General features: G+C 30.9%; 5 protein-coding genes and 1 long non-coding RNA gene across 11 annotated transcripts; 3 read left to right on the top strand and 3 right to left on the bottom strand.

Annotated features, from left to right (window-relative positions):
* The first annotated feature begins 27,041 nt into the window (after positions 1-27,041).
* On the top strand, positions 27,042-36,698 carry LOC104648095 (uncharacterized). Its single transcript, XR_742122.3, has 2 exons — positions 27,042-27,294; positions 36,418-36,698. It is a non-coding gene; the product is annotated as an uncharacterized lncRNA (long non-coding RNA).
* A 2,377-nt stretch (positions 36,699-39,075) lies between these two features.
* Positions 39,076-58,204, bottom strand: SEU1 (transcriptional corepressor SEU1). 4 transcript variants are annotated; one of them, XM_069298665.1, is made up of 12 exons: positions 58,076-58,204; positions 57,768-57,929; positions 57,302-57,685; positions 51,974-53,428; positions 51,719-51,838; positions 51,445-51,493; positions 51,052-51,269; positions 50,860-50,928; positions 46,668-46,765; positions 45,442-45,535; positions 42,284-42,353; positions 39,076-40,983 (listed from the first exon to the last, which is right to left on the bottom strand). In XM_069298665.1, the coding sequence occupies exons 4-12, from the start codon at positions 52,967-52,969 to the stop codon at positions 40,001-40,003; spliced, it is 2,697 nt and encodes an 898-aa protein (XP_069154766.1). In that variant the 5' UTR covers positions 52,970-53,428; positions 57,302-57,685; positions 57,768-57,929; positions 58,076-58,204; the 3' UTR covers positions 39,076-40,000. The 4 variants fall into 4 exon arrangements, with proteins under 4 accessions (XP_069154766.1, XP_069154768.1, XP_010322948.1 ...); XM_069298667.1 differs by lacking the exons at positions 57,302-57,685; positions 57,768-57,929; positions 58,076-58,204 and adding exons at positions 53,592-53,662; positions 53,767-53,896; XM_010324646.4 differs by lacking the exons at positions 57,302-57,685; positions 57,768-57,929; positions 58,076-58,204 and adding an exon at positions 53,701-53,830.
* Positions 58,205-58,785: 581 nt separating this feature from the next.
* Positions 58,786-71,403, bottom strand: SEU3 (transcriptional corepressor SEU3). Of its 3 annotated transcripts, none has more exons than XM_004242010.5 (10): positions 71,035-71,403; positions 69,402-70,651; positions 69,147-69,266; positions 68,853-68,901; positions 68,459-68,676; positions 68,265-68,333; positions 64,257-64,354; positions 63,040-63,133; positions 62,294-62,363; positions 58,786-60,552 (listed from the first exon to the last, which is right to left on the bottom strand). In XM_004242010.5, the coding sequence occupies exons 2-10, from the start codon at positions 70,404-70,406 to the stop codon at positions 59,555-59,557; spliced, it is 2,721 nt and encodes a 906-aa protein (XP_004242058.1). In that variant the 5' UTR covers positions 70,407-70,651; positions 71,035-71,403; the 3' UTR covers positions 58,786-59,554. The 3 variants fall into 3 exon arrangements, with proteins under 3 accessions (XP_004242058.1, XP_010322951.1, XP_019069932.1); XM_010324649.4 differs by having other exon boundaries at positions 71,134-71,403; XM_019214387.3 differs by having other exon boundaries at positions 69,402-70,726; positions 71,035-71,357.
* Positions 71,404-86,303: 14,900 nt separating this feature from the next.
* On the bottom strand, positions 86,304-88,688 carry ADH2 (alcohol dehydrogenase). Its single transcript, NM_001247170.2, has 9 exons — positions 88,365-88,688; positions 88,144-88,280; positions 88,006-88,052; positions 87,582-87,907; positions 87,413-87,495; positions 87,257-87,332; positions 87,113-87,174; positions 86,919-87,014; positions 86,304-86,836 (listed from the first exon to the last, which is right to left on the bottom strand). The coding sequence occupies exons 1-9, from the start codon at positions 88,399-88,401 to the stop codon at positions 86,558-86,560; spliced, it is 1,143 nt and encodes a 380-aa protein (NP_001234099.1). The 5' UTR covers positions 88,402-88,688; the 3' UTR covers positions 86,304-86,557.
* A 14,071-nt stretch (positions 88,689-102,759) lies between these two features.
* On the top strand, positions 102,760-108,458 carry PIN6 (auxin efflux carrier component 6). Its single transcript, NM_001247270.2, has 7 exons — positions 102,760-103,217; positions 103,309-103,898; positions 106,136-106,349; positions 106,777-106,862; positions 106,978-107,135; positions 107,574-107,650; positions 108,069-108,458. Exons 1-7 carry the CDS (start codon positions 102,793-102,795, stop codon positions 108,133-108,135), a joined length of 1,617 nt encoding a protein of 538 aa, NP_001234199.1. The 5' UTR covers positions 102,760-102,792; the 3' UTR covers positions 108,136-108,458.
* Positions 108,459-110,829: 2,371 nt separating this feature from the next.
* Positions 110,830-112,232, top strand: LOC101245370 (stearoyl-[acyl-carrier-protein] 9-desaturase 6, chloroplastic). The gene is made up of 2 exons (XM_004242012.5): positions 110,830-111,479; positions 111,593-112,232. The coding sequence occupies exons 1-2, from the start codon at positions 110,871-110,873 to the stop codon at positions 112,145-112,147; spliced, it is 1,164 nt and encodes a 387-aa protein (XP_004242060.1). The 5' UTR covers positions 110,830-110,870; the 3' UTR covers positions 112,148-112,232.
* The last annotated feature ends 7,290 nt before the right edge of the window (positions 112,233-119,522 follow it).

Here is a 119,522-nt window from a genome sequence, read left to right as displayed (position 1 = left end):
TGTTATACACTCGCTAGTGACGCGTGAGGGACTTATTTATTCTATTTTTTTTTCTTTTCTTCTTTCTCATTTTATACCCACCGTCTCTTTCATTATTTTTCAAAGCTTAAAGTACTTCAATGGAGTGTAAATCTTAAATCTTTTATTATAATAGTTTCAATTTCAATTTTAATTTCGCACTACAAACACATATAGACCCAAAAAGAAACAATAAATTGAACTCATATCAACAACACCCCAAATGAAGCAAAAATAATTTAATTTTTACTATGTAAATGTTAATCTCACTAATCTTGAGCCTAATTAAACTACAAATATCACAAAATTTTTTTTTAAAAAAAAAGACTGCAATCTTAAAAATATGAACCATTATTGTTATAGATTTGCACTTTATAACCCTAAATCAAATGAAGAAATGGAAGGGAGGGTGCAATGTATGGGGATTATGACAAAAAAAATCATGAAAAAGAGGAATAAAATGGTGAAGATGGTTATGTGGTTGTGGGTGTGATAGAAAAGATAATGAAAATGAAGGAATATGATAGAGTAGATTGTGTGGATGTGAATTTATAAAAAAAAATAAAAAAATAAAGCAAAAAAATAATAAAAATGGAGTAATACATACAATGGAGAAGATGAACGGGGAAGAAAACTAGGAAAGTTGTGGGGATTTACATTTTTCTTTAAATTTAACAAATATTTTATTTAATTTTTAGGGATAAAAAGACCACATGTCATTTATTCATTGGTTATTTTGTCATGTATTTTAATTCTTATTTTTCTCTTTAATATAATAAACTTTTAATGAGTTGCCATGATATAATTGGACATCTAATCCACGTGGACGCGCGTGGTTATCACGCACTCGAAGTCAACATGTGCTATTGAAATAAGTGTCAAAACGACACAATGTAATCAGACATGAGGTGTTTAAAATGAACAAAGTCTAGTTGAAGTGTCTAAGTGAAAATTTCTGTCAAGTTTAGGGGGCCACCGATGGATTAGACCTATTATTAATATAAAATATTATAATCCGACTAATATGGTAATGTTGATGTATGGATTTAAGAACAATTCATAAGTTAAATATTGCCTCTTAAGAGAAGTCCATTAAACATTACACAAGTAGTCTATATATATATATATACACACACACACACACATCTCGAGTATAAAAATAGTTTAATTTATTTTGTTATATTTGTGTTTTTTTTTAATTTTATGATAAACAGTTTATTTTTAAAATTTTAATACAAAACAAAGTTCAATATTTTTTCTCTATAAATTATTATAGTTGTGTGATCTTTTGAGATATTAACTCCAATTTATCAAGATGACAATTATTTACTCTTAAATAATTTAAGTGAGAAAATAATGAACATGACAATAAAAATTTTATTCTCCTAGTTAGTTAAAAATGCTATAAAAAATAATATTGTCCATCAATTTTCTACCTTGATTCAATTACATGAAATATAAAATCTCATAATAACTCAAGAGTATAATTGGAAAGAATTATTTTTGGTAGAATTTTAAAGCACACAAAACTAGGTAAGAAACAATGAGCCACACACTTGATAAAAATAATTCATGCATTACCAATTCATGCATTATTGATCTTTATACCAAACGACATCTAAGTGTTTGTGAGTTCAAATCTCGCTAGCAGCAGCTTTAAGCCTCTTTCTTTTTCTTTTTTTAAAAAAAGTGTATATTATGTAGTTTAATTTTTAAAATTTCTAGTGCACTCATTTATCCAAAAGAAAAAAATATACTCGTGACACCCGTTGTGTAATTGCCTCTTTTTTTTTAAAAAAAAATCATGTATATTACGTAGTTTCATTTTTTTTTAAAAAAAATTTTGGTGCACTCATTAATCCAAAAGAAAAAATGTACTCGTGTACAAATCCTGGACACCTTTCGTGTAATTTTTGGCTACGCCACTGCTTCTAGGGGCAGGTTGGGTTGAGCATTTTCAGGTCCTTCCAAATGAAGGACTGACTGACCCTATTCGTTCGAATTTCTTGGTCTGCGAGCCTTGGGCCCGCCTTTTTTGACGCCTCTAGTAGTATTTCTATTTTGCTTTTTAGTTATTTTGTAATTAATTAATATCGCAGGAAAAATCTATAAAGATTTTCGCATCCCCAATACAAATTAGTAGGAGTGCGCACTATTCGGATTAAAATGAATAATCAAATCAAATTTTACTTGGATTTGTTTTTTATTTTTTTCGAATTGATTTTGGATTAATAAATTACTTTATTTTTTTATTTGGTTTTAAAATTTAAAAACGGAAAAAAACAAATTACTTTTGTTCTGTTTTGGTAATTGTCTTTCATCATTGATACATGAATTTGATGTGTATCATATGATTTTCTATGTATTACGAGTTTTTGAAAATTGTTATCATGTATCGGTCAATAAGTTTAATAACTGGATGTTCATAAAAATGTCTTCAAACTAGATGATATAATCTTGAATTTTCAAAATTTGAAATTATTATCAAATTACGTGCTGAATTAATGCTTATTAATGAACTGTTACCGTAATTTAAGCTAATTTAGATAACAAATTTAAATGTTAAGTTTTTTCCCCCTTTTAATCTTAACAGTTTTAAGTTACTGTGTATCATTTACCATGTATCACAACATACTAATGTATCATGTCACAACAATTTTAAGGGATTATTAGTAAATACTAAATTTGTCGGGACAGAATGTAATTATTTTATTACCCTATGGGATTTCTTAAATTTATACTTCTTTTAACCTGGCCCAATATCCTTGCCTTCTTTTTTAACTTATCATCATAAGAGAAAATTAAAGAGAATAGAAAATAAATTATACGCAAAATTGTTCATCTTTCATAGTGGGGTGGGGGTGGGGGTGGGGGTGGGGAGATTTTAAAATAATTGGATTAGCTATGCTAGCAAGTTTCTTATAGAACTTTATGGAGAAGGAGGTAATTAAGCAACACTTTAAAATAGGAAATAGTTTAGTAGGGTAAACAATTTGTTGATAATTAGTATTAGATGCGTATTCAAGATTTTAAGAGGATGAGTACATATAAGGTTGTTAAAAATGAGCGCAACTATAGATAACTCGATTAATTTGATCAGAATTATAAGGGCTGGACGCAAAATAATTTAAATTGGGTTTAATCCTATCTCATTCAAGTATTAACCCTTTTTAAATTGATTCTTGATTGAGCTCAATTTAATCTTCATTTTCAACCCGTTTTAAGATTCTTTATTTGCACTAATGTAATGTATATTCCTATGTTGAGGTATGCATTACTATCTATTTTGTATCTTTTAGTATTATTTATCTATCCATTTGTAACTTTTTCTTTTTTCAAATTTCTTGAGAAGAAATTCAAATTATGGTTATAAAATTTAGGTAACAATATATTAATATTATTGAGATAAAGCGGATCAAATTGGATGGGATCCAAACCGTCTTACAACCTATTTGAGCCCCAAAGTAAATTTGAATAGGTCAAGATCAAACCTAATTTTTTAACTCATTTTAATATATCCATTTTTAACTCGACTCGCCCATTTGGCATCTCAAAGATATTATTATGAAAAAATAAGTTTATGATTGATTGATTTTACCTTTTAAGTTCTTAATACTGAACCTCTCTATGTATATATTAGTTATAATTATAGTTAGATGTGCCAAATGTGTTGAAATGGATTATACCCATTGAATGGAGAATATTTTGCAGATATCAAATAATGTTAAAGAGTTAATTACATTATATTCTTACACTTTTTCAAATTACAAAATTCATTAAATTAGGTGTAATTCGAAAACATCTCAAAACATCCTAAATTTGTGTATTCAAGATTTTGAGAGGATGGTATATTATTACGAACTAGCCAAATTTTTTAATTTATAAATTCAAAAAAAAATATCAATCCAAATAAATAAATATATACGACCCCGATTATTATTATCATAATTAAACAGCTCTAGGGGGGAAAAAATAATGAAAAGAAAAGGTTGATGTTGAACGCAAGTATGATAGAAATCCGGAGAAGCTTTGGCATTAAGTTGATAACAATCAAAATCATCTAACAAATTCAGTTTACATCATTTTTAGGAAATTTCAATTACTTAAGTAACTTGACATACATTTGATGATCAATTATTTCCTATTAATGTGATTCTTACGTAGATGTCCGTTGAGGCAAATAGTTTACAGCTAATTTAATTTATTTTTTCCCACATAACAATGGCATAAAACATCCAGTACAATCACTTTATATATATATATATATATATATATATATACACACACACATATATATATATATATGTATACATATATATTGTATAAATGGTGTATAATATAAATATATAATGTATAATTATGTATAAAAGATGTATATATATATCCATGCACATTGTTATACACATTTATAGATTGTTATACTAAATATATGTAATGTATCTATATTGTGTAAATAGTGTATAATTGTATCTATATAATGTAATGTATCTATATTGTAAGATGTCATGTTTGACGATTGCGTGTATTTGTTCAATTTTATATGCACATCCAAAGTTAAAGGGTATACATGTCAGTTGAGGTCAAGTTAAAGTCACATTTACATATTATACCTTAAAAGTTCATTGAAATGTAGCCACTTTCATGGGAATAAAAAAACTTTTTATCCGATTTCCTGATATGATGATTAATTTTGGATTTTGGTTTTGTCTTCAACTTTTATTTTTCAATAATAAGAAACCATATTATACAAATTTTCAATTTGTCCCAAAGTACGAGGGAAATGAAGAGAAATAATTAATGCGTCAAAAATAATGACTATACACTAAGCTTCAACAACAATATTTTCTTATTTTCTTATTAATATGCGTATAATGCAGGGCTTTCCCCCACTTAACACAAAATATATCGATGTTACATAATTTTAAATAGAACATAATATAATTGGGATAGAGTCCATTTATTAAAAATACATTACATCAACATAAAATTGAAACTTGTATATCACTTCTTTTAATATATATGATCGATTCCAATACTAGCTTGTCCTTCAAACCCTACAAGGAAATATATAAAAACACCTATATATTACAATGAAAAACGTGTCACATAAAACAAAACATAACGGTATTAAATATATAAATAGAAGAAGAAGTTACGTGGTGCAATCAACGTTAGGGTCGATAGGTATTTTGGTATCAAGGTTGCATAAGGAAGGGAGCATTGCTGCTTTCTCAAGATTTATGGGCATTTGCGCAGCAGCCTTGAGGCATGAGCAGATACCTTCACGGTCCGGCTTATCAGACGCTGCGAATTGTTTGTCAAGAGCTTGTGCTTGACTACAACAATCAACACTAGGAGAATCATCTCCACTCATTAAGAACCCTTGACACGGCATCAAATTTTTCATCATATCTGAGCATTCAACTTCTGCATTTGCTAAAACCAAACAAAGACACATCAAAAAGAGTGATAGTAAACAGTAAATGGGAATTATGTCTCTTGACATGTTTTTTTGGAATATAAAGAGTTTTATTTCTTTTTTGTGAATTAGTAGAAATGGTATGGGAATAAGTTGTCAAAGTTATATGTTAATTTATAGTGTTATAAAGGCATGGTCAATTTTGTCATTTTCCTCTTTTCTATATAACGAACTCTAGGATAGTATGTTTTTTCAGGAAAAGACTCAAACATGCCATTAAACTTTGTGAAAAGACTCATTTATGTCAGCGGTATAAAGTTTAGCTCATCTATATTTTTATTTGAAAAAAACTTCATTCTTTTCATTATTTGTTAACTGAAATTGGTATGGATGAGTCAAAATTTAAACAAATGACATAGATTTTTTTATAAAAGCTCATAAATAAGCTTTTTTTTCAAAATTTAATGACATATTTAAGTCTGCCTTTTTAAAAAAATCATTTTCCTCATGAAATGATTTTTCCTTTTTTTGTAAGAAATTTAAAATTATTGAGATTTTTTGATTTTTGGTTTATTACTTTTATTTTCTTTTTGATTTTCCACTTGATATTCAATACCCCGTTTGGGATCCGTTTATAAATTCAGGTAATTTATTGTTAAGGCTTAAACTAGACTTATCAAATTAAGAATGAAGAAATTATGCTCATTCGATAATAGAGAATATTTAAAAAGAGAAAATACATAAAAAAAAAAATTTAAAGTTATCCATAAAACTCACTTTACGAAAATTTAAATTCTCCCTTAAAAAACTTTTCAGTGAATTAAATATAACTTTAATGACCGACGAGACAAATAAAATTTAAAAGACTTGAATGTTGTATGACCATTAGATCTTGCCAAAAAATTTCACCACGTTGGTGAATTGGACAAAAAGTTGGGCATACCTTTTTTCTTGGATCTCTTTCATTCTTCCTATTTTCTTTTTTTGTTTGTTTTCGTTTTTTCCTCAACCAAGGTAAAATATTTGAATAACTTCAAATCTATTAATTTTGAGTCTAATAGAACAACAACGGCTCCTATAATTGTTGTTGAAGCAGTCGCCATAGTTGTCATTGAAGCACTAGCAACTCTTGTTCAATAATATTATATGTATAGCTCTTTTTCTCTGTTTTACATAATATTTGTTAAATTATTAGAAATTATGTTGTGTTTTAGTTTTCTACCGTATGGGGCTTTAATTTTGGTATTACAATGGAGAAGATAGAACAACAAAGAAAATGATTGAACATGGAAAATGAAAAGCAAAAAGTAATATAGAAGAAATGAAAATTAAATATAAAAAATGACATGGAAAAAAATTAAAATTAAATAATTTCACCATATGACGTGTTATCAACGTGTCACTGAGTGAAATTGATATAATATATATAAGGTGATATTTAATTCACTTGAAAGCTTTTTGAGAAAGTATTTAAACGTTAATAAAGTTATACTGCTAAAGTGAGTTTCGCGAACAAATTTGAAAGGAGTTTTATGTATTTTCTCTATTTAAAATGGAGTCACTCTAATTTATTTAGCGGTCGAAGTTATCTATTTTCTATGTTTTCTTCAATGATAATCTTATCTAGATTTTATATTTTTAGGAGAGAAATGACATGCAATTTTTTTTTATAACCGTTCAAACACTAATTTAGAACGTGGATCGAACTTATACTCAATACACATATAAAAACCCATTCCTTGACCCAATTCATCCTTTTCTTTTTTAATTCCTAAAGAAAAAAAACAAGTGCTCATATTTCTTTGGAACACAATAAAAATAGATAAGTTTGATGGATAATAGTTAAAAATTATGTGAGACAATCAACTCTCCCACCACAATACTTTATGATAAATATTTTTTATTATTTTGGAATATATATTTGGTTACTTTTCATAGTATCATGCATATATATTCTCTTCAAAGAAATCAGTTAAAAGTCAAAATCATCAAATAATGAGAGTTATAATTATATATAGAATATCTTAACTAAAGATCTCAGATTTTGAATTTTTGAATCCTCGATATGAAGAAAATCGTGTTGGAACCTATTATTATGAAATATTGACAAGGTATGTTAAACTTTTAAAATTATAAGTTAGAAATTTAATTGTTATCAATTCTGAAGGAATATTGATTATATTGAAGTGTTAACCTAATAAGGGAATACATGGGAGATATATATAGGAGATATAGGAAGGAGTACTAATCCTAATAGGACTAGGATTAAGAAGTACTAATCCTAATAGGACTAGGATTAGTACACAGTAAATACTAATATTATTTAATACTATTTATTTAATACTATCTGTTATTATCCCCCTCAAGCTGAGCTGAGTGGAAGCGAACGGAAGCTTGGAACTGAGGTAATCGTGCTGTCGGCTCGGGAGAGGCTTGGTGAGAATATCAGCCGGTTGTTCTTCAGTGGGTACATACTGCACAGTCATGGCGCCGACCTAAACTTCATCGCGAACAAAGAGACAATCAGTATCAACATGCTTCATTCTGGTGTGTAGGATGGAATTCTTGGCCAGACAGATGGTTGATTTGTTGTCACAATAGAGAGCAGGAATAGTGTGAATGGCGCGGAGTTCGAGAAGAATATATGTGACCCACATGGTCTCAGCAGCAAGAAGAGCAAGGGCGCGGTATTCAGCTTCAGTCGAGGACCGAGAGACCTTGGATTTTTTTTTGTACACCAGGAGATCAGGTTCGGCCCCAAAAAAATGAGAAACCCCGATGTAGATTTTCTGTCATTTTTATTATTCGCCCAATCTGAATCTGAGAAATCCCGAAGCTCCAAGTCCCCGGGTCGAATGAGTAAACCACGACCAAGAATGCCAAAAATGTACCTGAGAATGCGTTTTAGACAATGGTAATCATGTTCACTTGGTTGATGCATGCGCTGAGCAACTCGGTTGACAACAAACTGGATGTCAAGACGGGTAATGGCCAGATACTATAGAGCCCCAATGAGGCTGTGGAAGTGGGTGATATCGGCAAAGGGGGTGTCGGCTCCATTCGTAGACGAAGAGACTGCCATCGGTGTTGGTTGACTGATGCATTTTTCCAGTCCAGCTTTCTGCAACAGATCTCGAGCATATTTTGACTGATGAAGAAACAAGCCGCTGCCTGTCCGAGAAACCTCCATTCCTAGAAAATACGGGCCAAGGTCCTTCATTTTGAAGGTAGTATGCATAGCTCGAGTGACATCCTGAATGAGAGCTGCAGTAGAGCCTGTAATAATGATATCATCTACATAGACAAGAAAAATGACTGTACCGTGTGCTGAATGTCGAGTAAACAGACTTGTGTCGTGTACGCAACACATGAAGCCGAGTTCCTGGAGGAACGTTTTCAGACGTATGTACCAAGCACTGGGGGCTTGCTTGAGCCCATACAGAGACTTCTGGAGTTTGCAAACATGTTGAGGGAAGCGGGGATCAACATAGCCCGGTGGTTGCGTCATGTAGATAGTTTCATCAATCATGCCATGAAGAAAAGCAATGGAAACATCCAACTGATTGATGAGCCAATTGTTGCGCACGGCGAGTGACAGTACCAAGCGAATGGTTTCCTGCCGAATAACAGGACTGAATGTCTCGGAGTAATCAAGCTCATACTCCTGATTGTATCCTTTAGCAACCAAACGAGTCTTGTACCTGGAAATACTGCCATCTGCATTGTGTTTAATTTTGTACACCCATTTACAGTCCACTGGGTGCCGCCCATGGGGCTTAGGTACAAGAACCCAAGTTTTCTGATCAGTTAAAGCCTTAAACTCGTCATCCATAGCATGACGCCAATAAGCATTTTTTGAGGCAACAGAGTAGGTTGTTGGTTCACTATCGGGAAGGGGTGTATTTGGTAGTATGGTAGCCTGAAAGGTTTTAGGTTTAAAGATACTGGCTTTGCCACGGGTTAACATGGGATGAGTATTGGGGGGTGGCACGGGCGGTGGTGATTCGGGGGTGGTCGGGAAGGACCCAAAATGGATCGGGCTGGAGATGTTGTGGGTATGGGGTGGTTCGGGTTGGTTGTGAGTGTGGGTGGTGGTTGCGGGTGTATTGTGGGTGACGGTCGAAGGGGTGATGAGGGGTGGTTGGGTAGTGGGTGGAGGTGTGGGGGAAGATGGTGAGGGACCCTGTGAGTATGTTGAAAAAAGGGGAAGGACGTCAACGAATGATGTATTTATGGAGGAGGAAATAGACTCGTAGGGAAACTCATTTTCGATAAATTTGACATGACGAGATATGTAGACTTTATGAGTTTGTGGGTCAAGACAGCGGTAACCCTTGGAGGTAGGATGATAGCCCAAAAAAATACAAGGACGGGATCGGAGTTGTAATTTGTGAGTAATATGAGGGTGTAGCCAAGGGTAGGCAAGACACCCAAAGATGCGGAGGTTGGTATAATTGGGAAGTTCTTGGTAAAGGAGTTGATAGGGTGATTTGTTAGAGAGGGTGTGACTGGGCATTCTGTTAATGAGGTAATTTGCGGTGGCTAGAGCTTCTACCCAAAAGGAGACAGGGAGATAAGATTGATGTAGAAGAGTAACCACCGTTTCAATGAGATGGCGATGCTTACGCTCAGCCACCCCATTCTGTTCGGGAGTGTATGGACAGGAGGCTTGATGTATAATTCCCAGGGATTGCAGAAACTGGCCAAAGATGTTATTTACATATTCCTTTCCATTGTCACTTCGAAAAAGTTTAACATGAGAATTGAATTGTGTTTTGACCATTTTTTCAAAAGTGACAAAGGTGGTGTATGCCTGTGATTTGTGTTTTAGTGGGTACAACCAAGTGTATTTTGTAAAATCATCCACAAAACAAATATAATAGCGAAAACCAGTAAATGATGGAACAACAGTAGGACCCCATAGGTCAGAATGAATAAGTTGAAAAGGTGCAGTTGTACGCTTCTCAGATAAAGTAAAAGGTAATTTATGAGATTTAACAATTGAACAGGAGTCACAATTGTTTACATGAATGGAAGAAAAACCTAATTGAGACATTAAAGAATTTATTATTTGAGTAGACGGGTGACCCAGACGACTGTGCCACAACAGACTGTGACCATCAGCCGAAAGAGCCACCATAGCCACAGGAATGCTTTCTGAAACTGGGTAGGCAGACGATCTTATGCCAGGAAGAACGTACAGACCATGCTCACAGGGGCCTTGAAAAATCACCCTCTTGGTAGTATTGTCTAGGATCTGAAAATCATTAGAGGTGAACAAGAGTGAGCAATTATTGTCTTTTGTGAATTGGTGAACTGAAAGGAGATTGGTTTTAATAGAAGGGACGTGGGTAAGGTTACCTAGGTGAAAGATAGCGGTGGGGTTTTTAATGGTACCTGTGCCAGTGTGAGAAATATTAAGGGACTCACCGTTGCCAACAGTAATACCGTTGGAGCCATGATATGGATTTGGAGCGTTAAGCTTGGAGAGATCAGAAGTAACGTGCATGTTGGCCACAGTATCCAACAGCCATTCAGAGGAAGGGCCAGCTTGAGATGCATAGTTGGCACGGTTATCACTATTTCGGCTCTCCTCATACCGAAACCAGCAACGAACAGCGGTGTGTCCTGTTTTCTGACAGATTTGACAAGTTGGACGATCCCGCTCGTAAGTGCCCTGCCCGCCGCTGCCGAAGGAGTGCAGACTGTTGTTGCTGCCGTGCTGCTGACCGTCATACGGCGGACGACTGCCCTGCCGACCGCCGCGCCCGCGGCCCCTGCTGTTTCTGCCGTAGCCGCCGCGGCTCCCCTGCCGATTGCCACCACGCCCCCCGCGATAGTTCTGGCTTGCGGTGAGGGCGGTGGCCGGCTCCATAACAGCGGCTTCTCGGAGAAGAAGTTTGATCTCCAGATCCACGTTGATTTCTTCACTTTTTAGCCACGAGGAGAGTAGCCAGGTCAACGGGCGTTGGACGATGCGAATCGCCTATTTAATGGAGGAGTAAGCTGATGGGAGCCCCCGAATGACGCACATGACGAGATCTTTTTTCGGGAATGATTTCGTTCACGGTGTCGAGGGCTGTGATGATGGTGGAGACCTCGTCTAAATACTGCGTCATAGTTTTCGTGCCTTTGGTAATTGTGTGGAGACGATCACGCAATTGAAAAATACGAGAGTGGGAAATTGATGCATAGCGTGTTGCGAGGGCCGTCCACAGGGCTGAAGCAATTGTGTAGGATCGGACGTGTTTCTGAACCGTGGGAGAGATGACCGCAATCAAACATGATCGGATCTGGCCATCCACGGCTTTCCAGGTGGCATGTGCCAGATTTATTTTTTCTGATTTGTCCGTGGCGTTGATGACTGTCGGCGGCGGTTCTGTGCTTCCATCGATGTATTTGAGAAGGTAATTGGCTTCAAGGGCTCTAAGAACGATGATTTTCCATGTAGGGTAATTTATGTCTGATAATTTTTCGGGAATCAGGGCATGAAGATGCCTGAGAAGGAGTTTAACGCCAGAAGGAAGTGAATCGAGAGGATCCACCTCGGTTGTCATGGCTGTCGTCGCCCAAGAGAAGAGAGGGAACGATCGGTGACCTAAAGAGAGAAAAAAAAACCTAGAGAAAAGAAGATCTAGGTTTTCTGGCTCCTGATACCATGAAGGAATATTGATTGTATTGAAGTGTTAACCTAATAAGGGAATACATGGGAGATATATATAGGAGATATAGAAAGGAGTACTAATCCTAATAGGACTAGGATTAGTACACAGTAAATACTAATATTATTTAATACTATTTATTTAATACTATCTGTTATTAAATTCAAATAGTAAATTTTATATATATGTAGCTATATTTCATGTTGAAGGTATTGAGATCATTAAATCAATTAATAGTATGATATATATCATCCGGTACTACTAGTTCTGACGTATACATTTGATTTAATTACATAAAAAAAGTTGCAGCCCTAAAAATATAGAAATTTTCTATGTGATAAGTTCAAAAATTTGAAAAATCAAACTAAACAAGTAAAAATAAAATGTAAAAATGTTACTAATAACCATTTAGAGAGGTAATATTCAATTTTATTTTATTTTTAAAAAAAGAATATGGATATTAGATTTAAATTTTAAATCACATTTGGAGAGTTCCACCCACTCATCACCACATTATATAATATTTCGGAAGTGAATTCACACATTAATATTTAATTGCGGAGCGAAAAGGGTTTTCCATGCCCTATACGAAGTTTGTAAATATTTTTTTTTTTTAAAAAAATAAAATAATATAAATAAATATATATATATATATATATATATATATATATATATATATATATATATATATTACTAGTATATTGATTTCGGGAGAGAAGGAGAGAAGTATGAGTAGAAATTTCGTTAAGGGTGTTTAAGATTTATTATTAGAGGAACTTTCACAAATAGTGACTATAATAAATTTAATTATGCTTCATAACTATAGTTTACATGTTTAAAGGTTGTAGCTACAGTTTAAGCTGTCTCGTTTGTATTATTCGTGGATCTGTATAATTCGCAGGTTTGTATAATTTGCGGGTATATTTGTATAATTCAATTATTTTAGTATAAATTTGAAATAATAAATTTATAAAATTACAAATATCATAAGTGTAAGCAGTTATATAAATTATATTATACAAATTTCGAATTATACAAATTATATTATACAAACGTGTGAATTATACAAAACTAGTGAGCTGAGCCGCGTAATTTAAACTAAAGTAGGTCGTGAATTGTAACTAAGGCAAATCATATCTATATTAAGTAATTAACTAGTATCTGTTTTCTTCTACGCATAATTTTTCCTTTATATATATATATGAAAAGTATGTTTTGACCTATATACTTTGTATAATTTTCTATATATATTATAAACTTTTAACGAAGGGTATCAGATTGAACAGCCCGCAAGATACACCTATGATTGTTATTGTAAAGATAATACTTAATGGAAAGAAAAGGTTGGTCTTGAACGCAAGTAGGTTAGAAATTCGGAGAAGCTTTGTCATTTAATTAAGAGATAAGTTTCAAAAATACACCTACACTATACCCTTTGTTTGAGTTTCATATCTAAACTATTCAGAGTGTGTGATTCATATTTAAACTATCACGTTTTAGTTTGAGAAACACATTTCTCTCTCTCTTTTATATCACTCTTATCATAATGTGTAATACACACTATCTTTTTAAAAATTATCACATCACAACCATGGAAAGAATATTCAACCTTGACAAAATTAAATAAATTATTAATATTAGTTAAAATTAAAAATTTAAAAATTATTATCCAAAAAAATATTATTTCTTTTATTTTAAAAAATATAAAATATTTTTCTTACCCTACTTCATCACTTCCTCCCCGGCCATTCTTTTAAGTTCTTTTTGTTTAAATTTGTTTTATAAAAGAATTCAATTTTTTTACCCCCCCCCCCACCCCCCACCAACTCAAATATTAATTTAGATATTATTTTATTTTTTAAAAAAAATTCTACCCGTCCCATCTAATCCTCCGCTTCCAATTTTTTTTCTCATTTTATGTTAGATATATACATATCAAAAATATTTTTTACTTGTAACTGCAAGACAATTTTTTATTTTTTACTTATTTATGTTAATTTGTTACACTACTAAAAATTTGTTTTCTAAAAATATATGTTCATACAAATCTAACACAAAATGAGAAAAATGTTTAAAATAAATTAAAATTAGGAGTAGAGGGTTACAAGGGATGGGGTAAAACTTTTATTTTTTAGAAAATATCAAACTTTTTTTTGGGGGGGGGGGGGGGGGAGTGGGGGGGGGGGAGAGGGGATGAGTGGGTGGTTATATTTTTGGAGGGAGAGGGTACGTGGAGGAGGTGGTGGAGTAGGGTAAGAAAAATAATTTAATTTTTTAATTTTTTTAGATAGTAATACTTTAATATTTCATTTTTAATTAATATTAATAGGTTATTACTTTAATTTTTGTAAATGTTAAATATTTTATTCATATGAAATGTCATGTGTCAGTTTTTTCAAATAAAAAAGAAAGTGAATTACACATAACAGTGAGGTGTTTCTCAAACTAAATGATGATAGTTTTGGTATGAAACTCACACTCTTAATAGTTCAGATATAAAACTAAAAAAAATGAATTAGTTTGAATGTGTTTTTGACATTTTTCTTTTTAATTAATTAAAATCCTCTAATAGATTCGGTTTACATCATTTTAGTAAATTTTAATTAGTTAAATAACTTGTAATACATTTGATGATCAATTATTTTCCCATTTATGGGATTCTTACATATGTATATCATTGAGGCAAATAGTTTGTAGCTAATGTAATATATATTCATATACAGTGTTATACAATATTTATATAATTACACATAATGTAATATATATTCATATACAGTGTTATACAATATTTATATAATTACACATAACATGGAGTTCGACAGATATTTGTTATTTATACTTATATTATTATTATTATTATTATTATTATTATTATTATTATTATTATTATTATTATTTAAATGAAGAATCCTTGTAGAATTGTTGTGAAATTAGTTTTTGTTGTAAAATTTGTTGAGAGTTGATGTCCTATTGCACTTTGGGATAGAAATCATATTAGGCATAGAAGTTCAATTTGAAAGCCATGTATTAAATATTTCTTTATATAAGACTTTTGTCTAATATTTTAAAGGAAACAATCGCAAATCACGTTTTTTTATAATTACAATGTCATTGAAATCTTTTAATTCATGTCACATTAATGATGTTTAAAAGGAATAAATTATGGATAGTTCAATATTTCAATAGGAAAATGATATAGTTAAGGTACCTGAAGAGAAAAAACTAACAAATTTAAAAATCTGTTTATATATTTAGCCATTAACTTATAATCTTGAATATCATGATGTCCTCAAAGGTGTAAATTTTTGCAATCGTACAGTATATCACTCAAAGGACAAGAGCATTTTATTGAAGGAATATTATGAAATTATCACTATAGAGTATATAGTTGTCAGCAAAAGAAATTGTACTAGTGACCAAAAACTTACCATCCTTTTACACATATCAGTATCAGTTACTAAAATGTTCATAAGTTTTTGCTCAAAATTATGTTGATGCAAAATTAGTGACGTCGAAAGTAAATTTAAATACATTTAATTTGATAGGTTATAGGTCACATAACTCTTATATTCTAAGAGATGGTCGTGTGAAGTCAGTACAATCTTACATCAAAACTTAATCGGTAAGGAAACTTTTAACTCAATTTTATGTTAGGAGATTCTAGTTACCTTAATTAATACAAAAAATTATTCCACACTAAAAAATTTACCTTTACATATATAAGTAATTTAAGAATCACCTGATATAACCCTTCAAGTGAATGAAGAATGATTCGAGTCTTAATTAACTTAGATAATTTCGGAGTGTTACATTATCTTAGAGGGAGATTATTAATTTATCGAGTATTTCATAGTTGCTCCTTTTCGCCCCCTTGTGTTAGAAAAATCTAACATATATTTACTACTCTGAAGAATTCATTCTTTTGTGTCATGGTATATATTATCAGAAAAAATATATGAACTATATGTTGGTGTATATGCATTTTAATATTAAAATATTAAGTGCATAAGTCCTATAAGTTGATGAGAATGTGATCATTATTTGGTGTAACTCTTATAACCATTATTAACATGTTATACCATTAATTTCACTCATTATTCTACCTCATTATATATATATATATATATTATTCTATTAAATACAAAAAAGAATTTCTCCCTTATAAATAACGATATTTATGAAGGGGATATCAAAACTATATGAGATGTGTAAAATATATTGTAGTGTATAGTAAGATAAGTGTAGTGAAAGAGAGAATTAAGACAAAGAAAATACTCTAAGTCTTCAACTATATTCACTATAGAAAAGTGAATATTTATATGTTGAAGGAAGGTGTTCTTGTATGAAGCTTTGGACTCTCTAACAAAATCTGAAGTTGTTTGAGTTGTACGATGTTGTTGGATTGTTGTATCTTTAAAGGACAAATCAAGAGTATTATTGTTGGATCGGTGTAGATTATGCCGCAGTGGGCTTGAATCTCTTCAAAGATAGCGAAATATCTATCTCTCAGCCTAAAGAATTTGTTTATACATTTTTGTCATTTTGTTTTCAACTGTAATTTATTATGTTTGTGGTATATTAAACCAATAAAATATTTATTTTAAATCAGAAATCAATTGAGAGGAAAAATTAATCACGATTCATTGATGTAATGTATACAAATGCTTTTGTATGCAATATATTAAGCAAAAAGTGCCGGTGACCACCTAAAATTGACATCAACTTTTACTTAGATACCTCATTATTAGGGTTTGTTCATTTTAAACACCTCATTCGGAATTTCATTATGTCATTTTGAAACTTTTTATCAATCATTTAGATATTAAGATGCGTGTAACACACTTGCTAATGATATGTCAAAGTAGTGAATTAAATAAAAACATGTGACATATATACCAAAACTAGTTGTTGAAAATAGATTGTGAACAAAATCCATGTTTAAATTTATTTAGTAAATTACTTTTAATAAAATCTAAATTTCAATAAAGAAGAAGATAAAAAATATATGCAATTCTTTTTTTTCTCCCCCATTTAAAATCTTCTCCTCTTTTATCAATCATGACATTATTAAAACATGTAAAGTTGTGTAGACTTAGTAAAACGTATGGATGACAATAGGGCAGTGGCGGTTAAGCTTAACCCACATATTTTTTAATATGTCTTACCATGTCCACATAATAATTTTTTTCATTTTCAATCTGTCCCACCCCACTCCTAACCACACCGCATAAATTTTTAAATATTTTTTTTCAAGATAAGTTTGATTCTAAAATAAAATTTATGAAAATAAAGTTATTTTTAGAGGTCATTAGAAAATATGTAAGAAATTGTATATTTTTTATTGAACCATTTTGATTTACTATCTTGAATATTTTAGTAGCTTTATAAAATTTATCTGAAAAAATAATGTTTTATCACTCTTATAACAAATAAAAAGTTAAATTTAAATTTGAACCATCATAAAATCATATATATCCACAATCTTCCCTATTCCGCATTAGTTTATAAAACACCCACATCAATATGCACCGCATCCCACCCACTCCGCCCCGCATTCGCCTCGCCCCATTGTCATTTCTAGTAAAACGTGTTGAAATGTGCCGACTTAGTAAAACATGTAGAAATGTGCCGACTTAATAAAACATGTTGAAATGACATCGTCAAGTCTTATTTGATGTGCTTAAAATAAATAAATTTTAGTTGAGATGTTTAATTGAAATTTAATCTCAATTTTATGCAGTCATTGATATGTTCTGTCGATATATATATATTATTTCTAAACACGTGAAATTTTGCTCTCATAAACAATAATCCAGACTAACCATATCAATATATTATTAATGAAAAACATATCAGATGCATGTTTGTAGCATTATTGAAATAATTTTTTAAAAAACACAACATTATAAATATCGATTTAGAGTTACTAGAGTCTTCCCAAATATATCCATAAGTGATAATTTAGGGTGAAACATTTGCAATTTGAACATTTCAAATTTCACACTCCAAAAGATTCATGTCTCATTGAGGATGAAGCTTCAATTTCTAATTGATTTAAACGATGGTGTAAGTTAGAACTAGTTTCATTCAACCAAGTTTCAAATATGAACACTTGATCTGCATTGAGCTGCTCAGTCGACTCCCACCAATCTTTTTGTCTTGTTTCTTCCATTTGTTCATAAGAATTTTTCTTAGCAATTGCAATGTCTTCTCTGACATCAAGTTCTTCAAGCTTAGTTTTGAGTTGATTCACTTCATTTCTAGCAGCATTTGCCTCTAGATTTGTGCTTTCACCAAACTGCATATCAGGATTCTGAAAACGAGAAATAACTGCATCAAATGTTGGGTGAAAAAAGGAATGAGGCTTACCAGTAGAGGAAATCATCATTATTCCAATGTCAACATTGTATTCTGTAGCGAGTTCGCTAGCTTTTCTATACAAACCCTCACGACGCTTTGTAAATGAAGCAAACATCGAATCCTTATTTTCAATTTTTTTCATTGGTATCTTTTGACGTCCTTTAGTTTTTTTTCTCTCCATGCCTAAATAAAACGTTTTTCAACAAATGATGCTTATAAAATGATGACATTGCACTTATTTATATACACAATTTTCTTATTAAATGATATATTAATTGATTTTTTAGTCAAATAACATAAATAAAAATAATGTTTTCATCATAGAGAAAATAAGGAAATTCTGTAAATATATTTTGTATATTCACCACATTATTAAAATATAATTTTTAATCAAATATTTTAATACATTCATGAAATTTATTAAGTAAAAGTTAGAAAATATGAAAATGATTTTAAAAAGACAAAATGAATCCATTTTGTTTTTTAAAAAAACTTTTTGTATAATAAACAAAACAATATATTAACAAAAATAAATCAGAAAGTGATCTATAATAGGAAATATCTTAATATTTTGCATAAATTAATTATCAAATAGACAATAATAATATTTGATTTTAATTAGAAATAACATAAATTACAAATTAAAGTAATTTCAAATCTAAAGTAAACTTGAATTTATTTATATGCATTAACATTAAATAGACATTGACTTGAATAAGATTCAAAGATTTAACTTTAATGGGAAATAAATTAATGATGCAATGATATAAAGGGAAATTATATAATGAAATATCATGTTGAAGTTACAATTAGCTGTAAAATAAATCACATATTAAAATTTTAAGTTTTTTTTTATAAGAAGCAAAATCAAAATCCTCATTTACTTTGGCAAAAACAAATCTAAAGCTTATCCATAATAGGAAAATATATTAATGTTCTAACATTAATTGCAGTGCTACAAAATTAAATTTTTAAGTAAAATAAAATATAAAAGGAAATTATATAATGAAATATAGCATATTTAACCACAATAAGAAAATATATTAATGTTCTTACATAAATTGCAGAGCTACAAAATTTAAAATTTTAAGTAATATTAAAATCATTAATATGCATAATATATAGCCATTAACTTAAGTAGGATTCAAAAATCTAATCTTAATGGAAAATAAATTAATGAAGCAATTATATAAAAGGAAATTATTTAATGAAATAGTATCTTGTTAAAGTTAACAAATACGAATACAATTAGCTGTAAAACAAATTACACATACCAAAATTCTTTAGTTTTTTCTTTTATAGGAAGCAAAATTTAAAATCCTAATTTACTTTAGGAAAAACAAATTCAAAGCTTAACCGTAATAGGATAATATATTTATTCTCACGTAAATTGCAATGCTACAAAATTTTAAATTTTAAATAAAATCAAATTATTAATATGCACAGTAAATAAAGAAAAATATATTAATGGCATACGAAAATAAAGAAATAATATTTTTTACATATTATTATTAATCGAATATAAAACCATGTTAAATGTGTTGTCAAAAAATTTGTGAATATATATAATTATAAGGGAATAAATAAAATAAAAATTATAATTTAAATTTTATGAATTTAATTATTATAAGAATATTAAACCTATTTATCTTATGTCAGGCCTCGTGGTGATGGAAGCATTTTATCACTTCGACATATCAGAATGCTGCTTCGAAAAAGATAATTTCTTTTCATTTAATTTCTCCCTGTTTTGCTTGGGTTTGATTTCAACATTATAGCTTATTTTTAGTGGAGGCTCAAGTTAATTAGTGTCTAAAGAATAGGAGGCATAACATTATTTAATTTTTTAATTATTAAAATCCAAAGTTTCAATGAAAAAGTTTTATTTTTGTATAATTTTAAGATATATATATATATATATATATATTGAAAATTACACAAGTGAAGGTTTTTTATTTAATAATTATCACTTTTAAGTATACTTTTTATTTATTACCATTTGTGTCAACTTTTAGCTATACTTATTTAAAACAATTTTAAACAACTTTAATACATGTTTAATACAACACTAATTAATAATGCAAGCTTCGATTTATAATTTTTCTTAAAACTTACATATGTCATACAAATAAATTACAACTATTTCTAATACACATTTAACACTTTTTTTCTCACCACATAATTTTTATATAATATAAATGAAATGTATATAGCATTTTAACACAAATTGTGTAATGATATAAACATAGAAAATTTCATAACATCATACATAATATTAGACATGCTTTAATACTTAATTAGAAGACAAAAAAAATGATCTGAATTTTTATAGTAAACTAATCAACTTCTAAAACAAAATGCTAAAAAAGATTTTATTCCGTATTCTTTATTCTTTATCATAAGGCCTAACATTCTTGCAAGTCTTCATGTTGTGATCTTGTTATCCATAGTTTATATTGAGTGACTTTCTTTTAAAAAATAATTATTTATTTTACTCTCTAATTCGTAAGCTACATAAAATATAAATCAATAATTAATTAGACAAGTAATCTAATCGTAAGAAATGCAGAGAATAAACGGCTAAATGAATTAAATTTAAACTAAAAATGTATTACACTCATTTTAAAGTTGAATTAGAACCGAAATAAACATGATTTCAAAATGAAGCAAACGAAAGAGCACAATGTGATTTGTAAAACGAATAAAACTTACATCAATAATGAATTAAACAAGTAATTCAATCATAACAAATCAATCAATAAATTCCAAATGAATTAATTTGCATTAAAAGTGAATTAAAAAAATATTAAAGTTGAATTAGAAGAGAGAATTATGCATGGATAAAAAAATGTAACTAATGAAATACTAGACAATGATCTATAAAGTGAATTAAGTTTATATCAATAACGAATTAAACAAGTAATCGAATAGTAACAAATAATAAACTACAACATGAATTAAATTTGCGTTAAAAGTGTATTACACAATATTAAAATTGAATTAGAAGAAAAAATTAAAAATTAAAAACATAACTAACGAAAGACAAAACAATAATTTATAGATTGAATTAAACTTGTATTATTCATGAATAAATTATGTATTATAAGTATCTTATAAATTATTTTGGTTTGATTCTCTAAGAACATGAGTGATGTTTGCAATATGTATTGTGTCTCTGTTATAAATGTATTTATAATACAACTTTAATACAATTGCGATATAGTTCCACAAACTTCACTTTTTTTCGAGTTTCAATCTAATTTTTTTCAAAATTAATTATAAACTTAATTAAACCCTCTTAAAATTGAGATATAAATTTCAAACGACATTTTTAATTATTTGTAGGAACTACCTATCCAAATTAATCACAAATCCATAAAATTCAAAATTTGAAGCTTTATAATGACCATCAATGGTGAACTCTTGTTTCTGTAATTTTAGATATCTCAAATTTCTACTTAAAAACATGATTTTGTACAAATTTTTGGTCTTTTTATTCCTCTTTTCAGTTTGTTTTTGGATAAAAATAGTGACATATGAGCAAAAACTGATTGAGGATGGATTCTTAGATGAAACACTCAAAGAAGAAAAAGAAAAAGAAAAGGAAGAAGATAAAAAAACGCATAAGAAAGAGACGAAGAAGTAGAGGAGTAAAAAAAGAAAGGAAAAAGAAGCATAGGAATAAAAGACAAAAAGAGACAAAGAAGAAGAACAATGAAAATAAAAAATGGAAAAAGGGTTGAGAAAAGAGGAGTTGTAGGATTTTCTTAATTCTAAAAAAAGTTATATTTAGTTTAAAAAATTATGTTGATATAGATGGTAAATATTTTTATAATATAACATATTTATGTGATTTACCCATATATATTAAGTAGAGATTAGCCCGCGCAAGCATGAGTCCAACATAAGCCCAACATAATGGAAATTTAAAGCTAGAATTATTTGACTGGAAACAAGTTATTTTAAATAATTAATCTCGAAAATTAACTTACAATACATAAGTTATTATATATTTTATTACTATGACAAAACTTATGAAATAAATAAGACAAGTACTACCTAATATCTCCAACTAAACATGAAATAAAATAATTTTACATTTTATTCTGAAATTGTTATATTTTATACCTCACACTAATGACTCTTTAAAGTCATTTTTTTAAAAAAAAAAACCCATAATACTAATTTAACAGTGAACAATATATTTAAATTTACATCCATAAATTTAACGATATCTATGTATTTTGTATTTACATATTAACACATTGCTATGAATCAAATTGGAGGTCAACCAAGATATAGTCTTATTTGTTGTGATCTCCGACTTGCCCTGTTAGATCAGATGAACAAGGTAGAAATTTAGTATTCGTAAAAACATAAAATACAAAGAAATTTCGGTATATAGAGTAAAGCATAAGTAAAAAAACAAGCAAATAGATCCAAAGATAAAAGGTGTAAGTTTTAGCATTTAACCAATAAAGATGAAAATAATAGAAATAAACTCAAGTTTGATTCCATCTTTCAATAAATTGTTTTCCAGTTCCTAAAGTCGCCATTAAAAAACTCAATTCTTTTATTTATTAAAAGGTTATTGATAAGGTCTTTCTGGCGTAATCTAATGTAGCAGCTTTCTCACAATTCCCTTCAACTATAGCAATTATCATAATCCGTGACAGCCAAACTACGAGAATTCAGATCTTCTTTCTTTCTTTAAAAGGAAATGAGAACTGGCTTTGAAATTGAACAACTCAGCTACAAAGATTATTCACGGGAGCTCAATTCAATTCTTTTTTTGTCTCCTTTTTCAAGCAAAGGCAACAACCTTCAATTGCATTATACAAGAAAAGACAAAATAACAGATTTGAAAAGATTTTTCATGCAATAACCGTAGGTAACACCACATGCAGTGACTAAATAACATATTTTGGACACCCTTGACACAATAATATGATGTAATCTAGTTATTTTAGGCGCCCTGAAAGAGTAAGAACTTAAAGTGTTTGTATGTTCGAATCTCACTAGTTGCAAAAAAAAATTCACTTTTTAAGAAGAACAGATTTACTTGGACACCCTTCGTGAAATTTATAGCTCCGTCACTGTCTTTAATAACATATTGTGCACAACCCAATTATTTTACAAAACAATAACCTATCTCTTCCAATGCAAAAACTCTTAATTATGTATCTGATAACTTAAATATATCCTCACAAATACCATATCAACTCATTTTTCTCATCATCTCCATTATGTCAAATTCTAAAACATTGATCTACACATAATAGTCCATAATTTAATACGTAAACTCAATCTCAATTACAAATTGACAAATATTGTGTCAAACAGGAATCAAAGACAAAATTAAACAATCAGAAATTGTATTGAAAAAATTAGATGTAATAATAGTACCTAGTTGTGAAACAACTAAGACAAGGAGCTGAGTGAATGCATCACTTACCGGCTCACTTTTTTAAAATTGACAAGAACCCACACATGTAACCTATTGTGGGCCTAACGTTGGTTGAATTTTTTTTCTCAAGCTAGTGTCACGTAAGCCGAAAAGAGATAGAAAATTATTTATAAAATAAGTTCAGGGGGTAATAGGACCTTAGTATAATATAAGTGGGTCTCTGGGATTTCAGGCATAGGTTGAGTGGGGTACTTGTGCATTTTTCCTAAAATAATTTAAAAGTTTCATTTAATTTTAACGTTTTAGTTTTTTATAATATTTTATTTTATTTCTTCACTTATTTTTATATCCATTTAAAATTAACTTATTTTAAATACAAAACGTTTGAAATTAAATCTCAAATCAAATCAAAACAAAAGTCAAAGAAAATAAAATTAATAGAAATAAAAGAGAAAAAATAATGAGCCAAGGGAAAAAAAAGTTTCGATAAAGATGTACGGGCAGTTATCTTGTCACATCTTTAGTATGAAACTGAACTAATTGCAACAAATTAAGGAATAATGCAAAAGTACCCCTTTAATATATACCTGAAATTTCACAGACACACTTATACTATACTAAGGTCCTATTACTCTTTGAGCTTATTTTATTAATAATTTTCTACCCCTTTTCGGCCTATGTGGCACTATCTTGTGGGCCCAACGCTGATTGACTTTTTTTTCATGCTAGTGCCACGTAGGCCGAAAAGGGGTTGAATTACTTATAGAATAAGTTAAGGGGCTAATAGAACATTAGTATAGTATAAGTGTACCTTTGAGATTTCGGGCATAGATTGAGGGGTACTTGTGCATTTTCCCATAAATTAAAAATAAATTCAAACGGGGATGAATTTAACAATCATTTTCCCCATTTTTTTCATTAAAAGTTTATTATTTAATTTTTGTCAATGGATAATATTTTATCCATGTCGACTGTCACGTGTCAAGATCTTTTCAAACAAAAGATAGAGCGCATTACACACCCCACTGGGTATGTTTCTCAAACTAAAAATGGTAGTTTAGTTATGAAATTCAAACTTTCAATAGTTTAGGTATAAAAATAATTTTTTTAAAAAAAGAAATAATTTAGGTGTATTTTTGACAATTATTCTCAATATTTAACTTCATAAAATAATTCTTATAAGACATAAAATATTTAACTACACATGATAATAATAATACTTGTATGTATAAGTATCGATTTAAGTTAACAAGATATTAGCCACGTGTTTGTTATATATTTCTTTGGAAAAGGGATCTGAAAAATACTCTAACTTTGGCCGAAATTACAATTAAGTTATCAAATTTTTTAGAGGACTTTTTACCCCCTGCACTATGTAATAGTATATTTTAAAGGTATATATGTGTTCACGTATACATTTTATTATTTATAGTTATGCAATATTTATGATATTCACGTGAATACATATATACTTTTAAAATACACTATTAAATAGTGTACCAGGATAAAAGATCTTTCATAAAGTTTAGTATCGTAATAACAATTTCGATCAAAATTCAGATATAGTTCAGACCTTTTTATGTAACCTATAGTTTAGGAGTAATTATTCCATTTCTTCCTATTAATGTCATCTATTTAAATTGACTAAACATAAAATTAAGAAATATAAAAAAAAATTATAAGTATCAAATTTATCTTTGAGAAATGAATTTTTAAATAGAAGAATAATATTAGTGAACATTTTGTCAAATAAGTGAGACCTAATATAAGCAAAAATTGATAATTTTATTAAATATTTGTCAATCAAGAAAAAACTTCATTCTTTTCAGGGGATAATGTCCAAGTACCCTCTCAACCTATGCCCGAAATCCCAGAGACACACTTATACTATACTAAGGTCCTATTACCCCCTGAACTTATTTTATTAATAATTTTTTACCCCTTTTTAGCTTACGTGGCACTATTTTGTGGGCCCAACGATGGTTGACTTTTTTTTTCGAACTAGTGCCACGTAGGCTAAAAAGGGGTAGAAAATTACATATAAAATAAGTTCAGGGGGGTAATAGAACCTTAGTATAGTATAAATGTGTCTCTGAAATTTCGGGCATAGGTTGAGGGGGTACTAGGGTATTTTCCCTTTCTTTTCAGAATTGAATAAATTAAAAATGTCTTACATAAATTAAAATGTAAGTGCTTAGAGATAAGACCTAAAATATGTTTGTTTTTTTTAATTGTGTTTGGACATAAAAATACAGTTTAATGAATTTCAGGAAGGTTTTTTTTTTTTTTAAATGTGGCTGGTTTAATCAACAGAATCTAAATCAAAATAATCTACAAATGTAATTTCAAAATTTCAAATTAATAGTCTTAGCAGACGTATGCTTGTAGAATACAAATATTTTTCATTTTAGTTAGATTTACGGAGGAGTTTTTTGATAGTTGTGTTTAGTTATATTTTTCGCAAAAATTATTTAGGATTAGGCATAAGTATCCTCGTAAATTAATATAAATATAGACCATAAATTTTAAAAATATTATTAAAAAATATGATCGAAATTTCGAAGATACACATAAACTTAGCTAAGGTCCACCTTCCTAAACTAATTCAAAATTGAATAAATACACTAAAAATATTGATATGACATAGCAAGTTCGCACACCCTCTCTTGAAAGTAAGTGATAAGTGTACAAATTTGACACATGTCATATTTTGATTGGTAACTTTATGATTAATTAATACACATATTTATTGATATTAAAATTTATATATATTAAATTATTTTTATTTCATTCTTTCTAAAATATTTATTTAATTTCTTTTCACTTTAAATTTTTTAATTAATTTATTAGCTTTTAACTTTTTATTATTTTACTTTTTAAAATAATTTAAAGGTTTCTTTTAATTTTAACATTTTTTTTAATATTTTATTTGATTTCTTCACTTATTTTGAAATCCATTTAAAACTAACTTATTTTTAAATATAAGACATTTAAAATTAAATTTGAAACTGAATCAAAAAAAAGAAAATAAAATTAATAGAAAAATAAAAGAAAAAAAATATTGAATGAAGGTTAAAATAAAAGTTCCGATAAAAAGAATGTGCGTTAAATTAATTTAAATAAAAGATAAAAGAAAATAAGAATATTTTAAAAAATAAAATTAAAAATTGAACCTGTCCAATTCAAACGAGAATCTAATTTAACGATCACAAGTTTTTCCCATTTTTCGATCATTTGGCGTTCGTCAGTTTCAAGGTGGCGAAGAGACAAGCAATGGCGGATTGGCAGCCAATTCATCGGCGGTGGAGAAAAATCAGACCGGTAAATTGATAATCGCTCGAGCGGCCAAGAAACGACTGATACTTTCTAATATCTCGAATCATACAACTCTCCCTGCTCGTAACTCGATTTCTCATTCCTTCAAACTTGTGAGTCTTTCTCTGTTTTTTTTTACTGTTGGAGTAGTGGGTTTTATCTTGTTTTGTGTTATTGTATATCTTTGATTACTGGTTTGATGGATCAGTTTTTTGTATGCTGATTAGGGGGTTTTATGATTTCTTCGTTTTGAGGTTTTCTTTCTTGGATTTAATAGATAAAATCGTTTATGTTGCGTGGAGTTTCATGAAAAATGATTGATGATTCTGGGTAAAAATTAATTTAAGAAAATCAAGTGAAGGGTTTTTATTAACATTCATAATTAAACATGTACATTACTTATTTCAAGTAGTTAGTTAGTTAGTTACTTTCCATTTTATAGTTAGTGGTGTCATAGTTAGTTATGTAACTAATTAGTTTGTTAGTTTGTTAGATTGTTAAGTTGTTAGTTACTCTTTTCTTTCTCCACTAGATTGACAATCTCACATGTATATATACACCTCTTGGGTGATCAATGCAATCAATCAATCATCTTCTACAATACAATCTCAAGAGTATACTTTGATATTCTCCTTATGGAACTTCACAGCCTCATCAATGGCTGCTCAAGTTCAGCTTGAAGGTTTCGATATGGTATTAGAGCGCAGTGAATTGCTCTCTTCTCTTTGGTTTAGCTACGTGTCTTAGCAATCGATAGTAGATCCTGAAGTTACTCTGTTGATTACATTTGTTTTCCAGAGATTTTTCATCTCTGTTCATCTTCGTTTGCATCTCTGTTTCTCTTCTTCTTTTGCTCATCGAACAGCTTAGTTGTGATGGCTGTTGAAGCTGTGGCATCCACATCTGAAGGATCTGTCACATCTGGAAACGATACAAATGGTGTTCTGTATGTACATCCTTCGGATAATCCAGGGATGATGCTTGTTCCTGTCCAATTTGATGGAACAGGATATAGGTCTTGGAGAAGAGGTGTAATGAGGGCCTTGTCAATGAAAAATAAGTTGGGTTTCATTGATGGAAGTTGTGAGAAACCAAACAACAATCCATCTCAATTACGTCAATGGCAAAGATGTGATGATATGGTGACATCTTGGATACTAAACTCTTTAATCAAAGAAATTTCAGATAGTGTGGAATATGTTACCAATTCTGCTGAGTTATGGAAGGAGTTGGAAGATAGGTATGATCAAACCAATGGAGCAAAATTGTATCAAATCCAAAAGGAGATCAATGATCTCACACAAGGAGTTTTGGACATCACTGTCTACTACACAAGAATGAAGAAGTTGTGGGAAGACTTAAACACTTTGAATGTGAAGAACCATTGTAGCTGTGTGTGTGTATGTGGTGCGAAAGATGGTATGTACAAGGCTGAGCAAGATAGGCGGTTAATTCATTTTCTTATGGGATTAAATGAAGTGTACACAGTGATAAGAGGAAACATTCTCATGATGAATCCTCTTCCATCCATGGGGCAGGCTTTCTCATTACTAATTCAAGAGGAAAAGCAAAGAGAGCTCAAGCCTGTTGGTAGAACAGATTCTGTTTCCCTGAATGTTAAAGCTGTTGATAACAAAGGCCATGGAGGAAGACCTTTTAGAACAAATTTTCAAGGGAATAACTATGCAAATGGCTATGGAAATCATAGTGATACTAACAGTAACTCAGGAGGGAGTTCTTATCCAAACAACAGGAATGTCATAGTATGTGACTACTGTAAGAGGACTGGGCACATCAAAGATAAATGCTACAAGCTGCATGGGTATCCCCAAAGCAACAATAATCAAAATAATAGATCAGGAAATTACAGTGGTGGTTAGAGTTCTAGACAGCAAGGCTCAAATTACAAAGGAAGAAGAGTGGTAGCAAATGTACATGGTACTACAGGTGATGTGGTGTCTGGTAATGGAGAGGAACAATCACAATCTCAAGGTGACAACTCAAGGAATGTTAACTTCACAAGAGAACAATATGGACAGATCATGAATTTATTGCAACATTTCCAAAATGGGAATATGGGAGAAGAGACTGGGGCTAACAATACTTCTGGTGTGGCTGCTGGATCAATGAACTTTGCAGGTACTGTGTTTTGTTCTTCCTCTACTGTTGTTGACAATCCATCTTGCAAATGTTTCGAATCAAGTGCTAATTTGTGGATCATTGACTCAGGAGCTTCAAACCATATAACCTTTAGTAGAAACTCTCTAAGGAACATTAAAACCTTACCTTTTCCTATACTTGTTTCTCTTCCAAATGGATACAAAGTCAAAGTAACAGAGTTTGGGGAAGTACCAGTCACACCTAGCATCATTTTACATCAAGTTTTATATGTGCCTTCTTTTAAGTATAATCTAGTTTCAGTTCAATCCCTAACTGCTACAATGAAGTGCATAGTCTTGTTCACTAATGCATTGTGTCTATTGCAGACCCCTTTAGTGAAGAGGCCTCAGGTTCTTGGTAATTGTAGAGATGGGCTTTACTTCTTGTGCACAAAGTGTTTGAAGGCTTCTAATAAAGTCAATACATGTCAGATATGCTGTTGTTTTTCCAATAATAAACCTTTGTCTAGTTCCATTAAGAATGATACATGTAATTCTTTTTCTGCTAGTCCTTGTTTTCCAGATCAGTTCAAAGTGTTGGTTTCTAATTCTGTTCCTCTTAAGTGTAAACTTTCTCCTAATAATATGAATGTTCTGGATGATCACAACTCTTGTAGTATTGCAGGAGATAATGTAGATTTGTTATGGCACAATAGACTTGGCCATGTACCTTTTGCTAAGATGAAAAGTATTACTGACTTACCAGCTGTTTTCTCTCCCAAACAACCTTTTTCCTGCAACATTTGTCCAATGTCAAGACAACAAAGGCTACCTTTTAACCATAGTAACAACCAAACCAAATCCATTTTTGAGCTACTACACATTGACTTATGGGGACCTTATCATGCACCTACATATGACAACTACAGATACTTCATTACATTGGTGGATGATTATAGTAGATCAACTTGGACACAACTTTTAAGTACCAAGAGTAATGCATTACAAGTTTTAAAGAATTTTACAGTCATGGTGGAGAATCAGTTTAATACCACAGTGAAAAGCATTAGAACAGATAATGGACTAGAGTTTGTTAATAATGATACACACCAATTTCTTCTGTCCAAAGGGATTATCCACCAGAAAACTTGTCCTTACACACCTCAACAAAACAGTATAGTGGAAAGAAAACATAAATACTTGTTGGAAACAGCTAGAGCACTTCTATTTCAATCTAAACTGCCTATAAGATACTGGGGAGAGTGTGTGTTAACAGCTACACATCTTATTAACAGACTTCCATCAAGTTATTTGAAAAATAAGTGTCCATATGAAGTGTTATACAATAAGAAACCAAACTATAGTCAGCTTAGATCCTTTGGTTGTCTTTGTTACCCCACTATTCCAAAGGTACTTAGAGACAAGTTTGAACCAAAAACCACACCACACATTTTCTTAGGATATATTTTTGGAACCAAAGGTTATAAGGTGATGAGTCTGGCTACAAAGAAGATACATATCTCCAGAGATGTGATTTTCCATGAACATGTTTTTCCTTTTGCTTTGTCAACTGAAAATCCTTCTTTTCCTTCTGTTTTAAAGTCTTTTTCATCCTCTGATTATGCTGATTTAGATTCATATAAAGGCTGTGTAAATGATTGTGACAATGTGACTGATACAACTCCTCCTCATATATCTTCTCACATTACTCAAAATCCCAGTATATCTTCCAGTGCTCCCATTACCTCTTCAACATCATCCCAACACAATCCTCCCACAATAGTACAGAGAAGATCTCATAGAGAAAACAAAATACCATCACATTTGAAAGATTATGTTATCAATATCCCAAAACTAAAATCAGTCAATTCCAACACACAAAACACAGAGATCAACAATAATCTATCCCTTACTGCATTGTTTACCAAACACCACCATATATCTCCTGAAGTCATTGCATCTACTAGTCAGTCACTTGTTGAGAACATTTGTCATGATAGTGAGCCATCATCATATGAGGAAGCATCACTGAATCCTGCATGGCAAAAGGCCATGATACAAGAGTTTGAAGCACTGTATGATAATGACACTTGGGATCTTGTTACTTTACCACCAAACAAACAAGCAGTTGGATGTAGGTGGGTATACAAAGTAAAACACAAAGCAGATGGGAGCATAGAAAGGTTCAAGGCACGATTGGTTGTGAAGGGGTATACACAACAGGCTGGAATTGATTACACTGAAACTTATTCACCTATAGTCAAGATGACCACAGTGAGAACTTTGATAGCATGTGCAGTAAAGAAGGGTTGGAGTATGTTTCAACTTGATGTAAATAATGCATTCCTTCATAGAGATCTTCATGAAGAGGTTTACATGAAATTACCTCCAGGACTTGAAGTACCTAATTCAGAGCTAGTTTGTAAGCTGAAAAAGTCTCTTTATGGCCTCAAACAAGCAAGTAGGCAGTGGTATTCTAAGCTAACTGAGGCATTATCATCTAGAGGCTACTCACATTCACAATTTGATCATTCTTTGTTTTACAGAAAGGAAGGTTCTTTGGCTGTATTTGTTGCAGTATATGTAGATGATGTTATTTTAACAGGGACAGACACAACTGAGATTGCACAGCTCAAAGTATATTTAGACAAAACCTTTAAGATCAAAGATCTTGGAAGACTTCACTATTTTCTGGGCCTGGAGATTCTTGATACAACAGATGGAGTACTGATTTCTCAGAGGAAATTTATTCTAGACTTACTCAAAGAATATGATTGTTTCAACTATACACCTCTATCATCTCCTTTGGATCCCGCTGTGAAGTTGAAAGCCAAGGAAGGAGTTCCTTTACCTGATCCCACTTTCTACAGAAAATTGATAGGAAAGTTGAATTTCTTGACTAATACTAGATTGGACATAGCTTTTAGTGTTCAACATTTAAGCCAATTCATGCAGGATCCACGAGCTCCACACTTACAAGCGGCTTATCATCTACTTAGATACCTCAAACAAGATACTACTTTAGGAGTTCAGTTATCCAAGAATCCTGATTGTACAGTCCAAGCATTTTGTGATTCAGATTGGGCATCATGTCCAGATTCAAGGAAGTCAGTCAGTGGGTACTTGGTGTTGCTTGGTAACAGTCCTATTAGCTGGAAATCTAAGAAACAAGAGACAGTTTCACTATCTTCAGCAGAAGCAGAGTATAGGTCACTCAGAAAAGTTGTAGGAGAATTAACTTGGCTTCACAGATTGATCACTGAGCTAACTGTCTCCATTTCCTCTCCTATTAGTGTCTACTGTGACAGTCAATCTGCAATCCATATTGCTCGCAATCCTGTGTTTCATAAGAGAACTAAACACATTGAAGTGGATTGTCATTTCGTACGTAATAAGCTTCAGGAGGGGTTGATTTCTTTGCATCATGTGTCTACCTCTAATCAACTTGCTGACATTCTTACTAAGGCCCTCACTGGCATCAAGCATTCAGCCATTTTGCGCAAGTTGGCTGCGAAATCATCACCTCCAACTTGAGGAGGGGTATTAACATTCATAATTAAACATGTACATTACTTATTTCAAGTAGTTAGTTAGTTAGTTACTTTCCATTTTATAGTTAGTGGTGTCATAGTTAGTTATGTAACTAATTATTTTGTTAGTTTGTTAGATTGTTAAGTTGTTAGTTACTCTTTTCTTTCTCCACTAGATTGACAATCTCACATGTATATATACACCTCTTGGGTGATCAATGCAATCAATCAATCATCTTCTACAATACAATCTCAAGAGTATACTTTGATATTCTCCTTATGGAACTTCACAGCCTCATCAATGGCTGCTCAAGTTCAGCTTGAAGGTTTCGATAGTTTTGAGGGTTATTGATATGCAATGTTTTGTGGATTTTCTTTTTTGTTTTGGTCCTATTGTCCTCATTTCTGTTTGATGTAGTCAGGGTATAGTTCCCTCCAAGAGGTTATCAATCTCTTCAGGGCATAATTGGTTTTGGGAAGAGTAGCTGCAGATAAAGACTGCCTTATAATGAGGCATGTTGGATTACCTCTTTTTATCCATTCCTGGATGGCTTTCCCTTCATTTTTTTGATCGGTTTCAAGCGTGAAGGGATCATTGAATATCTGTCCAGTTATTGGACAGACAAAATCTTTTGGTGTCCTTGATGGAGCAGTCAACTTATCTTACAATGGGAGAGAAATGCAGCTGAGACTTATTCCGAGAGATGTCATTGTTCGAAGAGATTTAGAAAAATTTTATCTCCTCCTGTATTAGAAACTAGAAAGTGACTTTTAGAGACATACCCTTTTTCTAATGATTGAGTCCTTAACATGTCCAGACAAGATGTGTAACACAGGTACACCTTTTCTCGAGGGGTATCTGATCTTCTTGGTGAAGGCTCTTCTGAATAAGGAGTTTTTGGGGACTCCACTTCAGGGAACACCTTGGGAGATTGCTTTTGGTTTGTATTAAGTTGCTTGACTTTAGACCTGGCTTCTACTTAGGATGAACTGTTTTCTTCATTCGTGTTATTTGACACAATGTGTACATGTGTCTCAGGCTTCATCCTCTTCGGTAATTCCTTTATGAGTATGACAAGAAAGACCAATGCATTAACTTGAATAAACTCAGTACCACAAATGATCACCAATTCATAATCTTACAACAGGATGTAGCAAAGATAAAGGCAAAAAACTAACTACTTTTCCCAAATTGTGGAGTCCTCCTGATTATCAGACGATGAAGAAGTCATATTCAATCTGCTAAGATCCAAATGAATACATATACAAATGTTGACATTTTCTTTGTCAGTTCTCATAAGTCATAACAAACATTCAGTAACTCCTAGTTACTAGACCTTACCAGCTTACCTTGACTCTCCTTTTTGCGTTCTCCTTATATCTCCGAATATGAGTAAAGCCGGCTCTCTTAGGCAACATTGTGATATTTGGAAGTTGAATTCTTTGTTTATTGACTTCCCTTGTATATAAAACAAATTCACTGTTTTTAGCAGGAAATGCTTTAGTTATCAAGGGATTTGTTTTATCTTTTTAAAAATTATGTTTGAGTTAAGTATTCTTTTAATGGCTGAAAAGTATTATGAATGTACAATTATTTTGCATTTAGTAGCAAAACCTTTGGCCTTTTTGTTTTGACGTATCCATTTTACAAGTACTTTGCTTATTCAGAGTATAAACAATATTGGAGAGTACTTAATACGCTGTTATTATTGGCTTCATATTAAGGAGGAGGAAAAATTAAGAACTAAACTTGTTGTACTATTTTCTTTCGTTGAATGCTTGGATGCTACTATTTGGTTGAGTTGATCATCAGCCTTACTGCTTTTTTCATGGAAAAAAGATGATACAATGCCATTAATATATGATACGGTAAGAAAATGGAGATTTGTTGTTGATAAAGTACAGTTTTCATCTCAAATTGCAGCACTTATCTTTTGATATCTAGCCCCTGAAAATAATACTTCTTTGCAAATTTTGAAGGTGTGGGACTTGATAAAACTGGCGAGTTATATCTAATAGAGAGGAAAGATATTGACTCGTCAAGGATAGAATTAGTGGTGAATCACTTGGAGGTTAGGCGAGTCACTTTACAGGCAATATCGAACTTTTTCTTAAACATGTGGAGTTCATATATGTTTTGTGCTGCAGGTATGCATGCATGGTTTGCAGTTTACTGACATTTGTTGTCAAACATGTTTTGACTTTTATCATTGTACTAGGAGAAAGTACAAAAGACAAATCCTAGCATGCATGCTATCTTTGTATCCTAAATGCGTCAAATCTTTCTTTTTTCCTTCACTCCTTAGATTTGGAGTTCTTATTTTTATTAGCATATAAAAAAAATCAGTTTATCCTTGATCACTTCATAAAATATTTGGTGTCAAGTAATGTGGAGCACTGTTTAGTTTTTGTTTTTCGAAGCTCTTGTTAAATATTGTAAACGAGTTAGGTTCAATTTATGATCAATTCAAAAAACAAAAGCTAAACAGTGCTCCACATTGACTAAACAGACTTAAGTATTGCAAAGGTATAAATAAGATGAGAAATGAATACACTTGATATTGTACTAGGCAAAATTCGCCATTTTGTCTATAGTCAGCAGCAGCAAGGTTGAATTTGTAGTGAGGCTATCTTCTTTCAAGATTGCTGAGTGCGGTCATCAGAAATTTGCAGGCTGCTTGCCTCTGTTATCTAAATGTTGAGTAGCCAGAAATCCTTAAGAGAATTGTCTTATTACTAGTCGAGTACTTTGCAGTTGCAGAAAACTTGGGACAGTTCTGGCTGCTGAAATTTTTCTGTTGAACTAAATGGTTGTTGCTTGTTTATTAAGGTGTATTTATAAATTACATATACATTACATGATGTTCTAGCTTTGTTCAGGTATTGCGAATCTTTTCCTCCCTTGAGTCACTGTAATCTAGTCATCTGATGCATCATATCCTTATCCTCCAAGTTTCAAATCGTGCCCCTCTGGACCTCTACGATTTCTCTGTTTTAAAAAATAAAAAAATCAGTACTATAAAGTGTTGATGTGGGGTTTATATAGCCTGGGGGTCGGTCTCTCCCATCTCATTAGTGTTTTTTTGGGTGTGGTTCTCTCCCACCCTAGGTGATTTCTTTCAACGTGACTGTGCTTGTAGGATGTAGCAAGTTTCGGTAGGCTATATAGGTGTGCACAAGTTGAATCAAACACCACTCTTAATAAAAAGACAATTATTCCTTACAATAGGAACCACAATTATGGCTTTTTCCTCCTAGAGAATTGGTAGTTTTTCCAAATAGGATTGATTGAGAGATTAAAAATGGTTGGACCAAATTGAGTAGTTAATAGCAAATTGCTTTTTGCTGGAAATATTTTAGTAGTCTATAAGAACAGTCATAATATCGGAGAATGTTTTTGGTACGGGGAAAAAATATTTTATTGAAAACAAGTTTCTTAAAAATACTCATAGATGATTCTGGAATTGAATAAGTTGATATTACTATTGAAATTTGTTTTCCTATTTGTGTGATATTATTGATATGACAATAAATAAGTGATAGAAAATTTCTTGTTGTAGGTTATCTTGTAGCATTCCCATTTTATTTTCTTTCATTTCTCTAACAGGAAACTCAGGAAGCTGAGATCAAAATGATAAGGAAGAGCTTAAAATTTAAAGCAACACCTATGCCAAGCTTTTATCAGTAACCTGCACCTCCAAAGATGGAGTTGAGAAAGTAGTTTTTTGCTATGTTGTATGTTATAATGCCGAAAAATACAATCTTGTATGGTATGAAATGCCTTTTGTTGTTCTTAGGCATAGTATGTTGAATGTTTAGTGGTTCTTTACCAAAATTGATATGATTTGCTTTATCCTGAAAAAACTTAATATATTTGGTGTTAGGTAATGTGGAGCACTGATTAGTTTTTTTTATTTTTTGAAGCTTTAGTAAAATATAGTAAACGAGTTAGGTTCAAGTTCATCCTTTAGCTGATCTTTTGAATACTTTCAACTAGACACTGAAACTACATGTTCTGTCTAAATGTGATGAACTATGAAGAAAGGAATTGCAGTACGAGTGAGCTTTGAAAAGAAACACTTAGCTAACAATTGTTGAACTGGATATAGCTTGGTAGAGTTGGGAGGTTTAGTGTCTTGACTTTTATACCACCATTGGCGCATCTCCCTTGATATATTTATGTGAAATTGCAGTACTACTGGGCTCCTAAAAAATCCATAGATCAATGGTTAAACTGGATATAGCTTTGTAGAACATTTTCTTGAATTTTTTTGTCACAAATGGAGCATTGCTATTGATACACTTATGTGAAGATTGACTTTATTGTTAGCTAGTGGAATTTCATCATCATTTCTTGTGCTTAGCATGATCCAGAAAAAGAAGTGTATAATAAACTTATCTCTTGGTGAAGTTCCAGTATTATATGTGAAGATCTACTTTTTGATGCATAATTGATTTGGCTGATCTTCGAGGGAAAAATACACGCTTAAATTCTTGGGTTTGTGAACTATAATTTCATTACTGCAGGGCCTCGAGCCTCCGGAGGTGGTGGTGAGGGGGGGAGGGTATCAGGGCAAATGTCTCGAGCCTTTGGGGGGGGGGAGGGGGGGGGTTCGGGTTAAGTGCCTCGAGCCTTCGAGGGTGGGGTGGGGGGTTTCGGGTAAAATATGAATTAACTAAATAATATATTTCTTCTAGGATAACCAGCTTCAGACTTTGTATTTTGGTTCTAATATAGTGGCAAAGTTTAGATCCTTGTTGTGCTATGTCTCTTTCTACAATATACAGTTAAGTGAGTGTATGCCTAGACACGATGAATCTCCTTATTGATAACTTTGCAATCAGATGCCTTTTGCCTGTAAACGCATCTTCATTGAATTCTACATATTCACAGATTTTCTTATAGAAGTCGCATTAGATATGCAGGTAAAAATTATTATGTGAAAAGAAGACATTCTCATATACGAGAAACAGAATGAATCTGTAAAAAAGATTCCACCAACTTTAATGTCTTTGTTAGATAAATATACTTCTATATTTAAGTTCGTAGAGCCTTACAAATAGATATTTTTGCATCTCCAAAAAGAAAAAGCATAGGCAAAATGGCATAACAGGCATGCTAAACGCCATATAATGTATGTTGATATTCTATGGCTAAAGGCGTCTGAAAAGTGAGAGATTCGTTTGAGCAACTTCTATGAATCTTGTTGAGCCAACATCTATGTTATTGTTGGCAGCTCTTGCTCTATTTCCAAAACAAGTTAGAATTATACCCTTAAAATCTCTATGTTACGAGCAACTCTTCAATATACTATTTAATGAGTATCTGATTTTTACACCACCAGTTATGTTTTCATCATGAACTAAGGTGATTCATCCTAATCTATTATCCAAAAAGTAGCGGGTCTATTCTTAGCTATTTCAAATTATGAGATGTTACATCTTAGAGGTAAAAATAAGATGAGATGTGAGAAATAATATTGTAGTGTATAATGAGATAAGTGTAGTGAAAGAGAAAATTGAGATTAAGAAAATACTCCAACTCTTCAACTATATTCACTATAGAAAAGTGATTAGTTATATGTTGAAAAAAGTGAAGTTGTTTTGAGTTGTAGGATGTTGTTGGGCGAACCCTTCTAGATGTTTCGACGCTTGATTCTCGAATAGGATTGAATCTAAGATGAATGCTTGATTTACGTTATGGAAGAAAGACATGTATATGTGATATTATATATGAAATGAACTAAAGATATATTTTTCTAGGGGATTCTAATAGACTAGGAGTCCTTCCAGCCCCTTGTGACTGTAAATTGAATGAATAAACGGATGAAATCAAGACATAATTCAACTAACAGTTCAAACCAAGAACAACGTAGCTTCCTTGTACAATAGTTCTCTCTCTCTCTCTGAGAGAGTTATTGGGAAGCATTCTCTCTGCCCTTTCGTATCTGACCCTGACCGACGCTCTCGTCGTCCAAGTCCGCATACCTCTTAAACAGTCTATTTGGTTTTTAAACGCGATCTATTTAACTGATTAACTGTGAACTACGTGGGACTTGATTCTTTTTTAGAAGGTACGTAGGCAGCTCTGCTGTTGTATCTTGAAAGGACAAATCAAGAATATTATGATACCACCACAACATCAATCCCTATGAAATAGTTAACCCATTTGCACAGAGAAGCTATGATAATGTGGGAGGAGGATGAAGTTGAAGTGATGAGAAAGAAAGAAAACTTGCAATATGCTGTGGTAGGAAAGTTTTCATCAAAGAATTGTGTATACTGAGAACTAAAAGGTGAATACCCGTATGCAAAGGGTTTTCAGCACCCTATGCAAATGAACTCTCCCTTAATCATATATTGAGACTCTCATTGAAGCATCCTTAACAGTAGCACGACCTCCCCTTGCACTAAAATAAAAGAAAAATAAGGCCACTCCAGAAAGCCAAAAACAACTCACAGATGTAGTTCCATTTTTTCTAGCAAAAACATGAGCAACTGGCTGGCTCTTTCTACTTTGTCAAGCAATTAGAACAAAAATCTGTCTTGAGTTTAAAAACAAACTAGCATTTCCTAATCAACAGATTGATAGAAATACTTCAAATTATCCCCCTTAAAAATTGCAATGCTAAATCAATTCCTTCACATATACTCCATACTAATGGATTTAATTTAATTCTTTCCCAAGCCTCGTCCTAATATTTTCCCCGTCAACCCACTCCAAATAAGCCTAACAGAAAGACAAGTAGAAAGGAGAGAAGAAATGATGACTAGACCAGCAGCTCCTAGGAACTTCTACAACTGAATCCCAACTATATACAACCGCAAGCTCTGGAGTGGTGGTGGAGATGCAGCACGATAGGGGCAATAGCTCAATCGCTACATAAACAAATGCCTCCACATGGTATAAATAGATTTAATGCAGCGGTGCATTAACCAAGCCGCTCCCTGAAGATCCCATTCAAGGAGCAGCTGTGATAAACCAGGCAAAATCAAGTTAGAAGAGATAACATTTCAGCTGTTAAGATGCCACGCTATATGTTGTCCTTCCCACTTCCCACTCAAATCAGTACAGAAGGGGCAAGCTTTAAAGCCATTTCTGCTTCAGCAACCATGGCTACTCTGATCATGCAACGCAACTCATCAAACTATCTTTGCAGCAGAACATAAACTTGCCAACCTAAACCTTTTTAAGGAGATGTTTTCCAGTCAAACTGAAGGTTGTTAAAACCGTTGACTGCTTCTAGACCACTAAGCAGTTGGTTTCCCAGATCTTGTTGCTGTTGACTCATGTTGCGTTCTCTCGCCATTGTAATGCCCCCTAATCCATTCATGACTGAAGGGTTATTACCCAATGCAGCTCGCATTCCATTAACCATTGCAGCTTGGCCCAGTCCGTTGTTCATACTCCCGAATCCAGCACCAACGCCTGTACTGTTAGCATTGGCTGTCCCATTCCTAACAAGGCAATTGCTTCCATTGAGAAGAGAATTATTACTTGTTGCCAACATCCCATGTCCATTTTTCATATCATTCCCAATAATACCATTACCTACCATGCCACTGCCACCGAGCTGTGAAGACATCATCATTTCATGTATAATCTTTTGTACAGAACTCTGAGAGTCATTAGCATCCACATCATTCGAATGGGCTGGTTGCTGCATTGAGATTTTTGGGGAATTTGCCGAGTTCATATGCTGCACTGATGATAAGCCACTGTGTGAAGCTTGTGGTGTATTGTTGGATGACGATGGTGTTGGAGATTGGAATTGAGAAGAGTTGGGTTGAGACTGAGGCATTGTACTTGAAGAATTGGGTGAAGGCATTTGGACAGTATTTCCTGAGTAGGTACCACTTCCACCATTCATTGGATTTTGTTGCCTGGAGTTCATGGAATTTTGGTGCAGTAATCCGACAACAGTACCACTAGACGAAGTAGCAGGTACTCGGTTCACTGAGTTGTGTACATTCGACATACCATTGCTCAAAGGTAGTGGCGGTACACCAGGCTGTGAAGTCGTCTCATGGTTAGAGCTACTGACTATTTGATGTGTATGTTGCTGCTGTTGTTGCTGCTGCTGTGGCTGCTGAGTCTGATCCTCAATTGATTGAACTGGACCTTGTACTCCAGCTGAAGTGCCGTTCCTACGAGGAAACTTAGCCAAGCTCTCTGGAAAATTAAGAGATGGGCACAATGTCAACTGTAAGAATAACATGAAAAACATAAAACGCCAGGAGAGATAATCAACACTAGATGAAAATAAAAAAGGTTCATCGCGCACAAGTTGAATATCTACTCCAACTTATCAATTAAGCCGCGCACAAGTTGAATATCTACTCCAACTTATCAATTAAGCGCACACAAAAATGGTCACAGGTTGAGAGGATAACACTGGGCAGACATAAAAATTGTTTAATGATAAGTTGAGCTCCCACTCTTTTACCCCCACAAATTAAATTTTGTTTGATTACCGCTTGACTCATGAATGTTGGGGAAACACTTCCCCACTTATCCGGTCTTCTGGGATTTAAATGTCACAGCAAACTCCAAAGCACAAAGAGTTAGCACTAAGATATGAAACACCAAATCCTCATTATCGAAAAAGACTAAAGACAGAATCCAGATTGCCACTAGGAATAGTGATATATTGCAGGGCGAACGAGGAAATTGATAAGAAATTCAGGGGGAGAACTGTGCTACTGGATCATGAGCACCAGAGAGAAAATTAATTGGACATTATGTCAACATAAAAGTGAGCCTTAGTTTGCAAGAGTTTAGTGTCCTACTCTCTTGTCCCCCACGTTCATTCATATTGTGAGGCTCAAGTTATTACATGACAGATATATTACCAACAAATTTGACTAAAGATGCAACAGAATTTGCTTTGGCCCATGAGTTCCCTAATCAGATACAATGGATTGTATTTTCCATCCCCGGAAGCAATTTCATAGTAAAACCAAACATGGAGCTACAGCAGCCTACCCCACATCACGTGTTGTATCACCTTTCCCATTAAACCAAATCCCTGGGACACCTTTAAATGACAATCAGATGCCACGTTGTGATTGTGAAAATAGGACATAATGGAAGGAAAAAAATCTAATAGAGACTATCAATTAGATGGCAATATGCCACGTTAGTAGGCTTCTTTCCTTTTCCTTGAGCTAAAGGTATATCAGAAACAGCCTCTCTACATCCCAAGGTAGGGGATTTGACGTCTGCTTTTGCCCTACCCTTCCCAGATCGCACTTGTGAAATTACACTAGGTATTTTATTGTTGTATAAAACACTCCAGATCCCACTTGTGAAATTACACTAGGTATTTGTTGATGTTGTATAAAACACTAACTTTCAGGAAAACAACCCCACTTATCCTCCTATTTTAATGAGTCATTAGTTTGTCACAAGGTCATTAAATTTGAACTGTGATAAAAGGAACTAATAGAAAGGTTAAGTATATAGAACTTACCCATGGGTCCGGTCCCTGTCTCCCTGCTATAGTCGATCAAATCTTTCATGCTATTAACCACTTCCGATATCTGCAATCCACGAAGAATACAACACATCCTTAGTGGATCACAAGCCTCTTTTAATTGAACAAATATTATAAAACAAGTGAAATATCATTTGACCAGATGTTATCACTCAAAAGCAGTAACAGTTTTATATTTGGTTTCAAAATAAAAACATTTGTGAATAAATAAGCTGAATTAGAAGAACCAAAAAACCTTGACTTCCCACAAGAACAAACATAAATGAAGTCAATTTCCGAAAGAAAGTGAAACGACCCGATCCATCATTACTAAATGCATCTCGGGCGGAGTCCCAGAAAGTCCTCAAATACGGTGCCAAATTAAAATTTGGGGCACAAGACGAAATCATTTAAATTTGAAACTGATCCGGTCTGACGCGGAGGTTCGTCATAGCAGGAAGCCTCCCGCTATGGCAGCGCCCTGGAAGAATCAGACCCTAATTAAGCGCCGTCATTTATTTTACCTCTCACTTTCCAGGGAGAAAACATACGAGCATTACTCCCAAAATCTCCCTAAGCCATTCGAAGCCCGAGAACAATAGAGGAGAGGATTTTCAGTGCAAAGAAGGTTAAAACCCAAGAAATTTCCGGTCCACATTCATCATGATTCGCCCCAAGAATCGGAAAGCTTGCATTCAAAGTTCTTCCACAGTTGTTTGACGCGCAGGTAGACTAGGTTTTCCTAACTGAGTAGTTAGATCTATTTTCACTAAGATAATATCTCGTAGATTGTCGGGAGATTTCATGTATAGGCCTTAAGGCACAGAGTCAAGATGGTTGAAGTATGATTAGTTGTGGTTAGGCTGATGATGGACTTGATCAGTTATTGTTGGCATATTGATGGTTGTTGGGTGTAATCTTGGGGGATAACTGTGGGTGGTCGCATTGTGATCAAGAGCTATTCAGGAAGAAATCATCTCTCGTAGGAAATGGTTGTTTATTCCGTTTATGCTATATGTGCTTGTTAACTACTTTATTAGTAATGCATGCATGTATATAATTAGGGAAATTGTGATCAAGAGCTGTTCGGGAAGAAATTATCAATTGCTTGCAATAAATGTGTTACTTGAATGTACAAGTGTGGTAGCTATTGTGTGTTGATGTTGGATTGGTACAACACTAGTATGTATACTTATACATATATTATTGAATCAAGTACCATGCTGATACATATATTATTATTGGATCAGGTACCACGGCGGTACATACATTACTATTGGATTGGGTACCACGTTGATATATATCATATATTACTATAGCATAAAAGCATCTGAGTCGCGTCTCTTCGGTTTTTAAGTCTTAGATACTGCAATGGACATTCTTGTTTGAATGTACCATCAGTCTTCAGACTTGATAGTACAGTCATAGCCTAAATATGGACGGGATGCGATTCGACGTGCATACGTTAAGCATATAGTCTGAGTAGCAATTGTTCACTTCTTAGCGCTTAGGCCACTTACCTAAAGTAAGTTTTTCGCTCTTTTCCTCTTACATAACAACGATGGAGGAGTACCACGTCAGTACACTAACAGTTCGTGTGGGGATTTCAAGAAGAGAACCAAATTTACTTCTTTGTCAAGTTTTGCACTTCTCAAGCTCTTGGAGGACACCAGAATGCTCATAAGCGTGAAAGAGCCGCTTCTCGCCGTAATATGTTCTAGATGGTTATGGGTTGTCCCGTGAGAGGGCGAGGTTAAATTATCGTGTTTTAGTTATATTCGGCCTTGAGTGGCCAGGTTGGGTTATTGAAATGTCGGGGTGCTCTTTGCGCAGGTTGCGATAGCAAGTAAAATTGGGTAGAAGATAATTGGGGTATCCAGTATCCTAGTGGTTCGAGTATTGGGAAGATGTCATGAATGAGGTGTGATGGGTAGAGAATGCTAATTATGGATGAAAACTGCTATTTTTCAATTGTGCGTATAATTGTACGTCTCTATTTCGATAAGGGTGATTGTTTGTTCATGTTTCCGTACAATTGGGGCAATGTAAGGTAAGGAGTTGGCATGAGAGCTTGAGGGGAAATAGTAAATTGAGTAACAAAATTAATAATGACTAATGTATAAAAGGGGGTTAGGTTATGATTGAATGTGATGGTGGAATGAGTAAGGAGGTTGAAGTTGGAGCAAAAGGAGGATGGAAGACTTGAGGTGACTTGTGTGAGTCCTAAAGCATGTTGTTTCATTTCCTAATCTTTATTTATTTGCATTATATTATGTGGTGGATTCCAATTGACCGATACTACTCTTGATATGTCATTCAGCACGGTTTGGTACTTTGGTTGCAGCATTCAGTAAATTTTCTTAGCTAAAAACGATGATGATCTCCGACAACTATTATGTCTCTTCCTTATGGTGGGGCAGTGTCTCATTTTCTTTTATAGATTGTACTCTCTTAGTAATCTTGTACATGTTTAGACTAGTTTGTTGGGAGGATTTTTTGGTTGTTTGTAAAGAGAGATTCTTTATATTCGATATTTTATGGTGATCTCAAAGTATTAAAGAGATTTCCTATGTTTTTAAAAATTTATGCATTGTAGTTTTATATTGGGTGGTAAGGATTCTCCTAGCTAGATGTTAGAAAAGATGCCCGCACGGCTTGGTGGGCTGGGTCAACAGTAGGAAAACATTACACCATATATTTGTATCCCAAGAAAAAAGCTGAAGCATTATACATGAGTTAATTATACGTGTTATTAAAAGGAATCTCAAAATCACAACATTAACAGCCATCTCTAACCTGCTGGCTGTTAAAAGATTTGAGTTTGTCTCCGTTTTCAAGTCTGCTGTGAAAACAGCGGGACAACATATGGAAAGAAATGAACTGAAGACAGGTCGATAGAACTAATTGACTTTTAAATCAAACATAAGGGCATCTCCGATCGTATTCTCAATTTTACTCTCCTGATATTAGCGTTCTCTATCTTTCTAGACAATCAACTCCAACCCAAATCTCTATTTTACACCCTAACAATCACATCTAGTGATTCAATAGACACACGAGGACTATTTCCACGGCTGAAACGAAAACCTGCATCAGGGACAGAAAAGGAAGGGGGGGGGGGGGGGGGGGGATCTATGTCAGAACAAGGTACATACCTGTAGGCATCTCACATATCTCTTTGTATATCCTAAATCATTTACTAACGGAACTTCCAAAGCTTTCGCTAACTGACGAGCTGAAGCAACAAACCTGAGGCGCAATTAGAAGTCAAAATTACAAAACAACTCATACCTCGAAAGCCAAATAAAGGAACACATGATGATAGCAGATACACAATCTTAATAAAATCTCAAGAATCAAGAAATCTCTATACATAAGTTCACAACTGAATGCTTACATAGATCGCTTATGACTTTTCCAAAGGGCATGCACATCTTTACATCCCTCGTTCCACTACCCACAGCTCCTGAGATTAATGTTATTCCATGGGAAGAAGATTTATTCCTCTTCCTTTTGTAGGTTCAGAGACCAGATGACATCCCTAGCTCCTACCCCTCCTCCCATATGTCACCATCACACTGAAGCAAACTAATTGGAGAAGTTTGAGCATGAGAGGACTAGAATTTAAATCAACAAACCCACGGGTCACAGTCAACATCCTCAACCCACACCCCAAAACCATGACTCTCCAAAGTTCAATTTTCCGTAACCAAAAAAAAAAGTCTCAAAAGAAGGTAAGACGTCCATGCACCTAAACACAACATTGTGGTAAAATATTTATCAGCTAGACATTCCTAATCATGTTTCAAGAGCTTGAGCTTCTAAGGCAACAGTATGACAAATTAATCATACTCCATTACACTAAATTCTAAGCTACGGCACCCGACAACGGTAAACGAGAAAACATGTACCCAGCAAATCACTGAATCAAATGAACTTCAGCTTTAAGAAAATTATTGGATTGCCAAAAGCTTACTAGGGCAACTCATTGGTAGAACATCTTACCTTAGCATCCAGAGGCTAACCTAAGATAAGAAAGGCAACAGCACCAGTAAAGACCATAAAAGCTCAATACCAAAAACAGAGCTGTATAAAATGTGAATTACAAATAAATCCTATCTCATTATCACTGCCCACTAATGAAGGCGATCTAATAATTGGGCACAGCTAACTTCTTAATAAAAAGGGTTAGATATCTAAAATAGAAATTTCTAGGCAACAACGAGCATTAAACAAAGTTAGTCTACTGCTAACCTCTTAAAAATGAGAGTTAGATATGCTAAATAGAAATTGTAAGGCAACAAAACCATAAAACAATGTTATGGAACATTGCCAACCCAATACTTAGAATAAACGCCATAATGCAAGTATCTGGACTTACATATTGCAATTATTCTGCAACTCAGAAACAGACGCACTAGATGAGGCATTTTGGGTGGCGGCCTGGTACTTTTGAGCTGCAGCACCAAGTTGAGTAACCTGTACAGCATATCAAAACAATAGAAGGCAAATCAGATTATCAGAATTGATTCAATATCTCTTACCTTATATGCAACATCAACACTCAAAAGCTAAAACAACATCCAGCTAACATAAAAAAAAAAAATTCTAAAACAACTACATGCCACAGAAGTACCATCAAACGCAATAAATTGAGAACTACTTCAAAGAGACATCCTAAAGTAGAAAACCTGATTCACTCGCCGTCAATGTTATCAAAAGTGCAAAAAATCTCTCAAGTCATTGGTGTTTTAAGTGCAAAGAGTAAATAAAGTGTGGGCTTTATTGAGAAAAAGCGCAAATGGAGAAAACATATATATAGAAAAATTATTTATTTATTTATTCATTTTTTAATGACTATGGTGTACGGACCAGCTTTCTCGCACCTCAACTAATCCCACGGGATACCTGCCACCTCCAACTAGCAACAGGTAGGTCCACCAAGGCTAGGACAGACTCCACTAAGTTTTGAACTTAAGACTTCAGTATTCTCAACCACTTCATTGACCACTAGAGACCACACCCTTTGGGTGCTATGTGTGTGTGTGTGTGTGTGTATAAATCAAAGCTAATAATTATAAGCATGAATAAAAAATATATGGCCAAAGAAATTGACTATTTTACAATAAAGCAAAATATCAATGGTTTAACGTCGCCCCTTCAAGAAATTTTCATTCACAAGGAAAAGTGTCTTGGAGCCGTGATGACAACACAGAAGTGCACATTAAGTGAGGTGAATCACTCAACGCGTTTTAAGGCTTGTTTCGCTTAAGTGTGGCTTTGATAACACTACTCACCATGCACAAGATCTCTGAAAAATATTGTACTAACTGCCTAAAACAAGAAAGATTTACACACACACGTACACAAGTATCAAGTTCATATGTGTACACACGCATGAGCACACTTGCATAAAGTTCTTTAATGGACCTAATGTGTGTACCTGCACATGAAAGATAGCATGAAAAACCTATGCCAGATTTTGCACAGACTTTTCAAAAATGTCAACGGATTCGTGTCGAATCTCCAAAAGTAGTGTGTTTTTGGAGATCCGACACGAGTGTGACCTCAAAATTGAAGTGTCCGCATAACTTAGACATGCGGAACAAAAGTCAATAGATCTATTAAGACAACATGCATAATTAGATGTCACCTCCAAATCAATGCTAAAATTGTTAGGTGGCACACACAGAGAGACGTTTGACCAAGCTGCTAAAAATAGCTTTCCCAAAAAAGTACTTCAAGAAAAGCAATATGTGTTTGACTGGTTCATTTTAAAGTATTTTTTCAGTATTTGATAAGCAAATTATGGTAGGTTAATCTTTCGAAAAGAAAATGCTTTTGACTATCAAATTACGAAAAGGGACAAAGACCAATGCATTGAGAAAAATTATTTTAAGCATCTATAATGAAAGACTTTGATAAAGCGGGCACTGTTATTTTGGTAACAAGAAGACATCAAAATTTTCAATAAAAAAAGTAATAGATAATCTGTGAAAATATTTAATATTAGTATAATATTAACACGATGATTTGAATATACGAAGAAATATCAAACAATTATATAATAAATAACCGTTCCTCAAATTAAATCACCATATATGGGGAACTTACCACAAAAATAACTACAATCATTCACAACAAATATTCACTACAATATATGAGGCATATTAGTAATTAATAATATTACTCTTTTTTTTAAACATACAGATAGATAAAAGACAAAAAACACTCTTACATGGGATACTATATTAAGAGTAGAAAGGAAATGGTATATCCTAAAACTAGTCATTGTTTTCTTCTATTTTTAAAAGAGAAGAAAATGGTTGTTCTATAATAAAATAGTAATAACTTAATGAGGGGACATGCTTGATAAGTATGTAGTTATGGAGATATTTTTGTTTGAAAGAAAAAATTCTACTTCGACCTTTTTTTTTCTTTTTTTCTTTTTTGAAACTAAAAAGGTTTCTGCTTCCACCTTTTTCAAGAAGCAGAAATTTTACCATGTTCCCAACAACAGAAAAACTGATTCCCTACTTAAAAGCACTTTTACTTATCGGCCGAACACTTCAAATTTCAAAACAAGTGTTTTCGGCCTCCAAGAAGCTTGCCCAAACAAGCACAAATTTATTTAAGCAACTCCTAATACAAAGATAATAGTTAAAGCATGAATCCTTTACTTGGTTATTCGAAAATGAGTTTTTATCATATGCATTTATCAGATCCTAGTTCACTATCACACACTTAAAAGCAGAAAATAAATGAAAAAACTGAAGATAGTGCAGTTCTAGGGGAAAATTAATGAGTTTTGGGTTTACCACTTCAAATCTAGCTTAGTTTTTCTTTTCTTTTAAATTAAGTTGTAGCAAATATGACACCACAAGTTCTTCACCCCGTACTTACTGCACATTGACAAACCTTGGAAACACCGAAAACCAGAAACTTGACTATTTTAGCATATTTAATTAAATGTTTCTTGGAAATCCAGACATTAACATTATTAGATAGCTAACACAGAATTTCTTTCCATTGATAGCAAACATAGAATCTTTTAAGTAAATCATCAGCATACAACAATCACATTTAAAGCTTACTTCAGTCCATGTTCCTTTACTTTGTCACTTGATTAAATTTCTAACATTTGTTTTTTTTTTGTAGCACACTTTTATCATATAGTAGTTCACTATAATACAGGCATGAAAGCCAAAACAGAAAGATAACAATCTGAAGGTCATGAATTGAATTCGGGGTTTACTAGCTTAAGTCTAGCTTTCATTTGTGTTTTGTTTTTTTCAATTGAGTTGGTCCAATTTGGTACGCCAAAATCCATCACCGTGAGAATTTGATTATAAATTTCATCAGAAAAGGACTTGTTGATATTAGGTTATTTAAGCCAGTTATGATTGAATAATATACCAAGGAATTGTTAGAATCGCAAGTGCTCATATTACAAGCACAACAATTTGACTCCTTATTCCAAATCCTCAATTTCCATTTTGAAGCCGGAGCTAATTTAAATTATACTTTGTACCCAGTGGTAACACGAATTTCTCTTGCACAACTTAGAGCATCAAAAGTCCTGTTCCATGGACCTCAGATAGCATCAACATCATCTAATAAAACTGTTCTGACTTTTTCTCTATCAAATCTTAACTACCCGTAACCATGACATATTCAAACCATTAGGCCTTGGCTAGGGTTCGAAACTTCTACCCAACACATTTCAAATTGTTCCTTGATAACAGGTTCAAAGCAGAATCTACCTTTGTTTGAACTTGAACAAAAACCAGTTTGAACAGGTGACCAAAAGAATATATTTGGTTTCAAAAACAAAATCCACCAAATACTTCAAAGAATCAACCATGCAATAGTTTTCAAAAATATCTCCCAGAGACAGATTTTCCCATAATTGAAGAGAAAAACAAATGGAAATACCATATGAACAGTCGATTCTTTCCATAAATGAACATAAATTGCGGCCACAATCTACTAAACTGGAGCTTAACTCATAAAAAACAGTTTAGATCAATCTGTCCAGCAGCCCTTACCGTTTCAATATCCCGAGATGAGGATAGAGAATAAGATGCTTCTAAACCGTTCTATATTGCTAAGAAGAAGAAACAGGTAACTTTTGAAATTAGAGAACACATATGCAACTGAAATCTTGTACTTCCATCTATATTGAGCTTGTACCAACAGACAAGAAAAGGAAATAGTGACCATATAAATACTAACACGCCCATATACTCTCACCAATTACTTAAATAATGTTAATAATAAATATCAATCACACTGAATTAGCACATAGTTCCAGGTCAATGAAACAAAAAGGCTTCTGCCATAGCAGGAGTGGCAAGAAATTACTTTAAAGTCCTTTACTTCTCAAGTAGAGTTTGTAAAGCATCTTCAAATTTTTTTGAGGAAAAAATCAACCAACTTTTTTTTACCGATTTTAAACCTAGAAAACCTAAAAGTCTGCTATCATTGAAAAAAAGTGTATGATTCAAATCACAGTTGAAGCATGACTACATAACACATCCGTGGAATGGCAGTTGAAAGGTAAAATTGTAAACCTGAGGTATCAACAATCTTCTAGGGATAAGCTCCTCATGACGTCGTGCACAAAATTCCCAAGAAACTATCTGCCAAATAGATACAAAACGAATCCAGATCAAACGAATGATAGCATTAAATACCATGTTAGGTCTCAACTGCCCATGAATAATCACTTCACTAAATATAAAACTATCAGCTCTTGAATTAACCTTCAAATCAGGTTGCGAAAACACTAGGCGAAGCTGACCATCACGGACAACACGAAGTTGCTCAAAGACACTCTCCTGAATCGCTTTTGCGTAATCTAGGACTATTTGCCCAGATGAATTCTGATATTCACGAGGCATATCGACATAGAGAAGTTCTTCCAAAGTGCCACTTTCATACTTTATCTTGAATAGCCTAGGCAAGACCTCGGCAGTCGCTTCTGAGAAAAAAGAGTTGAGATGTATCAGATGTTGAAACAGAATAATCAGCTGAGAGGATAACCAAATAAATAAAGATGAATTAATTAAAGAAAGAGTTCTGTAAAGCCACAAAGTTTGTTAAGTCCTTCTAGGACCAAAAGATAATTCAAGAGCTTGATGCTGCAAGGAACATACCGAACCCACGGCCTGGCTTTCGGCTGCATATTTCGCAGTGCCACACATCCTGCAAATTACACAATATTGATCAAAGACAAAAAAACTAATTTGTTAACAGTTGTTCTACAGTTAATCAGCAGCATTTATAGAACGACCTAAAAGGAATATCTGAGCTAAATATAATGCTAAACTTGCAGCATAATAGTTATTACAACTCCATTTTCATTTGATGGGAGAGCAAAAAAACATTACAAAAACAAAAACGTAAATAGCTTCCACATAAGCAGTGAACCTGAGGAAAAACTCCAGTAGTCTGCCGACCACTTCCATACATAGAGACACACCATTTTTTCTTGGCATTGGGAGCGAAATACTCGGCAACAAATTTCCTCCAGAACTCAATGTTATTGTCCTATAAAGAAGGTAGAGCAATTTGTTAGGGAAAAAAATTGATATAAAACCTACTTTTTCATTATCTGGGCAGGCTGTGGGGTAGGGTGTAGTGCATAGATGACACACAATGGTATAATTGACCCATTCTTCTTACTTCGGGTCTATGTTGTTGCTGATATATATAATGAGTCAGCCGACGGGCACACATCCCGGGCTCATATACTGCCTTTACTGGAGGTCTGACAGCAAGGTTCTGTGGTTGAAATTGTTGTTGTAATGGGTTTCGTTGTTGAGGGGCTGTCTTCAAGAGCTGATGATGATGCTGGAACTGCATTAGCCTCTGCTGATGCAAAAGCTGTGCAGCAGCAGCAGCTTGAGGGGACTGCCTGGACATCTGAAGGAACTGCTGCTGCTGTTGCTGATGTAGAAATAACGATGGGTCTGATTGTTGTTGTTCTACTTTTACAGGCGCAAGACCTCTCATACTTTGAACCTGTTGTGGTTCCATTTTTACAGGTGCCAAGTTTCGCAGAGCTTGCAACTGCTGCGGTGTTTGATCATTAGTCACCTGTGTCTCCATTTTGACAGGTGCTAATCCACCACGCATGGATTGAAAATGATGCTGCTGTTGCTGTGTTTGGGAATTGATAGGGGAAGAAAACTGCTGCAATTGTTGATTATGTTGAACATTCTGGGAATCAAGCTGTTGGGATCGTTGTTGGTCAGTCAACATGTGGTTACCAGAGGGGTTAGGAAACTGCTGTCCTTGAACTTGACTGCTATTTGGATTTGTCGCCATGGCTGATGACATAAATGATGTTGAAGGAGCACTAAAACCCATCCCATTTCCTACACCAGAAAGTGGATCAGTCTCGGCCCCATGATCAACAGGACCACGCTGAGAATTTCCAGGTCCAGCCAGCCCTGCATTAGGACCTCCATTTGCAAAGGACTGATGTGAAACATTGGGAGCATTCCCTAGCATATTCATGTTACCAAACATAGTCCGAGGAGAAACCATAGAAGGGAAACCACCTGGTGAAGGCATTGACCCCCCTTGACCACCCATTACACCGGAATTTGTTCGCAGTAATGAAGAAGGTACTGGTTGGGAACCTCCAAGTGAATTAGGAGGCCCTGTTGGAACCATTTTTCCCCAAGAAGTACACAATCTATGAACACTTGAGCAAATATAGAAACTTCCTAAAATGGCATAAAAGCCTCAAGTGAGTACAGAATATTCATAAAATGGCATCAAAGCCCCCACTAAGCTGAAGAAACTTCAATTGCGCTGAAGAAGAACTAGGCAGAGAACAAAGCAAACCCAATAATAGCGAGTGATTACTAGATGGATCTGAGGTACACAGAAAGTCTCCATTTTTAATCCAAAAGATGGAAGCTTGTCTTTGAAACAACTAAACCAGACTTCTTTCCGCTCAAATTTTGCTGCATCATCCACTGCACTAGTTATTCAGTTCCGTGTCAATTTTTCCCTCCCTTCCGATAAAGATAGATTAACCCTACCCAACCTTACTTTAAATCATCTAATCAGAATGTTGTTTTGCTTTAAATCATCCAACCAGAATGCTGTGCACATAAAACCCCAAATCTGAACAGTTTCAAAGACAGAAATCAAAATTCATTTCTATCCCTTTCAGAAAAACAAATTCAGAAAAAACAACAGTATCACCCAAAAACACCCAAATAAAAGAAGCTGCAATAATTGATTGAACACTAAACAAAAAAGCAAAAACAAAGCAGAAAACTTATACAATCATATGAACAATTGATCAAGCCCTAAAAAGAGTGGATCCAAAGCTCAAAATGAGCAACCTGCAGCCAGCTTTAGAAAACAAAAAGACAATTTCAACACCGACTCACCGAAGATTGAGTATATTCTTTACACGGAACTACAAAGCACAAAAAAAACACAAATTTTAGCGTCACCTTTTTTGAACTTCACTGTGCCTCCAGTAGATAGATTCAGCTTCTTAGCTGTATATTTTATTTTTTTTTGGAGAGAGAAAGTTGATGAGAGAGAAAATCTGTTTACGGACGTCAAAGTTGTATTCAATTGGATTGAATTTTCTTCTTCATTCCTCCTTTTCTTTACCAATTCTTCTCTTTCTCTCAACTATAAAACCAAGTCAAATCTCTTCTTTCTTTCTTTTGTTTTTTATTTTCTCAATTAATCGATGGCCCTAAAATTGGTATAAATTTTCATTAAGACCCTTTAACTAGGTTTATACACTTTAAGTAAAAGTATGATGTAGATAGAGTTTTTGGCTAAAAATATCCTTTAATTATACCTCAAACTTAAACTGTATCCTTAAAGTATCATTTTTAGCATAAAACATTCTTCAACTATTCCCAAACTTAAACTACATCATTAAAGTATAATTTTAGCAGAAAACATCATTTAAGTATTTGTAAGTGAACAACTTTCATTCTTTTGTTAAATATCAAGTTATCTAACGAAACAACAAAATTTATGATACATAATTTCATTACTTTCTACCAAAAGTTCTTGGAAAATATAAAAAATCTTAGACATTGTTGCTTGTGAAAACTAAAAATTATTGGAAGGTGTGAGCCTAATAATTTGCTTTGAAGTTGGAGATTGATTATTTTAAGTTTTTGACCAAACTCATTCTTAAACCATATCTCAAATTCAAACTACATCCTTAAAGTATCATTCTTATTATAAAACATTCTTCAAGTATTTTAAAATAAACAATTTTTATCCTTCTACTTAAATTTATCAGAAAACTAATTGATATATCCCACAAAAAATAAGTCGTCCCTTCCTAATTATTATTCTTAGATATGCCAAGAATATTAGTGAACTTTTTCGTAATTGAGTTAAGAATTATGCAAAACCTTTTAATTTGACCGTTTTCTATTCTTTTTTCATATAATTTTAATTTAAAATATTACTAGTTTAAATATGTTTCTTCTCAATTGAATATGCTGAAGCGACATTTATTGGAGATTTCCCCTTCTAATAATGTAGAATGAAACTCAAATATGAGACATAATCAATATTTTGGTCACTTTGATATTAGATTGACCAAAAAGTCTATTAATTTAATTGCTTAAGAAAAAAGATAAAAATAATTAATCTCCAACTTATTTCCGTTATGAAAAAGGCAAATCATGTACGCTACCTTCCAGTCATTTTTAGTTTCCATAAGCAATAGTGTCTAAGATATTCAAGAATCACGTTAACTGCTCATGTTTTCGTAATACCCCTTAGTTTTTTGACAATGTCTAACAAATAGATGAAAGTTGTTCACTTGCAAATACTTAAAGGATGTTTATAGCTAAAAATGATATTTTAAGGATGTAGTTTAAGTTAAAGGTATAGTCAAAGGATGTTTTCTGGTAAAAATAATATTTTAAGAATGTAATTTAAGTTTTGGGTATAATTAAATGTTGTTTTTAGCCAAAAACTCGATGTAGATGCATGTAAAGTGTAAAATTAAATAAAAATATTCGTTATATTATTTAAAATAATTCTTGAATAAGAAACTTTCAATAATAATAAATAGAGATGGCTAAAGGATCGATCATACGTCAATACTTGATTTACAACATTAGAGAAATTGAATGTTACTACTTGATTTTCAATATTAAACCTAAAAGACGAAAAACACAAATTACAATAATATTTAGTACTAAATGCGAATTGAGTGAAAAACAAAGTAATCAATGTGAAGTCAAAGTCGAGATAACAGAGAAACCTACCTACAGTTTTGATCGCATGAAGTTAACGAAGAGAGAAAAACAAAAATAAAAGTTCAAAGATCAAATCATCTTTTCATTTGAAACAAATATGACGTGTAAAGGCTTTGAGAGTTGGCATAATATAACTGGTTAATTAATTAATGTCGACATGATTGTGTCACACGTGCTTGTGATCAACCGGAGACGATGGAGAAAGTTTCAATGACATAAGGGGACCTTATGTGAGGTGTTTAAAATGAATATCGTGGAATTGAATGCCTAAGTAAAATTTCGTGTCAACTTTAAAGGATTTATCGGTAATTAGACTTTTCTGGTGGAGATAATAATACAAAAATACTTATATCAATAATTAAAATCAGCCAATAAAATTCAACCCTTTTTTAAAGGAACTTGTATAATTGAAATTAGCAAAAAAAAGACTAAATATCCCGATAGACCCTTATATGAGAAATTATGTAGTAAAGTCATTAAATTTATTTTGTATTGATCAATTATTCAACTTTAAAAGAAATTCTTAGAAATCACTCGATTGAAATTTTCACTAGAAAATATGACATGAAAATATTTGTGTTATGTAAATATGAATTCGACAATGAATTAAATTTTAAAAAGATCCATATCTTATATACTCTTTCTATTCTAATTAACTAAGTTTGTGAGACAAGTGTTTAAGAAAAATATCCAACTACATAATTGAGTCATATTTTTTATAATTAGCTTTTGTAAAATCATAAATATAACTTAGCAAGTAATATAATTTATTTTCTAAAATATTTAACACTTCAATAAATGAAACTGCAAAATATGAAAAAGAATTTAGACATTCATCTTGAACTTTGAACAATTCAATGATTTTGAATAATAAAACAAGTCTTAAATCAAGTTAATATGAAATAGAGGAAGTATTAGAGAAAATCCTTATTAAAAATCAAACATATATATATATATATATCAAGGAATTTATTAAATAATAGTATATATTTAATTATAAATATCTATATTATTTTATAATAATTTTATAATATCGCAAAAGATTATAAACTTTAAAGTGTAAATTTGTCTTAATAATAAATTCCTTGATAAGTAAGCATTTTTTACTTTTAATTTACACAAGTTACATCAATCTCTTTTATTGTTCTAATTAAAAAATATATGAGTTACCTTTTCAATTCTGTATCTTTTTAAAATTTCATAAATAGCATTTGATTTTCCTAATCAATACAAGAGGTTATATAATATAAAGTAAAATACTAATAGACCTTCGTCGCGCGCTCTCTTTTTTTTTTCCCTGCTCATTTTCTTCCTTTTGGTCACACTTATAAATTCTCAAAAAGATTTATAGATGAATCACTTATTTTTTTTTAATCAATCTCAAAAAAGACACATTCTTATTAATAATTTAACTTTAAAGTACTCATTTTTTTTTTATTAATTAAATGGCCAATAACCACATAACTATTTCACTCATTTACACTATAAACTTTAAAAATAAATCCATTTTAAGTAAAAGTAACTCGAGAGAATGAGTATTTCACTTTGTACATAATATCATCAAATGTATCATATACTTGAGAAAAAAAACACCAATGTGATATGTTAACTTATTAAAGTTCGAGAACAATACCTACTAAAATCTCTCTTTTCAAAAAAAAAAAAACTACAAGTGAGAGAATACATATATAGAGAGAGAGAGAAGGATATTGTGAATCCGAAAGTGTTAAAGATTTTACATTACCCGCATTGTGATTTTTGGGGAATTTGCAGAGTTCATGTGTTGCAGTGATGATAAGCCACTGTGTACAGCTTGTGGATGATGATGGTGTTGTTGGGTTGAGACTGAGGCATTGTACTTGAAGAATTAAGGGAAGGCATTTATTTGGACAGCATTTCCTGAGTAGGTACTATTTCCACCATTCATTGGATTTTGTTGCCTGGAGTTCATGGAATTTTGGTGCAGTAATTCGACAACAGTACCACTAGACGAAGTAGCAGGTACTTGGTTCACAGACTTGTTCACATTCGACATACCATGATACCATTGCTCTGTGAAAATCACGAATTTGAATCTTCGATCAATATAATCATCCTTCCAAAGCCAAAAATCGCATGACCTAGCATTCTTAAAAAAATAAAACGAATTAGTCTATGGCTCTTGAAACAACAAAATAAATCATTTAACTCTTACAAAAAGATTAACTTACCCCATAGTAAGGACAACCCCAATATCTTTTACCAGGATTTCTTTACGTCTAAGAGGTCAGCAAAGGCAAAACAAATTCATGTTTGCATCGCACCTCTTCCAATTCATGATCTTCCTCTTGCAAACAGAGCTTAGTCAAACTTTTTTCGAGCCATTGTGACACCTTAATAAAAATTACAGTGAATGAAACAACTAAAAATTAAAAAAAAATAAAATAAAATGAAATAAATAGAAACAAATCAAAATGAAAAAGAGAGAAATGAATCAAAACGAAAAAGAGATGAATAAATAATAGTAAAAAAGAGTTACCTCTTGATTCAAAAGAAGGAATTTTGAGCTATGTTTGAATTCAATTTGGGCATCAGATCTATGGTAAAAAATTAGAGTGATAGGTGGGTTATAAGATGGGAACGAGAATATAACCGTTGGGTTGATTTTTAAATTAAAATAACATTATTAGCATGTTGACGTGCCCAACTATGTGGAGCAAAACACGCCCTGGGATAGATGACTGAAGGGGTAATTAAATATATTTTTATGTGCTTAAAATGTGTAATAAATCACTCCATTAGTTAAAGCACCGAAAGCAATTTATGTCTTTTCCCTTATTTCTTTAAATCGCCACATAAAGCAAAAGTATAAATGGGTGGACGTTTATTTATCCTTATTTGTCACTAAATATTGTAATTTTTACTCCTTTTTATTTTATATCACATGCATTCTATAAATAACATTTAACTTAGTCGGACCTGACATTGAAACTATATAAATGTTCAATGAAGAATTTGTAAAGCCAATGAGAATGAATCCTACTTATGGTTTCTCGCTGATATCCTCTCTGGAGTTGCCGGCAGTAGAGACACTGGAATATATCGCTGACAAGTATACATATTGACATTTCTCTTCATGATGACTAGTATATCCTTACAATAGCATCTCTCCCCGCGCAGTTTAACCAGAAAAAAAAAAACACTGCACTCCAGAGAGCCAATAACAAGATACAGATGATGGCAACAAGATTAAAGTCGGACCGCCTCATAATGGTTTTAATTTTTTTTTTTCCAGCAGAAAGCATGGGCAACTGGCTCTTTCTAATTTGTAAAGCGTTTAGAAAAAACATCTCTAGGTCAAAATCAAGCCAGCAATCCTAATCAACAGGTTAATAGAAATACTTCAAACTAAGCCCCTATGAAAATTCCAGTGCTTAAATCAAATTTCTTCAGATATAACTTCATACTAATGAAATTACTTTGATTACCCCAAGTCTCTTTTCCTGTCGAGCCACTCCAGATAAGCCTAACAGAAAGTCGAGTAGGAAGGAGAGGGAAATGATGATTGCACCGACGCCAATTCTAGAAGCTACTGGAAGCTCTACGACAGGACCCCAACTATATACAACCGCATGCTGAGTGGTGGTGGAGATGCAGCACGATGGGGGCAATAGCTCAGCCGATACATAGTTAACAAATGCCTCCACATGGTATAAACAGATTGAATTAGCTGTCTATTAGCCAAGTCATTCCCTGAATGTCCCATTAAAGGAGCAGCTACGACAAACCAGCCAACACCAAGTCAGAATTGCACTCTCGAATGAGATACCATTTCAGCTGTTAAGATGCCACACTATACGTTGTCCTTACCACTCAAAGCAGTACAGAAGGGGCAAGCTTTGAAGCCACTTCTGCTTCAGCAACCATAGCTACTCTCATCATGAGAGGCAAACTTATCAAATGATCTTTGCAACACAAGCGGCAGAACATAAACTAATAATTGCCAACCTGAACCTTTTCAAGGAGAAGTTTTCCAGTCAAACTGCAGGTTGTTAAAACCGTTGACAGCTTCTAGACCACTAAGCAGTTGGTTTCCCAGATCTTGTTGCTGTTGACTCATATTGTGTTCTCTCACCATTGTCATGCCCACTAACCCATTCATGGCTGAAGGGTTATTACCCAATGCAGCACGCATTCCATTAACCATTGCAGCTTGGCCCAGTCCATTGTTCATACTCCCAAATCCAGAACCAATACCCGTATTGTTAGCATTGGCTGTCCCATTCCTAACAAGGCAATTGCTTCCATTGAGAAGGGAATTATTACTTGTTGCCAACATCCCATGTCCATTTTTCATATCATTCCCAATAGTACCATTACCTACCATGCCACCGCCACCGATCTGTGAAGACATCATCATTTCATGTATGATCTTTTGTACAGAACTCTGAGAGTCATTAGCATCCACGTCACTTGAATGGGCTGGTTGCTGCATTGTGATTTTTGGGGAATTTGCAGAGTTCATGTGTTGCACTGATGATAAGCCGCTGTGTACAGCTTGTGGTGGATTGTTGGATGATGATGGTGTTGGAGATTGGAATTGAGAAGAGTTGGGTTGAGACTGAGGCATTGTACTTGAAGAATTAGGGGAAGGCATTTGGACAGCATTTCCTGAGTAGGTACTACTTCCACCATTCACAGGATTTTGTTGCCTGGAGTTCATGGAATTTTGGTGCAGTAATCCAACAACAGTACCACTAGACGAAGTAGCAGGTACTTGGTTCACAGAGTTGTTTACATTCGACATACCATTGCTCAAAGGTAGTGGTGGTACACCAGACTGTGAAGTCGTCTCATGGTTCGAGCTATTGACAGTTTGATGTGTATGTTGTTGCTGCTGCTGCTGCTGCTGTTGTTGTTGCTGCTGCTGCTGCTGCTGCTGATCCTCGGTTGATTGAACTGGACCTTGTACTCCAGCTGAGGAACCATTCCTACGAGGAAACTTAGCCAAGCTCTCTGGAAAATTAAGAGTTGGGCACAATGTGAACAGTAAGAAAAAATGTAATATGTAAACGCCAGAACAGATAATCAATACTAGATGAAAATAAATAAAAAAAGTTGATCATACTCTAGTTGAATATCTACTCCAAATTATCAATTTGGCGCACACAAAAAATGGCCCACTCATATACGCATCACAGGTAGAGAGGATAACACTGGGCCAGACATAAAAATTGACTAATGATAAGTTGAGCTCCCACTCATTTACCCCGGAAATTGAATTTTGGTAGATTACCACTTGAACTTCATTAATTTTAAGGAGACACCTGACCACTTGACCAGTCTCCTGGGGCTTAAATACCACAGCGAACTCCAGAGCACAAGGAGGTAGCACTAAGATATAAAACACAAAATCCTCATTATCGAAAAAGACTTAACACCAAATCCAGAACGCCACTAGGAATAGTGAAATATTTCGGGACAAAAGAGGGAATTGATAAGAAATTCAGGGGGAAACTATGCTACTGGATCAATGAGCATCAGCGAGTTAACGATACATTATCTTCAACACGAAAGTCAGCCTTAGTTTGCAAGAGTTGAGAGTCCTACTCTTTAGTCCCCCATATTCATGCATATTGCGTGGCTCTAATTATTACATGACAGTTATATTACCAACAAAATTGACCAACGATGCAGCGGAATCTGCTTTGTCTCATTGATTCCCTACTCAGACAAGATGGTTTCTATTTTCTGTCCACGAAGCAATTTCATTGTATGAGCAAAATTTACTTCAAAAGGCAATTTTCTTTCTTTTGCCCCCCTCCCCCCTCCACAATCCCAATTTGCTCTCTTCTTTCTTTTTCATTGACTAAGAAATCCGTTGTTTCAGCTTAGAAACTCAGGATAATGATCCTAATGCTCTCTATACAAGTGTCATTCCCTACTTATTAAAAGAAATGTAAGAATAGGAATAGGTTTATACAACCAAATTAAAATACGAAGAGGAATGGCAATAGAAATAGTACCCTACTTTGGTAAAGGAAATAGTATCCTACTTTGGTAAAGGTATTGTAGTGTGTATAAATAGGGTCTTCTATGTAATAACAATAATACTGTAGATACACAATTTCAATAATACTCCTCCAATACTTCCTCATAAGAAGATAATGGGCCTGATTCTCTACACTTCACCTAGAACCAAACTTGGAGCAACAACAGCCTAGCACACATCATGTGATCTACCACCTTTCCCATTGAACCAAACTCCTGGGACACCTTGAAATAACAATCTGATGCCTCTTTGTGACATATATTCTTATCTACACAACACTAGCGCGATAGAGTCTAGAAAAACATACAATTCTTATAAACCTATGTAGACTTGAGGAAAATAGGACATGGCAGAAGGAAAGAAAACCTTACAGAGAAAATATCAATTAGTTGGCAATATGCCATGTTAATAGGTTTCTTTAGTTCTGCTATTTCCTTTTCCTTGAGCCGAGGGTATATTGGAAACAGCCTCTCCACATCCAAGGTAAGGGGGTTGAGATCTGTGTTAGCTCTATCCTACCCAGATCCCACATGTGAAATTACACTAAGCATTTTGGTGTCGTTGTATGCAACACTAACTGTCTAACTCACATGAAAACAACCCATCTATCCTCCTATTTTAATGAGTCATAGGTTTGTCACAAGGTCAGGAAATTTGAAGTATGACGCAAGGAACTAATAGAAAGGTTAAGTACGTTGAACTTACCCATGGGTCCGGTCCCCGTCTCCCTGCTATAGTCAATCAAATCTTTCATGCTATTAACCACCTCTGATATCTGCATCCACCAAGAACACAACACATCCATAATTAATCACACGAGTAAAACATCATTTGACCAGATGTTATCACAAAAGCAACTTTATATTTGGTTTCAAAATTAATGATTATAAAACATTTGAGAAAAAATAAACTGAATTACAGAAAACTAAAACCAAAAAACACTGAGTTCCTGCTAGAACAAGCATTTTTCAAATGAAGTCAATTTCTGAAGGAAAGACAATAATTACCAACAGTAGGAAAACATTATACCACATATTTGTATGCAAGAGAAAAGCTGGAGCATTATACATGAGTTAATTACACATTATAATTAAAAGGAATTTTCAAATCCACAACATTAACAACCATCTCAAACCTTCTGACTGTTAAAAGAATTGAATTTGTCTCTGTTATCAAATCTGCTCTGAAAACAGCAGGATGACATATGGAAAGAAATGACCTGAAGACAAGTCGACAGAACTGATTGACTTTTGAATCAGACATAAAAAAAGAGATGCATAACCTAGCCGAGACACTTTATAACCAACTATTACAGTAGCTAAAATTCTAACAATCACATTTAGTGACTCAACAGATACACGAGGACTATTTGCACTACTAAAACGAAAACCTACATAACGGACAGATAAGGGGGGAAAGAGGAGCTCTCTATATCAAAACAAGGTACATACCTGTAGGCATCTCACATATCTCTTTGTATATCCTAAATCATTTACTAACGGAACTTCCAAAGCTTTTGCAAGCTGACGAGCTGAAGCGACAAACCTGAAGCACAATTAGAAGTCAAAATTACAACATAACCCATACATCTAAACTAAAGAAAGGAACACATGATGATAGCAGATACACAATCTTAATAAAATTTTGAGAATCAAGGAATCTCTAAACATAACTTCACACTGAATGCTTACATGGATAACTTCTGACTTTTTCAAAGGGCATGCATATCTTAGCATACCCTCGCCCCACAACATCAAATCACTACCCACAGATCCTGAGATTGATGTTATTCCATGGGAAGAAGATTTATTCCTTTCCCATTTGGTAGGTCCAGACACAAGATGACACCCTAGCTCCTAGCCTCCTACCACCTCCCATATGTCACCATAACAGTGACTGCACTAGAATTTAAATCAACATTCATGCAGGTCACAGTCAAGATCCTCAACCCACACCCCAAAACCATGACACTACAAAAAAAGTATCAAAAGAAATAAGACAGCCATGCAGCTAAACATACCATTGTGGTAAAATATTTATCAACTAGACATACATAATAATGTTTAAAGAGTTTTGAGTTTCTAAGGTTCAACAGTATGACAAATTGACCATACTCCATTATACCAAATTCTCAGCTGCCTCATCCAATAAAGGTAGACAAGAAAATATGTACCCGATGGATCACTATATCAGATGACAGTAAGTTTCAGTCTTAAAAAAATTATTGGATTGCCAAAAGCTTACTAGAGCAACTCATTGGTAGAGCATCTTACCTTAGCATGGAGAGGCTAACCTAAGCTAAGAAAGAGCAGGCAACAGCACCAGTAAAGACCATAAAAGCTCAATGCCAAAAACAAAGCTGTATAAAATATGAATTACACATAAATCCTATCTCATCATCACTGCCCACTAATGACAGCGATCTAATATTTGACCCTGGCTTACCTCTTAATAAAGAGAGTTAGATATTCAAAATTCAAAATAGAAATTGCTAGGCAACAACTACCATTAAACAAAGTTAGCCTATTGCAGACCTCTTGGAGAAGAGGCCAGAGGGTTAGATATGCTAAATAGAAATTATAAGGCAACAAAACAATCAAACAAAGTTATGGAACATTCCCAACCCAATACTTGGAATCAACACCTTAACGTAAGCATCTGGACTTACATATTGCAATTATTCTGCAACTCAGAAACAGACGCACTAGATGATGCATTTTGGGTGGCGGCCTGGTACTTTTGAGCTGCAGCACCAAGTTGATTAACCTGTACAGCATATCAAAACAATAATAGGCAAATCAGAAATCATTCTATAGCCCCTACCTCATATGCAACATCAACACTCAAAGTTAAAACGACATCCAGCTAACATAAAAATTATATGCTAAAACAACCAGATGCCACAGAAGTACGATCACATACAATAAAAATTGAGAACTGCTTCAAAGAGACATCCTGGAGTAGAAAACCTGATCCACTCACCGTAGGTGTCATCAAAAGCGCAAAAAAGCTCCAAGATTCACTAGGCTTTGAGCACAAATAAAGTGTAGACTTTATTGAGAAAAGCGTAAATGGAGAAAACACACACACACACGTACATACATACATACATACATACATACATACATACATATACATACATACATACATACATATATATATATATATAGTGCAAGACTAATAATTATTAACATGAAAATAAAAAAATATATATGGACAAGGAAATTTATTGCTTTTAGGATAAAATAAAATAACAATTGTTTAGAGTCGCCTCTTCATTAAATGCTCATTCACAAGGAAAAGCGGGTCTTAGAGCCTTAATGACGAGACTGAGGGCACATTAAGCAGGGTGAAGCGTTCAACACGTTTTGAGTCTTGCTTGGGGATTAAGCATGCTTTGATAACATTGCTCATTGTGCACAAGATCTCTTAAAAATATTGTACTAACGGAGTAAAACGAGAGATTTATACACAATGTATACAAGTATCAATTTCATTTATGTGTACACACACATGCGCACACTTGTATACAAATTCTTCAATGGACCTAATGCGTGTAGCAAAACATGATAAATAGCATGACAAACCTACAGTTATGTTGCTCGGACTCTTCAAAAATGTCAGTGGGTGCGTGTCGGATTCTCCAAAAGTAGCATATTTTTGGAGATCAGGCACGAGTGCGGCATCTACATTGAAGAGTCCGCGCAACTTAAACTTATGAAACAAAATCCAACTGATCTATTAAGAAAGCATGCTTAGTTAGATGTCACTTCCTAATCAAACGCTAAACTTGTTAAGTGGCCACATAGAGAAACCGTTTGACCAAGTTGCTGAAAATTGTTTATTTTGAGAAGCATTTTCTCTAAAATTGTTCACCGAAAAAGTACTTCGGGAGAAACGTAATGTGTTTGGCAAGTTCTTTTTGATATTTGATAAGCAAATTGTGTTAGGCTAATCTTTCTAACAAAAAAGATTTTGAATGTCAAATTGTGAAAAAGGCAGGTATTAATGCACGTTATAATTAAGATTATTCTATAGAGAAATATTATTTTAAAATGAATCAACAACTGTAGACTTTGACAAAGTTTGTACTGTTATTTAGTTAAAATTAAAATACATATTAAAATTTTCAATATATGGTACATATAAATAAATCAACGAAAATATAATATACTAGTATAATATTAACATGATGATTTGAATATACTAAGAAACATTAAACAATATATATTAAAAAATTAACCTCAAATTAAATAACCATATATGGAGTATTTACCACAAAATAAGTAAAATCATTCCCACAACGAAATAAAAGACAAAAGAACCTCCTACATGAAATGCATGGATACTAATATTAAGAGTCAAAGGAAATGAGAGAATTCTAAAGCTAGTCATTATTTTCTTCTATTTTTAAAAGAAAAGGAAATGGTTGTTCTATAATAAAAATGGAATAACTTGATAAGGAGTTATGCATGATAAATATGTATTTATGGTAGGGAAATTTTTTGTTTGGAAAAAAAAATTCTACTTCCACCTTTTTCAAGAAGCAGATTTTTTAATTTCTTTCCAATAGCAAAAAAACTGATTTTGCTGCTACTCAAAAACAGTTCTACATATTGGCCGAACACTTCAAATTTTGAAATAAGTGCGCTTTTGGCCTCCAAGAAACTGGCCCAAACAGGTACTTCATTTAAGTAACTCATAATACAAAGATGATACTTAAAGCATGAATCCTTTACTTGGTTACTCGAAAATGAGCTTTTATTGTATGCATTTATCAGATCCTAGTTCACTATACGCACACTTCCACAGGAAAAAGAAAAACTAAAAAACTGAAGACAGTGCAGCTCTAAGTGAAAATTAATGAGTTTTGTGTTTACTGGTTCCAATATAGCTTTTGTTTTTCTTTTCCTCCTTTTAAATATAAGTTGTAGCAAATCTGGCACCAAAAGTAGCTTACCCCGTACTTACTGCACATAGAAAAACCGAGGAATCTAACACCGAAGAACAGGAACTTAATACTATAGCATATTTAATTAAATGTCTTGTGGAAAACCAGATGTTAATATTATTAGATAGCAAACATAAAATTTCTTTCCACTGACAGCAAACATAGAATTATTAAGTAAATCCTCATACAACGAACACATTTAAAGCTTACTTCAGTCCATGTTTCTAATTTTCTATACATTGTCAATTGAAGTTAAATTTCTAACATTTGTATTCTTTTTTGTAGCACACTTTTATCATATAGTAGTAGTTCACTATAATACAGGCATAAAGGCAAAGACAAAAAGATAACAAAATCTGAACTTTATGAAATGAACTCGAGGTTTACTAGCTTAGATCTAGCTTTCATTTGTGTTTTGATTTTTTTGATCGAGTTGTGTCAAATTTGACGCACCAAGATCCATCAACCGGCACTACTTTATTTACAATCCTACTGAGAGAATATTTGATTCTAAATTTTATCAGCGGAAAGGTCTTCTTGATATTAGGCATTTGAAGCCACTTGTGATTGAAAAATATACCAAGGAATAGATAGAACCGCAAGTGATCATATTAACAGCACAACAATTTGACTCCTTTTTCAAATTCCTCAATTTCCATTTTCAAGTCGGAGCTTATTTAAATTATACTTTGTTATCCTGTGCTAATACAAATTTTCTTATAACTAGCACAACTTAAGAGCATCAAACACCTGTTCCATGGACCACAGAGCATCAAGATCACACAATAAAACAGTTCTGAATTTTTATCCATCACATCTTAACTATCCTGCGACCAGAACATATCCAAAACCAGAGGCCTTAACCAGGGTTAGAACTTCTACCCAACGTGAAACCAGTTCGAACTACCAAAAACAAATTTCAAGAATGCAATACAATCCACCAAATACTTCAAAAAACAATATTGAATCCAAACACAATCCAGCCATGCAAAAGTTTTCAAAAACATTTTCTAGAGACAGATTCGCTCCAAACTGAAATAAAAAACAAATAGAAATGCCATACAATTACAAGCAGTCAATTCTTTCCATTAGTTAACAGAAATTGCAACCACAAACAACTAATTGGAGCTTGATTCATCTAAAAAGCAGTTTAGAGCTGTCTGTCTAGCGGCCCTTACCGCTCCAATATCATGAGATGAGGATAGAGTATAAGAAGCTTCTAAACCGTTCTGCATTGCTAAGAAGAAGAAACAGGTAAACTAAAAAAGAACAAAAATGCAACTGGAATCTTGTACTGCCGTGTATAATGAGCTTATACCAACTGACAAAAAAAAAGGAAATAGTGACCATACAAATAATAAAAGCCATATTCCACAAATTCTTAAAGAAATAGGAAACATACTCATAGAACCACACTCTCATCCAATTACATAAATAATGTCGATAATAAAGATCAATCGCACTGAATTAGCACACAGTTCCAGGTCAATGAAATGAAAAGGCTTCTGACATAGCAGATGTGGCAAGAAATTAGATTGAAGTTCTTTACTTCTCAAATAGAGTTTAAAGCATCTTCAAAAAATTTTGAAGAAAAAGATCAACAGACCTTTTTTTACCTATATTTAAACCTACGCCACCTAAAAGTTTGCTATCAGTGAATACAAGTGAATGATTCAAATCACAGTTGCATTGGTGGAATGGTAGTTGAAAGGTAAAATTGTTAACCTGAGGTATCAACAATCTTCTAGGGATAAGCTCCTCATGACGTCGTGCACAAAATTCCCAAGAAACTATCTGCCAAGTAGATAAGAAGAAGTACAGATCAAACAAATTATAAAATTAATATGCACCATGCTAGGTCTCAACTGTCCATGAGTTAGCACTTCACTGAATATAAAACTATCAGCTTTTCATTTAACCTTCAAATCAGGTTGTGAAAACACTAGTCGAAGCTGACCATCACGGACAACACGAAGTTGCTCAAAGACACTCTCCTGAATTGCTTTTGCGTAATCTAGGACTATTTGCCCAGATGAATTCTGATATTCACGGGGCATATCGACATAGAGAAGTTCTTCCAAAGTTCCACTTTCATACTTGATCTTGAAAAGCCTGGGCAAAACCTCGGCAGTCGCTTCTGAGAAAAAAATGAGTTGAGACTTGTCAGGTGCTGAAACAGAATTATCAGCTGAGAGGAAAACCGAATTAATAAAGATGAATTAACTTAAGAAAAGGTTTGTTAAGTCACAAAGTTTGTTAAGTGCTTCTCGGAACAAAAAATGATTCAAGAGCTTGATGCTGCAAAGAACATACCGAACCCACGGCCTGGCTTGCGGCTGCATATTTCGCAGTGCCACACATCCTGCAAATTACACAGTATTAATCAAAGATATTAAATGCATTTGCTAACAGTTTTTCTACAGCTAATCGGCAGCATTTATAGAACGAGCTATAAAAGGAGTCTCTGTGATGAAAATATATCTATGCTGTAATAGAATACGAAACTTGTACCGTGAAAGTGTTATTACAACTCAATTTTAATCTGATGGGAGAACAGACAACATTACAAAAACAAAAATGTAAATAACTTCCACATAAGCAGTGAACCTGAGGAAAAACTCCAGTAGTCTGCCGACCACTTCCATACATAGATACACACCATTTTTTCTTGGCATTGGGAGCGAAATACTCAGCAACAAATTTCCTCCAGAACTCAATGTTATTGTCCTATAAAGAAGGTAGAGCAATTTGTTAGGGAAAAAAATTGATATAAAACCTACTTTTTCATTATCTGGGCAGGCTGTGGGGTAGGGTGCAGTGCATAGATGACACACAATGGTATAATTGACCCATTCTTCTTACTTCAGGTCTATGTTGCTGCTGATACATATAATGAGTCAGACGACGGGCACACATCCCGGGCTCATATACTGGCTTTACAGGAGGTCTGACAGCAAGATTCTGTGGTTGAAATTGTTGTTGTAATGGGTTTCGTTGTTGAGGAGCAGTCTTCAAGAGTTGATGATGATGCTGGAACTGCATTAACCTCTGCTGATGCAAAAGCTGTGCTGCAGCAGCAGCTTGAGGGGACTGCCTAGACATCTGAAGAAATTGCTGCTGCTGTTGTTGATGTAGAAATAAAGATGGGTCAGATTGTTGTTGTTCTACTTTGACAGGTGCAAGACCTCTCATACTTTGAATCTGTTGCGGTTCCATTTTTACAGGTGCCAAGTTTCTCAGAGCTTGCAATTGCTGCGGTGTTTGATCATTCGTCACCTGTGTCTCCATTTTGACAGGTGCCAAACTTCCTAGTCCGCCACGCATGGATTGAAATTGATGCTGCTGTTGCTGTGCTTGGGAATTGATAGGGGAAGGAAACTGCTGCAACTGTTGATTATGTTGAAAATTCTGGGAATCAAGCTGTTGGGATCGTTGTTGGTCAGTCAACATGTGATTACCGGCGGGGTTAGGAAACTGCTGTCCTTGAACTCGACTGCTATCAGGATTTGTCACCATGGCTGATGACATAAATGACGTTGAAGGAGCGCTAAAACCCATCCCATTTCCTACACCAGAAAGTGGGTCACTCTCAGCCCCATTATCAACAGGACCACGCTGAGAACTTCCTGGTCCAGCCAGCCCAGTGTTAGGACCTCCATTTGCAAAGGACTGATGTGAAACATTGGAAGCATTCCCTAGCATATGCATGTTACCAAACATCGTCCGAGGAGAAACCATAGAAGGGAAACCACCAGGTGAAGGCATGGAGCCCCCTTGACCACCCATTACACCAGAATTTGATCGCAATAATGAAGCCGGTACTGACTGGGAACCTCCAATTGGATTAGGAGGTCCTGTTGGAACCATTTTTTACCAAGAAGTACACAATCTACTAACACTTGATCAAATATAGAAACTTTCTTAAAGATGGCATAAAAGCCTCAAGTGAGTAGAGAAAACTCATAAAAAAATGGCATCAAATCCCCCACTAAGCTGAAGAAACTTCAATTGCTCCGAAGAAAGCACTAGGCAGAGAACCAAGCAAAACCAATAAGGTCATTCAATTTCAGACTTCTTTCCGCTCAAGTAAATTTCTTTTGCTGCATCATCCACTGCAAGAGTTGTTCAATTTTGTGTCAATTTTTCCCTCCTTCCCGAGAAAGATAGCTTAACCCTAGCCAACCTTACTACAAATCATCTAATCAGAATGTTGTGCACACAAAACCCCAAATCTCAACAGTTTTAAAGACAGAAGTCAAACTTCACCCTTAAAAAACACAAATTCAAAAAAAGCAACAGATAGAGAATATTACCCAAAAGCACCAAAATTTTCAAACTCAGAAAAATAAAAGAAGCTGCAGTAATTGAACAAAAAAAAAAGCAAAAAAAAACTCATACAACCCTATGAACACTTGATCAAACCCTAAATAGTGGATCCAAAGCTCAAAATGAACACCTGTATCCAGGTTTAGAATAGAAAGCAAAGAAGACTTACCCAGAAGACAATTTCAACACCGACCCACCGAAGATTGAGTAGATTCCTTACACGGAACTAGAAGCACCAAAAAAAAAAAAACACAAATTTTAGCTTCACCTTTTTTTGAACTTCACTGCTCTTCCATCCAGTAGATAGATTCAGCTTCTTAGCTGTATAGTAGTAATTCTTTTTTGGTAGAGAGAGAAAGTTGAGGAGAGAGAAAGTATGTTTACGGACGTCAAAGTTGTATTCAATTGGATTGAATTTTCTTCTTCATTCCTTCTTTTGTTTCTCTCAATCAAAATCAAAACGAAGTCAAATCCTCTTCTCTTTTTCACGCTTTGCGTAGGGATAGGGGGAGGGGTTGATTTACACATGTATGTGGATGGATAGATGGTGATGGATATTTTATGTTATATACATCCCTTTTCTAATTGTCACTTGTTATTGACAATATTTACAGAGTACCCTCGAGGTATTTATTTGTTAAAACCCCAATAAAAGAAACACTTGTTTGAAATGGGATAAATATTATGGAAAAATAATAATATATATAATAATAAATAAAAGTATTTCGCTCTACTTTATTTCTTTTATTTTTGATATTTCATTATTTTGCTTTTTCTAATACTCCAAACTCTATAAGATAAAATAACTATAATAATATATTGAGAAAGAAAATTTACAAAATTATCTACAGCGCAATAATTTGTATGGTATATTTTTCACGTTCATAGGAGTGCGTTTATGTTTTTCTACTTTACGCATATGATTCTTTTGGATATTTCTAATAATATCCATCCTTCTTCCTATTTTGGCATTTTTCATTTTTGAAGTGTTAGCCCCGATTAGCAAAGGGCCGGAGAAACTTTCTACTTATGAGTCAGGTATAGAATCAATGGGCGATGCTTGGTTACTGTTTCAAATGCGTTATTATATGTTTGCTCTAGTTTTTGTTGTTTGATGTTGAAACGATTTTTTCTAATCCGTGAATAATGAATTTTATTAGGCCTTACCGATCATTATGGTCATATAAATTCGTTATATGAAATATAGTAATAAAATATAGGTACTAATAAAAGAAATTATTAGTTTATCGTATAAATTCATTCACATAATACTCTAAAAAATCACATGTTATTTTAATCACTTCTTTTTCTTTTCATGCTTAATTTAATCAATTGATAGAAGTAAATTAATAGAATTTAAATACTTTTTTGGAAAACTCACATAACTAAAACCAGTAAGATAAATATCTCAATTCTCAAGAAATCATTCAATATAAAAAATTATATAGAAAAAATATTTCACTTATTTCATATAAATCAAATTATTTAACTTAAAAGAATTTTTTTCTTTTTTATAAAATTACTCAATTAAATATGTCATAAAAAACATGACATATCAAAACAAATGATCTTCTTATGTTAAATTCATTCCATACTAACACAAAAAACATATATATAGTGATTGAAATATTTTAAATGTAAAATACGGTGATAAAGTGTATATGCATCATAGGCAGTTTATAATCGATATAATACGTCCAACTAAATTCAAACTCTTTTGGACGTATCTCATATATATAAAAAAAATTATGTAATTATAAATATATTTACTATTATATGATAAATTTATAATATCGTAAAAATTATATTATATTTTATCTTTTTATTTTACACTTGTATTAAGAAATAAAGTTATCCTTCTATTTTTATTTAATTTTTTTGAAATTTAAGTTTTCAATTAATAAATATAAATTAAATTATTTTAATTAATTAATGAACATGAATAATTTATTTAGCTCTTTTAAATTGATCAAATATATATTTTTAATAATAATAACTCATAAAAATAAAAAAATTATAAAATAATAAATATTATGAATCAATTATTTATAAAAAGAAAATGATATATAAAATAAGGGAGAAAGCAATAAAATGAGTAATTTGTAACCATACAATTTGTAGAGTTTGAGAATGTTTCACTTTCTAGTAAACACACCCAAATGAAATATATAGAGGGTATTTCCGTCAATAAAATGAAAGCAAAAGGCGAAAAACCATGCGCGCCAATTTTGATGACACGTGTCGTCGAATGTGTGATAAGCAATTAACAACTTCAATACAGCGGCTGAACAATGGGAATGATAACGTCACATGTAGTTCACGGAAAATTAATGTGAAGTCTACAGGTGTCAAAATATGAAGGAGGGTAGCATATATATTTTCATGCTACTACGAGTAGCGTTAGCATCTTCGGGAAAATCATTTGTAATGATGAATAATGCCCACACATTACATCTAGGGATCTCGAAACTGCTTTCGAAATTCCATTATTACCCTTTTGTTTCAATGGCACACCTATTTTGCCTTTTTTACTAAATTAGGTATGTGAGTAGTGACGTCAATATGATGTTATTATATATATTAGTCTCTTCATTTAAAAAAGAAATAATTTTGTTTGACTTAAAATGAAAATTAATAAAATAAAGAATAATTTTTTAATTTTGTGATTCTAAATTAAATTTATGTCAAATATTTCAAAATATCCTTTAATCTAGTGTCTTTAAACATGTCATTCGGAAAGTTAAAGTTAAAATATTGTGAAAGAAAAAAAGTTCATTATTTTTGTAAAAAATTAAAAAGTAAATAAGAAAACGAAGAAAGTATATTAATTTAACACATGTAATATTTCTATTAATTTATTTATTTTATAAATTGGAGCTAAGTTATATGAAATGGCAAGACCAGCAAAGTAGTACCTACAATCACAATATAACCAGGAGTGAAGCTACGTCTTAAATGGGTTCAAATAAATTAATTAGCTTTTGCGTAGATTTTATATACGTATTAAAAATTATGTATAAATATATGTAAACAGTGTGCGCAAAATCATACCAAACAAAGGTGAATGGCGCAGTGGCAACAGACAAGCGCGTGAGCAGCCCAAATGTATTTGGACAGGGTTTTGATTCCCCTCGGCAACTATTTAATTTTTTTAATTCGAATTTTTTCATTTTCAATTAAAAAATGTGCTTTGTGCTTACCTTTTACTTTCCTTTAATTTAATATTTTCTATATAGATTTTTTAGTTTTTTTTTAAACTATAAAACGGAAAATTAATAATTAAAAAAAATAGTGTCATACTCCAAAAAAACATCTGACTATTAACTTCAAGATAATTATAAGTAACAAAATATAATGTTATACTCTAAAACATCAAATTACTGTAGATTTCTTTTGAAATATTTAATAAAATGTTCAAATCGTAAAATTTAATTTTAGGATTCAATTTTTCACTGCCTATTTCATTGCTATAACTTGTTGTTAAAGTGCAGAACTTTGCCCGAGTAAGTACTATTTACTTCTCAATTCCTTCTCAACTCTCCCTTTTCTCTCTTTTTTTTTAATTTATCTTTACATTATATAAAAGTTTATTCAAATATCTAATTTTTAATCTTTAATTTAAGGGTTGTTCTACGTATTAATAATTTATTATATTTATTAAGTTATTGTTTGTTTCACGGAAATTCAACTTTTAAGCAAGAGTGCCTCAATGGTGAAGCAAGTAAAACTTTCCCTTTAGGTTCAAAAATATTAATGATGAATCTAATAATTTTAATTTTACTTAAAATAATATTTGAGATTATAGAAAAAACGTTTAAATTTTTTACTAAAATATAGCATTTATCTACCTTTTATCAAATAATATTTTGAAACTTTGAAATAAATAATTCAAATCTTTATATTAATAAATAAAATATTTGAAAGTGTACCAAATAATGCATTATCTATGTTTCAAAACATAACAACTTGTGGAGTGCAATTGTAATGATATATTAATGTTTGTGGTTATATATATATATATATATATATATATATATATATATATATATAAGAATTGTTATATTAGACTAAAATTTAAAATCCACAAACATCAAATCTTAGCTTGTTTCTGAATATAACCACACACTATATGGATATAAAACATTTTGTGGAAAATAAATGAAAAATAAATAAATATGGAATTAAGAGGTTTTGAGTTCGAGCTTTTTAAGTAAAAAATCATTTTTGTTTGGAAATATTTCTTGGGTATGGAATCGTTTAGTTACATTTTTCTTGCTCTATGATAGAACTTGTTTAACTAAGGATGAGAAATTATAATAATTTTAGAAAATAAAATATAAAATTATTTTATTTTGTAATTGATTAGAAGTAAAACGACGAGAGTACTTTTATTTTTTGTTTACGTTCTCTCTTGTTTTTTGTACTTTTTTTGTTCTACTTTTTCGTAATGATGATGAAGATACAAAATTTTGGTGGGTATATCGTATATAAATAAAAGGTCTTTACGCTTTTAAAAATAATTTTCGTATTTAAAATTACACTATAAAAAATAAATTTTAAAAGTTTAACAATGTAGAATATATTTTTAAAAAGTTAATATTTGACTTTCCATATACCATTTTTAATTCATATATTGTAGTATTATTATTATGTTTTCTTTATTCATATCAATAGGAGACGAACGTTATGTATACAGAAACACATTCTAATTCTAACTTTGATAGATACCATTTGACAATTAACAATTTAGCTGATATGGATTGAAGATTCTATGATCAGATAAGATATCAATTGTTTTTTTCTTACTTATTTAATTTGCTGTGATTATTTATCTATATCACCTCACATTATTTAAATAGTAATTTCTTTATTTTAAAAAAACAATTTAGTTTGATTTGAAATCGAATTTAAGAATAAAAAGAAGATTTTTTAATTTTGTGGTCTAAATTAAAGTTATGTCAACTGTATCAAAATGTCCTTTAATATTGTGATTTTAAACATGTCATGTGAAAAATTAAAGTTAAAGTGTTGCCAAAAAAAGAAAGAGTTCATTCTTTTTTAAACAGACTAAAAAAGAAATATGATAATTCTTTTTAAACGGATAGAGTAATAACTCGTGTATATAATCTCATACTCCCTCCATTTTTAATTATTTGTTCATTTTTAAATGACAGTCGCACACCTATTAAGAAAATAATGATTGATATAGTAAATTTATCATTCTACGTCGATAATTTATGAAGTAAATATATATTTAAAAAAACTAAAGAGTTTGAAGAAGTTTTACACGTTTTAAAGTAATTAATTGAAGGTATAATAGGTTTAAAAAATTGTTCTTTTTAAATCTGTCAAAACTGACAAGTATTTAGGGACAACTAAAAAAAAGAAGGGCAACTTTCACATATAGCAAACAAAAAATTCATATTTGTATGCTATAGCAAACTTTGCATAATTGCGCTCCATAGTAAACATAAAACTGTATAATTTGTTATACATATACAATTGTATAATTCGCTAGCCTATTTCGCTGCAATTGTATAATTTGTTTTGCATACAGTTGAATCGAATTAAAATGTATGTATATTGCATAATTATAAGTGTATAGAAAGAATATATATGTTTTTCTCGCTTTATACAAAAACAGAAACACAATATATATACTTTTGTTGTATAAAGCTAGAGAAAATTGTATTTACTGCAATTGTATAATTCGCAGTTGTAAAATTCGCTGGCCTTTTTCTCTGCAATATTTGAAGTAAAATGTTTGTAAATTGCATATTTAAGTGTATAACACGAAGATATACATTTTTGCATGTGTATATACAATTTTCTCTCGCTTTATACAAAACAGAAACAGAATTATACACTTCTGTGTATAATGCGAGAGAGGCGAGCGAGAATGGAGAGTGGCGAACGAGATTTTTGGGAGAGAGACGCTGGCAAATTTTAGCTAATGTTTGCTATGAGGCACAATTAAATCAAACCCTAACTATTCCATTTAATTTAGGTTATTAGTTTACTATTATATATAATTTTCCCAAAAAAGAATAAATAAATAATTAGAGATAAATGACGTATTTACTAAATGGGACAATGACAACTATAACTTACAAATTATTGATTTGATCAAATTTAATAATTTTAACAAAATATCAATTTTTCCTCTGGTAATAATTTAATTTACAAGTGTAGTGAACTGGTTAGTGGTGTAAACGTATATAAAAATTGAAGTGTGGATATAGTAGGCTGCCATATATATAGCTGTAAAATAATGTGGCATGTGAAACAAGCCAACCTGGAGAAGAACAAAACAGATGGATATTAGTTTCCTGACCGTAGGCCATAACTCTCTCTTCTTTATTATTTTGGCACAAAATTAATCATGATTTATACAATTCTCTAATTAGCGCTGGCGTATGCAAAAACTTCATAAAGGGTGATCAAATTTTAAATAATGAAATCTACAGTGATTTAATCGTGTTTTTCCTGCATACTTTTGTAAACGATCATCATTGAGTTACTGCTCACCTTATATTAACATCGTTTATATCATAATATAAAATAAAATTTAACTGATATATGATATAATTTTTCAAATAAAAAGTGTCCGACTTAACCCCTACTCATATGTCAACAAATATCTCTTCGTTTTCTTTATCTTGATACAATTAGCAACCAAAATATCCTGCAGCAAATTTGACGATTTGTTGTATTCTAATTTGAAACAATTAAGTTAAACATCTCATTGATTTATTTGAATCATATAATAACTACTACTAATATATATTATTATATATCCAAAAAATAAATAAAAAATTACATGAAACAATAAATAATGTGGGGTGGCAAATTAGTCTTTTTCTTGGAGGGTAAAGCTGTCTCTAGAATACACTAGGAGAAAGCTTCGTCCTAAAATTTGCCAACTGAACTACAATTTGGATCCTCCTACTTAACAATTTGCCAACTGAACTACAATTTGGATCTTCCTACTTAACAATTTGCCAACTGAACTCCTAAAATCATCAAAACACAATACTTTAAACTCCTTTAACAATTAATCAAACCATTCTCCTCCGCTTCATTCTCTCCTTCATCCAATTTCTTCTTAGCACACTTTTTTTTCTCACTCTAACCACTTAAACCTAAAAGTTTTTAGATTTTAGTTTTTTCATCTAAAAGTTTTGAGATATTATTTGGTTTATTTTGGCTTAAAAAAAGAGATTTTAAGTATGGACTAACACGAAGGATAACGATGGATATTGAAAAATTAAACTCTATTGATAAGCTAGAGAAAGCTTAAAAAATAATAAATGGGTCTTGTGAATTTGATTCAAAATTGTGACTCAGATGAGTTTGATTTGTGGTGATGAACTTTGTATTTGAATTTTCAAGTCAAATTGGAATTTTTTTTATCTATTTGACATGAATTTAGTATTCGATTCGAAATAAATATGAAGAACATGTTTATTGTGAATTATTATTTTTTTTTAAAAAAATTGCTTATCTAAAATTTCCATAAATTACAAAATGGCCTAATTGATTTTTTTTTTAATTTTTAATATGTAATTTCGTACATGTCACTAAATATGACATGAAATTCTAGGTGTAAGCAATTTTACTTCACACACTCATTTGACGAAAAAAAGTTTAAAATATTACGTTCTATAAATTTAGAAGTTTAATTGGTAAATTAATAAGTAGAATGGTCTAACTTACAAACAGAGAGTATAGAGGTCTTTTAGATCATTCCGTCTAATATAAAACAAAGTGAGAAGTGACAATTAATATGAGAATAATTATTGGGAAAAGGAATAGATTCCCCCATAAATTTGTCCGAAAAAATTATATACACACTTAAATTATCATGGTGACTTATTACATACCTTAACTATTTAAAAGTGAATTTATTACCACTCTGAGACGTGTAACACTAATCTCACATTATGTGGTATATACACTCGCTATCACATAAGCGTTACGTCAACGTCATGTCATAAATTATTATTATTTTATTTGTTTTCTTTATTAATTAACTTTTCTTTTATAAATTATATTCTACCCTAATTAATCACAAATTAATTATTTTAATTCTTTAATAATTATATCTTCTTCATCACTAACTCCCACCCATTGCCATCCAACACCAAATATCACCACCACCATTATCAATATCGATTTTTTCTTCTTCACCACCTTCAATTATCTATTTTAATTTTTGCCACCCGCCACCATCACCACCAATCCATAAAGTTGCTATCACCAAATCCAAAAATTGATTAACAAATCAAATTTTCTTTAACAAAATAAAAAAAAATCAAAAAAGATAAACAATCAATCAAAATTTTTCTAGATAAAATACAATTATTCAATAACAAATCTATGGGAATAACTTGATTGTGAATCAATAAAAAATTATGCTTTTAAATTATGATAATAAAAAAATGGCTAAATACATAAATAGATCCCTAAACTTGTTAGGTTTTTTCCCTCGGGTACCTCAACTATGTCATTTTTCTATTGAATCATTGAACCACCCGTAATTTGTTTCTTTAAAATACTGTTTGTTGATTTTGATCGGCTTTTTTATTGTAAATGCCTTTAATTGTGTTCGAATTGTAGTAATTTTAATTGAAGGAATGAAGACAAATCGTGTTAGTCTCATTTGTTTCCTAATGTGTTCAAATGACTTAAGTAAAACACAATTATTCTCGAACATTTTCACAATCAATTGGACTAATGAGTTGTGGAACAACATACCCCTCATAAATCTAGTTCCACATCAGACAATGGTATTTGTTTAAAGGGAACAAATTATGGGGATTTAATGATTCAACAGGAAAATGACGTAGTTAAAGTACCTGAGGGAAAAACCCAACAAGTTTAGGGATCTGCTTATGTATTTGGCCTAAAAAAATTGTGATAAAAATAAAGAATGAGAAAGAAGAAGACAATGGGTGGGGTGTGAAGAGGTGTGAGGGTGGAGGTAGAAAAGAGGATTCTAATTTTTTTTTTCAAATTGACCTGTCTATTTTATTTTATTTTTACAACGTCTATTCTAGGGGGCTAAAAAAATCACTTCTGAATGGTATATGTATGTAATAGATTATTGTAATAATTTAAACGTGTAACTGATTTTTCAATACAAGTTAAAGAAGAAATTTATGTCTTTTTCAAATAATTATTCTTAAACTAATGCAAGTGACGACAGCTAAAGGCACATTGATATGATAACATGCATGCATGAATGTGATGTAGCCTGATGATAACATGCATGCATGATTGATGACATGTCGTACTAAATTTTCATACATATATACAATAACTACATATCATGTGCTTGCGCTAGTGCAGACTCAACGTATGTTAATTTTTATTTTTTCAATTTATGTGACACAAATGAAATTTGAAAAAGTGAATTAAATTTTTTATGTGTTTTCTAAAAGATTTTTTTAAATTGTTAATTTATGTACCTTTTATGTTATTTTCGATTATTATATGTTACTCCATTTTTATTTTATTTTTTGTGATACAAGTGATTATAATAAAGTAAAATAAATTTCTTATATGATTCTCACATATTTTTAATTGTTATTTTAAAGGAAAGTAAAAGAAATTTCTTATATAATTCTCACATATTTTTAATTGTCATTTTACTGTGATTCTCAAACAAGAAATGCAACTTCTTTTTGTTTCGATAAAAATAAGGGAGTCAACCAAATTTCATTATGTTTTTCAACTATGTTTTTCTAAAAATATCTTAAATTGTTACATTGCGTTTTTAAGCTTTTTTCAAATGTAATTTTCAAATATGTAACAATTAGTAATTAAAACGAAGAATAAAAGTTTTCAAATCATTATATTTATATATTAAAATGTTCAAATCTTTTTGAAACTCCACATATATGCACAAGTTAATAGAAGGAAGCCAAATTATTTTTAAAAAAATAATATATGAAAGCTCATTTCAATAATAACACATATATATATTTCATTTTTAATATATGACTCCCTCCTTTAAAATTTATATGAACTTATTTTTTATTCATTTCAAAAAGAAAATAACTTATGAATTTTAATTTTTTTATATAGCATATTTAAGATCACAAAATTAAAAAACATCTCAATACACAAAATTTATATATACATATAAATTTATGTTAGTTCCGCCTAATATTATATTTGATATAAAATTATTAAGAGCTAAGTGTATTCATTATATATTTACTTTAATATAATAAATAGATATCACAATAACTCATAAAAAAATTTGAAGAAATAACAAAAATGAGGTAATACTAATAATAATTAAAGATGTTTCTAGAACTAACTAAGTTTCTTGTTATCATTCTTGGTAAATTTTTGCTTGCATAAAGTTATATTTTTATCTTTGATCATCTTTCACTTCACATATGCAAAAATGTTTCTAGAATTATTTATTCTTGATATTTTTTTGTTAGAATGAAATTACATTTTAATTCTTGATCATCTTCAATACAAATATATCATCCTATTCATTTTTATTTGTAAAGTTACTTTTTAACATATTTTTCTTTAATTTTAATCTAATATATATTATTAATTTAATCACACAAATTTATTTTCAAGTATATTAATTAGAGTGAAAATAAAGATTGAAATAATTAATTCATGATATGTTTATATAAAAAATAAGCTTTTTTTTATAAGCATAATGAATATCACAATAACTCACAAAAGAAAAGAAAAAGAAAGTGAAGTAATAAAAAATAAGTTAACGGTAATAACAATAATGTAAGATGTTTCTACAACCATTTAATATTTTTGTTATTATTCTTGAAAGATTTTTGTTAGAGTGAAATTAAATTTTTGCCCTTAATCATTATTCACTTCATATAGAAAAATAATTCTAGAATTATTTATTATTTTTCTTCATAAATTTTTATTAGCGTGAAATTACATTTTTGTCCTCGATCGTCCTCCACTTCACTCTTTTATAAAATAGAAATTTATCAAATTAAATTGAAAAATAAGCTAATAAAAACAGATCAAGTTAAGGGCAAAGGGGAGGATTTGACATAAAATCAAGAAATTCACGAAAAATATTTAATTTATTTTTAATCACTTTAAACGATATAAAACTAAGTTATCAATCATAATAGTTTATCATACAACATAATTATTTTGATTATTAAACATGTACTGAACCGTTCGACTTTATTTTATGTTTCAAGCACCTAATATTAATGGTGTAAAGCTATTATTTATCTCACAAATTAATGGCCCCAAAATATTAAACTTTTGCGTCAATCACTTTGTGAGACTAAAGTTGGCACGAAATTTATGTTTTCTATATTAAATTATCTATTTTATTTTTCTTTACAAGTGTTTTTTTTAATAAAAAACTAATTAAATTCTTTTTTGACTATTTTATGCTTATTAATGTCTTAAGATATAATTTTTTAATTAAATATTTATTCTATAGGTGTGTAATTTTCAAGAAGGGAAAATGCACAAGTACCCCCTCAATTTATGCTCGAAATCTCAAAGACACACTTATATTATACTAAGGTCCTATTACCTCCATTAACTTGTTTTATAAGTAATTTTCTACCCCTTTTCGTTCAACGTGGTAGTAGCTTGAAAAAAAGTCAACCAACGTTGAACCCACAAAATAGTGTCACGTAAGCCGAAAAGGAGTAGAAAATTATTAATAAAATAAGTCCAGGAAGGTAATAAGACCTTAGATTAGTATAAGCGTGTCTCTGAAATTTCGAGCACAGATTGAGAAGGTACTTGTGCATTATCCCTTTTATTTTTTATTTTGAAAAAGTATAACACTATTAAAGATGAAATATGAAACAAATAATCAGTTTTATTTTGAATTTCCAAAATGATAACTTTTTCATCCATTTTGACTTATCCGGAATCCATTTAGTACACTCCTTCGGGAGCAATAAATAGAATGTTAATTTTTTTACATCATCCTTTGAATATAACAAATTTAATATTTTAAAAAATACACTAAAAAATAACTTTAGTTAATAATATGGGTAAATAGGTGTCAAATAATCAGTTATCTCTTAATTTTTTAAACTGGCTCAATAAATAAAAATAGAATAGGACAATTATTTTGAGATTAGTGAAAATGGACAGAGAGAGTAATTAAAAATAATTACTTTTAGAAATCATGATAAATTATTTTAGATGACGGAAGTAATAAGAGCTCATTGCAATCTACTTCCCCAGTTTTATATTACTTTATCGTTGTCCTCATACATTCCTTATTTTTTAAGAAAAATAAAAATGAAAAGTGTATTTTACTAAATTATCTTATTGACGATGTTTTGGATGCAAAAATTTGACTACTACTACCTTATGTTGTCATTTAATACTAAGTACAATAAAATATTTTAAATTGAGAAAAAGGTTAAAAATGTCCTCAATATATCGAAAATAGATTAAAAATGTCTTTTTTCCACCTATTAGATTAAAAATGCCCTTAAAGTTATTTTGAGGTTAGAAATGCCCTTCTTTAACAGAATTATAGTATGACATAAATAAAATTTTAAATTAAACACGTGTAGTTAAAGTATTGAGCCACATGAATTTTTGACCCAACTCAATGGAATTGACCTACCCTTTTTAATATAATCCAACTGATTTTTTTGTTTCTGTTTTTCGAATCTACTTAATTTATTAAACGAATTTCACTACAGTTGCTTTATTTGAGTGCAAAGACTAAAATCTATTGGGAACATTATTATTGTGGTTTGGATTTAATCCTGGATCATATAAAATTCTTGTTGGGTATTCACTATGATTGATCAAGAAAACTAGACCTTCGTAGAACGATCAGACGGACCGTGATCACGAATATCCTCGATGGTTTCACTGCGGGAATTGTCACCATGCGCAGAGGAAGTTTACTGGTGGCACATTGGGATGCAATGAAGTTTTTGGTGAAAGTTAGCACTTGTTCCTCAATAATAAGAAATAGGAAGATGGAAGTCCAATGCAGTCATCGATTAAATTCTTTGAGTTGGATAAAAGATTTACGTGGACCAATAATTTTATGCCATGTGTTCAATTTAAAAATTCATTTATGCCATGTAAAAATTCGGTTAAAGAAGGGCATTTGTAACCTTAAAAATAACCTTAAGGACATTTTTGATCTATTTTCAATACGTTGAGGATATTTTTAATCCTTTTCCCTTCTAAATTTGCTAAAATTAATAAGTAAAATAAAATATCTATTTTTGATACACAAGTCAAATATAAAGAAACGTAGTGAGTACTTTTGTCTTCCTATTTTAGGTGCCTTGCGTTTGATCAAACATAAATTTTAAGAAAAACGATTTAAAATAAAAATTAAACTTGTAATATCAAATCAAGTTATAGATATTTGTAGTTCTGTGTGATTATAATCATTATATTATAAGTTAAAACCAAAATTTGTAAAGCAAATTATTCTTTAATATAAAAGTATAATTCTGTCTATGATCACTTTTACTTATCCGTTAATTCAAAAATTAACTTTTATCGGTTACTTATATATATATATATATATATATATATATATATATATATATATTCATGTTTTATTCTTAGTATTAGTTACTTACTTTCATTGTCATTTTTCAACACCTAATAGTAAACACCAATTAATATGGATATTACAATAAAATACTCATATCAATCATTATTATTTGAGGGATATATAAATACTCATATCAATCATTATTATTTGAGGGATATATAAAGCTCAAAGTTAGAGTCGTCAATATGGGCTAGACCTGTTGCTCCGACCTGGCCTAACCCGGGATTTAATAGGGCTGAGCTATGATATTTGGAGCCCATTTGATAAAAGAGCTTTTTAGCCCGACCTGAATAAGCCTGCTAATTTGAGGGGCTCAAGAAGTATCAGTAGGGCCGGCCCCTGGGCCAATAAAAATTAATTAAAAATAGGGCAATTTTCACATATAGCAAATAAAAATTCATATTTATATTCTATAGCAAAGTTTGCATAATTGCGCTCCATAACAAACATATAAACTGTATAATTCGTTGTACATATACAGTTGAAGCAAATTGTATAAAACGAAGTGTATAAAACAAGAAAGAGAAAGACACTGGGGCAGAGAACTGTATAAAAACAAAGTATATAAAACGAATTGTATTATTATAAGTATATAGAACGATTATATACAATTTGAATTTGTATAAAATGAGAAAGAGAGAAAACAGAAGAGACTTGACAAGGAATATACAATTGAATCGAATTGTATAAAACGAGAAAGAGAGAAATTAGATACAATTTGAAAATTGTATAAAACGAGAAAGAGAGAAAGACAAAAGAAACTGGCAGAGGAGTATTTTTATTGTATAATTATAAGTGTATAGGACGAAAATATATGTACTTGCATGTGTATATACAATTTTCTCACGCTTTATACAAACAGAAACACAATTTATACATTACGCTTCTGTTTGTATAAGTGAGAAAGGCGAGGGTGGCAAGCTAGATTTGGGAGAGTGGCGAGCGAGATCTGAAAGAAGGGAACAAAAATATATGTATTTATGCAATTTTCTCTGCTTTATACAATTAGAAACAATTTTTATACACTTGTGTTTGTATAAAAAGTGAGGAAGCGAGCGAGAGATTGGAGGAGAGTGGCGAGAGAGATATTTGGGGAGACGCGCCTGACAATTTTTTGCAAGCCTTTGCTATGGAGCACAATTAAATCAAACCCTAGCTACTCCATTTATTTTAGGTTATTAGTTTGCTATTATATACAATTTTCCCTTAAAAATATAATATAATATTAAAATTTAAACTTAAAGAGAGTCCAAACTCAAAACAATTAAATTAATATTTCTATTTAGATATTTATATTTTTACTTGAAAGAAAACTTAATAAGTATTATAAAAATAATTTTAATTGTGGATCTGATTAAAAAGTAGTAACATTAACATCATGTATTATTGTTTTGTCGATTTTTATGATAATATTTTTAAATTATAATTTATAATTTAATTTAATAATTCTAAAAATTATATAATTTTAAAAAAGTGGGTTGGTCCGGCAAACATGTAGCTCACGTTTTTGTGGGTTGGGCCGGTCGTTTTTTGGCCCACATAAAAAATGTGCTAGCCTGGCCTGACCCATAAAATGTCGAAGGCTGTATGGGTTAGTCCGAATGGAGTGGGCTAGCCCATATTGACATCTCTACGCAAAGTTGACAAATAAAACTGAACGGAAGAAATAGTTATCAAATATAGAGTGACAACTTTGGAGACCTATTCTTCGAGAAACTCGTGTATATATTGATTTGAGGAGCACCGACGACCTCGACCTCTACAACGTCCATGAGTGACAGAAAAGAAACTTTGAGTATATTATGTTGTAGGAACAATGACGGTAAGGGCTTCATCATTTTCAATTGAAATTCTGTTTGGATTATATTATGATAAAGTTTAGATTTATCAAATCACTGAAATTCTGTAAATATACTTGAGATAAAACAGAGAGAATTTGCATTTTTTACAAGAATCGAAAGAGATATGGCAAAGCACAACATCTAAGCAAAAGACAAAAGAAGAGACATGGATGGAATGTTACAACTCAACCAAACACGAAAGGGAAAATAAGACAGTGACAATTTATTGGTCTTTTTTCTCAAACAGTAGAAGCTCCTTTTCTAGGACAGAAAGTTTAGTCCGCCATGGTGATGATGCAACGAAGGCCTTCTCCCTTCAGCATTAAATCGAAAGCCTTATTGATTTCAGCAAATGGAAGTGTATGAGTGATGAATTTCTCCAATTCAAGTTCTTTGTTCATGTATTTCTCAACAACACAAGGAATATCCGAACGAGGTTTGTAGTTTCCAAAGAAGGTTCCTTTGAGAGTCCGTTCATTCAAAAAGTTCAGAGGATGTGTCTTGAACACAGCTTCTTTATGGGGTACACCAACAAGAACCGCCACTCCCCAGCCCTAAAAGTTAATCACAACAATGTTCGTTAAGATGAACGCAAACATACAGCTAAGGAAATTAATTTGATTACAGAAAACATACATCATGGACACATTCAAATGCTGAAATCATAGCATCAATGTGACCAGTACATTCCACACTCCTATCGACTCCGCCATCAGTCATCTCAGCAATTACCTGATCAAATAATCAGAATTCAAGAAAAGACATCAACTATTAACTCAGACCTGTCTTTTTTCTTCTTCGATTAAGTAAATTAAATATGATTTGAGTACCTCTTGAACTGGTTTACTATAGTCCTTTGGGTTCACAAACTCTGTCACACCAAATTTCTTAGCTGTAGAATACAAGTAAAATGGATGAATTAGTTGTTTTACTAAGGAATTTTAAGATAATGTATAAGGAAAAATTTATATTACCTTGCTCAAATCTACTAGCATTTAAATCAACACCAATTATCCTCGAGGCACCAGCAATTCTGGCTCCTTCTGCAGCCTGACCAAATGAGATCAGATCATTCGTAAGACTAACACATATACGGGAAACAATAAAACAACACAACGGAGCATACTCACCGCGAGGCCTACAGCTCCTAGTCCAAATATAGCCACACTTGAGCCTTTTGTTGGTTTAGCAACATTCAAACTTGCTCCAAGGCCTGGAAAAGTATTCATATCAATCAACAATTGAGCAGCTCCTTAAAAAGAAACTAGTAACATAATCTATCGTTGTCTTCGTCTATACCTGTCGAAATTCCACAACTAAGGACACATACTTTGTCAAGAGGAGCAAGAGGGTTAATTTTTGCAACACATCCAACATGAACCACGGTGTACTCACTAAAAGTAGAGGTCCCAACAAAATGGTAAATGGGGTTTCCATTGATGGAAAATCTTGATTTTCCATCATTAAGCATCACTCCCCTGTCAGTGTTAATCCTTAAGAGGCTACACATATTGCTTTCTTCAGATTTACAGTGAGCACAATCTTTACATTCCCCTGTAAAGACAGGAAGAACATGGTCTCCTGGTGCAAGGTCTGTTACTCCCTCTCCAACACTCTCCACAATCCTAAATATCAAGAAGACAACAAAATTCAGTACCCTTTTAGCTTTAGAAACAGTAAATGATGAATTCAAATCAATCAATTGAAACAAGATAACACATACCCTGCTGCTTCATGTCCAAGAATTCGAGGAAAGACTGGATTTTGACCCTGAAATCAGTTCAAAGGAAATAATCCCCTTATAAAATTTGCTGACAACACTAACATACTCAACGTAGTCCCGTAATTTAGTTTTGTTTACCTTAGCTTCCCAGAAGTATACATCAGTATGACAGAGTGAAGTATAGAGGATCTTAAGACGAACTTCCATTTTCTGTGGAGGAGCAACATCTACTTCCTCCATCACTAATGGCTTACCAGCTTCCCATGCCACAGCAGCTATAAATAATATATAATTACCACAAAAATTATCAAACTTAAAAAAAAAAACGAGGAAATTACAGAATCATGGAATTATTATACCTTTGCAACGAATGACTTGGCCTACAGTAGTCGACATCTTCTTGATTTTTTTTTAGTGATCACTAAATATGAAAACTTTTTATAGAACACAAATTTTGGTTGTTTACTCAGTTGAGGCAGTGGATATTTATAATTGGGAAAGGTGAAAAAACAATAGGCCACAGTAAAACCATTTACATGTTTTGGTCACTGGATTTTTCAAAACAGGTTTTTTAGCTGTTTGTTTTGTGTTGCTCGTTTGAGTTTTTGTCAAGCTAATATTCCAATGGAAACACAAATACTGTATCTCATTTTGTTTTATGTCCACTTGTAATTTTTTTATACTACTTGTTTTTTGTTTGTTCACTTAATATAACCAGTTGCAGAAAAAAGATTATTTTTTTCAAAAATACAACAAAAATTATACCTAAAATAACGTTGATTTCTGTCATTATCGTCTTCTAAATATTTAATTGTCATTATCAGTTAATTATGATATTTATCAAATTAATAATTAATAAGCTAATTTACAACCTCCGTCTATTTTTAATTGTCATTTTTTTTCATATTTAGAGTCAAATTATAAAAAAATTGACTAATATTTATAATGTATTTTTTCATATATGCAAAAAAAAACTACAATTCATGATACTTTTCATATAATTTTTAAATATCTGAAAATTTTATTTAAAATATTAAATTAATATAATCTCATTTAACTTTTAAAATGAATCAAATTGACTTGCGTAAAATATAACATGATAAATGAAAGTGCACGGAGGGGTTATAATTTAGGTTATAAATGATCTCATTAAGTATATTTTTTTGTTATGTTGATTCTAGTTGAGCAGTTGTATTGCGTTGTTTGATGGTTTTTTCAATCTTTTCATGAAACCTTTGGGTGGTTTTCTTATAATTGGTCCTTTGAGTATCTTAACAACGTTATAATTAAAAAAAAGGTAAAATATCAAAAATATTATCCTTAGTTCATCTTTTGATCTAAAAAATTCTTTTATTCATCTTTTTCGCTCACTTATATTCTTGAAATTAACAATTTTCTCTTTATTTTTTATTTTTTAAAAATTTATTATGTGTAGTATAAAGAACCCACCTTAATTAGATTATTTATCATTATTTAACCAAATCAAAACATTATACTTCTTCAAGACCCCGATTTCTTCATATAAAAAAAATATTGTAAATTTTTATTATTTATTTATTTTTGGATCCAACTCCCTCTCCATTTTCTTAAGTTTTTACTTGAATTGAAAACTCATAACAAAAGAAAAAATTAACGGCTAATATTTAATTAATTAAATCAAGATTCTAAACATTATATAGATGATTAATATTTTATAAAAAAAATTATTATGTCATACTCATAACAATATATTATTTTATTTACAAATACTATTCATCTGGTATTTTCTTCTTTCATTTTTTTAATGAGTTAATCTTTTAAGTAAAATTGTTTGTGAAACTTTTTCTTTAAAAAGTAGTTATCAATATTAGGAAAAAAATAATTAAGTTAACATTTTTTTTCTTTTTACTTATTTTAGAAAAGAAGATAGATATTGTGGCACTAATAATATTTATTATTATATATTAATTATCTAAAAAAATTTCTTTTTAAAAATAAATAAATTAAAGAAAATATGAAAATTATTCGATTTTTTTTTTAAAAAAAATTAGAGTCTTGAAGATATATATATATATATAATTTTTTATTTAAATAAATTATGAGGAAAGGTATGAGTTAAGTAAAAAAAAAGTGAATGAAAGGATATAAGTAAGTCAAAAAGGTGAATGAAAAGATATATATAAATTAAAAAAAAGAAGATATTTTTAGATCAAAACATAAATAGAGGATATTTTTTTGGACCTTTTCCCTAATTCAAGAATAGTTTTGACTTTTTCCCTTAAAAAAATAAAGTTTAGACATAAACATAACCCCACTTAAACCAATTACTTACATGTTATGTGCTGACAGTTGGCTGCCTAGAAGCTTCAATTGGTGCATGTTAATTACTAGCAACAGTTTAGTATACTACTTTCAAAATTTGGTGTCCAATTCAAATCAATTTTTTCTGTACTAGTCTTGGATATTAGGATAATATTATAGTGTACATATTTGTAATTAGATTGTTGGTTTAAATACTCTTTTTGTGTAAAGACAAGTGAAGGATCAACTTGAATAATCAGGATCAACATTTAATTAAAGTTTTAAGTATTGATTGTTCAATATTTTAGAAATTTGAAAATAATTATTTAGAAAAATACCTAAATGATCAAAATTTCATGACTCATCATGATGCTTACACACTGAATCGATATATATTGTAAAAATATAATATTCGACAAGTAAAAAGTTATTTTTGTCATGATGAAATATATAAGAAACATCAAGTTGATGTCTCCCTTGTCTATTGTGGTTTTGAATTAGTTGATGAATTTGTAGGCGTCTATATATTGATTGCCCATAATTTACTCCACTAATTAAGACATTAAATTACAACATTTAATTCAGAAAAATTTAAATTAAGTATCTCAGCTATACACATTCGATTGATACACGTATCTAACGTGTCTTTACACAATAATATGTATCCAATAATCGAAAATGGTATAACACGTAAAGTAAAGAATTATTGAAATTTCTAGTAATTAGAATATTCACTAGTAAGATTTATATAGTTAAATCAACAGTAAGCTTGTAAAGTAGGTTGGGCCAATCGGATTTTGGTCCAATAAGCATTATCCAGTGATATCGGCTTGACGCTTATGTGACATAGACTGACTCCCTAAATCAGTTCATGGGATGGATCGAGGATGTGGGGGGGGGGGGGGGGGATTAGGACCACAAGGCGTTAGAATCCGATAGATCAATAGTTGTCTCACCACTGCACAGGCACAACATGACTCAATTTAAAATATATATAATAATTAGTTAATTAAAATTTGATTCAACAACACCGTTGTTACTACAAAAAAAAATGGTCCAAACTAGATTCAGATTCAACTCTCAAATTAATAAATTAATTGGGGACTATATAAAATAAAATTAAGGATTGTGAAAAGTTAGCGGAAAATGATGGCTTTAGGTTTGTATTTCACATTTGCTTCTTCCAATGTTTTTATTCATTATATACAATTAGTTTATAATTTCATGGACGGGCGGCGCTACAACTACTCAAGGGTGGTCAGGTAAATAACCTTCGTTAGAAAATCACATCATATAGAGAGGCAAATTATGGATTTAAGGAATAAATATTTAATGTTGAACAACCGTGACATTAACTCTTTCGTATCGCAGTAGTTAAGTGTGTTCAATTCGACTCTAGGTGCGCGGCATAGAATCGCAGAGCGTTGGTGTGATTTATATTTCATAAAACTAGATACGTTTGTTCTATCAATATTTCACTTCAAAAACAATAATTAAATATTTTATCATATAAAATCAATGTATCAAAAAGTAGAAATATAATTGAAAAATCTTATAAAACAACAATATTTTGACATTTAATAGGATCCCTTAGCAATACTTTCAATATTATGAAAAATGATAATATTTTAGTTTGTTATGGGTTGATTTATGTTTTTTTCTTTATTTAATTTAACATAATATAATTAAGAAATAACAAACTAGAGAAAATCAAGAGGGAGGGAGAATATTTCAAATTAGATCAAGTTACTGATAATCTTTATTATTTTCCTTACAAAAGATTATGAAACCTAAAATAAGTGGTCTCTTCCTTCTTCCTAAAGGTCGTTGTTTGTTCTTGTCTTTCAAAACTAGTTATTGTTATGAAACTTTATGATACTTTAGAATTTTATCTATTAAAAAGTTTGATTTTTTTAAAATTTACAAATTTGAACACCCATAGTTTTATATGTTATTTGACATACTTTTCTCACAGTGTATTTATTTTATTTACCAAAAATTTGTATCTTTAATCGTATTCATTCCAATATGTATGTCATTTGTATTTGTATTCATTCTAGTTTTCATGTTGTATTTTTATATGTTATTTGACATACTTTTCCCACAATGTATTTATTTTATTTATCAAAATTTTGTATCTTTTCTTAAATTGTAGACATTCCAATTTGTATATCATCTGTATTTGTATTTATTCTGATTTCATGTTGTATTTTACATAATTAAACTTGTATTTATTTATAAGTTTGTATTCATTCCAATATGTATGTCAAATGAATCTATACTTATTTAAGAATTATATTTGTATTCATCTTTTTATCGTGTAATTTATATATCTCTTGAAAATATGTTTTCTTTCCTAAGTCGTATTCATTCTAATAGATATATTATTTGTATTTGTATTTCTTCTAGTGTTTATATTGTATTTTGTATAATGATATAAATGTATTGAACATCATATTAAAAAATGTATTCAAATATTAAAATGTATTCTACATCAAACAAAATAATCATATATATGAATTTCTAGAATCTACATAATCTGAAAAATTAAAAGAGAATCACAAAAAAATTTAAAAATCATAAATACATGATGAATATTTAAATAAAATCACATGAAAATTGAAAAATTCGATTGAAAATCCGTAAGGTGTATAACCGGTGCTTTAAACATCGAATCAAAAAAATAATTTCGAGTGATGGAAATTGTCTTGTCAATCGAGAAATATGCTTGAATTAATAAATATATTTTTTAGGTGTACTATTATAATAATTTATGGTTGAGATTCTTTTAAATTATATATTCATCTTAATAATGAAAACAACAAAGCCGTCAATTATTTTTATTTTTTAAAACTATCAAATAAAACATTAAGTGTACCCTAACTTATATTTTCAAGAAAAAAAAAAGACTGGCGAAAATATGCCGACTTTTTGACGCGCCAAACCACGTAATTGTATTGAATTTTTTAAATTATACTAATTGAAAAGGATCTGGCACTTTTAAAGAATCTAAATAAATATATTTTTATAATTATTTAAAAACCTCCAAATAAGTTTTTTGTTTTTAAAAAATGTATTATCATGTTTTTTAGTTGAATTGTTATTTAGAACTCAATGATGTTTTTAAGTTTGATCTATTTTTTAAGATTACTTCAAAATTTGGAGAAAACATGTAAGAAATTAATTCCGAAGAAGTTTGATAGGTAAAAAGTCAGGAGTTTTCATATTCCCGTCAATCTTAAATTTTTTTAAAAATATTAGTTTGGATACACTTGATTGCTTTATTTGATAGTTTTAAAAAAAAAATTAACAACTTTATTGTTTTTATTGTTATAATGAATATATAATTTAAATTAATCTCAACCATAAATTATTATAATAGTACACATGACATGAATCTATAAGGCTATTAAATATTACTTGACCAGATCTTTATGCATTAAAATGATTCTTAGTGTGTATTTTGGTCCAATAAATGACTCTTTCCATAAATAAAATTAATTTAAAATACTAAAACATACTAAAATATGAATACATATTATTTTATAAAAATATTATCATTCTGCCATTTTAAATAAATATTTTAAATTATTGTTATTTTGACTAATTATGTTAGTAATTGTGAATTAGTTACTAATTAGTAATTTAGTAATTTTGTATATTAAAAATTAAAATAAATGTGTAAGTACACTGCGTTTATATTATATCTATATTCTAATAAATAATTGGTTTTCAATTATTTAACCTATAACAACAATTTAACTTTTAAAAAAATATGATCAAAATTGTTGCGAATGCAACGATTAATTAAATTATTACTTTTTTTCATATAAAAATGCTGCTATAGCAGCAATTTTAGAGGAAAAAAGAATTTACTTTTTTGAGAAAATTATTGTTATAGCAACGATTTTAAAGAAAAAAAGATTTTTTTTGAGAAAATTGCATTTACGACACTGATTTTTCTTCCTATTAACGGAACAATATCAATTTTTATCAAAAGAAAATCGCACTGTCACAAAAAATTTTGTCCTTTTGGTTATTTTTTTTTATGTGCCGTTTTTGTTTTGAGAAGGAAAAAGGTTGTCATTTTGGTGGACTCTACTAATTTATATCAACCTATTGAGTGAATATGAAGTTATGAATCCAATGTCTACCAATGCACAACCATAAATATATTAATACAAATAATGTATACTAATTTATTAGGTGAATACAAATCAATATCTTAACATAAATATATATCAAATTATTAAGTAAATTTGAGTTAATGAATAACAATGTAAACAAAAGTATACAATAGCGTTAGTTAGATGAGCACGGATCATTTTACATCAATTCAAACAAATGTAAATAAGTTTATCGGTTAGAATACAAATCAATATATGCTAATAGTATTTTTAAAAAGAAATAAAGGAAAAAAATTTGAAATATATTAAAACTTTGATCAAAATTGTTGTAACGATAACAAACTTTAAAAAAGACCTTTAACCCTTGCACTATTTAATAGTGTATTTTAATTAAAGATATATATGTGTCCACTTGACATAAAAAAATATTACATAATTATAAATAGCAATCTGTCTAGTGGACACATATATAACTTTAAAATACACTATCAAATAATTCAAAAGATAAAAAGTCTTTCATATAATTTGATATCGTAATAATATTTCGATCAAAAATTAAAATATTTTTCTGATCATTTTTTCAATAAAAATTCAATATGTCAAACTATATTTACATTCATGGACTAGCCCAAAGTGCTGAGTCCGTTTATGGGTTATTCTTTGATACTTCTACAAGTGAAAAAAGTGATAAAGTCCATATTTATATGTCAACTTTTCAAAATAAGTCAAATAGTTATCAATTTTGTCCTTTAATTGGTATATCTTTTTACTTAAAAAAGGGACAAAATAATCTTCGCATTCCTGTTCTTTTTTCTTAGTTTTAATGGTATTTTCTTTTATATAATATGATATAGAAAATATGTATTATGTATTTAATTTATAGTTATGCTTAAATAACATCTTTTAAGTAATATCTCACTCTTTCTAGCATCTATTTCATTTCCCTTTTTGCTCGCCTCAATCGCCATTCACCTCTCTCTATATTATGTATTTTCTTCTATTTTTTTTTTTATCTGTCTATCTTAATTTGTTACTATTTTGCATTAGAGTGAATGAATTCTAGTGAAGAGCAAATGAATATCGTCTTTTATGTTTTTTCTTTATATATAGTCTGACTGTATTTATCGATATATTCTAAAGGCACACATATATACAAATGAGATTAGTGCAAATGAATAAAAATTTTCATATTTTTTTTGTTATTTGTATTTTTATATACCCCAATCTATATAAATTACTTGATACCTAAATTTTATTTTATTTGGCTAGCATCTTAAATAGTTGCTACAAACAATAAATATCTAAACTAGAGCTAAACCTAGTTAATAAGACTCAAAACAATAACATAATTCTAAAAATTTATACGTTTGTAAATATCTCAAACTATACGTGAAACGAATCATCATGACCTCTTCTTATTAATCTTCATATATATTTTCTTTCATATCTTATTTTTTTTTTGTGATTAGAACTCGTGTAATAAGTCAATAGAGCTATTAATGGTCATAATTTTTTCACAGACCGTGTTACATTGTCTGTGGATGACTATAATTTTGCCTGCCAACCTTAATATGACGTTGAATATTTATCCTCTTAATAATTTAATTGTGTAAAAGTATTTTACTTTATTATATGTACACGCACGTGAGGCGGACTCACATGGTGTCTGCCGGGTGCTCGAGCACCCATTAACTTCTTTACGAAATATATATATCTATGTAGAAATCGATAGGTATTGTATAAAATTAACATAGACCACCCAATAAATAAATCATATAGTTGGCTAAATGGTTCTAGGATGGGTGCTTAAGACTGCTTTAGTGTTGTTGTACCATGGTTCGAATCTCATTGTTAACGCATATTTTTTACAATTTCACTTCAGAGCACCCACAACTTTAAAATCTTTAAAAACATGCATTCAATTGATTGTCTGGTAAATTTTATTAGTTTTTATTTATTTATAAAGGATTGAAAATATACTAAACTTAATATGTATTATCATTAGTTTTATTTTTTAAAATTATTGACAGTTTTAAAAATATTTATTATTTGATAAATTAAACTAAATACACTTTGTTCTTACCATATGAGTGATATACTTTCATAACTTTTCGTCAAGTTTATGAGTGTTTTAATACTTCTCTTGACTTTTTATTAAGAGTTTCATTCTCTTACCAATCATTTGTTATGTCATATCGAAGGTCGTGAATGTATCTAAGTTAAGTTAGTTAAATAGATAAGTAATTTTAAGGTTGTCAATGTACTCTCTTCGTACATTTTTACTTGTCATGTTGTACTTTTCAAAAGTCAATTTGACTAATTTTCAAAGTTAAATTAGATTTCATTAATTTAATATTTTAAAGATAAAAATTTTAATATTTAAAAAGTATACAAAAAGTACTATAAATTATAATTTTTTACAAATTAATATGATAAAAAATATATCTTAAAATATTAATAAATTTTTTATAATTTAACTCTAAAAATATAAAATTACGATAAACATTTATTAAAAAAAATATATTTAGAAACAAAACTAATAATTTATCTTTCAAAAAGTTTTCAATACTTCCTCACTTTTCTTCTCATACATTAATCTTTTACGTTCCTGCTTTTGAGACATTCACCTGATATTCATTGAAAACTGGGAATAAATGACCACACAAACTAACTAATAAGGGTAAATGCTAAATAATCGAAAATTTTGGTTAAAAAGTTATAAAAATATTTTTTTTATTTTAAAATATTTTTTTTACTTTTAATTAAAAGATATTAAAACTAAAAATTAAAAATATTTTAAAAGATAAACTAAAATTAAAAAATATCATTCTCATCAAATTCTAGCAAAATTCTACTTAAAATTTTCTAAAGAAAAGAAGACAAATTCTAATTAAAATTTTCTAAAGAAAAGAAGATTTCTCCACTAATTAAAAGTCTTTTCTTGTCTCTTCCAATTTCCAAGTATGAAAACTGGCATGGCCTAACGAAAGAAAATAAGATATAATACTAAGTGGGAAGAATTAAAATAGTCTCTCTTTTTTGGGTTAAGGCTCAAAGTGATCCTTAAGTTTTTTACATGAAGCAATAATAGTCTTTCATATTTACAATATTGGTGCACTTTTGATTCTCCTTCAAAATTTTACCTATTTTTTTGCATTAATTTATTCAGGCCAAAGTTATATGAGACCACTCAAACTTGTCCCGATTATTCATTTAGACATCTCAACTAGATGTACTACCTATTGAACACTTCAACCATTCTGAATTTGAACCATTTGAACATTTTTTTGAGAATAAACAAAAAATAGAGGATGTGTGAAACCTAAACTTCCCTGCCTTCAACTGGAACATAACATACATTTCCTCTAACTCCATCTTTAACTCGACAATTTTTTTTTCATCAACTTTTTTATTAATTATAACTTTTTACTTCATCTCGTTTTTTAGGTAGAGAAAGATGGGGAAAAAAATCTCTTCGAAAAATTTATTAATGAAACAAAATGCTAAGAATTTTGAAACCATTAGAATGGTGGGGGAAGAAGATAACCACTGATACTAAAAATTTTGAAATCATTAGAATGATGGGGGAAGAAGATAACCACTGGTGTATGGGTATGGGGTTGGGGTGGGGTTGATAGAAATAGAGAAGAAGAAGAAGACGACTGTTCTTCTTCTTTTTTGTTAATTTTTTTTAAAAAAATTAACTTAGGGGTGTAAATTAAGAGAAAAAAAAGAAAAATATTATCTTTAATAAATTAACGCGCTCAAGGAAAGTGAATTACACGTTTTTTTCCATGTCAGCATTTTGTGTCTAATAGGAATGACTTTTGAACAAATAAAGTGTTCAATTGGCACAAGGATTAGTTGGGGTGTCTAAATGAATTATGCGGACAAATTTGAGTGACTGGAGATGACTTAGGCCATTTATTCATAACATATGTATGGGATGTTCAATCGTCATTTTATATATTTTGAAGAAATAACAACTCCATATTAAAGAATGTGAGAAGAAAAATACTTTGTTCTATTTAGTACAAAACGTATTGCAAATAAAGTTGAAAGGTTTATCACGATAATTTCACGCGCAATAGTACAAATTTTCTTTTCCTGCAAAGTTATATGTTAAGATGTTCTTAGTTTAGTTACAATAATATTTCTAATAAACAGAACAAAATGTTTTTCTTATCACCTTCTCTCAGTTAGAGTTGTTATTTCTATTAAATATATAAAAAGAGGATTGGACATTCCTTATATAAAATTATGGACAAAATTGATGTTAAAAAATAGGTAAAATTTTTAGAATAAGATCAAAAGTGCACCAATATTGCAAACATAAGAACTATTACTGCTCCATATGAAAACTCAAGAATCACTTTGAGATTTAACTTAAAGATGAGGATTATTTTGAGTCTCTCCTCTAATACTGTCGTTCTTGTACATTTTTTAACCAAAAAATTAATTATTTTTTATGAGTTCCGTTTAAATATAACAAATAAATATTATAATTTCATAATATAACTTTAAATTTAAAGTAAAACACTTACTTAATCAACTGCACGAAAAATCAAAATTATAAGAAAGGAGAGAAGATGGAATGAGGAATTTTCATTGTGTAATCCCCTCTCCATTTTCCTTATCAAAGTTATTGAAAAAGAGAGGAGGAGACAGAGAGAGATACGAGTAGCATGCGTGTGGTTGGTTAGGTGTTTTATGCGCAACTATAGGGCCATCATATATGTTTGTTTCACTAAACTTATGTTTCATCATAAAATGACAAACATTGCCGGCTCTTACACGAACATCATCTGTCTATTCCACCCATTTTTAATCTCAAGTAGTTACAAAACGTCTTGCGAAATTGTTTGATCTTTAATCAAAAGTCTGAAATTCAAAATTTTGTTAAAAAAATTATCTTTAAATGAGTTCTATAATACACCGTTCAAATATTATTACAATTATAATATAGACTTTGAACGAAAAATAAAATAAAAAATAAGCTACACCAAATATAACAAACTGAAACTCCCAAAGTATAAGATTACCTTAATTAAATATACTCGAAAATGAATATTTATACAAATTATTGTAGAGTAAATGCAATGTGAAGAAAGTGATAACGTACATTGTGTGATTTCTTTTAGAAAAATGCACAAGTACCTCCTCAATTTATATTCAAAATTTTAGAGACACACTTATATTATATTAAGATTCTATTATCTTCCTGAATTTATTTTATAAATAATTTTTTATTCCTTTTCAGTCTATGTGACATTAGCTAACTATTATTGAGTTCACAAGATAGTGTCACGTAGATCGAGAAGGGATAGATAATTATTAATAAAATAAATTCAGAAGGTAATAAGACCTTAATATAATATAAATATTTTTATGAGATTTTAAATATAGATTGAAAGGATATTTGTACGTTATCCTATTTTTTTTTAAAAGAAAGTTGAGAAAATTACTTAAAAGGTGAGAAAAGTTGCAGAAAATTTAGATGTCAGTTTTATATTACCAATTTCTCAAAGTTACTTTAATATTTTGTGTCAGTGAATATATTTTCTACTATATGCATGATATGATAAAAAAACAATATGAACTGTCGATGTCTCTCGCTAGCTTTTCCGCCTCATAAATTGGACTCTGAAAAGAGATTGAAGATGCATCGGGTAAATTTTTTATTCTTTTTGATGTTGAATTGATTAATTTTTTATAAAATGTATATATATATGTTTTTTAATAATAAGATGTTTAAAATAAAAAAAAATGATTTCCGTAATAAGAGTAAATACAATAATGACCCACGCCATTAGCCCACACGACCCCAGCCTATTCCCCCCCCCCCACAGTAACCTCCTCCCCACAACCCCAAACCTATATTCCCGTGATAAATATAAATATTTTTAGAATCGAAACATATTATTTTCATATTAAACACAAAAAATAAGCGGATAATCACTTTTTGCTAGAAAATAATTTTCTACATTTTAATGTGTGATAAGTTAGTAAAAAACTTAATACTTTAAAAGTATTTATGTATAATTTAAGCAACCATTATGAAGGTGTAGTAACTAGAGGAAATGTTGGGAGGATAAGTGAAATGTTAATCATGATTTTTTTTTTTTTGCCATACTTCCATGAACAAACTTATTTTGTTATTTTAATTTTTAAAAAAATAACTTTGATGAATTAAATATAAAAGATATTAAAATATTTAAAATTAGCAAACACACCCGTGAGACTATACGAGATAATATGCCTACGTGTCCAAGCGTTCATTATTTTTATATTTGCACCAAATGTGTATCTTATTATCATAATACTTTATGATTATTTGTAACTATATTATTATCATGAATTTTATTAAATAAATATTTGACTTCCCAATCATCGGTAGGGTTGAGTCTTCCATGTATGCTGATTTCAATGGGAGAATATTTTGCTGTCTTTATGCTTCCCATATTTTCTCAAACAATTCAAAATTCAGTTGACTTTTACGTGCTATTGAACTATAACATATTTTTCTATCTTATATATTACATAAAATAATTGAGTTTTTCTTTTTTAATATGTAAATTTTGGATAGCAATGAAATTTAATTTCAATGCTGCTTGCCTATTATTATACGATGTTGAAATGTATGATTATATTTTATCTAAATATTAAAACTCTAAAAAACACACACATTTATACTTTTTTTTGTTTATTTTTAATTGTTATAACTTTTTAAGAATCAAATAATGAAAACTTTAATTAATATTTCACGATATATTTTTCTATAATATTAATACACAAAAAATTATAATATATAAAATTTTTATATAATTTTTTAATATTTTATTTAAAATATTAAATTAATATAATCTAATTTAACTCGATGAAATTAACTCTTAAAAACTCCAATATAATAACTTAAAATGGACCTAGCAATATGGAACTTATGAATGAATGATGCTCATAATTAATCCCAAATCCCAATGTGCCTCCTAAATATTGCCATGGCCAGCTTGTCGGCTGGAGTGCCATTTAGAAGAACTATTCATGAATTAATTAATTAAGCACAATGACGGATTAATTCATCATTCTTGATGAGTGAATTTGGATGTCAATTTCCTGTAATAAAGCAAAAATAAATGAACTTAATTTTGTGAAATACACCTTTAATTAAATTTTTTTAAAGAAATATCATATTAGATCGACATCAGTCAGGTAATATAAAATGCAAAAATGAATTCCTTTATTCACTTTTATCTATACACAATAAACTTTAAACACTTTTACTTATCACATTTTACTTTTTGAGAAATAATCTGACTTATTTTTACAGCTAAATTAAATCAGACTAACTCAATATCTTAAATTTAAATATTTCAATCGATATGATAAAAAATATAATAAATTACAATCTATCTTATATTAAAATAATAAAAAAATATTTTTCAAAACATTAATTAAAATTTACATGTAATTTAACTTTTGAAAAACTGAAAGTAAAAAAGTCTAATTGAGGGAGTGTATATAATTTGGTGCGAGTTTGTTTAAAGTAATTCTAGACCATCAGATATTTGCCGACCCGTGTAAAATTTCTCCATATGTTAAAAGAACACTAATCATTGAATCTACCAACCAATTAATTCCAGTGCTAACTACTCCTTCCGTCTCCTTTTATATATTATTTTTTATAAATAATTGATCTATAATATTAGTCGTTTTACAAAGTTAATGTATAAATTATTATTATTTTTTAAATTCTTAGGAAGTATTAGTCTTGAAAATATACATTTGAGAAAATCTAAGTAAATTGTTGATGTTCTCTGGTTAAATTAATTAATCAAAATAAATTACTCTCTCTGTCCCAATTTATATGATACTTTTGTTTTTTCGAGAGTCAAATAATTTAAGTTTGGTTGAAAATTAACACATGAAATCTTCAATTTTTTTGAAATGAAATTTACATATTTGTAAATTATGTAAGAAGTATTATAAGTAGATATAATTGATAATTCAAAATGTTTAAAAGATCCATAAAAATTTACAGTAAAAAATACATTTATTTAAATTTTGAAATTCAAAAAGTGCCACATAAAACGAAACGATGGGAGCAATTCATATTTATTGATTGAAAACTTGATATTCAAAAATATTAAATAAGAATAAAAGCGTAAAATTATATCATTTTTAATGTAATTACAAAATAAAAAAAGTGACTTATAAAAAGAACGGTGGGGAGGGAGTAGTAATTAATGAAGAATCTCATTTAACGTACCTCCAAAGTTTAAAAATATATAATTTTTCTATATAAACTCAATCAACCCTTTCACTTTCTTTATAATATATTACACCTAAAATTAAAGGCGCAAAATATATACTTCATTGTAAGATGATAGGTGTAAATGATTTTTACAAAGTAATGTGTGCAATGGTTCCATTATACTTTGCTATGATAGTGGCATATGGTTCAGTAAAATGGTGGAAGATATTCTCGCCGGAGCAATGCTCCGGCATCAACCGTTTCGTCGCGGTATTTGCCGTTCCGGTCCTATCCTTCCACTTCATCTCTCAGAATAATCCTTACCAAATGGACACGAAATTCATATTGGCTGATACTTTGTCGAAGATTTTGGTTCTTGTATTGCTCTCAGTTTGGGCCATTTGTAAAGGGCAGTTGGATTGGCTTATCACTCTTTTTTCTGTTTCAACTTTGCCTAATACATTAGTTATGGGCATTCCTTTGCTTAATGCCATGTATGGTGATTTCACTCAAAGCCTCATGGTTCAACTTGTTGTCCTTCAATGCATTATATGGTATATATACCTCGAATACTGAATACTGACTGCTCTGATACCATAGTGAATTTAACTGTTTGATCATTACAGTTCTAATTTATTAATGCAGGTATACTTTATTATTGTTCTTGTTTGAATATAGAGCTGCCACAATATTAATCAAAAATCAATTCCCCGGCAATGTTGCTGCATCCATAACAAAATTCGAAATCGACAACGACGTCATCTCACTAGACGGCCGGAATCCACTTTGTACGGAATCAGAAATCGACGGTAACGGACGTATCCACGTCCGTATCCGTCGATCCACTTCATCGGCACCGGAATCCGCATTTTCATCCTCTATAGGGATCACACCTAGGGCATCAAATCTCTCCAATGCTGAAATTTTTTCCGTTCATACCCCTTTACACAACGGGGATATCCCGTTTGGGCATGGAGACCTGGGCGTGGGGTTTCGTGCAGCGAGTCCTCGGTTGTCTGGTGGGTACGCGTCTTCTGACGCGTACTCGCTGCAACCGACGCCCAGGGCCTCGAATTTCAACGAATTGGATGTGACAACAAGTGGGAATACCCCAATGTGGGTAATGTCCCCAGTGGGTGGTAAGGTGTTTAAGCAGGCGTCTCCATCTAGTAAAATGGCGTGGGAGTCTTCATGTTTAAATGGAGAGAGACAAGGGTACAGAGATGATGTTGGAGGTACGTTTGTTTACTAATGTCTTGTCCTACTCAAACCTTATTTGTTTTTGGTCTCTGGAATTGTTGTTTTCTGTGACCCATGCGCGCAGTTGGTGCTTTTTTTCTTTTTTTAATTTTTTGTTATCCGAAATTAAAATTTGTGTAGTATAAGGTCTATTTGAGAGATTACACGATTCACTCAAGATATCCTTATAGAAATTGAAGTTACCTATCAAAATATATAATAATAGTGTTTAATCTGTGAATATGTATAAGTTGTACATTAATACTTTCTTTATTTTAATTTATATGATAAAATTTGATTTAATAAGAAGTTTAAAAGAAAAAAAACTTTCGAAAGCTAGGGCTATAATTAGTTACTCATGTTTGTGCAAAATAAAAATTCTACAAATATAGAAATAATATTATTTCTGAGACAAACTAAAATATAATTTTATTATCTAAATTGACATAGAAGTAAGTATACAATAAAACAGAGGAAGTAATATTTAACTGGCTAATGTAATTAGTCTTTAAGCGGCCATCAAAATACCCATTTTTTCATACACAAATTTGAAGTACTCGACAACGTATATTTGGTTAATTAATGCTGAAAGAATCTTTGCGTTGAATCATTAACCATTTACAATTGATATCTTTTTGTTGTTAACACTAATACTCCTTGTAATCTAAAATAATGTATCTTTAGTTCCTTTTCAAGAATTTACTTAATTAATACTAGTACATTGAAATATTAATATTATGCAAAACAAACAAAGCATGTTGATCCCAAGAAAAAGAAAATATAGTTAAACAGTTCCTTTGACCGGCCAAAGTCAAATAATTAATGAAAAAATTCTTTTTGTCATGATATTTCATCTTTTTGAATTTTTTTTATTCTTTAACTTTAATATATTTTAATTAAAAAATAAAAAAAATCATTTTATTTTAAAATAAAAAAAATAGAATAATTTTTTAAAAATTTTTGACCAAATTTTTCATTATCATATAGATAGGTTGCTTTCTCGTTTGCATGCCCAAGAATAAAGTATGGTGCCTAGATTCTCACATGTTGTATCATTTTCACTCTCATATTTCTTACACATATCACCTGTGACCTGACATAGCAATATAACAAATTGGTTGATTCTTATAAAGACTCCAAAATCATCAATAAATAATTCGACCACTCAAAGTACATCAATTATAATTAACTACTCTTTTTTCATATTATACCAAGTTGAATTTGTACATCGTATTAATATATTTGTGCATATAGTTTTTATGTCAGATACTATGTTATATATTTTAATTGATTCATTCGATCTATTAATATTTTTAATTAAATATAATCTATCACGAAATAACTTGAACTTTTTTTATTATTATTTTTACTTGTCCCAAAAGTTACATCACTTTTATATTTTAAAGATTTATTTCTAATTTTTTTAAAAAAATAACGAGTTATTTTATACTATATTAATTAGCCCTGCAGGTGGCATTGATCATTAATTATGACATAATTTATAACTATTTAAAGATTCTTTTACCTTCTGTTTTAAATTTCATGTAAAAGAGAGTGGTACGTATATAATTTAACTTCAGTTGCATTAAATAATCGAGTTTTTTATTTTTATTAAAAAATGGATATAAGTAAAAAGCAAAACTAAAATGGAAAAAGTAAAAAAAAAAATTCCTCTTAAATGGGCAAAATAATAATTGGACCAGACTTCAACATATCTAGACAATATCATTACTTTAAAGCACGTGTGTTTTGATGGACTTATTTGATAGAGCGCACTCCAATAATTTGATAAATTATCATCTCTCCACTCCATTGTTGCCCACTTTTTTTTTAATGCTTTTTTTTTTTTTAATTTACCTAGTTTATTTGATTAATCGTATGAGATGAATGAGATTTTTATATTCCAGATGAATTGATTCAAGTTGAAATTAAAAAAAAAAAAGAAATTATAACTAGAAAAGCACTTTTTTTTTAATGGCCGCATATACAAATGTTTCAACTTTGGATGTTCTATTCACAAGTAGCCACCTTTCAATTATAATTATTAAAAAATTGTCATTATGATAAAAATTCAAATTTCCACAATATTCTTATTATTAGACTTGTGAAATTTGAAACTCCAGAATCGAAAAGTGGTTAGTGTAATCACTATTTTATGAATTTTGATGGTTAAAGTACTTTTTCCTTTTTCTTTAATGACTAACAAAAAGTTATGATTTGTTTATTAATCCAGAAAAGGAAATCAGCTTTAGAGATATATCAAATTTCCCAGTACAAGAAGTTGGAGCTGCAGATTCATCAAATACAAATAATATTATTAAACAAGAAATGCCAAATGCTTTAGTGATGCTAAGGCTCATTATCGTTATGGTTGGCAGAAAACTTTCTCGTAATCCAAATACTTACTCCAGTATTTTAGGACTTCTATGGTCTCTTATCTCATTCAAGTAAGTTCAAAAATATCCAAAAATCTAATCGCTCGGTCTGTTTCAATTTATTTATCGTATTTTTCTTTTTAATTCATATGTTTCGAAAACTTCTTTCTTTGTTTTATAAAATTTGTGTCAAATTGAAATTAGACGAACAAATTAAGACATAATATGTCTTACTATATTACCATGTAATTTTGAGACATAATAAATATACTTTTGGTTAATATAATATGCTAATATAATTTATTATTGGTTGTTGGCATTGTACTCCATAAAGGGTCATTTTAATGATGTCAAAGTTTAAATGATTGCTCAACCTGTTCAGAAGTCAAATAGAGGGACTAAACTTTAGTACTGTCTTTAGAAAAAAAATAAAAAGTCTTTTACTTTCCTTGAAAATCATACAGTACTTGCTAACAAAGTTGCCTAACTTTTTGAGCAGATGGAATGTGGGGATGCCAAGTTTGGTAAAATATTCCATTAAAATAATTTCAGACGCAGGCCTTGGGATGGCAATGTTCAGTTTAGGTATGTCACATAATGAAATAACTAGTAAGTAATAATTATTAGAAGAGCCAAGCGAGCCGTATTAGCCTAGCAACGTAACATTATATTCAATATGTGTCATATGGTACTTTTATAGGGTTGTTCATGGCACTTCAACCTCGAATAATTGCTTGTGGTACTAAGATGGCAGCAATAGGGATGGCCATAAGATTTATAGGTGGACCTCTAGTAATGTCAGCCACTTCTATTGCCGTTGGACTTAAAGGAGTTCGACTTCATACCGCAATTGTACAGGTAATTACCAGATCACTCAAAAAATATCTATACATAAATATTTATAAGAGAAAATACGATTTGTAATTTTGAAGGCAAATAAATACCTATTACAATATATATAAATGTAGCATGATACGATCGAAATTCTATATAAACATATTATTGTAATATTGATTTTCTTTTTCTTGACATTAATCATATGACGTAAAAGTTTTGGACGTTATACTTATACTTAATTAATTACATGTTTAGTTGTTCAATTCGTGCACCATTTCTGTTTCCATGATGTTAATTATTCAAACTGAGCATGTGTGAACTCAAAACTTTTAGTTGTAGAGAGAATTTTCATTCTTTTTTCATATGAAAAAGAAAACTCTATTTTTTCATATATTATAAGATTAAATAAATTAAGATAATTATAGGAAATAAAAAATTAATTTTATTCCTAATATTCAGGCAGCTCTTCCCCAAGGAATCGTTCCATTTGTCTTCGCTAGAGAATATGGGTTGCATCCAGACATACTAAGCACAGGGTAAGTTCATCTTAATTACTTTCGATCCCTTACGTATTGATAAATTCTTATTTCGATTATGATATATAATTTCACACATTTAACATTAATTTAATTAAAATATGTGTTTTGACCTTCTTTATATTAGAAATATGTTATATTTTGTTATTTCTAACATAACAACATAGATAAATAAATAATACTCCATGTGTGAAGTTAAGCTTTATCACCATTTGAAATAAAATTTGGTGGGGTTTAAGATTTATGAAAATTACTATAAGTTTGACTTAGTTAAAGTTTTGTCAATAAGTACTCCAATATAATTAATGGATGAAAATATTTGACATCGTCAAACTTTTATTTATGAATAAATTTTTTTAAATACCTATTTTACCCTTGGATTATAATTTTGAGATGACTTTATTCTCTTGTTTTGCAGGGTTATATTCGGGATGTTGGTTTCATTACCAGTAACCCTTCTTTATTATGTCCTTTTGGGGCTATAAAAGAAAAATATTAAGAAAATCTTTGGCCCCCCCATGCGGATAATTATGGTGTACTTACTTTGATCTAACCACCACTTTGACAAGTAATTATATTTAGAGTACTCCTCATACATGGATCAAGTTTCTTTTCTTGGGTTCCAATTTTGTAAAAGTTATGAAGATTATTGACTTATGAAAATTTAATCATCACTATTATTAGGGTCTACTTAGATAGTGATAGCAAAATTATGTAAAAGATCTTTTGGGCCAACAAATGTACTGTTTTCTGTACTTTCTTTAGTACAATACTATAATATATATAGTTTAGTGGTAGCCGAAAGGGAATAAATTGTTATTATGTTCTTGTAACAATAATTATATTTCTCTCATATTTGAAGAGTGAATCAAGTAGCTCAATAGTTGACATAGTTGGTTCCTATCTCTTTGCTGATTTATTTTTACTTGTTCGGATTGGGCGAATAATATTATGCAAGTAAAAAGTGTCTAAATTATATAATTTAACTTATTTAAACAAAAAAAATTATAGAGATCTAGTAAAATCTCAATTGTTATTTCATTATTATATTAACCATTTATATAATCCAAAACATGTTAAGCATCATTATTATAAAAATATTTCACTTCAATAAATTAATAATGTTTTAAAAACACACTTAAATTTTATTTATCACGAAATTCTTTAATACCTTTTGTTTTTATTTTTTTTTCCAAATAGTCTTTTTGTTCCTAACTTTATGGAGCTCCACGAAGTCTTAACTAAAAAATGACAGTTTGAGTATGAAACTCATATTTTCGATAGTTTAGGTGTGAAACTCAATAAAAGGAGATGGTTTAGGTTTGTTTTTGAAATTTATCTCTAATATTTATAATATTTACTTATTTTGTGCGTGCGCACGCGCGCGCATCCGTGTGTGCGTGCATGTGCGCGCCCATGTGCGTGTGTAATTATTTTAAATTTAACTGCTCAATTTTCATATTTAATTGTGTTCACATAATTTGATTTTTTCGTGTAGCGGAATAGGGTCCGGATTTTTCATGAATTTTTTGTCTTTCTCCAGTAACGACGGTCTGTGGCGTTACAGATTGACTTAAAGACACGTTAATATGTTTTTTTGAAGATAGTTGGGATCTATCCCACGAGCAATCAGAAGAATGAATAACAACTCTATTTTCGAGATTCAACAAAATCACAGGATAAGTAGCGTTCAAGAATCTTGCTATTCTATTTTTGAATCAGTGATTTCACATTTGGATTAATGTCTCACAAATAATTTTCAAGGAAAAGTTATTTTTGAGAATCTTTTCAACTAAAAGAAATTCAATTTATAGTATAAAAGTTTTGCAAGAAAAACTTTTAATTAAATAGTATTTATTACAGGTTCATGAATTGAAAAGAAAAAATTTAACTTCCAAAAATCTATAACTTAGAATTTCAAAAGTGTTTGCAAAACATCTATGACGTAGAATTAAAACAACATGGTTGTTACAACTCACATTCATAAATTTGTTATTTCAAAACTATTAACGAATATATTTATTTCAAAATTAATCTTAAAGTTTAGTTTAGCTCTCAATTTTGATAATGTCGATGGTGATGGCAGGGAAGATGATGAGATTTTACATAATTTCTCATCTCAATGCCATATAGTATGACTACAACTCGACTTTCAAGAATTTTCTCGACTTCTCCAGCCGATTTCAAAATTCTAAAACCTTCCCCTTTGTGGGTCAACCAACTTTTTCTGCACTTATCCAAAAATAGGAAAAACGGATGGACGCTCGAGATCGATCTCTATGTCCTTGCTAGTAACGTGGCTCGATCTCGCCATCGCAAGGACGAAAATGCATGCCTGCGTTGCGAGGTGGAGTCGTACTACTTGAAAGAGACGGGTTGAGAGAGATGCGACAAAGGCATCCTGTTTGCCCGCGTTCACGGCGAGTGTAGACGAGGGCGACGTACGCAGGGGTTCTAGTCCATTGCTATTGACGCGCGGAGGGCTTTAATTTCTATTCGCAAGGAAGAAGAAGGGCATCATTAAGCGCTTCTCTGATGATGTTATAACAAACTTTGCATAATTGCGCTCCATAGCAAACATAAAATTATATAATTTGCTATAAATATATAATTGTATAATTCGCTAGCCTATTTCGCTGCAATTGTATAATTTGTTTTGCATACAGTTGAATCGAATTAATATATATGTATATTGCATAATTATAAGTGTATACCAAGAAGACATATGTTTTTCTCGCTTTATACAAAAACAGAAACACAATATATACACTTCTGTTGTATAAAGCTAGAGAAATTGTATTTCACTGCAATTGTATAATTCGTTAGCCTTTTTCTCTGCAATATTTGAAGAAAAATGTTTGTAATTTGTATAATTAAGTGTATAACACGAAGATATACATTTTTGCATGTGTATATACAATTTTTCTCTCGCTTTATACAAAACAGAGGCGAGCGAGAATGGAGAGTGGCGAGCGAGATTTTTGGGAGAGAGACGCTGACAAATTTTAGCTAATGTTTGCTATGGAGCACAATTAAATCAAACCCTAACTATTCCATTTAATTTAGGTTATTAGTTTGCTATTATACGCAATTTTCCTATTTTTTTTTTATCTCCGCGTCATTTATGAGTTGGGCACAAATTGTATATCCATCTATATAAATAAGATTTCCTTGTAAACAATATTGGTCACTCTATAATTAATTAAACTTTTTATTAGTCATGATCCAGACTATAAGTTTCTCCCTATTCAACATTCCATCGATTGTACGGGGCTCACCTCCCCCTACAACCACCATACTCCGTCGCAAAACCACCTCATCACGGAGGTTATCTCCGGTCATCGCGGTGGCTTCACCCACATCTCGCCACCAGGTTACTCACTCAATGCCACCAGAAAAATTGGAAATCTTTAAGTCATTAGAACCTTGGGTTTCTGAAAACGTCCTCTCACTCCGAAAGCCTGTAGAGAAATGTTGGCAGCCCATTGAGTTTCTCCCTGACCCATCTCAAGGGCCCGAACAATTCGAAGAAGAGGTTCGGGCCCTAAGGCAACGAGTTTTAGGGCTTTCGGATGAGTATTTTATTATGCTTGCGGGTAACATGCTAACTGAAGATGCTTTGCCTACTTATCAGACTCTATTTAATACGTTTGATGGAGTACGCGATGAGACTGGATCGAGCCCATGTCCATGGGCAATTTGGACTCGGGCTTGGTCAGCTGAGGAAAATCGACATGGCGATCTGCTAAGAACTTATCTCTATCTTTCCGGAAGAGTGGATGTGTTGATGGTGGAGAAAACACTACAATACTCTATTGGAGCTGGAATTGTAAGTGTTGCTCTAAACATTTTTATAAAATTATTTTGTTAAGATGACCTACAATTTTTTTTAAATACGTCTTATATAAATATATAAGTTGTTCTATCATGTTTAAATTTTAGGATATCGGAGCAGAGAACAATCCATATATGGGGTTTGTGTACACGTCATTTCAAGAGCGAGCCACATTTCTAACACATGGTAATATGGCTAGGCTAGCTAGAGAAGGTGGAGACCCCGTGCTAGCGCGTATATGTGGAACCATTGCAGCAGATGAAAAGCGTCATGAGAATGCCTACACAAGAATTATTGACAAGTTGCTAGAAGTGGACCCAAACACAACTATGTTAGCCATTGCAAATATGATGAAGAAGAGAATTACTATGCCATTGCACCTCATGTATGATGGCCAAGATCCAAATATATTTGAGTACTTTTCTACCATTTCCCAAAATCAGGGTGTTTACACATCTCGTGATTATGCTGAAATATTAGAATTTTTTATAATAAGATGGGAATTGGAAAAGCTTCAAGGCTTGACAACGGAGGCGAGGCGTGCACAAGATTTTGTGTGTGGACTTCCACGTAAGATTAGAAAGTTGGAAGATCGAACCAAGAAATTAGAGTCACGTTTGATAAAATTTAGTTGGATTTTTAACAAGCAAGTGAATGTTTAGATATATTGATTAAAAATGTAAAACTAAAATGTATCCTTTTACCTTGTTACTAATAATAATAGCCTTTTTGGCTAATCTACTAAAATGAACTTGTCTTTAGTTAGCTAAATTATTTTTGACAAGTACTTTTATTATTAGTTTGTGTTTGGTTAATATTTCAAGTGTTTTTAAATTTTAAATTACGAAAAATATAGATACTACTAATTAATTTGCTAAATATAAAATTTTGATATGAGTAATCTTGTTCTAAAAGTATTATAAGCATTTACATATGGAAGAACCTATATATTTGTCTAGCTTCGATGAGAATTATCAGAAATTAGGGGGGAAAAGGAAATTGACGGCAGTAAAAGGGTCAAATAAATTAGGACAATTTTTACATATAGCAAATAAAAAAAATCATATTTATATGCTATAGCAAAGTTTGCATAATTGCGCTCCATAGCAAACATAGAAACTGTATTATTCGCTATACATATACAGTTGAAGCCATTGTATGAAACGAAATGTATAAAACAAGAAAGAGAAAAACACTTGGGCAGAGAACTGAATAAAAACGAAGTGTATAAAATAAATTGTATTATTATAAGTTTATATAACGATTATATACAATTTGAATTTGTATAAAATGAGAAAGAGAGGAAGACAGAAAGACAAAAGAGACTTGATGAGGAATATATAATTGAATCAAATTGTATAAAATGAGAAAGATAGAAATTAGATGCAATTTGAAAATTGTTTAAAACGAGAATGCAAAATAAACTGGGCAGGGGAGTATTTTTATTGTATAATTATACGTTTATAAGACGAAAATATATGTACTTGCATGTGTATATACAATTTTCTCACGCTTTATACAAACAAAAATGCAATTTATACATTTCGCTTTTGTTTGTATAAGTGAGAAAGGCGAGGGTGGCGAGCGAGATATGGAAGAGGGGAGAGAGGGGAACAAAAATATATGTATTTATATAATTTTCTCTGTTTTATATAATTAGAAACAATTTTTATACACATGTTTTTGTATGAAAAGTGACGAAGCGAGCGAGAGATTGGAGGAGAGTGGCGAGCGAGATATTTGGGAGAGAGGCGCCTGACAATTTTACAAACGTTTGCTATGGAGCACAATTAAATCAAACCTAGCTACTCTATTTAATTTAGGTTATTAATTTGCTATTATATATAATTTTTCCAATAAATTACTCCTTGAGGCCCATTTTAGTTTTCATGTTTAACTTTAAATATTAATCAAAAAGTTAATTAGACTACTTGTTCTGATTTATGAATTTTGATCTTATTTAATTAGTATTTCATTCTTTCATCATAGTAGGACTAAAATTTCTTTTAAAAAAAAATTATTTAAATTTTTAATATGACAATATTTTTGACTTATTATTTTTAGTTATCATAAATAAATAAATAGACGGAAGGGAGTATAAGAAGCAACCATGCCAATCATAAATTGCTTATTTTCACTTCAATCGATAATAATAATAATTTATCTATATATAAAAGGAGAAAGAAAAAACGCCATAGATGTGCCACAAATTTTTAGAAATTTAAATAAGAAAAAATTTAACTATTATATAACTATTTTAATTTATAAAGATAAAATTTTAAAATAAAAATAGAAACATATCAACAACTTACCCAGATATTGACAAATGTCGACATCATAAAAAAAGGGGACTTTTAAAATAACTAAAATCAAATTATATGATAAAATTAAATAATAAATTAATATTTTATTTTTAAAAATACGAAAATCTAACAAAAAGAAAAAGAAACAAAAACTAGACATAGATGCAAACAAAAACAAATGAAAAATACGACCCCACTTTCTTGAAATACGACATTTTGAAATTCATTAAAAATTAAAATATATAAATCACTATTGTATTTTAGGGAAAAGGGTCAAATATGCCCTTAAACTATTCAAAAAGGTCAAGATATACTCTTCATTTAAAGTTTGGTTCACTGATATCCTCGCCATCCAACTTTTGGTCCAAATATGCCTTTATGGGCGTTAGTTGCCATGTTGGAAATATCCAACTCATTTTTCATTTCTTTAAATGCACATGGAATTGCCATGTCATTTTGACCTTATACATAACATTTATATGAAAATGGAAAGATATTCGGACTCATAAACACCTAATCCGACCCATTAATCGACCCCCTTTTAAATAAATTATCCGACCAATTTTCAACAATTTTGTTTAATTTTTATTTTTTTCGATAAATTCCAAAAATGAGTAATTGATTAATAAAAAGATATAAAAATATAAAAAAAATATAAAATTAACGCCAAAAATTTATAAATAATTATAGTAACCTTAAATTCAATTTAAACACTTTTAAAAAAAAATATTATTTTTTCGATAAATCCCGAAATGTAATTGATTAATAAAAAGTATGAAAAAATATAAAATTAACGCCAAAAATTAAAAAATAAATACAGTAACCTTATCTTCAATAATTTCAAGATTTTTTTAATTTTTAATTTTCTCGACCAATCCCAAAAATGAGTTTATTAACAAAAATATGAAAAAATATAAAAATTACGCAAAAAAAAATCACAAATAAAAAATAGGAAAATATGAAAAAAATATTAAAAAAAATTATTGAATTTAAGTTTACTATATTTATTTGTGAATTTCGACGTATATTTTTTAGATTGTTTTCATATTTTTCCCTTTTTATTAATAAATTACTCATTTTCGGGATTTGTCGAAAAATATAAAAAATTTAAAAAAATTGTAGATTGAAATGTCACTATATTTATTTGTGAACTTCTGGCGTTAATTTATATTTTTTTCATATTTTTTATTAATCAATTACTCATTTTCGAGATTTATCAAAAAATAAAAATTTTAAAAAAAATTGAAATATTAGATTTAAGGTTACTGTATTTATTTGTGAATTTTGCGTTAATTTTATATATTTTTTTTCATATTTTTCCCATTGTTTATTAATCAATTACTCATTTTCGGGATTTACCGCAATAATAAAAATTAAACAAAATTGTTAAAAATAGGTCGGATAGTGAATTAAAAAGGAGTTGATTTATGGGCCGAATTAGGTGTTTATGAGTCAGAATATCTTTCCATTTTCATATAAATGTTATGTGGTAAGGTCAAAATGACATGACAATTCCATGTGACATTTAAAGAAATGAAAAATGAGTTGGATATGTCCAACATGGCAACTAACGCCCATAAGGACATAATTGGACCAAAAATTGGACGGCAAGGACATGAGTGAACGAAACTTTAAACGGAGAGTAATGTAGACCTTTTCGAATAGTTTAGGGGCATATTTGATCATTTTCCCTATATTTTAAAATAGTCTTCAGAATCAGTAAATATTTTTAAAATATTACTCCTAAAAAATAGGGCGATGCAATTTGTGTGACACAACCGCCTTATTTAAATTATAACCAAATAAAAGAAAATAAAAAACATGAGCCCCACTTTCTTGAAAATATTATCCAAATAGTGACAAATGCCAGCATTTTGGGGTTAAGGTTTGGATAAAAATCGATTCAAAACAAAAACAAAATTAAATCAAATTGCTTTAATTTAAATTTTGATTTGGTTTAATTTTAGATTATTGAAAATCGACAGTAATTAATTTGGTTATGATTTTGCTAGTAAAAAACTAAAAAAAATAATCAAACAAAACTAACAAGTTATATATATAAATTTTATTATTATATATACATAATATTTATATTCATAAACAATTTTACAGTTTTATATATGTTTCATCAAAAATTTATTTATAATTTACTTATGAAAAAAATGTTCAAGGTGAGAACATTTTTCTTATTGATTTCATGTATATAAATGTCTATCGAAATTATTTGTGGGACTAAAAATGTCATTATTATTCCTTCTAATGCAAAATAGTGAATTTTAAAGTTTTATTTAGTTAATTCAATGATGGAAAGTTCTGTAATGACATTCGCTCTAACTATTTTTTTCGTTTGAATGGATTGTTGTCACTTTTTTCACGTTTTGAATGAATTGTTTCTTTTATTTTTATTTATGGTTAATAACCAAACCAAAGCAAACCAAAATCGAAAATAACCAAATCGATAAATGTACATTATATTGAGTTTGGTTTGATTTTGATAATTTTAAAATCGATTAAATTAATTTGATTTTGTATTTGACCAATAATCGACCGAAACAAGTGAGCGTCCCCAGTCAACATCATAAAAAGCAGACTTTTAAAATAACTAAAATCAATTATATAATAGAATTAAATAATAAATTACTTACTATTTTATTTTTAAAAATACGAAAATTTGAAAATTGTTATAAATCCATTGAATGAGTGGATAGTCCATAAGGTAGGTACATGAACAACCATCCATATTCACTAAGTTCATGAACCTTTTTGGTTAAGAATGTGTCTATTTATTATGATACTTAATATGGTGACTTTTGGAGTGATTTCTCACTCTATAAATAAGATTGTTCATTCACCATTGTAGGATATACAGATGAGACTTACATACACTTGTATAAGAAGAATATTCCACTTCTTCTATCTACTTCTCTTGTCTTCTTCTCTTTATGATTATATTCTTATAAGCTTGGTTTTATAACACGTTATCAGCACGAGTCTCTAGCCAATTAAGATTGAGTTTTAGTTCTTCTTTAACTCATGTTTTGGTTGATCTCGTTATGAAAATCAAGGTATTATATGCATAAAATCAGGTATGTATTTTCTAAAATATTTTTATGACTTAGAACACAATAGTATTCAATCACTAACAATTATCAGGAACCAAAGGCATATACAACTATTGGTTTAATATAACATGCTATACAAAACTTCTTTAATAGAAGAAGGTATAAAAATTTTAATAGCATGAGTTTGAATGTTATTTTGATTGTTTTGAAAGACTCAAATGGTGAGTCATGTTGTACTTTGGTCTATTATACCGTTGGTTAAGGGTAAGACGATGGATTCAAGTTTCATCGCACCAAAAGGGTAAGACATCAGGTTAAAGTCCGAATGCACCATAATGAAAAATATTTGAGGATAAGACGATAGATTCAAGTTCTATCGCACCAAAAGGGTAAGACACCAATTTGAGTTTTGACGCACCGTGATTGGGTTCAAGTCCCATTGAATTATGACGTAACACGCCTTATATGGATAAGACATTGAGTTTGAGTCAATGCACCATAGTGATGATATAATGATGACTAAGACTTTGATGAAAAGTCTTGAAATTCGTCCTATTGAATTTGCTCCATTCCTTGAAAAGAATGTGGTAGCAACATATGATAATTTTGAAATCGCATATTCACTTGCTCCATTCTATCGTATGAATGTGGTAGCAATAAATAGTTAGTCTGAAAGATGACAAATGATTAAGGATATGAAAAGGGGCATGAAATAACGAAATTATAATAGTCATCATTGTGGTAATTATAAAAGGAAGAACACTACGGGTTCTCCAAATAGTCCTTCAAAATGTGAAGGCAATGTTTATCATAAAATGATATGAAAGTTCATTGGACTTGTGAATGTTGTCAACCCAATAATTTGACAAGTTTATAAATCCTCTATCATGATACAAGAAGATAAAGTGATGGTACACTTAATCTTTTAAAGTGATGTTGAGGTGTGTCATGGAAATATGATAAATTTTAAAACATGACAATGTACTTATAATGCAAATTTATGAAGTACATATAAATGATTAGTCAATTCCTTGAAGAGAATGTGATTTGTAATGAGTATCGTGAATGCTCGATCATTCTATAAGAGAATGGGTCAAGATGTGATAAAATCATTATGTATTGAATATATGCCACAACTCACCTCTATGGGAGATTTGAAAAAAAATGATATATGTCAAAACTCACCTCTACAGGAGGTTTGTGAGAAAATAAATTTTATTTGGCAGAAATGGCTAATTATATTGTACGTTTTATACGTCATTATGATAAGTTTATTGTGAACTACCGAAAGGGCAAAAGAAAGAAATAGTTCTTGCCTATAAGGGTTGTGGTCATTATTGTGTGGCAATACAAATTTGTCATTGTTTGTGTACCTATGGTACAACAAAAGTAAAACAAGAAAGACGTCTTGCTCGTAATGATTTTAACCATGACAATAATAATATAATTTCCTCCTTGAAGGAGATGCTCACCATAGGGATGGTGTCATGCAATATGTGATAGTACACAAAATTAATTGTAAGCTCTAACGAGTTGTGCTATTATTAGAGGAATAATATTGGGGTTGTAGTAAGTCTCAAAAGAAACTTTTTAAGTTTCCCATGAATTGAAAATAAATATTGAAACTATAAATCACTACAATCGAAGAGGGTTATAAATGTTTATGTAAAACATTACCCCACTTTTCCTCTTGTTTGTTCCATACAAACATGTACATGCTGATGAAATCACATGTAAAAGTAAATTATAAGTGTGCTAAAATAAAGATCAGTTGGCATGACTGGTTGATCATTTCGATTAAATGTGATGCAAACGTGATTGAGAATTCAGGTGATTTATATGATGAAGAAATAAAGATTCTTCATGAATTCTCTCGTGTTGCTTGTTCTCTTGATAAAATGATCATTGTACCAGCTAAGGTTGGGATTGTAATCCCCTAAAATTTTTGGAACATATAAAAGGGTGAATATGGGCTCGTTCACCCGTCATGTGGATCATTTGCAACTATATGATTGATGCATCTATGCGATGGTCACATGTATTTTGTTGTCAACTTACAAATTGGTTTTTGTAAGGTTGTTTGCTCGAATTGTTAAAATTAAGAGCACAGTTTCAAAATATAAAATTATATTGATAATGCTGGTTGATTTAGCAGAATTTGTATGCCTCCAATTATAGCTAAATCATGGTTATGAGAAGAAAACTCCCAAATAAGATTTGGTATGAGATAATTTTATTTAACATGTAGCAACACATGTATGCATCAAACCAACAAGGTTTCCCCATTAAAATTGGTTCAATGTCAGGAACCATATAATTTTCATCGAAAATGTTGAATGTGCGATAGATTTTCTAACATTAGGGGGAGAGATGATTGACAACTGAAAATTATGTGTGAGGTTAATTATGAATTATCTAGATCCTCGTTAAATAAATATGTGAACTTAAAGTTCAAGGGATAATTCAGTTGCATAATGTTGCAAATAAGTTGCCAGATGAATGCACTGAACCTATGATATAATTCAGCTGCAAATGCTCCAATGTGAAGTCCTTGAAGAAAAGAGTCTATGATATGCCGGAAGCGTAATAGACCAATTGATTCCAAATATAAAATTTCTTGAAGAAGGAAGGAGCAAATGATCAATATGGTCATGATAATGAGACAAGTGCTA

The sequence above is a fragment of the Solanum lycopersicum genome, chromosome 6 (genome assembly GCF_036512215.1).
Source record: "Solanum lycopersicum chromosome 6, SLM_r2.1".
Classification (NCBI taxonomy): Eukaryota; Viridiplantae; Streptophyta; class Magnoliopsida; order Solanales; family Solanaceae; genus Solanum; species Solanum lycopersicum.
This window is presented reverse-complemented; position numbering and strand designations above follow the sequence as displayed.

What these genes read in the sequence shown, in the direction of transcription:
- PIN6 (NM_001247270.2), top strand. Translation starts at nt 102,793, where the DNA reads ATGATAGGTGTAAATGATTTTTACAAAGTAATGTGTGCAATGGTTCCA. An exon ending in GTACAGAGATGATGTTGGAG is followed by an intron (nt 103,899 to 106,135) that starts GTACGTTTGTTT and finishes TTATTAATCCAG; the next exon opens with AAAAGGAAATCAGCTTTAGA. An exon ending in GATGGCAATGTTCAGTTTAG is followed by an intron (nt 106,863 to 106,977) that starts GTATGTCACATA and finishes GTACTTTTATAG; the next exon opens with GGTTGTTCATGGCACTTCAA.
- ADH2 (NM_001247170.2), bottom strand. Translation starts at nt 88,401, where the DNA reads ATGTCGACTACTGTAGGCCAAGTCATTCGTTGCAAAG. An exon ending in CTTGGACATGAAGCAGCAGG is followed by an intron (nt 87,908 to 88,005) that starts GTATGTGTTATC and finishes CTTGATATTTAG; the next exon opens with GATTGTGGAGAGTGTTGGAG. An exon ending in CATTTGAATGTGTCCATGAT is followed by an intron (nt 86,837 to 86,918) that starts GTATGTTTTCTG and finishes ATTAACTTTTAG; the next exon opens with GGCTGGGGAGTGGCGGTTCT.
- LOC101245370 (XM_004242012.5), top strand. Translation starts at nt 110,871, where the DNA reads ATGATCCAGACTATAAGTTTCTCCCTATTCAACATTCCATCGATTGTA. An exon ending in ACTCTATTGGAGCTGGAATT is followed by an intron (nt 111,480 to 111,592) that starts GTAAGTGTTGCT and finishes TTTAAATTTTAG; the next exon opens with GATATCGGAGCAGAGAACAA.
- SEU1 (XM_069298665.1), bottom strand. Translation starts at nt 52,969, where the DNA reads ATGGTTCCAACAGGGCCTCCTAATTCACTTGGAGGTTCCCAACCAGTA. An exon ending in CTACTGGAGTTTTTCCTCAG is followed by an intron (nt 51,494 to 51,718) that starts GTTCACTGCTTA and finishes TGTAATTTGCAG; the next exon opens with GATGTGTGGCACTGCGAAAT. An exon ending in TTGCAGAATAATTGCAATAT is followed by an intron (nt 45,536 to 46,667) that starts GTAAGTCCAGAT and finishes ATTGCGCCTCAG; the next exon opens with GTTTGTTGCTTCAGCTCGTC.
- SEU3 (XM_004242010.5), bottom strand. Translation starts at nt 70,406, where the DNA reads ATGGTTCCAACAGGACCTCCTAATCCAATTGGAGGTTCCCAGTCAGTA. An exon ending in TTGCAGAATAATTGCAATAT is followed by an intron (nt 63,134 to 64,256) that starts GTAAGTCCAGAT and finishes ATTGTGCTTCAG; the next exon opens with GTTTGTCGCTTCAGCTCGTC. An exon ending in GATATGTGAGATGCCTACAG is followed by an intron (nt 62,364 to 63,039) that starts GTATGTACCTTG and finishes TGGTGGATGCAG; the next exon opens with ATATCAGAGGTGGTTAATAG.